This window comes from Neolamprologus brichardi, chromosome 19 (genome assembly GCF_056152115.1).
Source record: "Neolamprologus brichardi isolate AB-2024 chromosome 19, ASM5615211v1, whole genome shotgun sequence".
NCBI lineage: Eukaryota > Metazoa > Chordata > Actinopteri > Cichliformes > Cichlidae > Neolamprologus > Neolamprologus brichardi.
In genome coordinates, this window is record NC_142122.1 from 15968610 (window position 1) to 16110027 (window position 141418).

The 141418-nt window shown below is 39.9% G+C and overlaps 12 protein-coding genes and 3 non-coding genes across 20 annotated transcripts; 7 read left to right on the top strand and 8 right to left on the bottom strand.

Annotated features, from left to right (window-relative positions):
* Nucleotides 1-1874: 1874 nt before the first annotated feature.
* On the bottom strand, nucleotides 1875-5042 carry rpl13a (ribosomal protein L13a). Its single transcript, XM_006798531.3, has 7 exons — nucleotides 4963-5042; nucleotides 4181-4253; nucleotides 3182-3247; nucleotides 2862-2963; nucleotides 2567-2652; nucleotides 2312-2371; nucleotides 1875-2128 (listed from the first exon to the last, which is right to left on the bottom strand). The coding sequence occupies exons 1-7, from the start codon at nucleotides 4981-4983 to the stop codon at nucleotides 1919-1921; spliced, it is 618 nt and encodes a 205-aa protein (XP_006798594.3). The 5' UTR covers nucleotides 4984-5042; the 3' UTR covers nucleotides 1875-1918.
* Nucleotides 3064-3139, bottom strand: LOC118454765 (small nucleolar RNA Z195/SNORD33/SNORD32 family). The gene has a single exon (XR_004843888.1). It is a non-coding gene; the product is annotated as a small nucleolar RNA Z195/SNORD33/SNORD32 family (small nucleolar RNA).
* Nucleotides 3322-3404, bottom strand: LOC118454764 (small nucleolar RNA Z195/SNORD33/SNORD32 family). The gene has a single exon (XR_004843887.1). It is a non-coding gene; the product is annotated as a small nucleolar RNA Z195/SNORD33/SNORD32 family (small nucleolar RNA).
* Nucleotides 5043-6062: 1020 nt separating the features above from the next.
* On the bottom strand, nucleotides 6063-7516 carry atp5if1b (ATP synthase inhibitory factor subunit 1b). Its single transcript, XM_006798532.3, has 3 exons — nucleotides 7358-7516; nucleotides 6596-6708; nucleotides 6063-6497 (listed from the first exon to the last, which is right to left on the bottom strand). The coding sequence occupies exons 1-3, from the start codon at nucleotides 7499-7501 to the stop codon at nucleotides 6356-6358; spliced, it is 399 nt and encodes a 132-aa protein (XP_006798595.1). The 5' UTR covers nucleotides 7502-7516; the 3' UTR covers nucleotides 6063-6355.
* Nucleotides 7517-8929: 1413 nt separating this feature from the next.
* Nucleotides 8930-14303, bottom strand: zmpste24 (zinc metallopeptidase, STE24 homolog). The gene is made up of 9 exons (XM_006798533.3): nucleotides 13921-14303; nucleotides 12698-12844; nucleotides 12191-12394; nucleotides 11724-11876; nucleotides 11426-11567; nucleotides 11037-11212; nucleotides 10665-10769; nucleotides 10409-10552; nucleotides 8930-10322 (listed from the first exon to the last, which is right to left on the bottom strand). The coding sequence occupies exons 1-9, from the start codon at nucleotides 14026-14028 to the stop codon at nucleotides 10098-10100; spliced, it is 1404 nt and encodes a 467-aa protein (XP_006798596.2). The 5' UTR covers nucleotides 14029-14303; the 3' UTR covers nucleotides 8930-10097.
* A 995-nt stretch (nucleotides 14304-15298) lies between these two features.
* rlf (RLF zinc finger) lies at nucleotides 15299-30133 on the bottom strand. Its single transcript, XM_006798534.3, has 8 exons — nucleotides 29915-30133; nucleotides 28040-28194; nucleotides 24470-24551; nucleotides 23313-23448; nucleotides 23000-23202; nucleotides 21255-21391; nucleotides 20959-21100; nucleotides 15299-20431 (listed from the first exon to the last, which is right to left on the bottom strand). The coding sequence occupies exons 1-8, from the start codon at nucleotides 30092-30094 to the stop codon at nucleotides 15815-15817; spliced, it is 5652 nt and encodes a 1883-aa protein (XP_006798597.2). The 5' UTR covers nucleotides 30095-30133; the 3' UTR covers nucleotides 15299-15814.
* Nucleotides 30134-30841: 708 nt separating this feature from the next.
* znf593 (zinc finger protein 593) lies at nucleotides 30842-32359 on the top strand. Its single transcript, XM_006798535.2, has 4 exons — nucleotides 30842-30925; nucleotides 31155-31369; nucleotides 31802-31864; nucleotides 31960-32359. The coding sequence occupies exons 2-4, from the start codon at nucleotides 31170-31172 to the stop codon at nucleotides 32084-32086; spliced, it is 390 nt and encodes a 129-aa protein (XP_006798598.1). The 5' UTR covers nucleotides 30842-30925; nucleotides 31155-31169; the 3' UTR covers nucleotides 32087-32359.
* Nucleotides 32360-36377: 4018 nt separating this feature from the next.
* On the top strand, nucleotides 36378-44530 carry selenon (selenoprotein N). The gene is made up of 12 exons (XM_006798536.2): nucleotides 36378-36793; nucleotides 37492-37609; nucleotides 38918-39048; nucleotides 39371-39583; nucleotides 39682-39806; nucleotides 41131-41268; nucleotides 41370-41451; nucleotides 41790-41978; nucleotides 42056-42161; nucleotides 42466-42578; nucleotides 42703-42804; nucleotides 43230-44530. Exons 1-12 carry the CDS (start codon nucleotides 36605-36607, stop codon nucleotides 43395-43397), a joined length of 1674 nt encoding a protein of 557 aa, XP_006798599.2. The 5' UTR covers nucleotides 36378-36604; the 3' UTR covers nucleotides 43398-44530.
* Nucleotides 44531-44589: 59 nt separating this feature from the next.
* Nucleotides 44590-61233, bottom strand: si:ch211-15d5.11 (oxidation resistance protein 1A). 2 transcript variants are annotated; one of them, XM_087832813.1, is made up of 16 exons: nucleotides 61097-61233; nucleotides 59678-59900; nucleotides 57786-57982; nucleotides 57440-57519; nucleotides 54054-54197; nucleotides 53401-53571; nucleotides 51263-51394; nucleotides 50997-51181; nucleotides 50548-50912; nucleotides 50297-50456; nucleotides 48497-48683; nucleotides 48161-48277; nucleotides 47050-47202; nucleotides 46004-46099; nucleotides 45722-45795; nucleotides 44590-45577 (listed from the first exon to the last, which is right to left on the bottom strand). In XM_087832813.1, exons 2-16 carry the CDS (start codon nucleotides 59776-59778, stop codon nucleotides 45442-45444), a joined length of 2298 nt encoding a protein of 765 aa, XP_087688939.1. In that variant the 5' UTR covers nucleotides 59779-59900; nucleotides 61097-61233; the 3' UTR covers nucleotides 44590-45441. The 2 variants fall into 2 exon arrangements, with proteins under 2 accessions (XP_087688939.1, XP_006798600.2); XM_006798537.3 differs by having other exon boundaries at nucleotides 53401-53574.
* A 1735-nt stretch (nucleotides 61234-62968) lies between these two features.
* Nucleotides 62969-70620, top strand: mtfr1l (mitochondrial fission regulator 1-like). Of its 2 annotated transcripts, XM_006798540.3 has the most exons (8): nucleotides 62969-63077; nucleotides 65287-65369; nucleotides 65460-65567; nucleotides 65658-65767; nucleotides 66146-66357; nucleotides 68177-68552; nucleotides 68635-68794; nucleotides 68931-70620. In XM_006798540.3, exons 2-7 carry the CDS (start codon nucleotides 65355-65357, stop codon nucleotides 68750-68752), a joined length of 939 nt encoding a protein of 312 aa, XP_006798603.1. In that variant the 5' UTR covers nucleotides 62969-63077; nucleotides 65287-65354; the 3' UTR covers nucleotides 68753-68794; nucleotides 68931-70620. The 2 variants fall into 2 exon arrangements, with proteins under 2 accessions (XP_006798603.1, XP_006798602.1); XM_006798539.3 differs by having other exon boundaries at nucleotides 68635-70620.
* Nucleotides 70621-77066: 6446 nt separating this feature from the next.
* Nucleotides 77067-77148, bottom strand: trnas-gcu (transfer RNA serine (anticodon GCU)). Its single transcript has one exon. It is a non-coding gene; the product is annotated as a tRNA-Ser (tRNA).
* Nucleotides 77149-87613: 10465 nt separating this feature from the next.
* Nucleotides 87614-117186, top strand: stac (SH3 and cysteine rich domain). 3 transcript variants are annotated; one of them, XM_035911015.1, is made up of 13 exons: nucleotides 87614-87766; nucleotides 87918-88047; nucleotides 89165-89197; nucleotides 90611-90944; nucleotides 97917-98050; nucleotides 104797-104878; nucleotides 105030-105136; nucleotides 105892-105973; nucleotides 106745-106812; nucleotides 109682-109779; nucleotides 113564-113615; nucleotides 114113-114250; nucleotides 115874-117186. In XM_035911015.1, the coding sequence occupies exons 2-13, from the start codon at nucleotides 87934-87936 to the stop codon at nucleotides 115970-115972; spliced, it is 1341 nt and encodes a 446-aa protein (XP_035766908.1). In that variant the 5' UTR covers nucleotides 87614-87766; nucleotides 87918-87933; the 3' UTR covers nucleotides 115973-117186. The 3 variants fall into 3 exon arrangements, with proteins under 3 accessions (XP_035766908.1, XP_087688968.1, XP_006798605.1); XM_087832842.1 differs by having other exon boundaries at nucleotides 87614-88047; XM_006798542.2 differs by lacking the exon at nucleotides 89165-89197 and having other exon boundaries at nucleotides 87614-88047.
* Nucleotides 117187-124565: 7379 nt separating this feature from the next.
* On the top strand, nucleotides 124566-127362 carry LOC148097201 (antimicrobial peptide NK-lysin-like). 2 transcript variants are annotated; one of them, XM_087832878.1, is made up of 5 exons: nucleotides 124566-124638; nucleotides 124750-124835; nucleotides 125579-125656; nucleotides 125736-125890; nucleotides 127277-127362. In XM_087832878.1, the coding sequence occupies exons 1-5, from the start codon at nucleotides 124590-124592 to the stop codon at nucleotides 127347-127349; spliced, it is 441 nt and encodes a 146-aa protein (XP_087689004.1). In that variant the 5' UTR covers nucleotides 124566-124589; the 3' UTR covers nucleotides 127350-127362. The 2 variants fall into 2 exon arrangements, with proteins under 2 accessions (XP_087689004.1, XP_087689003.1); XM_087832877.1 differs by having other exon boundaries at nucleotides 124590-124638; nucleotides 124750-124826.
* A 5767-nt stretch (nucleotides 127363-133129) lies between these two features.
* On the top strand, nucleotides 133130-138272 carry LOC148097202 (antimicrobial peptide NK-lysin-like). The gene is made up of 5 exons (XM_087833289.1): nucleotides 133130-133140; nucleotides 134881-134993; nucleotides 135068-135162; nucleotides 135259-135351; nucleotides 138093-138272. Exons 1-5 carry the CDS (start codon nucleotides 133130-133132, stop codon nucleotides 138270-138272), a joined length of 492 nt encoding a protein of 163 aa, XP_087689415.1.
* A 1119-nt stretch (nucleotides 138273-139391) lies between these two features.
* On the top strand, nucleotides 139392-140877 carry LOC102776404 (antimicrobial peptide NK-lysin-like). Its single transcript, XM_006798562.3, is given in 6 exon segments — nucleotides 139392-139478; nucleotides 139585-139655; nucleotides 140226-140303; nucleotides 140383-140429; nucleotides 140431-140535; nucleotides 140726-140877. Coding segments are annotated over 6 exon segments (432 nt in total). The 5' UTR covers nucleotides 139392-139420; the 3' UTR covers nucleotides 140799-140877.
* Nucleotides 140878-141418: the final 541 nt, after the last annotated feature.

The window sequence follows — 141418 nt, forward strand, 5'->3', positions numbered from 1 at the left end:
TACAGCAATCTAATAGTTAAGCAGGAAAAGACCCAGAGAGCATGATGCTACCACCATGCTTGACAGTTGGTACAGTGTTAGGTTTGAAAGTCTTACCTTTACACATTTAAACATAGCCTTTCTTAGTTGGCATCGTCTCAGTCTGTGGTAATGTAAGACTTGCTTCACTTTGGATACTGACGCTGCTCTTCCAGCCGTTTCATTTATATTGTTCCCTTGTTCCTGGGTTATTCCTGAACATCCTGACCAGCTTTCCCTCATGTGAATGTGACATATATCTGTCTGTCTCGCTACATTACTGACTGACTGACTGACTGACTGACTGACTGACAGGCAGGCAGGCAGATAGATAGATAGAGAGAGGGAGAGGGAGAGAGAATTAATAGACAATATCATAAAAACTGGACAAATTCAAACACAGAGCAGATGATAGCCACACTCAGACAGCAGTTGAACATAAAATTATCATTAATAAATGATGATTGAGCTCCTGTAATGAGCCCAATATAAATCTGATGACTGAGCTACCCTGGAAGATGATTAATTGCTTTTATTTCTTATGAAAGATTGGTTCTCTTTTGTGTCTTATTGGGTGTAAAACTCCTTCAGATGAAACCATGTAAGAAAAAAAAAACCTCTAAATTTTCTCTTATTTCAAGCCTCAATAGTGGGGAAAAAGGGGGTTAATTTATAAATGTGGGTGAACCTGCAGCCAAATCCTTTGCTGATTTAAGTTATCATCAACAGTCAGAACAGAATGCTTAAATAATCTGAACATATGATTGCAGAATCCCACCATGCAAAAGATGGGGTTATTAAGTAATTCACTTAATCAGATGACTGAGAAAACAGGTCGACAGTGTCTGTCAACCATCTCTGAACAGGTGCTTTCATTTCACTGGAAGCAAAAGTGTTGCTTTTATATATTAAATCTTTAGAGGACAAGGGATTTTTAATGCTTTAAAACACTCACCTGGTTATTTTTAACCTCAGAGCTGGTCCTGTCTTAAGTAGAGCAGAGAGCAGAAGTCAGCTATTCAAGGAGATTCAGTTGTTTCAGTTCAAATCTTCAGTGTAATTTTAAGCTGCACACGATAACCTGTAGCCTACTTTAAAGAATAAGTAAAACCAGTCTCAGTATGATTATGTCCTAAATAAAATGATCCAGCGGTTTCTAGAGAATAATACTTTAATACTTTAACAATATTACAGTTATATGAACACTACTTTAACTAAAACGCTAAATGTTTAGTTAACTGTAACGCTTGGAAGTGTCGCAGTACAACACTGCCCTCTGCTGGTAGTTAAGCTTGGTTCCAATGAGAAGTTCCCACATGTGTAAATTGTATTTGTCAGTTTTTTAAAAAAAATAAAAATATTTCTCTATAGTTGCAGCATATTGTTATACAATTCAAAAACTGGTGGATCATGGCAAATTTTGTGAAATTAAAATGTAATACTCACTCCAAACATCCAATTCATTATGTTTACTAACCCTATTATACGTTTTTATTTTACACATTATGCAATATCATGTAAGAAAAATAAGCAACTCCAATGTGCTTTTCCTGGCTTAGATTACACGTAGCTCTGCACCATAAACTTTTGTTTTTGAAGAACATCTCTACATTTGTGATGCTTCCTGACAAAAAATTTTTAAAACCCTCTCAAAAGTCTGAGTGATACTTTTTATATACCAAGTAAATATAATCATGAATGCACAAATGCTACCTTCTTGTGATAGCTACTAATACAACTGCCTACACACAATTTTTAAAGAGAAGCTGCACTCACAGCAGTGTCTTCGTCTTAAACATATTCATGTTGTAGTAAATGCAGTTTACTTTAATGCGAAATAAAATAGTCATGGCACATTTTATAAACATGTATTCATCTTTATTGGCCAGATGAGTTTAGCTCAGACAATAACTCCATATTGTTTCAGAACATCTGTGTATTTTGCAATCTTGGACTCGACGTTCTTTTCTGCCTTCTTGGTCAGATTGATCAGTGTCTTTTTCTTGGTGTAGCGGAGCTTAGACTTCTCCTTTCTCTTCTCCTCCAGAGTGGCTGTGATAGCCTGGTACTTCCAGCCAACCTCATGTGCCAGACGCCCAAGGAGGGCGAACTGAGGGAGAAATGAAAAACCATATGAAATCAACAGTTCACAAACTGAAGAGAACAATGTTACACAAACTAAATGGTTGTGCCTGCCAAATTCAAAATTTACAGCAAAATAATAGTAAATGGAGTAACCTTATTGTCACTCTTCATTTTCTTTCCTTAACAAAAAACAACATTGTAGGCTCACCTTGCGAGAGGGCTTCAGACGCACAACTTTAAGAGCAGCTGGGACAACCATGCGCTTCCTCTGTAAATCAAATAAAGCAAATTCAGATAACGAAGACAACAGCACATCTGAACTGTTATAGGCAGCGTGTCTCAGACATCATTTCTTTTCATGGTTACTATTCAGACAAGGCAGTTAAGATGCATGGCATCACAGACAGCAGTCAAAGCCACTTGTGGGGGCCGTAAAAATTAAGGAAAGAAATTACCAGCATACCTTGTCATAGGGTGGGGGGATACCATCAAACACCTTCAGCCTCTCCAGAGCAGCCTGACCTCTCTTGGTTTTGTGAGGCAGCATACCTGTTTAAAGAGAGATTGTGCTTTAAAAAAAAACATAAAAACCTCAGTAGCCATTTCAACATATGCTAAACTGAAAAAAAGTCAGATGTCTGAAGCCTGCTTCATCAATAGATCATTAGCTTTGCTATAAACAGCTTTACTGTGCTAAGCAAGTATCATAGATGAATGCAAATAGACCCCTTCATGTGCCGGTAGTGTCACTTACTCACCTCTAACGGTCCTCCAGAAGATCTTGCTGGGAGCCCTGAAGTGGTACGGACCACGAGAGGGGTTGGTGTTCATCCTCTTGCGCAGGAAAGCCAGGTACTTCACTGCAAACAGGCACATGATCCAGAAGAGATATACATTAGCCACATTACACATACATCAAGATACATGCAAGGGGAAACCATTGCTTTATTAAGTAATGCTGATGCCTCAGATGGTAGTGCATGTAAGGTTTTCTCATGGTCTGTGAAACTCAAACTAGTAAAACATCACCGACAACGAGCATTTTAAAGGACTGAAAACGGGACATAACCCTACTTACGCTTGTTACGGTAGAAGTTGCCAGAGATGTTGATGCCTTCACATCTCACCACCACCACTTTGTGGCCTAAAAGACAAAATGCCAACAGTTAATCTCAACAGTTAAAGAGAGTAGCAAACAGGTGCAGATACTGTTTGTTTCCTGTCTCAGATGGTAGTGCATGTGAGTTTTCTCATTGTCGTTAAACTCAACCAAGGCAGTTAATACAATCATCATCGACAGAATGACACAACAACAGGCAACTATGAATACATTGTTCATCAGTCTTACATGCTGCAAAACACACTGTGCGACATGGATCTGACACAAGTCTGGAAGTTAAAGGTAGAGTTTCATCGTGGCATAGGTCGGTCTTTGTAGCCATCTGTGTGTCTGCATGTTTTGTGTGATTGCATCTGGAGCATGTGTAGAAAGAGCATACAATGCTATCTGCAGGACTTTTGCATAAACAGTCATTTTTCACATACAAAATGCAAGTGTTTTTTAAAGACATTACCCAGCTGAACTACACATGAGGACACAAATATCAAATTTTTTGTAATGGAAATCAAATACTCATCCTTCTAGTGCTCGAATAACCGTATAATTCCTAACTGATGCTATGTAACAAAAGAGCCAGTAACTAGAGAATTCCCAGAGCAAGTGTTGTGTCATGTCATGAGTATTTCCAGAAACTGACACTGTCCACAGTTCAGGTGTGTAAAACTAGACTAGATTATGTGTTACAATCCAAATCACCTTATTTTGCAGTTTACCTCCAACAGCACCCTACAATGGCTCAGCTATTTCAGGTTAGTTTGCACTGCATTCCTACTGAATGGTCAGCAGGTACAGCAGCAGTCTCATTATGAGATGTGCTGCGTGATACAACAGCTAAATTAGAATATCTTGACTAGGACAGTCCAAAAATCGCACAGTGTATACTTAATTTCAATTGTTTATTATCAAACATTTATATTGTTTATTACCAAAAATTCATATTAATCTCTGAAAACTTACCCAGAAGAACCTGTTTAGCCACAATGGCAGCAAGTCGGCCGAGCAGATGGCCCCTGCCATCAAGCAGCAGAACCTAAAATAAAAGGTGGGGAAAAAGGATAACAATGCTTTATCCTCACCATGAAAAAGCATCCTAGTAATTGCCCTATAATCTTGTATGGTAATGTTAATCAACTTGCATTTACTTTCTACTTGACAATCGTCACATTATCAGCCTTGCACTAACATACAAGTTAAACGATAATCAAACGCATTTAACCCCATCACTGTTTATTAAAGGGGTTTACTGTGAACTGAACTGTATTTCTGCCTCCACGTCACTGTGATAAATGGCACATGGGACACTATTGACTTGCCGGTTGAGACATAACGTTTGCTTAGCATCTAAACGAAACCGCGCTGACGATTAACCTTGTATTTTTTGAGTTGAAATGTCACGAAAGGTTCCCTACATAGAAGCAACGAAATACCACCCATTAAATTTAGTTAAGTTTGCCGGTACGTTTCCCATACGACCATACATCCAGTACACACGTTAAACCTAGCCTCGCAAGCTAACAGCGTTGACTCAGGGAAGCTGCCATGATGAAGGCACGCTCACTCGGCTATAGCGAGCTGCCTCAGACATTCCCTAAAAATAGGTCTCAGAAAAAACACTGAGCAAAACAACGACTACACAAAGCTGTCCCAAGTTATCGCCAGTCGCTTAACTGCAAAACACAAGGTTTTATTTTGCCTATAGAGCTGAAAAATAATATAATATCTCCAGAGCAGCTTCCCACCTTATTGAACCGGTCCGCCATGATGTGCGAAAAGAAAGACAAACGGGGTTGCTCGTGGTAAAAGGCAGGGGTGGGCGGAAGTGACGACAGCTTCTTGCGTTCTCGTGGCTCACGGGCTATGAAAAAATAGCGCCACTGCTGGGCGAATTAAGTTCAATATTATAAATTATGTATTATTATGTATTATATGCTATATAATTATATATTAATTATATAGCAATCGCAGTTTTGCTTAGCTGCTCCAGGACCTGGACAACTTGTTGTAATTCTGCTCTCTACCAGAAAATGCTGAATGAGAATGTTCCATCATCAGTTGGTGCCCTGAAGCTCAAGCACACTTAGGTTAGGCAACAGGACAATGATCCAAATTGCACCAGTGTCCACTTCTAAAGGGGGAGGGAGAAAAAAATAAGTGGTAAAGTGGCCTAGTTAAAGTCCTTTCAATCTTGAAAACTCAGTAGATGTACATATGATATCAATTTGAATATCCTAGGTAGTTTCCTTCTTGAGTTATCACATTCACAGGATCTTTGGAAAACGTGACCTATGAACTTGACCTTGAGGTGTAGGTCACAGACATTTATGGTATCAATTAGAAGCTCCTACATTGTCTGATTCTCGCATTCTCAAACTTAGACATCCACGACCCCCAGCCACCCACCCACCTGGTGGGGTGAAAATAGCCCCTCTGCCTTTTCCAGATGAGCGGCAAAAACTGCATTTACTCCTGTTATCTTTGTCTAATATTACATTTTTTTATGATCTGACAAATATGCAAAAAGCAAACAAACAAAAAAGAAATCATAAAGGTGTTAAATACTTTTAAAGATCTTAATAGTATGAAATTTATATTACCTTACTTCAGATCAAGATGGTTTTAAGGAGCAGTTTGAAACAAATATTGACCCGGTCACATATTTGTGGTGCCAGATAACTTTAATTATCTTTTTTTTTTTTTTTTTACCATTTTTATATCTCACATTAAAGGTGTGCTGGTTGCAGCTTAGTCAATTTTATCACTTGATTTGCTGCCTATTGTTGCTCATTGAAAACAATGTTTCTCACAAGTTCACAAACTGTTCACTGAAATAAAACAGTAGCATGAAGCACAGATTATATTTATTTTTTTTCACTTTGGCATTTTGCCTGTGACATACAGCACACCAATGAACAACATCACACAGGAAAATGTTCTTGGAGAGCATGCCATGGAACCCGTACTCATCTCTTTTAATCAATTTTAATACCTTTCAAGAATTTACATAAGTACCATCACTCAAACATTCATGACTGGCATAACACAGTGCAAGCAGAAACTAGTGTGGTTACTAAAGGAGACTTGGACAGTGGGGAGAAAAAAAACAAAACTTTTGTTTTATTTTAAAGGCTTCACTCAGTCGTCATGCTTCAGCTTTCTGATCTTTCCCTTGTGGCGGTCAATCTCGCGCTGGAGACGTTCAATCTCCTTTTTGTGGTGATCAATTTCGTCCTCATGGTGCTGCTTTAGTGCTGCCAGCTGCTCCTTCTCCTTGCGCCTTATATGAAGAAAGACAGATATCACGCAGGCTTATTTTCATGTGGAAGAGGTGGAAAAAGTGGACAAAAAACTGTCTTTGTAAGTTGAATTTCATACTTGAAGTACATCTCCTCCTCTGCAGCCTGCTTCTTCCCCATGGATCCACCTGCCTCTCTGATAGAGCCTCCACCACCACCACCTTTCCCGGCACCTTTACCCAGCTCACCCAGCTGAGTGGGTGGGGAAGTATTTAAGAGAAAAACAAGTTTAGTGAATTAACTCAGCAACAAGCAAAAAATAAACAAACCCCAAAACCCAATAATGAATGCATAAATAAAAAATAGAGCTCTGAGTATTTTCTATAAAGACATTTCTTTAACAGATGGCAGCTTAAAATTTAACATTTCTTAAAGTTACTTTCTTTCTCAACTTTAGTGATCAGGGCTTTCTGTGTGATATTAAGGTGAATCTGCTGTGAAAACAAGCCCACGTTGAAGGTCAAGGTTTTATATTTTTTGAGCGGGTTAAAAGGCTTCTTTGTTTCCAAGGTGATAATGGAGATATCTTGAACAGACCAGAAACGCTTTTTGAGCAAAACCTAAACGTCTGAGAGGACAAAGCAGCTCACAAAACCAAATTCATTTTCTGAATAGTCTGACAGGTGGCAGTGCATACAAAATGAACCCCCTTGGCATATATAACCTATAATTATTAGGTAATAATGTTCAATTAGAAAGCTAATACCACAGTGCTACAGCAGGTGAACCTGTCATTAAGGTTTTCAGCTAGCAAAAATGATGAGACTAAACATGTCACACTGCTGTATAACGGTTACACGGTGTTTGTAATGAAGTGAGGCGGTTGCAGGACGTTTATTACCTGGTCGGATGACATTCTTAGCTGTGAGGTGACAAAAGTCCTGATATTAGGCCTCAAAAACCTCGCCATGTTTATGAAAACACCACTGACAAGTAGTGTCGAGCTTGTCCTTGTCCACAAAAATACACCACAGGACGCCGCCATTATGTCCAAGGCGGGGGTGCCAACAGGAGATACGTTATTCAATTAGATAATACATTAAAAAAAATCTATTCATACGATGATGTATTATTTCAATTTCTCTGCTAAATATATTTCATATACATAACATGGAATAATAACATAGTGCAGGAAAAACACAGTGTTTAATTCCCGCAGTGGTATGGTCTTAAAAATGGACACCGCGCTGCCGCTCTTTACGTAGCAGCTGACCTTATAATTTTTTGTTATGCTACATACCAATAACGCAACACGATGTGTGATTTTTTAAATGCATTTTTTAATTAATTTAAATACTATATACATCCACAGCTAGTGGACAAAAAGGGGTTTAAAAAATTTTTTTAAACAAAAAAACAAAATCAACAATAACAATGGTTATTTCTACTTTTTTACATAGCTTAATTAAATAACTTGTGAATTGGGATTTTTTAATTTATATTTTAGTACACCGTATTTTTTTATCTAAAGAAATAAGTTTATAAAACATCAATTTATTTTTAAGCTGAGCATCAGGATGGGGAAGAAAGGGTATTTAATTAACTTTGACCATAGCATGATTTTTATAAGTACTTCAAAATCTGCTGATCCATTGGGAATTTCCCACACAACCATCTCTAGAGTTTACAGAGATTGTAGGAAGGCAACAGTAATTCAAATACATGAATGTACATGCCAAACCGTGAACCAGATGGGCTACAGCAGCAGAAAACCACATGAGGTGCCACTCCTGTTAGCTAAGGAAACTGAAGCTACAAATCTCAGAGGCTCACCAAAGTTGGGAAAAAAAGAAAAAAATTGGAAAAACATTTTCCCTCATCTGATGAGACTTACCTTTTGCTGTCATATTCATATGTTAGGGTCAGCATTTGTAAAACAGCATGAAAGCATGGGTCCATCTTGCCTTGCATTAATGGTTCTGGTGTTGGTGGTGCAGGGGATATTTTCTTGGCATCCTTCTAGCCAAAGATCAGAACATCTCTGTACTCACATGACCTCCACAGTCTCCAGGTCTCAATCCAATAAAGCATCTTTGGGATTTGGTGGAACAAGAGATTTGCTTCATGGATGTCCAGGAACTGTGTGATGCCATTATATAATTATGAAGTCAAAATCTCAGGAATGTTTCCAGCATTTTGTTGAATCTATGCATTACAGATATGGTGTAAAATGCCTCAATTCATACAGAGAATCTATCTATATGAATTAAGGCAGTTTTGAAGGCATAAAAGGGGTCCAACCAGCTACTAGGAAGGTGTGCCTAATTAAGTGTCCAGTGAGCATTTTTTTTGTGTGTGTATATATGTATATAAAATTAAAAATATATTCCAAAGTCATCACTGGATGTAAATCTTATCTTTTGTGTGATTTTCACAACATTTTTTCTAAGTAAAACAAGCACCCCAAATAAGATAAATGCTTAGAAGATTTTATTCAACACTGCAAAGAAAGCATACACCCCCTCTCTGAGCAAACCAAACTCTGGCTCACGTGGTGAAATCTTGCCATCTCCCTCCCATAAGTCCCCTATAAATACTTCGCTTACCAGGTATCGCTGGCATGAAACAAAGAGAAAAACAAAACAAAAACTATGAAACTCTACATGAACTTAAAAATTCAAATCACATTCAACATTTTTTTTTTCAACAATTCACTCCATATATCAATACTCTAATCACCAAAGTTACATATGTACAGGTATGGTTGGACCCTTCATGACAAGCAGGTGCTTAAGAAAATTAAAACAGCAGCCCCTCATTGCATGTAAAAAAAACAAAAATATCACGTCTAATGTAATGTTCAAACGAAACATTTCGCACCGCTCTGTTCACTAGGTGTTCATTATGGGTACAAAGAGGAGAATTAGAGGCACTCGCATTTTGTCACTGTGACAAAGAATCTACAGAGTTTCTCTTTAAATAAAAAAAAGCACTGAATTGATGAGTAGACTCATGAATATTCACTTGAACTTGACAATAAATGTTGCACTTGCTGTACAAATCAATCTGGCCCGTGCATCTGTAAAAAGCATTGTAATGAGTAAATATACTGTATGACTAATCATCTTAAATTAATATAAAAAAAAACAACTTAACATTTAACAGCCAAATAACTTGTCAATTTCAATTGAGCTTCATACTTAGAAGGGAAAAAGAACGATGTACTGAATGAATTGTACAAAAATAAAAGGATTTCTAAAAACAAATCTATGAGTGCAATCTGAGAAATCTGATATGTGCTCTGACAATTGCTTTTTTCTTTACACGTTGTCCAGATCTATCACACACAGCAAGTGTGTAAATGGTTTTTCTGAATAAAAGAAAAAGAACAGTACAGGCTTAGATTTTTTTTATGGTTGCCTTGTGCTGATATGTTTTGGTTTTGTTTAAAACTAACTTTCAAAGAAGAGAAAAAAAAAAGTATGGTAAGTGAAGAAAAGGGTAAAATAAGATAAAATTTGCTAAGGGGGGGGGGGGGGGCAGAAGGGAAGGAAAAAGACCAGGGTGCATCACAGGGTCAGGAGCGGTCTGCGGAGGCCCTTCGGAGGAGGCGGCGGTCGCCGCTCCCCCTTCCAGCCCCGTCAGTCTTGCTTGGTGTTGCCCAGTGCTCTGAGGCGCTCAAGGAGAGGAGGGTGGGAATAGTGCCACATGGAAAACAACCAATCAGCCACAGGGAAGCCCAGGTTGTCTTTGTTCAGCTTGATGAGAGCCGAGTAAAGCTCTGAGGCTTTGCCCATGCCGCGAGCAAAAGCATCTGCCTGGAACTCAAACCTGCGACTCAGGACCGTTAGACAGAAAGACAGAACCTACAAAAGCGAGGAAGAAGAGAAATATTTAAACATCTCAAAACAACAGGATTTAATTATTCAAAGTTTCATGATCTCACACATACCTCGTTGTAAGGAGAAAAGATGAACTGGAAGATAATCATCAAGCCTATTAATGTGGGCTGGCTGTCATCGAAGCCAAAAGCTACAAACAGCTCCTTACGTCCAATCAGAACAGCAAATAAGGAGAAGCACAGGAAGGAATTCATCTGAAGAGATAAAAATAGATTCAGTTCAATCTCTGAATGTCTGTAGTATGATCTAATCAGGCTTTTATATGTTTTGGGATAAAACAAAAGACATCCATCTGGGAGAAATCACCTGACTAATGACGATATTCTTGACGGTATGACCGAGCTTCCAATGGCCAAGCTCATGACCCAAAACAGCAAGGATCTCTGGGTTGTTGCATCCTTGTTTTTTGTTCTGTGACAGAAGATTCAAAATCAGTCACTTAAAATTTCCAACAACATCAAGCCTAAACATTAATACATCTAATACTTGGGGCTTTTCCCAATCCTTTATTAAAGGGTTTTAAAAGCAAAACAGAGCTTAATGACCAAAAAAATAAAATCTTTCAAGCTCTCAGACCAGTTGTTATCAAGCAAAAATCAACCAAAGTGTGTTTCAAGACAAGTAAGAATACTCTGTCTTTAAAAGAGTTTTTATGAATCAAGTGAAATTCTTTGCAACCTTGGGCTTGGCTTTAGACTCGCTGGTTGTCTCATCACTCTCTGGCTGCTCAGGCTGTGACTCTCCAGCCTTGTTGAGAGGTGAGTAATCCTCCAGCAGTGTGTCAAATAGCACAATGCGTTTGTTCTTGAAGAACCCGTAGAAGTATGCATTGCTGTGTGAAGAACGTTTAGAACCTGGAAACAAGACAAAAATTCATGGATCTCCAACTAACCATCGCTCCACAATGTAAAAAGAACATACTAATGTAATAAGTTGCCTCAAGGGGCTTAATAATGTAAGGAAAAGACTCTAGAACAACAGAGAGAAATCCCCAACAAACGACCCACAATGAGCAAACACTCTGTGACAGTGGGAATGATAACTAAAAAGACACATTCAAGACATACCTTCAACTACGTAAATTTTGGTGAGGGGGAAGCTTATGCTCTTGGCCATGGCTTCGATATCTGTCTTTAACTCTCCATCTGGCAATGGTGTGAATTTGTCAAACAGGGGAGCAATGTAATCAGCATAGATGGTTACAAGTACCTTAAAGACAGAGATGACAGGATGTATTACAGGTGTAGTATCAACTATGTACTTCTTTTGAGTTTCTCACTAGTTATCTGACAAGAAACCTGTTTTCTTATTACACAGTGATGCATTTTCAATGTTTTCACAGAGCGAGGTGAATGCGCCACTAACCAGAGAAACGACCAGGGTAAAGAGCCAAGCATAAATGAAGAAGTAGTCTCCGCCAATCTTTATGATGTACAGCAGCAGGGAGGTCACAGGAAGCAGGATACACTGAGTGACAGCAAACTTCTTCACGGCATCTTTGAGGAAAAACCCCAACGTCTGAGAGGAAGAGCAGACATTAAAAGAGAACAGAGTAAACAGGAGATTAATACAGTGTGTTAGACTTCTGATTTCTTTTTACTTCTTCACAGATTCTCCAGTCTTTGAATTCATTTTGGGTTTAAACAGACAAAATTTCACAGTCAAAAACTTCAGTCCATCAAAGTTCTTATTACATTTTAAATCGTTTGTGTTTTTGACATTAAACAACATAAAAACACAGCTTCAATATGAGCTCAACTGTGGTAACTTCAATCCAATCAAACTCAAGTTAGTCTCGGCAACAAACAGTGAATGCATTCCAGCCAGTGTACCTGCTGATTAAAGCCATGCTTCTCCTCAATGACGAAAGTGTTGTACAAACTCCAGGGGAGTCCAGTTATAGCACTGAACAGGGTAGCAAGCGTCAGAAACACGAGGGACTGGGTGATCTCGTATTCTGGACCAAATCCAAAGCGAGCAGTCACAGAACCGGCGACAGCCCACAGAAATGGTATTCCACCCAGTAGCAGAATCAGCTGAAACCGTTTTGAGCACAATATTTTAAAATGTGTGGCATACAGAATGAGTTAGACTAGGCTAATCTTAAATATCAAACAAACAAAATAACAAAAAGAAAAAAGAAAGCACACTCTTTTCACTAATATTGTATTAATACTTTGTCGAGTCCATTTAAAGTCCTGCAGGTGAAGAAGACACTTTGTGACTTTCACTTATGTCAACAAGTCCACAGCTACTACACTTGTGATAAAAGAACATTTCAATATGAGGAAGACTATCAACTCAAAAAACAATGGTGTCTTTTAGTTAAATGATCTTACCGTCCCCTCAGTCTCAGAATAGAGTCCAGACCAAAAGCTGAAGTTGCTTTTATCCAGCTGGTAAAGACGTGACTTCTCAAATGTTTCAGAATCCATGATCTTGCCCAGCTCCTGCGGTACATGGGTTGTTGTTCTATATATCCTCCTCTGCAGTGTAGAAAGACGTGTGCATAAAGTTACATTAATAGTGAAAATCATCAAGGTACTGATGTAGGGATCCAATGCTGTCAGTGTAACTGTCCAAGTTACATATTTCAGATGTGTATTTTTTAAGTGTTAAACTCAAAACTTGACAAGTATCACATAATATAATCAATACTAATTCAATTTGATGTTTTCCTTTAAATATGTGTTTCAAAGAGCATCTATCTAACCTGTTGAGTATATACTATACAAACATGTGAACGATTTTGCAACAATTCGACTTTTGAGCTGGTAGGTGAGGCCAATAATTTTTGTGGGGTTTTTTTATACTAGGGATACCAAAATCTGCTTTGACGTCTTTTAGCTCTTAATTACTATATTTGAACTAAAGAAATTTCACAGAACAAGTAAACATTGCCTACTGCCATGAATCTAATGATTTACAGGAAGGCCAATTGTGTCTGATAGTCGTGTGAATCCCTCTCCATATTCTCATAAAAGTTGCTTTCTGCACTGTTCCCATGTGTGTACTAGCATATCAAGACTACGTGATAATATTCTGGGTTAAAGACGTTCTCTGTATTATTTGCTACATCAGTTCCTGTTCCTAGAGGAACTACACCCACCCCAACACTGTCGTGAGATACTTTTCAATGTGACTTAACTGAAGTGAATAAAAAAATATGTTTTAATAGGATTCAAATAGCTTCATATTTCACATCCACGTGTCTGGGCGTGAAATAGACCCGTAAACATTTCCAGCAAGCTGATAATGGGCCCGACTCATAGCTTTGTGGTTGCGTGTTAAGAAATCTTACGCTGTTGTGTTATGAAACTAAATATCTAGAATACTAAATAGCAAAAAAATCTAACCCTGCTAAACAGACCCCTTGGTCGCATCACATATTCAACTGTCAGAATATCCTATATTAAACGCAGACTTTACGAAAGACACAGCTCATAGTGAGTCCACGGGAGATTAAAATCAAACGTTTTAACCACTGTCAGCGGTTCGTTGATTTACGCTCTGCTTTTATTATAAAGCAAAGGGATTTAATCTTGATAAACAATTGACTCACCTGTCTGTAAGAAAGATATGCCTCCCAAAGGTATACTGTCCATGAAAACCCTAGGACAGCGTAAAATATCTGCTTTTCCACCGGCAGGTCAAATATAGTTTCAACCATCTTTGCTCTGTGCTACTAGAGCAGTTAGCTAAGCAGGCTAGCAGCTAATTAGCTTCCGCTCTACACACACTCACTGACAGACAGCACTTTAAACGTGAATTATGGGAAATATGCCCCTCCGTCAAATAGACAGATACAGACTAAAGTTTAGATCTTTGCATTCAGTTTTCATTCCTAAGAAAAGTCTAGGCTTTTACAACTAACATCATTCCATTCATCTCAACTACCGAGCCCGTTGGTTATGCGTATCAACGAATTCGGCACCCAAAGGAACGTCTTCTATAACTTGGTTCCGCAGTGGATTTTCATAATTTGACTGACTCACTAAAGAGTTCAAATTTTTGTATTTCGAACACCTTTATTTCAACCCCCATTAATAAATATTCTACACAAATATTTGTGTACAATGCAACTACGAATGCAAATGTATATTCAAATTATTTAAACTCCTAATAAAGCATAATTTAAGGTTTTAGAGTATTCTTCTTTTTTTTTTTTAAAGCACTAGAACTACACGTTTATTGCTGGCGGTAGTGGCCCATTTATCCCATGAGCATGATAGCTAAACAGACGTGGCAGCGCAGGAAATGTTGACTTTTTCTACTTAATTCCTCTTCTCGGTTCATTCTGATTATTTACATGCAATCACCACCCATAAAATAACGGTTTTTACTTCAACACAACAGGAAACGTGTCGGGTCCTGTACCACACCCATTTTATTCAGTACAAAGTACGCACACATTTAAAGTGTATATATTAATGTGGCTTTTCATATCTATATAAATATGGATTTAAATTCCTAATAATTTACCTTTAATTAAAAACGCTTTAGACATGTAAAATCTTAAATACTAAAACCATACAGCTGCACTCATCCCTTCCCGTGCACAGAATCTGTTTATTTGCAGTGTCGCATCTGCAAATTTTAACCACACGTGTGCCAGGCAAACTGGATTCTGACAGACCTTCCGGCAGGGCCTCCTGAATACTTCTCATGAGCGAATACTGTAATTCACTGAAAAGTAATCCCAAAGAAGTGTTGCACAGCTAACTCTGGATTTTTTGGACTTTAGGAGTCTGGGACTATAAACGATGTCCGTCTTTGCCTGATCCATAAAATAATGTAAAGCGCTAAGCCTACCTTTTCAATTAACAGTTTTAATCTGAGGGAAGACAATAACATTTACCAAGAAATAAGAAAATTAGTAATCATACATGGAAATTTAACTAATTAATAAACAATCCAGAGAGTCAAGACTGTAAATTCATTTCCACATTTATTTTATTAGAAAGTGTTACATACATGTTGGCCAACACCTGTCCACTGCAACCCAACACTGACTTATTATAAACTGAGGTGAAAAATAACCAAATGTATTCCTTCAAGGACTTTGTAGTAAGGAAATATTTTCAGTCACATTTTCACAAAAGTGAAAAGGCCTTGCAATTCGCTACTGACCATTTCTAACAATCTGAAAAGCTGTACATTTATCTCAGAGAACTACAGTATATACACTTGTGACCATGATTTAACATAATAGGTGTTATCTGAATGCTTCATTACAGATGTCTAAAAAACCCAAACAATCAGCTGGATCTAGTGTGCAGTGTTTAAGCTTGTTTTTTTAATTTTATGCTAATTACTACAACTGTTCAGTTTGGCAACTTAAAAATAGCAAAAACATAACAGCGTTGTCATGGTTGGGAGAAATAAAAATACTGATACACAGCTGTGAAACTAAAAAGTCATTTACCATAGCCATGTTAAAAAGGTGCTCGGTTAAACTAACTTCCAAGAAGCAGTTTGCTGTTGTTGGTGTCTGTGGGGAAGAGGTCAGGCAGGGCGGTGGTGCACACGGGTCTGCCCAGGACCACCACGGGTCTGAGGTACTGAAGCTGTTTAATGGCCAGGTCCCCACACCCAGCCAGGGCTTTGTCCAGGATGGACTTCAAGTTTTGGACTGACGTGAAGTCCCCAGTCATAGAGTGGGGCTTCAGCAGTGGGGAATGAGTGCGTCTGCTGCGGGTGTGAGAGATTCCTAGCTGGTTGTTCTCTTTGACAGAACAACTACGTCTGAAAGTGTCCCGCCGTTTTGCTAATCCTGTATTTTTGTCTTTTGGAGCAGTTTCTTGTATGAACTTAAGAAATGAAGACTCAAACCCCATAGGCTTATAGCCAGCAATGTCAAAAGCCCGTGGAGAAGCACTACGAGACTGAGAGTCTTTTACGTTTGAAGGCTGTTCAGACAGCTCGTTCATCCTTTTCAGGGGCTGGCGAACGGGAGGACTAGACAACGTTACGGATCCATTTAATGTTTTACTACCATCTTTGTTGCCCGATGCGTCTTGGAAGCCCTCTTCAGTAGTAAAACGAAGTGAACATGGTGGTGAGAGGTCAACAGTGACCGGGCGGAGCAGAGGCTTGATTTTATCCAAGCTCAGTCTCTCCTCTGGTTTCTGAGTGCTCGGTGTTCCTGCAGCAGCGTCTTCAGCATGCCCGCCTGTGCTCGGCTCACCATATAGCACCTCGTCTGCACCAACAAGGACACCATTTCTCTCAACAGGTGGCAGCTCCTGCTCTTCTTCTCCAGGGAAGCTCAGTGCATCATGATTGTCCTCATCCTGCGTGTCCCCTTTGATGGAATGAAGACTCACGGGTGCAGGCTGTGCCCCTGCGTTTTCCGACTCTGCTTGGTACTCCATTTTAAGAACCCCATTAGGGACGCACGTGCCTGCAACAGTCGGTCTGGCGGACTTCCTTTGAATGAGCTCTTCGAGCTGCTCGGCAGTAAAAACAAGCTTATCTTCATTCTTAAAGACATCTTCTCGGCGCATGTGGTGGACCTTCAGGTAGTGACGGTTCAAGCTGTGCATGTATGTGACGACAGAATCGCAGTCCTGAATCATGCATGGGTAGGCCACTCGCAAGCAGCGATCCTGGCACATCTGTAGTGCTTCTTCATGAGATCTAAAGACGTAACGGCTGAAACAATTTCTTTTCGCTCGCTTTTTCTCTCCTGAGACCTTTTTCTCCGCAGCACCCTCATCACCCAGTTGTTCTGACGTAGCTGTCACTTCAGGCTTTGGACTCTCAGCCTGTGCGGTGGGTGAACCAGGTTCCTCTTTCTGAGGACTCTCTGGTGTGACTATAAGCTTCTTTTGACACCCGGTAATAGACTTCTTGTGAGTGCTCTGCAGACGTACCACCAGCGAGTCGTACAACTCGCAGTGACTATAAAGAGTGTGTTTTTTAAGCGCACCGTCATGGCTGAACACTCTTGTGCAGCCGTCATACTTGCACCTTAATAGCTCAGGTGGTTGCGAGTGGTAATCGCGAGTGTGACGCACTAAGCTGCTTTTAAGGTGGTAGGAAGCATTGCAGTTTGCAAAGTGACATTTGAACTGGGGTTGAGGTTCATCTGAGTTTGGGAGAGGCCTTTTTTTGGCAGGTTCTTTTCTCACTTCTGGACTGTGGTGCACATCAATATCTTTTTCCAACAAAAGCTGAGAGCGATTGTAATGATGTACTAACTGGAGGTGGCGCACAAGACCTCCCTGGGTGGAAAAAGCTGCATCGCAATTTTTTGCCACACAATGAAAAGGTTTACTGAACTTATCAAGTATATAGCACAGATTACTTTTGGCTACCAAGCGTCTTGTCGTTCTGACTTGCTGTGTGGTCTTATCTTCACTTTCCTGTCTCTGCTCATCTTCCTCTCTACCCTTTGCCTCATCTTCCCCTTCCTCTTCAGATGGGGAGTGATTATGAAAGTCTTTTCCATTTTCACTTATCGCTGTTGAGTTTTTGGTCTCTTGTTGGTGTTGCAACTTGGGCAGCTCTTTCTTTTTTACCTTTAGGCCGTGGTTTGTCAAAGGCGATGTTAGTTTTTTTTTAGATTTGGACACTTTGTTTCCCTCATGCTGTACAGATGTTATACTAATCTGATCTACGCAAGTCTCACTCATGTTATGGAACTGAATATAATGGGCCCTCAACACGTGTTTTTCCCTGTGGCTCTTGGAACAAAGGTGGCACACGTAAGGCTTAAAACAGGTGGTTTTCAAAGAAGTCAACCTTTTGGCCTGTTCAATGGTACGACCATGTCTGGTGTTATAGTGGCGCAGTAAGCTGTAACTTTGAGCCGTTCTAAAGCCACAACTTTTCATCTCACAAACATAGGGCTTAGCACTGGCTAGTGATTCACTGCCACCTTCCTCAGTGGTTGCTTGTTCAGTGAGGACTTTAACCTTTTCCTCTGAAAGATGGGGTCTCTTCTGAAGCAAGACAACAGGGGGCTTTGCCATAATTGCCTGATGAAGAGATATTTGAGACGTGTTTGAGTCCACGCTGGACTGAGTGGGTTCGTTTGGCAAACTGTCGGAATTCAGGTCCAATCTACTGAGCCCAATGAGAATCTCTTTAAGAGCATCGTTTTTTGTTTGAAGGCTTAAAGAGTTTGTTTCACTGCTTTTGGGATGAGTGGAAGCTTTTTTTTCTTGGCAAGTGTCCACAGGTTGAAATGGAGTTGGGTCGTTTTGTCCCTTTTCTTCATTCTCCGGTTGACTTTCAGACTTTATCCATTTGGACTTGGATCCCTGCTCATTGTCATGTTTGTGTTCTTTGTTCTCCAGTTTGAGATGTTCTGGGTGAGCACATTTAAGATGTCTCTGGACATCTCTGGCTCTGGAAAACGTCATGCCACACTTCTCAAAGCCACAAGTGAATTTACTTCCATCAAAACACACAGCCACCAATGTCATTGTTGCTTTGGGCTCTTTGACGTCAGATTCCTGCAAGGAGGAGGAGCAACTCACTGACGAAGCATTCAGGACGTCTCCATTTACAGTGTCAGATTCAACTGACTTAGTAAGGCGAATGGCTGCATCAGTAACAGTGTTAAAAAGTTTCCGCTTTGCCTTCCTTTGAGCCTCAAAGTCCTCTTCAGAGAAAGGGATGTTGTGTGTTGACAGATGCTTTATAAATTCCTTTTTGGACAGGTAATACTTTCTACAGTCAGTACTAGAGCAGGTAAATGCCGCATCTCTGAAATGCTGTGCTTCATGGTGATATATCTGTCCCAAGTCAGAGTATGTGACATAACAGCCTTTGAGCTGACACTGGTAGTTGAGCTGATAGCCATGGGTTTGCTTGTGTGTGACAAGTTCATTGGAAGTATTAAACTGCGCACCACAGCCTATAACCACACACGTGTAAGGCCGATCACCATAGTGAACTCTTATATGTTTGCGATGATGGTAAGCTGAGACAAAATGACGTCTACAGAAGACGCACTTTTCCCGCTTGTCTCTCATCTGGTGAAAATATTTCACGTTTTCATCACCTTTGTGCTCCGACTTTAAGTGGACATATAAGTACTTGGAATGTTTAAAAGTTCGTGTACATCCAGTTCCTGGACAGGGATACTCATCCCTGTTCTGTAGTTTGAAATGTTGGTCGATGTAATCGAAAGTTACATGCTCGTCGCTGTCCACATGTTTCTCTGTCCCTGTTTTGGCTTGCTGCACAATATGCTGCAAGACATCTGGATCATGGGTGGATTTGTAATACAGCATTAGAGAAGGATCGATGGTGATCTCACCCGGTTCAACGTCGTCATCTTCTTCTATCGTTTTCTGTACTTCCTCAGTCTTGGCATGATTTTTGACAAGATGTGTTTCACTCTCAATGTGTTTTTTAATGTGAGGAACGAGTTCCTTCCGACTCTCAAACTTTTCCAAGCAAATAGGGCAGGGATGGTTGTTATCCTCTGCATGTCTTTTTGAGTGGTGAATGACTTGGGTGTCTGAGATAGACCTTTTACAAATGTGACAGCAGAACTTCTGTTTTTTTGCCTCAGAATCAACTTTGATGTCTGTTTGGTTAATGGACTGTTTTTGATCTATCTGCTCATGACCGTCAAGACCTCCATTTATCCCATTTTGGTGCACCGATTCTACCTTAACAGTGACTCCCTGCAGCTCATGCAGTTTATCCTTCTCAACGGCCTCTTCCTCTTCCCCTTCTGACTCAGGCCTCAGCCCCAGAAGGGAGATGCAGTGATATTTTAGAGTTTTCCAGTCCCAGAATTCGGGGTCAAAAGGCCAGTAAGCTTTCAGTGCTAGTAGCAACTCACAGCGTAGTGAGTTGGGAATAACCTCACTGTCCTGGTCATACTTTTGGTCTGGGCGCAAGTAGAGCTCCTCAAGACAGCTGAAGGCTTCCTGAACAGGGCCAAGTAGGAATTCTGTGAGTTGGCAGGCACGCAGAACCTCAAGGTCGTCTGGAAGAAGGCAGGACACCGTCTTACAGACAGAGATCTTCGATTCGGAGTCATCCTGTTTTGGAAGTTGAAGGGCTTTCACGCAAAGCTCTACCGACGCAGGTATCCCTGGTTCCTCCGCCTAAAAAGTGATATGAAGAGTTATATTCCCATTATAGAGTGCTGGGAAATACAAAAAAGACCCTGTTACACTGGCTACATAAGCTTCTAAATACAAAAATAAAAAAATTAAATTAAATCTAATTAAAGGAACACTTTGAAAATACATCAACTTCAATGAAGGCAGCAGGGGGCTCATATCCAAACTGATCTACACTGATAAGGACTGGTTACTGTGTCAGGAACAAAAGGACTCCACATCGTTTGATGAAACTGAAAATGATAAACCTACAAAGGGCTGAATTCAAAGACACCCTGAAAGTCAAAGTGAAAAATAACAGGCACGCTAGTCCATTAGGCTAAAATTTGTCCTCCCAGATCTGGGCCAGGGCATCAATGAGCAGGGCATCCAATCTGTCTCATACATCTTTGTTTTCACTCCCCAGTCAAGTAAGAAGTAATGCAAATATAGTCTGCCTGCCCCCATAATGCCAAACAACCTGTTCCACTTTAGTATCACAATTGTAAAGCACGGGTTTTCACACTCACCTCTGTCTGAATCACACGGACCAAGTAAAGCAAATGGTCGACTGTTTTGGCAATGGCACCTAGCTGAAGGCATCGTTCCAGAAGAGACACTGGTGAGGGGTCAAGCCTCCTCTGAAGCTTACTCCATAATAAAATCAACTCCCTTTAATTAAAAAAAAAAGAAAAGGTTTACACATATAGTTGTTTGTGAATGCAAAAATTACCAAAGAATCACTTTCCTTTAAATAAATTCCTACATCAAGTCTAAAAAAATAAAATAAAATAAAAAGAGAAAACTTTAAAGAGAGCCCACTCACCAGGAGCAGTAAAGACTCTGCTGCTGTAGCTGCTGTGTCAAGAAAGTTGTGCACAGGATGAACGCTGTATTCTCCTCCCCCTCTGTCTCCAAATTACACGTGATCTCAAGTACATCTTTGCAGTCCAGTCTCGATATCTACAGGAAACATAATGTTGGCTGCTCAGCAAACAACGAAAGTCTCCAGTCACTCAACAAAAAGTTACAAATGCCAGAAAAATCAACATCCATGGATCAATGTGTGTCTTTTTGTACATTTAGTTTTATGTCAGTCATATACTACCACCAGAATATGGTGATAAAATGTTCTCCCAGCATGATTTAATACAAAATTTGCTGTTTTCTAAGATGCAGACCTATGAAAAAGTAGTGCTGTTGTAGCTGCAGAACAACATTTTAAAATGTTTAAATGTTTCTGGAGGAATTTCATGACCCCATGAGGACAGAAAATAGTCTAAAACTCTAATGGGGTGAGCATGCCCTTGGAGGCATATAGAAAAAGCGGGGTAACTGAGAACCACAGAGGCAGGAGCAAAAAAAAAAAAAAAAAAAAAAAAATGAAGATAAAGCACATGCAAGATCTGGATAATATCTCATACTAGTCTGATTTATAAAATGTATAAGAGAGCAAACTAAAAACTTCCTCCTGACAAAGCAACTTTTTTCCCTTCACTGTATTATAATAATGAATGTTCTGTCTTCGTGGCAGAGAAATAATGTTATATTTTATTTAAAAGGCCATTTTTCTCTCTCTTACACACACAGAAAATGCAATAGGACACTCGATCTAAATATCACTGCACCGCTGACTCCAGTTTTCTTCACAGCTTTATATTTATAAAGTATAATAGCCTCTTTCTTCGCTCACTTAGACATTATGAGTGTGGAAATGTGAGCCGTTTGAATAAACAAAACTATTTTTGTATCATTTTTTTATCCCGAGTTCAAAGCTGTGTGGCTTTTATATGAATATAAAAAAAACCTGCCCAACATACTGACAACTCTGTGTGTGTAATAAAATTACACTTCTTGCTTTTCTGATCATCCTATACCTAGTCTGCACTTTTATCTGACACACTGGCGAGACACTGTAATCAAAAGAATAAAAGGAGACAGCATGTAAAACAAATCCAAACGCTGCTAGTACAGGAATTATCAATAGTAACTGACAAAGAATAATTATTATGCTAAGGTACTTCTGTGTGCACATGGGTTAGATTTATGTACAAAGAAGCAGGCTAAAACATTTTTACAGCATACAATATAATGCCAAACTGAAACTAGGCCACAAAGCACCCAAATGTTCTATCGGCTGGAGGATTTTCTGAGTCCTCCAACTGAAAGCCAGAAAACTGAAAGCTCAATTTGCATGCGAGTTTGAAGCTCTATTTTTGGAGTCAGTGCAGAAAACCCTTATGAATAGGTAAATTTTTTACACTCATTCTAAAAAGATTTGACTTGCAAATATGCCCCATTTTTCTTTATCAGCTAATATCAGTTACAGATTGCTTGTGTATGTGTGACTGCTGGATGCTTTTGTCTGTCCTCTGAAAGCTTTGGGAGGCCATCACAGTCGTGATCACCTGGCACACACTCTGTGTCACACTGAACGCTTATATTTTTGATACTCTGCACGTTGGTTTGGTGAAAATGATAAATGCAGAAACTCATTAATCAATTTACTGAAACACCCAAAAGTCACCAAAGCAACCAATCCCAGCTCACAAAAAGAAACTGCTGGAATACCTCCATTATGGCCTCTTCGTTGGGCAACAGGTGACAAAGCAGGGAGACATATGTCTGACGAAACGTGGCTTGATTAGAAAAGGTGCTGCATTCAGTGCAAGCTTTGGCCAAAACCACAGCTTTGGCAATCTCGCCCATCTTTTCCAGATGTTTCACCCGCATCTCCATGAAGCCCTCACCCTCCAAGCTGATATATGCATTAACTAAAGACAGAATTCAAACAAAATCCAAGTCACAAATAAAGAAAAAACCAACGTAGTTCTAAATAACTATAGTTTTCAAATAAAAAGAACCTAGTTGATTAGATCCTAACCTTCTTCCGGGTTAGTCAGCTGCCCGGTGAGGAGAGATGTAAGGACAGGGTTGCTCCATGCCCCTCCCTCTCCTGTGATTTGGAGTAATGCTTGAAGGTCTGTGCTTCCATACTGTAGCAGGGTATCATGGGCAATCTGCACACAACACAAAAATGGTAACGCTAAATACAATAAAATTGTTCGGTCAGCATCTTTATAAACATTCATTTTCATGAATACAAAAAATATAATTATTAAGGGCTATGTTCCCTTTATGGAGGCAGCAGTGCTGCTTTCTCTCTGTTGATGTGTGATAAAATGATAAATGAACAACTCAAAAGGCTGTCACAGTTTGTGATTCAGCACAAGCGATATTTCATTATCTGCTCTACACCAAGCGAAACGTTTGTCACTGTTCACATCTAAAAAGAAAAACAGGTGACAGCTCAGCACAGCCTGGTTTAGAATTACTTTTTCTTTGCTGACAAGTCTGTCTGTAGAAATTAAGACTTTTTATTTTCCTTTTTGAAATGTCATCAATCAATGTCATTCGGCATGTGGGTGAACTCAACTTAATATAGTGACTTCGCAGCCCAAAATCTAGTATCAAAGAAAGTAAGAGTACTTAAAAACCTATATGAGACTTCAGCTACAGAGCTATTACATTCCCATAAATCTTCTCAGTATGTCACAGTTTTGCTCAGCTTGAACATATTGAATCAATTTAGCAACGTATTCTGCCAACTCTTCAGTGCACATTTGCCACAAGAAATCAAGTCCACAGCCATGCGACCCACCCCATGAGACTGAAGCGCTTCACTTCATTCTTTGGAAACAAAACTGCTGAATGTAAGAAAAATTGAAACGCTATTCTGTTTAAGTCTTGTGCAGATATTCACACCTAGATTTGTTTCATATTGAAGTACAGATTTGACAACCTGTGAAGAGTGAGAGGTTATAAAGACAGATGTTTTAGACTCACCACGGGGTAAACAAAAACAAAACAATGCTGTCCACACCAATTTGAAACAGCTCGTCTTTGGGTTTACTTTTAGGAGGGCTTTTACAGAAAACGCCCAAAGAATCAACTTGACCCCCCCCCCTTCACAGACACACACAAATTTACTTTTCTCTATGCAGTCACCCATCAGCAAACAATGCTTTGAAGGTCCTGTACCTGAACAGAGTGGTGGAACTGAACCCAGGCTTCATATGGGATTTCATTCTCAGGCACTGACAGCAACAGTTCAAAACAGCTCCTGTAGTAAAAACAAGGAGATGTTTTATGACACTATAATAAAACAGTGCAAAACAGAACAGCCAACGACAGTATGAAGAGTGTGCAGAGTATGATCCAACCTTCAAGCCACCATGGCCGCCCCCCAACAAGGCAGTGTTCCTAATAATTCAATATTAATATTCACTAATATTCCTGTAGACATGGATCTGTGTGCATGCCAATTAATATCCATTAATTTTCTTGTCCAACAAGGATCCCCTGAAGCCTATTACCGCTGACATTAGAGTGGGGTGCGCCTTCAACAGATAGCCGGTTGCTGGCAAAAAGAGAGAGGCAACCATTTATACCCACATCCACAGACAACTACAATTGTGGTGGGAAGCTGGAGCACCCAGAGAGAACCCACACGGACCTATGGAAACACAGGCAAACACACTGAAACACTGCAGCTGACCAGATACAAAATCTTCTTGCTATGATGTCAGCGACAATAACTGCATAGTACACAAATACTGAAAAGTGAAGGTGCTTCAATTATTTTGTTTCGTTGCATCAAAACATTTTCAGCAGTGGCCAACTTGTTTGACTGTACATCCACAGCTTTTGTTAATTCTTCAAGCACCATTCTGTAGGCTTGTGTAAAGATATTTGCACACAAATTGTCTAATTGCCAAATAATTGTTATACAAATGTGTCCATTCACATACGAGTTTCTGTTCAGATAGCATATTGGTTTTACCCACCAAAACTGTGCTTTACGTGTCAGTCAAACAGTGATTGGTTGATAAGTGGGCTGATTTCACTTAAGGTCTTTGTATGTTATAACTTGGCTCTTCTCCATAGCTGGCTAACAGACCAACAACAACACAAGCAAGAGTAGCCCACTCCATCTGACAAAGCACACCCTCTACATGTAGACTGGCAGTCTAAGACTGCCCACAGATTCTTTTGGCTACCTCAAGCAAAAAAAAAAAAAAAAAACAACTCCCAAAAAACAAAACAACAACAGGATTCCATGTTTACAATTATGTGCATCCCTCCTTCTAACCAGAAATGTAGGCTTTTCTTGGGGACATGCATCACTAACCTAGCCTTGCAAATTGTTGTGTAGTTTGTGTACAACAAGCAAGCGGCCACATGTTGCAAACTGCAGCAAAAACAGGTAAACGAAATGTGCATTCAAACCAACAGTGTTTTTAAACGTAAAAACAAATCAGCATGCTGAAGACGTTTAACATACCGTTCACATGACTAATACAGTTTATTCAGGATAACAGTGGATTTTCAGTGCACATGTAATGAGACAACTCCCTACACCTTTGATCGCATCATGCCTCTAAACCTTTCCTGGCTGAAGATGTATGACTGGTCCTAGCAACGAACACAAAGGCACAAATCTCTGACCTAGTTCAGCTCATGTTGAGAAATTCACAAAATTTCTTAGATAACTCATTATTTGTAGTACGAGACCTTTAATGCCCCTTCAAGGACGTCTTGAAGCACATCTAATCCCAAACAACAGCCACTCAATCCCAGTCAGTGTGCGCTTTGATTCCTTTTTGTTTTGGTTTGCAAATGACAGTTACTTAAACTAATATTTTTTTAAATGACAAAACCAATAATGCTATAGCCTTTAAAAATAATAATAATAATAATAATAATAATAATCAGTTAGTACCAGGAAGCACAGCATGCATATAACTGTGCACAAAATGAAGAACATACAACAAAATTAGCTGAGGTTATTATTACATTTACCACTGCTTACGTTTTACACTTAGTATCACTGCATACCTCAGATTTAAACCATAGCTATGACATTTACATCAATTTACAAAACCACTTATTTCCTGTGTTGGCAATTTACCCTCTATATTTCAGCAATGTTTTCCCATTTTCAATGTATAAATGTACTTTTATGCCCTGGGCAGAGGCAGGCTGCAATTGCACCAAATCGGTTGGAGGATTTCCATAATATTTAGTTTTTTTGTTTGTACTCGGACTGTTGTGAGAAAGCTAAAAGTCTTTCATATTAGGAAAGCCACCTATTGTACTATGTCTCTTTCTGGACTCCTCTATGCCTTATTGGTGTTTCTTTACCCATTCAAATACGGAAAAAAACAGTCATTGATATACATACTGCAAAAACATTTGTTTAATGTTCTTAGACCAATGACATATCTGGAACATTTCATTTGTACATTCTCCCCAACTCCATGTTCTGCTTTGAATTTATTAAGCAAAGCAAAGAAAGAAAAAAAAGGAAGCAAAAATGAAACAAAAAATAAAACTGAACCAACAGAAAAAGACATGTTAAGAAGGCTGAACGGAAAAAAGCGCCAGGATCATCAGTGCCTCGGAATAGCGGCAGGCATATGGAGAACACGAATAAAGCATTTAGTCAGATTGCAAAGTGTACTTGTGAGGATTGGCAGATGGAAAAGAGGGAGACTAGACTCACTCCCACTGGTTAATAGTTATTACCACTTAGGAAAGAAACAATCAGCGTTGGTGTCTTTAATTGTCAACGCTTGATCTCATTTTCAGACAGTACAAGCCTGCTGTATAGGTGTAATGACTTGAGTTTACAGAGAATGCTTGAATTTGAGCTACATTAGACAAAGTTGAGTGAGCAGGCTATTAAGGACTTTGTAAATAATTGAAGAAGCTGAGGGGAGTGCAGCTGTAGAGAAAACAATAAAAAAAATTAAAAAATAAAGGAAATGTGTTTTTATAGTGGTGATGCAGGTAAAGCCGTTTGCAAGTGGTAAAAGATGGAGCCCTGCAATAGAACTGTAGTAAACAGGCTTCCTCAGCTTCCTGTCTAACCAGAGAAGATGAAGGCTGAAGACACAAACTCTCAGAAGAGCTATTCACTGGAAACTAGTAGACAGAGAGACAGAGAGAGAGAGGGGACAGGCCCACCTGCCCCATCCCTCTCGCTGTGGGGAATGAGGCACAAGGGGGGATGTTACTGTGAACAGGTCTCAGGTGGCCCACCCCCACAGAACGCATGCAAAATAACCCAATCTGATCCTGCAGGAGGTGTTTGTATCAGACTCAGTCACTTCTCTAGTCTACTGCATTTCTTTTCTGTTTGGTGCTTTCACTTCCTTTTGCAGTGCACACTCAGAGCCTGTATGACACACTACCAAGAATGTTGATTTTTATAATGTTAAAATTAAAAAACTTAAAAAAAAAAAAAAAAAAAAAAAGGCTGTGTATCCAAAAACATTAAGTTACACTCGTAAAAAACATGTTGGTATTCCTTTTGTGTCAAAGCATAATAACTGAATTTGATATACCTGACATGACATTTGTTGTGATATGACTATTACACATGCACACAATACGTATAGTCTTTGTCTATACAAGTTATATTGAAATGATTTCCAATTGCTCCCACGCATAAACCAGACATTCAAACTACTTTGACACCTCGCACACATTCTCATGACATAATCAATTGCTTATCTCTCATAATTCAGTATATTTTACAGTACTCACAAAGCTAGCCGCTTCAAAACGAGGGCCACTCTGTCGGATTCTGCCGTGAGGTGGGATCGAGCTGAAGCAAAGCAGTTTATGGACAGACAGTAGACCTCCAGAAGAGGCAGCCCATGTTCCATGGAATTCCTGCTTCCAGCATAGTGCATCAGTGCCTGCAAAGACACACAAAGGCATCAGAAACTGAAAAAATAGTTGATGAAGCAGATTTGAAAGTAGAGTAGAAATATGTAGTAGCAATGTTCAAAAACTACGACCAGAAGAGGAAGCATTTGCCATGGATGATCAAAGGTTTTCACCTGAGGGAGATACCTGTCTATACCTGATTGATCCCAGCTGACACACTGTCAGGTGTGTGCCTGCTGTGCTCCTGATTGGGCCTGAGGGGACTTAACTGTTGCTTTAAAACAAAAAAAGGAAGGAAGACTTCATACAGTATATGATCATCACACATACATAATGATCTCATACTGTATATGACCATTAAATTTGAGTTCTTGGGATGATTCAACCTGGTATAATTTCACACAATTTAAAACATTAGAATCAAATTCAATTAATTAAATTAATATTACCTACAAGAAACAGGTGTTTTATATAACTCAACATTTAATGTTAACAGGGAGGAAGGTCTCGTTTTGAGCAAATACTCAGCGATCAGCTGTCCTTCAGGAACAGAGAAGTCAACATCTACACCCATCTGTCACCTGCTTGTAGTTGGTGGGTATACACATTAAATCATCATAGTGCTATCAGCATCCCAGGAGTCTCATTTGCCAGATAGAAGGAACTTTTCTAGGTGGTTCTCATGCCCACAGAGGCACTAAATTAATTCCCCTCTGTCTAAATATACAGTACCCTCTCAAAGGAAGGTAGGAATAAAGTCTAGGCCCTAAAGACCTACATCAGTGTACTAATTACATTTGTGAGATTTCCGACTGGAATTGGGAGTCACACAGATCTTTTTGCCTTTATTTTACGAAAACCTAGAAGATTGAAGTTAAAACTGTACCAAAATTGAGTTTTAGTGTTAAATCAAGTGTCATTTTACACAGTTACCAACACTAAACATGGGAACGCATACAATCTTTCAATTTACTTATAAAGGGGAAGTTAGAGCTGTTGAAATCATTGAGAAATATTCAAAAGCAGCCTAATTAAAGAAGACCTGTCAGGGTGAGCTAGCTAATGAATTACTCCTGCTATGCCATTCTCGAAGGCTGCTGAACAGGTTTCAAGGGAAGCTCTCTAATGGTTGAAAAACTTGTAGAGTCCCTTAAGCAGCAAAAATGAAAGTGATACCTAGTTTTTAGTTAAATCAGATCCTTTAGAAAGCGGAAGCCACAGTAATTTCCCTACCATGATGAAGTAGCTGAACGCCCCCCAACAACAAAAATATTATGATAAACATATCTCGACGCTGCCCCGCCCCACATGCATGCAGTAATACATGATCTGCAAACTGTGTCAATAAATTCATACAAACATCTGTATTACATTTTCTTCGTTGCCACCATAATCACTTCCCAAATAAAGCAAAGCTAAAAGACCTTTGATCTTTGAATGTAAGGCAATTGAACCTGCAAAATGAGCAACAAATCACTGAGCTGCAAATAAGTCCAACGGCCGTGAGTTGTTTGGGTGTAAAAATAATAATAATAATAATAATGACAAAAAACACAAAAGCATAAGCAAATATGCGCAAAAATAAACGTAATGCAATTGGGTGTAATCCTAACCTAAACTTGGCCAGTTAGCTAACAGGCCAGCAATCGTTGCTGGTAATTCTGCTTGCGGGATGCGAGAGGGAAAAAACAGTCCTGGGTGAGCTAACGATAGGCTAATTGTAGCTTCGATGCTGCATGTACACATTACCTGACAGAAGTTATCGCAGTACTCCGTGGAAGACGCTACGGAGATTTCTTGTTGCCTGAGGACGTCCTCGAAAGCTCTCAGTGTGGCCAGCAGGTTTTCCATTGCAACTAGGGTATCTTCGGCCGTGTCCACGGCCCAGTCGCTCCATTCGTGCTCTGGTTCGACATTATTCTCCGCCATCTTCACTCTCCACCACAGCGCGTATGCAGTGCAGTCTGACGACCCCTTCAATGCTGTCGGAATATTTAAATACATCAGCTGAACTGACACCAAGATCACCTGAAAAGTAAGTAGAGGGGGTGGTAAGAGCAGAAATACAAAGTGGGCTTGTACTGTTATATTCAGGCCGTTGTTGCTATTCCTTTTTAACCGCAATATCGATATACTTTATTTTCTATCCAATATCAACTTTGCTCTCTAAATTTATGCGAACAATAATTCAGTTATTCTGCTTAATTTTAGCTCTGTGTGCTTTTTCTTACATCCATCTCTTTCTATTCTATTTTTTTCAGTCTGAAAATAATAACCTTTATTACAGTTTTTCTCGGGTGGTACACTGACACTGATAGTTACGCAAAGCACCAAAAGGTAGCGTGACATAGAGCATAACACACCTGACAGCTTATCAGACCAGAAAAAAAAATCCACTGCACTGTACCCCCCCCCCCCCCCCCCCCAAAAAAAAAAAAAGAAAATCGTAATAATTGGTTGATCAAATATTATTCAACTTTATTCAACTTCGGTGGCGATTTTTCGCTAAAACTGTATACCAAATAAGTGCTCAGCTAGCGCTATTAGTAAAAATCCGATATTCTAGGAAAATAAATGTTAATCTGAAGTGAATTACAATTAAATATAATTTTGTTAGCGTTTAAATTAAAATAGTTAAGGTGTTTTTATTATCGCCCCACTGATAGAGACTTTGGTGCCCTCTGGAGGTGACTGCGTAGCATCGTTCTACTCTATTGACCCGGAAATAGATCTCACTTCTCTCGGTTACACGTGTGGAAGGTAAGCAAAGTCTGAAAATAACATCTGCGACGGCTTATTAGATGTAGATCGGCTGCAGTAACGATTGATTAGACGTTAAACGCATATTTTTGATCGCTATTTGTAAATAGATTCTAAGAATATTAACTGAGAAGTATCAGTGAAACAATCGAAAGATTTTAATGTTGACACAAGTCTGTGACGTGTCTGCGTTCATTTTGGGTGATTAAAATCCTTTTGTTTCACACAGTACCAACTGGTTATCATGGGGAAGTCCAAACAAACCCGAAACCACAACAATGGCAAGAAGAAGAACATTGCAAAGACCTGGAAGACAAAGCGCAGGACCAAAGACCTGGATCAGATCCACTCAGACATGAAGCCCGACACAGCTGCTAAACTGCTGCATCAGGAGGTTGACTACGATGTAACCGGATGTGCACAACACTACTGCTTACACTGCGCGTAGGTATTTCTCTGTTTACTGTAACAGTCCATCTGTTAACTGACTTTGCTTGATATATATGCTGCTTACTAAACTTTTAGTCTTCATCAGCATTTCCTTTAGTAAGATATTTAATATTTCACCTTAAGTTCTGCCGAACTTTTCCAATTGGGGTTGGAAAAGAAGTAAATCTTCCCATATGAAAAGCTGGAATGGAGAAATATTCTGCACTGTCCAAGTCTGAGGCCACAGGCTCAGCTGGAAAAGGGTGGCGTACCCAATGATGAATGATTAGAGCAAATTTCAGTCCTAATCCAGGGTTCCAGACCCTCATGGCTTCCTTAAAATGAAATGCCCTCTTCTTATATTCTCTCATGCTGTGAGCTGTTCATCTGTTAAATTTTTAAGAAACATAGATTTTTTTAAATGTGATGGCTCTTCTTGTTTTGCAGGAGATATTTTGTGGATATGAGATCCTTGAAAGAGCACTTCAAAACTAAAGTGCATAAAAAACGGTAAGCGGACCACTCTACAGTCACATATTTGGACTTACAGCTCGTAATCCTATCCATGTAAGTTTCATGGCTTACCTCCTTTTTTCCCCATCCAGACTGAAACAGCTCAGAGAAGAGCCCTACACCCAGGAAGAGGCAGAGAGAGCAGCAGGCATGGGCTCATACATCCCTCCAAAAGTTGTTGAAGTGAAGACCCAACCATTAGAGCAGGACATGGAATGAAAGCCTCTTACATTAATCCACGGACTGATTAACTCATAAAAGCGGCATTAGCAGTTAATGCTTGCAGTTATTGTTGTCACAAACTTTATTAGCAAATCTGAAAATGCCTTTTGTGACAGATGTTTGTTTTTCAGCCAGCTGTGAGAAACGTGGTTGTTAAACTTCCATCACCAAGTTCAGAAGGCTTCTCCTTACAATCAGATGCATTGTCTGCCTATGTAAATACAAAGGACGGTGGAATGTTTTCTACAATAATAAATTTTGTGGAGTTGATTGAGTCACATTACATGTGTGGAGTACAGCAGTGCAGTTAGAGCTGTACCTGAACTTACCAGACATAGAAATAGAGGAAAACATGCATTTCTGTACACAAAGTAATATTTATTTTTCACTCTGTTTGTTCATTTCAAATACTGGACAGTTAACTAAGTTTGACTATTGATAGAAAATTTAATTCTACTGTGTACTATATACCTTATTTTGTAACTGCTTCAAATGGAGGGAATTGGAGATGTGCATAGTGATTCAGATGTCTGCGACCAGGCAACTTATACCTCGTTAAACTTCTAAATGTTCTTAATTAAACAATTTTGAGACAACACTGCACAGAGATCATATCATCATGTCTTACAGGTCAGAAGGATCAGGAATGACACAGTTGGAGTGCTTGTGCTTTAGTTGGAGGCACTGGGTTTCACACGTAGTCCCCTATTTTCAGTGGCCTAGTAACTGAGCAAACTATCATAATTTTAAATATCAGGATTATTTTTAATGCTTCAGTGGAAATTCTTGGCACTCGATGGCTGTGTGAAATCCACAATCCATGAGCGTTACCAGTGCTGCAGCCACCTTTGGCTGTTTGTTTGTGAGTCTCTTCATTCAGTTTTGAATTTAATTACCGAAAAGCTAATCTGTTAGGTTGAAATCAGGTGACGGATTGAAAAATATCCCATATGTTTGTCTTGAGAAACGCTTGGGTTGCTCTTGAAGTATGCCTTGAGCAAGAATCTGTTTACTGTGAATCTGTGAAGCTTTGTCTGATCAGTTTTGCAGTATTTGGCTGAATCTGAGCGGACAGTATAGCCTTGTACACTTCACAATTCATTCTGCTACTTCTATCAGCAGACACAATGGTGGCCAACTTCCACTGTCAGCCATACATGCCCATGCCGAAGAATTGTCTCTAGCATGTTTGAAAAATAATGTGGTTTAGTGTAGATCTTTCCCCATACTTTTATCTCACTGGTTTCATCTTTCCAAAAAAAAAATTTCCTTTGCAGCCTAATCTGGTCTTCCTGTTCTTGAGTGTAACCAGTGGGTTTCACTTAATTGTAAATCCTGTACTCATGAAGTCATCTTTTGATTGTAGACTTTCATAATGATATTCCTTCCTCCTCAACAGTGCTCTTGACTTAAATAGCTGTTGTGAAGGGGATTCTGAAGCAAGGCAGTAACTGCGATCTTCCGCTGTATTTGTCTTGTGTGGTTTTTCAGGCATTTTGCGTTCCTGAGCTGGTCAGTGCATTTTTTCCCCTGCAGAACTGTACCAGGTTGGTCAACCCTAAAGTTTTTGCTCCCACTCTGATAGGTTTGTTATGGCTTTTCAGCCTAATCATAGCCTCCCTGATAATCTCTCTGGGCCTCATATCGAGAATTCCAGTGACCAGCTACCAAATGCAACTTGAAAATTTGGAATAAACTGCAATTCTTTTATTGATTTTTTAATGGAATAATCAGGTCAATCAGGTGTCCAATAATTGTATAAAGTTGGTTATAATTCTTAAGCATTTAATGCAATACTTTTGTTCAATCCCTCACATGAAAGCTGAACGTTTGCATTTTAAGCACAGAAAGACAACATGACAATCACAAAATAAAGTTCCAGAGAAAGAATACTGGAATATACCGTTGTAAGGTTCTTGGCCATTCAGGAGTAATGGACACACAGAGAGACAAGTAGCTCTTTAGTCCTTTTTTGGGCTCCAGATGTGAGAGTCAGAGTTTAGCATCAGAATAAGAATACTTTAATAAACCCTAAGGAAATGATGTGATTTACAGCTGCTCCAAGACAATAATAGTAACAGACTGAACTAATTGTATAATACAATATATTACAAACTTTTAAAAGTATTAGAATTAGCTTATTTATACATATGAAAAATGTTACAGAGGTGAAATATATATGATTGACATTTTACTCTAACCTGTACAACTTTGTCTTTGTTATTTTACTGTAGAGGATGTGCAAAAGGGTGTAACTATAGCAGTGTGTACTGTGCATTAGATGGAGGAGTTGTACAAAGAGACAGGTACAGGCAGGAATGATTTCCTGTGTCATTCAGTGGTGCATTTGGGTAATTTCAGTCTCTCACTGAACATGCTCCTGTGACTGGCCAGCAGGTCATGGAGTGCGTGCAAAGGTATTGTCCAGCATTGTCCTTATCTTGGACAACATCCGCTTCTCCAACACCACCCTAAGGGAGTCCGGTCTGTCTCCACAACATTACTGGCCTTGTGGATCAGTTTACTGAGCCTGTTGGCATCTGCAACCTTCAACCTGCTGCCCCAGCATGCAACAGCGTAGAGGAGGGCATTGGCCACAACAGACTTGTATAACTCCTGAACATTGCACGACAGACATTGAAAGACCTCAGCTGCTTCAGAAAATGGAGACAACTCTGGAGCTTCCTGTAGAGTGCAGTGGTGTTTTAACCCAGTCCAGTTTATTATCTATGAGTACACCAAGGTATGGTGTACACATAGATGATGAGGTGGAGATGATTCTGCTCACACCACGTGACAAAGGAGTCAACCACAGCCCGGTACTCCATCTCATCACCCTCATTGATGCATCCAACCACTGCAGAATCATCAGAAAACTTCTGAAGATGGCAGGACTCTGCGCAGTGGCTGAAGTCTGTAATATAGATGGTGAAGAGGAAGGGGAGGTGCTCCTGTGTTGCTTATCACCTTGTTAGACACACAATGTTAAAGATGCACATATTGTGGTCTTCCTGTAAGGTAATCAACAATCAAGGACACAAGAGATGCATCCGCCTGCATCACTGTCAGCTTATCACCCAGAAGGGTTGGCCTGATGGTATTGAATGAACTGGAAAAGTGGAAAACCATGACCCTCACAGGTCTCACCGGCTGGCCCAGATGGGCGTAGACAAGAATGAGCAGTTAGATGATGGCGCCCTCAGCTCCGAGGTGGGGCTGGCAAGCAAACTCAAGGGGATTCTGATGTGGCCTGGCTATAGTTCGGGGCTGGGCAAGGATAAGTCTTTCCAGGGTCTTCACAACGTCCCACAGGCCTGTAATCCTGTGGCACTGAATTAATATTGCACTAAAATGTTGAGGTAAGGCTACTTTAGTGCCTTTTGTTTGGGGGGAGTAACCTTTTAAATGTGCCTATTGTACATCAATGATAAATACATTTACATTTATAAACCCATGGATTTTCGTAACTCATATGCCACCTTTTGAGGTGAGGAGGTGTCCATAGATCAGCTATAGCTATAGGTTCAAACCCCAGCTCTGCTGAGCTTCCATTGCTTGGCTCTTGAACAGGACCCTCATCCCCGCAATGTATATATTACAAAGCAGCAGATAAATAAATACGAACCGTTAACGCATTTAGGATAATCCAATTAATTAAGTGATACATGAATTGATTTTTCTGTTTAAAAGTAAGAGCGGAGATTTTCACTTTAAGCAAAAAGCTTCTTACATCTTAGCACACGCTTATGACAGCATCAAAGTAAAGGTTTGATAGTTTTAATGGAGTGTTTAATTCTATTGCAGACAGATCTAACCATTAAAGAGAAGATAAAAAGAAACAAAGGTTAAACCTCTGCTTCTAGATTAACTTACATAAAATAAAGGTAAGTAAAAACAAAATTTTTGGACAGAGCCATTTGGCAGATACATTTATAACTCATTATAAATTAGTTGCATTGTTCCTTGCGTGAACAATGCAACCATATGTCTTTAAATACAGCTACTGCCCCAGTGTACCCAGTAAAAATATTGTAAAGTTATACTTCCGGTTATTACTTTCAAAATAAATCGTGGCGCTTAGCTTAGTTTAATTGAGTTTTTCTTTTTTGCCAGTAACCAACAACGACTTTGGCATTTTGCTAAAAAAATATATTTGAATTCAAAACAAGTTGATCATAATATCAACTTACAAAAAATTGCTACATTACGACACTCTCGCGCTTTTATTTTGAAAGCCAAAACACTATACATCCGCTTTACCGTGCCAATTACATGCTAGCTTGACACCTTAACTGCATCCATATGGCTCGAGATTGGATGTGGGAAATAAGAAATCTGTGCTGCTAGCTAACATTGCACAGCTGTTGCCAGCGGGGGTAACGGCCAGAGAAGAAGCGAGATCCTCTTCTGCGGGACAGAAAAAGTCCCGCTAGACTCGTCGCACTTTTTAAAGGAGCAAGTTAACACTGAAAGACGAACATGCCCTCGACTAAATAGCTGTGGTGGAGGTCGAGGATGGCCGCAGACGTAGATAAAAGAATCCCGGAGGAAGAGAAAAAGATTTCGCCGCACAATGGGAAGCAGAGCCTGGGCTCGAGATCCTGGATCTGCAGGGGGATGTGGACTTGGGTGGTCGTCTGTGCTGTTCCTCTGTTCGCTTTTGGGATAAAGTACTACCAAGATGCCCAGCTCCTCAAACGTCATGTGAGACCCAAATCTGTAATTATGTTATATCACAGTTTAACAGTGATCTCGACTTGGTGGGTCTAGCTGTGTTAATAGAAACTTTGCAGTGATCTTCTCGTCCTTTTGAGGACCCATGATTACATTAATATCAGCGCAGGGACATTCTGCTATTATCTTGCAGTAGTTTTCTCTGTAACAGATGTGTTTCGATTATTTATTTAGCGGACACGCAGTCACCATAAAGCTCCACATCTGCAGTTTTTCCACCCCCGTAGTGTTTTATTATAGGGGGGTGGGTCTTTGTCACAGCTGTTAAAACTCACCCCCTTGTCCACATCCACACTTGTTTGGTTACTGAGGGTCTCCAAGTTGTTCTTGCACCTCCCTCCCCCTCTTCCCTCCATTGTAAGGTCGCTGGTAGGCACGCGTCTGCTTCAGAAAGGGTGATTTGAGTGAAATGCATGCTAGGAATCTGCCTCCTCAGGGATGATCTTTATCCAGGCAGGATGCTCAGTCATTTGGGATAATGTAGCACATTTCTTTAAATGTGTCATCATCTGAGCGAATGTTTTTGTAGTAGTAATAATTTAAAATATTTGCATTTCATGTGATGGGGTCTTAATGTCCTAATATTTTTTTATGCTGCATTAAAAAAAAAAAAAAAAGCATATGAAATGACCGTGAAGATCAGTCTAATGCATGTGTCCCTCCAATAGGAAGAGAGTGTTCGGACACTGGGTGCCGAGGGGCTTTTTCTCTTCTCCTCTTTAGACACCGACCACGACTTCTATCTCAGTCCGGAGGAGTTTAAACCTATTGCAGAGAAGCTCACAGGTGTATCATGTTACCTTTCTTTGTGCTTGTCACTTTTGTCCAATCATTTTCCTTCAGTCTCCTTTGTTACCTATTGTTGTGGTCACAAGCTTACATATACTCATGAGGCATGAATTTCAAAGTAATCAGATTTTACTGATTTGTTTGAATACTTCTTTTTTTCAGGGTGGAATGATTGTGCAGCATACATCTTTAATGACTTAAAAACAAGAACCGGGTGCAAAAGTCTGAATTTATTTTGGACTTTCTCTAATCTACAGGGTCGAAACTATACATATAGGCTCATATATATGTATACATCCCCACTAATATTTGGCTAAATGTCCCTTAGCAAGTTGCGCCTCAACCAGATGCTTTTGGTAGCCACTAACAAGCTTCTTTTATAATTCTGGCTGTATTTTTGACCACTCTTCTTAACAGAATTGGTAGAGTTAATTTAAACTGACTGGTTTTCTGGCACAGACACAGCTTTTAGCCAGTCTTCTTGTCAAAAGGATAGAGGTCGGGGCTTTGGGAAGTCCAATCCAGAAGCTTAATGTTAACCTGCTTTATTGATGCCAAAATAAGTTTTTGATGTGTGTTTGGGATCATTGGGTTTAAACACCCAATTGTGTCCAATTTTTAACCTACCTATTGATGTTAGGTGAAGTTGAAGTATATGGAGGTAGTCCTCCTTCCTTATTATTCCATCCACTTTGTGCAATGTACCAGTACCACTGACAGCAAAATGGCCCCAGAGCATGATGCTGCCACCACCATGCTTAACAGCCAGTACAGTGGTCTTAGGTTTGATGATATAAAACATACTTCACTGTGGACAGTGACACTGGTGTTCCAGCAGTCTCGTCAAAGTGGTGACACAACGGAGTAGCTTGTACTTACGTACAGTTATTTGAAAGGATGATCTTGGAATCTGTAGTTGTTTAGAAATGATGCCAATAGACCTTCTCAACTTGTGTACATTTACAAGTCTCCTTTGTAAAGCTCAACTTAGCTCCATCGTGTTGGTCAATCCAATGAGTGCTGTTACAAAAAAATCTTTTTTGTGCTGTCAAAGAGAAACTACCAGCTGTAGTCAATTATGATTACTAAGGAGAAGTTAATTGGACTTGGCCTTCAAGGTTAAAGACATTACAGAACCTTTGGCACCACTTAGCTATAAAGCATGTCTACTTGTTCCATCCTCGAAAAAGAGCAGTTCAAAGAAATAATTAAATGCCCCAAATCATCATGACATTCATGACATGAGTGTATGTAGACTTGTGACCACAAATGTATAGCCTCACACTGACTCTGGTTTACTTACAGGGATTACAAACCCAGCGGATTTTGAGGAGGAAGCGATCCATGATCCCAACGGGGAGACTTTAACCTTGGAAGCCAAAATGCAGCCTCTCCTGCTTGACTCCATGACAAAAAGCAAAGATGGTTTTCTTGGAGTAAGACAATACCAAACTCTGCGTGCTTCCTTTATACTGCTGGTTTATTGTTCTCTTTCTCATCGCTGCTCTACAGCGTCTGCAGAGGACTGCTTTAATCAAAATCACAGCACAGAAAATCCTAGAAGGGGCTAAATTATAGCGTGTTGATGCAGTTATTGTTGATAAATGTGCTTGTACATTGTCTGACTGTCTTACTCAGCTCTTTGTGAATGCAGCTCATTCAAAAGGTGCAAGCAGCCTTGAATTGAATCCAGAATGAAACTGCTGAGAATTTGTAATGCTTGTGCTTTCCAAAATTACCTTCCTCCATCTCTTTCAGGTTTCTCACAGCTCTCTGAGCGGGCTGCGGTCTTGGAAGAGCCCAGCAGTGCCTTCTTCGTCCTTCTCTGCAAGCCACTTTAGGGTGTTCTTGCCCCCGAAGAACAAGATAGAAGTTGGTGACACGTGGTGGGTGATCCCCAGCGAGCTCAACATTTTCACTGGATACCTGCCCAATAACCGTTATCACCCTCCCACACCAAGGGGCAGAGAGGTAGCCTAAAAATCCATCTCTGTTTGGCCTATGGTTAGATTGTAACTTGTGATTATTGCACTGCATAGTGGCTTATGGTTCTTTGGCTCTTGGTGCAGGTCCTCATCCACTCCTTGTTGAGCATGTTCCACCCTCGGCCCTTCATCAAAACCCGCTTTGCTCCGCAGGGCGCAGTCGCCTGCATCCGAGCCAGCAACGACTTCTATTACGACATTGTCTTCAGGTGAGGAGGGAGTAAGGAGGATGGCAGTGTTTTTTAATACGTTTGAACTATTAAACTGCAAAATATGTGTATTATACATTAGTGCTGATTGATGTCTAAAGCACACAGTGAATTTTAAATTTATTACGAGTCACTGTGTTCACTTTATTATTCTGTCAAAGGTTTTACAGGAATTCTGTATGGATGAATTCAACTTTTAGTTAGTAAGGAAGCAAAAGATGGAATTATTTGTTTTTATGCTCATTCATGACTTTTTAGTTTCCAGCTTTAGCTCCATATGACAGCCACAAACCATAGACAGAGTGAGCCTGGTTCTGCTGGAGGTTTCTTCCTGTTAAAAGGGATTTTTTTCCAAGTGCTTTGTTGCCGTGAGTGGGCTGATTGTTGGGGTTTTCTCTTTATTATTGTAGGGTCTTTACCTTGCAATATAAAGCGCCTCGAGGTGACTGTTGTGGTGATTTGGTGCTATATAAATACAATTGCAGTGAAAAAGCACTCTAATTGTAAATATTTAAAGCAGAAGTTTCCAACTCGCTCAAAGGCCATGTTGGAAAATGAGAAAAGCACGTATGTTGATGTGCTTTAAATAAATATGTAGACTGCCCTATGATCAACTCATAAGAACCCGTTTCACAAGCCTGAATGTGACAACTAGTGGCAGCTTTTATAAGACAAAATTCAATCAGACAAAACACAATAATGAAGATTTACTACTTGTGATCTTGCACATATTTCTACAAATCTCACAGAGCCTGTTTCAGGGGCCTGAAAGCAACAACTCAGTACTCATGTGGGAGATTTCAATTTCAGATTTCAACAGTTAGTTATAGTAGTTAAAATTCTTTGACAGTAGCCTTTATCTCATTGCAGATGGTTGTACAGACCATTCCTTACACATGGTAAATAAAAAATCAGTCTCCCACCTTTCGCAAAATTGTCTGCCTCCAGCATCAACTGGCCTTTTCTGTTACTCTGAGCGTAGTAGCTTGCAGGTGCAGTGGAAGGGCACCCTTCTGTTTAACTTGCTGTGTGCGTCAGGTGCACGTTGCTATGGGGACCATTCCCAGAAATGGGCTGACCAAAATGTACTGAAAACCCAAAGTGATATGTGGGTAGGATTCAGTTAATTTGTGAGTTTGACGCCTGTGGTTTGAAGTCTTTGTGATGCTGCTGTAGTAAAATAAAGCCTCTGACAGCTTTGTGAAGGTCGAAAATCAAAACACCGTGCAAATGTTATGACCTGACTCCCTGGTTAGTTCTTGTAAGGATTTCCGACAGAGACTTACGTGCTCTCAATTTTTACTCCTTCTGTTCACCCCTGCAGGATTCATGCAGAATTCCAGCTCAATGATATTCCAGATTTTCCCTTCTGGTTCACACCAGGCCAGTTCACTGGCAACATTGTCCTCTCTAAAGACGCCTCTCACGTCCGCCTCTTCCACCTTTATGTCCCCAGTAACAGGTAAATCCCTCTCACACACACACAAACTGTCACACGTGTTCATATACTCCCCTATCGATAGATCGTTGTGAAGTTTGGGTGCCACCTGTGCTGTGTTACAGGTCTCTGAATGTAGACATGGAGTGGCTCTACGGAGCCAGTGAGAGCAGCAATATGGAGGTGGACATTGGTTACCTGCCACAGGTATGGCTGTTTATCTCAACACTAACTGTTCTCATCACTGTGTAGCTGCATCAGTATTGTTTCTGGGTTTTTATTTTAAGTCTGACTGTCCTAACTTAGTCTTTAAGTTAAGTCACATCTATTTGATTTCCAGTCAATCAAACAGTATTAATGTCACGGTAACTGCCTGTTTTGACTTTAATTTAAAATCCATATGGATTAAATACTTATGAATCTGTTAATTTACTCAGACATGTGTGGAATTTCACAGAATGTAAAAGATGATCCCCAGAAAAGACACACAAGAGTGTCTGATGTAAAGCGTGTGTAATATTTCTAACGAGAACTTGCGTTTGCAGTTAGAGCTCCAGTCGGCGGGCCCGTCCACTCCCTCCGTCATCACTGACGAGCAGGGTAATATCATTGATCGGCGTGACAGCAGCAATGAGCCCATCCAGTTTGTCTTTGAGGAAATCCACTGGACCTCAGAGATCAGTCAGGAGGAAGCTGCTCGCCGCATGGAGGTCACCTTCTATCCCTTTAAGAAGGTAATTCTCTACGTTCGGATAAGTTGGTGATTGTGTTATTGCACACAGTGTCGGTGTAACACTGTGCTCCTTCCCAGGTGTCCTACCTGCCTTTTTCAGAGGCTTTCGATCGAGCCCAAGCAGAGAAAAAGCTGGTGCACTCTATTCTGCTGTGGGGAGCTTTAGATGACCAGTCATGCTGAGGTGAGATAATGTCATGCTTCAAAAGTGCATCACAGTCATTCAATTTAAGCTGCTAGCTTTCTAAAGGCATACCATTACCAATTAAATTTTGGAAATATGGCAGGTAAATACAGGTGTTACTAATGATGTACTAATTATGTTAATTAAGGATCTGTGCCAGTTATTCATGTCATTATTAATACCTGTGCTGGTTAATTATAATTCATTCAGTCTGCCAACTTTGACGACCATTACACCTATTTGGAGTTCTACCTTTTTCCTAATATGTTCACCGTATCCTTGTCTCCTCCCCACGCTTTTATAGGTTCGGGGCGAACTCTCCGGGAGACAGTCCTGGAAAGTTCGCCCGTCCTCGCCCTCCTCAACCAGAGCTTTATAAGCAGCTGGTCTCTGGTCAAAGAGCTGGAGAACCTGCAGGTAAGCAGCTATAGTGGTGAAAAATCCAAGAAAGTTGTGCAATTACTGAAAAATGTGCTCATCCTCTTACTTGAAGTACAGCTGTGTTTCCACTTAATAAATATCCTGTTTCCTCTTTTCCCAGGCTGATGAGCAAAACCCTGCGTTGAGTGAAAAGGCTCGCTTACACCTTGAAAAGTACAGTTTTCCTGTGGAGATGATGGTGGCTCTGCCCAATGGAACCATTGTAAATATTATTTTTCATAGAATTAAATCATAGGCAAAAGCACACTATTGGGAATATTAGGATAATAAATGTTGGCTATCTGCATTCTCCATGTTGCATTAGCAGTGAAACAACACAGTCAACTGTGAGGCTGATGGCAATGAAATAATAAAAATGAAATACGGTAACATTAGCTTAAGTGGATGCATCATATCCCCGTAAGTGCCCACTGACTAGCCGAGCATAATAAAACTGGCAGAGATATGGAAGACTCTGCCAAAAATGTACTACATAGAAAGTTATTTACAGTTTTATTAGCAGCTACTGCAGAAAGTGTTGTGAAAGTCTTACTTTGAAAATGCCATATTAACCCTGGCTTGACCAAGTATAGATGCGAAGAAGGAAGAAGCCTCTAAAGCCTTTTATCCTCTTTTATGTGGTTTCAGGTTCATCACATCAATGCCAACTTCTTCTTAGATCAAACTGCCATGAAACCCGAGGAGGAAGAAGCAACTTTCAGCTTCTCCGGCGGCTTCGAAGATCCCTCCACATCCACTTATATCAGCTTCCTGAAAGAGGGCTTGGAGAAAGCCAAGGAGTACCTGGCACAGTAATGTGTTTGAGCTTAACCAGACTGGGCAAATGATCCAAGATTAGGAAAACCTACCAAGCATCTGGTGGTGTTCCTCTTCTGTGTGTGTTGGCATCTGGAAACATTTTTGCCTTCTGTACTCTTTGCTACTATTTATTTGGACGAATCTCTCGGTTAAAAAAAAAGTTTTATATAGTATTTGTATTGTGACAAGTAGAAATCCAAAGGCCTTCCACGCTGAGCAGGAACAAATACAGTATGTCACACATTTAGACTTGCTCTTTATCCTTGTAGCTGCTGAATAACATAGCTATAAGATATAGATGGAGGCCTACCAAGTCCCATATTAGTGTCAGTACCATTCTTTAGTGCATTACAACCCAGTATAGTATTCAGTATTTCTTCTTTTATGTAGTGGTGTTGCATGTGCAGTATTTATTGACTGACTGAGCTTCTCTGCTGAGCGTACCCAGAGACGGAGCTGCTGGTGTTGTTTCCTCCAGCTGTGTTTCTGCAGTTAGTGAAGGCTTTGCCTGAAAGCTCTCCCCGAGCTGGGTAACGCCTGATGTTCTTGTTGAGGCTGCTGGAGGGAAACACCCTTCTCTGACTCGGGACAAAGGCATGAAGAGGAACTTAGAAACTGGACTGCAGAGCGTAAAATGAATGAATCAGACGTTTTCCCATATAGCTTGTGTTTAAAACCAAATATTACAATCTATTCACAGAACGATATGACCACACCAAAGAACTTCTCTTTTACTGTGTAAGCAGATGAATTTGTTAGGCTGCTTTCCTATTATGGCTCATATCTGTGTAAATCAGGGTGAAAAACAGTTGGATTGTTTCTTTAGTGAGGAGCAAATAATTTCTGTCTCTCTTCCCATCGTATAAACAGAACAGTTGGCATCTTCAAGTCCTAATTTCAGAACAGAAGAGCCCAATGATCTCACACACACACACACACACACACACACACACACACACACACACACACACACACACACACACACACACACACACACACACACACACACACACACACACACACACACACAAACACACACAAAATATCTTGCTGCTTGGAGCCTTTAGAGGGGAAACTCCCCCAATATTCTTCTGTAACTAGCAGTGCTGTTTGATTTTCACTTGTATAACAAAAACATTTTTTTAAACAAAAAGAATTGAGTTTTCTTTATAACACACATACACACACGTTTAAATTCACATTGTGCTGATTTTTATTAACTCATCTACAGTACTGTAGAGTGTAGTTAGAGTAGATTGGTCTATCAGAGTAAGATACAGCCGAATGACATAATTACATGAATCTGAAGTATTGATTTTTGCACGTTCAGAAACCACAGTGGTGAATAGTGACAAATGAGGCTGTTAAAGTCAGAAGAAGTACAGATGATCTTCTATTCAGAAGGCTTTCTAAAAGCGGAGCTCCAAGTGTTCGGCGTTCATTTTAGCCGTCTGCGTCACCGATGAACGAAAAGCCATTAAAGTGATGATTAGTGGTTAAGGAAGGGAAGTGCTTGCGAGAGTTTGGGCTGTACACATGCAGTTCAGAAAGCATTGAAGTGGGGACATGCTTTAACTATGAAGGGAGACGTTTACACAATAAATAGTGGGATATTGTGATGTTACTGATTCATATTAACAGCAAAGTGCAGTCTGAGATTTGTCACTTATTCCATTTGTAACTTAGTCCATCCAAAAATTAGGATTCAAAGAATCCAGTTCAGCTCTACAGTTCACTGTAGCACAACTTAGTTTGTCTGCCAAACCCACAGGAATGAGTCAGCCACTAAGCAGTCCACCCTCAGAGCCCACTCTGACAGTAGGCTGTTAAGGATCAGCTTTATTTCAGTTCACTTTGTTAAAATCCACAGCACTTAATCACATGGATTAATCCAGAAGTTTAAGTTTGATTGTTTTCGTTTATGGATGTTACCATGAAATGAAGGAGCTGCTGCATGTTTCCGCTCAGTGATAAATTCTGTCTCGATTAAAGCCGATCAGCAGCGACGACGTGAAACAAGCTGAAACGTCGTCCAATCTCCTCAGCTGAATTTCCACACTTCTAGCTCCATGACTCGGAAGTCATCGGTTTCTGAAAGGCAGCAGTTATTAAAAGTGTAGCAGGGACTGCTACGGCCCAGGTATAGGTTCTCATCCACCCACAGACCGAAGTGACCACTGTGGAAAAAGAGGGAGACGGTGGTTAGCGAAAGGAAACCGACCCTTCTTGGCTTGGTTTGAAAATTAGAGCAATGTTATTTTTTGTAAGCCACAGAAGTATAAATTATGGAAGAGTGGAAGTCGAGAAAGCAACTTAATTACCTGCCTCCACCAATAGCAAAGCAATCCAAGTCTCCCTTAATAAAAAAGGAATTCTCTCCAGTCCACTTGAAACACTGCAGAGAGACGTCAGATAATCATCTCACATTTATAACACACGGAGTGTCTCTGTTTTACCTCCATCAATTCATTTTCCCAGGAAGCATCATTCATCACAACTCACATCCATACCTTCAGTCATACCATCCTGCTATTTTGCATTTTAAATGGTTTAGAATATATTTTCTACACTGAAGAAAAAAAAATCTGGATTTAATTGGTTACCTTGAAGCGAGGATGCAACATGAAGAGAAACGTTTCTCCTGTACCGTAAAACATCTCACTAGGCCTCAAAGGGTGAGAGAGGAAGGCCCCAAATATCTGATTAGGAAAAGTCATAAGAGAAAATTAAAAAAACTAAAGACTAAAGATATATATGTTTATTTGAGACAGAATAGTTCATTTTTACCAATCGATATACTGGTAAATCACTAGTATCGGCCAATATTTGCAGATATATTGGTATTTTCAATTCAATTTAATTTATAAAGTGTGCCAAATCCCAACAACATGGTAGACCCTACAATAATACATACATATATATTCATTTATAACAACTGATGAATGATAAATTAAAAGACGAGTAAAGACGAGAAGGGAGAAACACCGTTCAACCATATTATAAGCGTTAATGTTTCAGAGTTGGGCATCCTGCAACCTCCTTACTCTAAATGTGTGTTTGGAACACGACAACCAGAATAACCAGCTGATCTGAGAGTTCGGCAGAGTGTGAAAAAGTAATTCAATTCAACAGTCACCTCAAGGCCTTTTATATTGTAAGGTAAAGACAGTACAATAATACAGAGCCAAGCCCGACAATCAAATATCCCCCATTAGCAAGCACTTGGTGACAGTGGGAAGGAAAAACTCCCTTTTAACAGAAACCTTTGGCAGAACCAGGATCAGGGAGGGGCAGCCATCTGCCACGACTGGTTGGGGGTGAAAGAAGGAAGACAGGACTGTGGAAGAGAGCGAGCGATTAATAATAACTAAAGATTAAATGCAGAGAGGTGTATAAACACATAGTGAGTGAAAAAGGAGAGTGAAGAAGAAACAGTGCTTCATGGGAAGCCCTCAGCAGTCATCTATGACTTGTGGCAGTAAAGCAAGCACAATCATATTATCTTAACAAGTACTTATAAATACTACACATAACAAACATTAGGGAAATCTGCTGGTAGTCTACTGATTTATCAGATTTTAAAATCACCAAATATCGGTCATGAAAATCCTAGACTGGTCGGGCTCTAGAGCTGACAGTACATTTTTACCTCATCGAGCGCATCCTTGATGACAATAATAACAGGCGAGTCCGTGCCGCTGAGTTTTCTGTAAAGCGACTTGAGGCTGGCGCCGTGACGCGACGTGCTGTAAGCCAGCTGCCACGTGTAGCCAACAGTCCTGGGAGGAAGCTCCTTACACAGCTGGAAACAGATGAAAGGCGGGAAGTAAAATAAATGAAATTAACATTAGAAAGGGTGACATAGCAATTAAATACTGGAGATACCATCTGTGTGTGTTTTCTAGAAAATATTAGGAAACTGGCATTTATTCATTTCTGAATAATGAACTACCTGTAATAATAATAATAATAATAATAATAATAATAATAATAATAATAATAATAATAACAGGCATTGAAGAAGTAATGGTATCTCTTCCTTGTCAACCCCACAAGTTTTATTCTGCTCATGTGAATGTAGCGTTTTCAGTGGGAGAATCATCCCAGTCACTCCTTCAGCATCTGCTGACTACAGGTCATTATGCACATGAACAGAAACGTCTTTCTGGGAATTCCTTAACTGCATGATTGAGCTTGCATCAAGACATTTCTTGTCAACCTTTAATTAAGCAGAAACACCACACAACGAGTGCCACTACTCTAGGACATCTATATAAGAGCTGTGTGTGAGCCAACTCAGCTTTCTATAAATAGTCTCCTGAAGATACTTGGCCATAAAACATTAACATTATACTGTCGCTCATGAAGTCAAACAGTTCTTTTCTTACATAATTTTAAATAAGATTAGCTATTCCTCTTTCAAAGTAAGAAAACAAAAACCCACTTTACATTTATCTTATAATCTGATGAAACCCTTTAAAACTTGGGAGGCTAAAATGATTTTCAAATGCATATTTAGTTTCATCAATACATACTTATATTTACTTAAAAACTCTCAAAAATGCAAAAAAAAAGGACAGTAATTTCTGTTGTATAAAGACAAGCTGTTGTTTATCATAAGCCCGGTTTTAATTTCTTTATTATGTCTTTACTTAAAGAACCTTTAACTTCTTGTGTCCCCTTCTGAAGCTAAACCTAGATGCGCTTACATCATCAGATGATTAAAACTCACATATAAACACTTGTTTGGTGTCACCAACCTCTCTGACGTGTGAAGCCTCCAAAATCTGGCTGTTCTCAACAATATTACTGAGTCCTTCGGGGTCTCTATCAACGACCAAGAGCGGCTTGTCTCTACTCTCCTCCATCAACACCATCTGCAAAAAGACACTTGTACATTTGAAAAAAGCTGTTTTTCTTCTAGAATATTCTAATAAAAACAAGTTTTTCTTTATCAGGAAACAAATGTTTTAACCTGCAGTGCAGGTCACAAACTTACAAACATGTTATTCTCCATTATCGGCATAAAAGTCCGACTGACCTCATCTCTCATCGTCTGTTATCCTGTGAGACCCAAACAATAATAATCCACTCACCTCCCAGTCGTCCCCTGAGTGTCTCTGAAGCAGCTTGTCCTCATCCTCCTCCTCTTCCTCCTCCTCCTCGTCTTCAATGAGTACGAATTCCTCATCATCACGGTCTCCCTCCCCGTCCTCCTTTCCTCCCTCAAGCATACACAGGTCTGGTCGGCAGTGTTTTAAGTAGGCGTACAGCTCGTCGGAGCTACAGCAGGGAGGAGAAGGCACTCGCTCAGAAATGTTGAATCGACAAACAACACGACAGCTGCACCAACACAGTGAGAGCGTGGCACCCGGGTGTGGTTTTCTGCTCAGCTGCAGACGGAGAGGTGGGGAACGCTGGTTCAGCTCGTTTATGTGGCTTTCAATTATTCTTTTACTGCCGCAGATTTTCTGGTTGCATTGTTTTCCTGAGATTCAGCTTTCTCAGAACGGAGCCAGTGCTTCGGTGAGGATCGCTCACTTAAAGAGTCACTGTTTGGACTGCATGGATGTTACATTTGAATAGCCGTGTGAGAAGTATTCACAATCATTTACTTGAAAGTAGTGATGCCAGAGCATATAAGAAAATCAGAGAGAAAAACAGCAGTAGGGTCGAATTTAGTTACATTGTTTCTATTATTACTGCATCACTATTACTGATGCTGGCTTATGCACAACTAATTGGAACTACTTCATACTATAGATGAGAAGGGTAAATGTAGCTGTGAAACAAAAACACTAGAATTTATGAAATTATAGAGTAGAAATATAGAGTTGACTAAAACCATTATACAGATTCAGGTACTGGCACTGAGTCTGACCAACATCGTTTTATTATTGGATGCCACAGTGGCCCTTATTATGCACACACAAGCTGACAGACTGACTCTATTTATCTGAAGACAAAGTAATGTTTATGTGTCCACTGTTCGCTGAGTGGCAAAAGATAAGCGTGCAAAGTAAGCATTTAACGAAGTGACCCTTGTTAGCACGAGTACAGTGCTGTAAAAAAGCACTTTTGTCACACTTACATGTTTCATTTCATCAAACAAATTTAAATATTAGGGGTTCTTCTGACCTCCTAAATAAGCCTCAGATGCACTCTCGGAGTAAATTTGGTATGCTGGCCACTCCTGGGAAAGTTCACCACTGTTCCAAGATTTCTCAGTCTGTCCATAATGGTTCTTGCTGGAGTCCCAATGCCTTGAAAAAGACCCTTTGCAGAGTAATAAATCTCAATGACTTGGTGCTTTTAGATTGCCCCATAATATGATGCTTTTGAGGTCTATTAGCCCACTTCAACTTTGCCACACAGGTTCTATTTAAGTGATTTCTTTATTCAACAGGTCTAGTAGCAATGAACAAGTGGAGGGCTTTACTTTTCACACAGGGTGTTCACGGCACTGTAGATGGATGACAACATAGCCAGTTAAAATAGTTGGCATGTCCTCTCTAGCTCAGAAGATTTTATATTATGTTAATAAAGGTTGATCAGTGCTTTATCGGTATCTGGAAATACGACGTTGATGCCTGAAATTGATGGACAAGACTGTGGGAGCTGGAGAATTTGCTAAAGCAGAATGACGACAGGGTGGAATATTTAAATACTTTAGTTCTCTGGCTGAAGGCGCTCCTCTGAGTAACCAGGATTATAGAGCACAGCGGCGTGGGCTCGAGATTTAACCAAGAGCTTTCATTATAAAGTGCAGTTGTAAAGGTTAGGAGTCTTTAAAAAACTCTCCTGATTTGCATGACAAGAAATGCAGTGATTATTTTAAGTCTGATGGAGTTTTTCTTTAAAGTTTTTGATACTTTTCTTAGAAGCGCTTTGGTTACCTTTCCTGTGACAGTGCAAGCCAGGTATCCCTTTTAGGTAAGGTTTTGGCTGGTCCTAGGTGAAGACCTCCGACACCCTTTTTCTTTCCTGCCGATGGCTGAACCCGCAGCCTCACAAACATCAGACCCCCAGGACTGCTCGCTGATGACCTCTTAGGTGCTGTGAAGGAAACAAAGAGCAACGATGGCCTCACGTCAAAGGAATAACACATCTAACACATCCGCCAGACAGACATAATTCACATTCAGACCTGTTTGATTTTTTACAGAGGTCTTCTCCATTTCTTCAGATTGCAGTTGGTCCATGTTCACTTTGCTCGCCACCTCTTGACTTCCACAGCAGAAGGTGGCAGCACTGCTCAGGACAGCCAGGCTGCCGACCGATGCTTCAGTCAGCACTTCCAGAGGGCTGCTATCCAGCTCCTCTTCAGCTTCAGCCATGTCCTTGCTCTCTGCCTCCTCATCTTCAGAAACCTCCTTGGTCGGGCTCAGAGCCAGTCTGGATAAATCAGCTGGAGCAGAAGACACCAGAGGTGGGCACGACTCCCCCTTATGATTCAACTGACCTTGTTTTTTGGCCATTTTCAGCTTCTGGAAAAGTTTTTTCCCTTTTCTCCTGAAAAAAGTGGGAAAAAAAGTGGTTATACTGGCATTTCATGTAATCCGATATCCACGTGCTTAACTATGCATCCCTGCTGACCTCTGCTGAGAGGTGTTGAAGTGAACATGTGAGATATCAGAGAAGAAGGAGACAGATGCCAGATTGTCAACAGAGTATGACAGAAGGTACTCCTCGCAGCCATGCTCCTTCACCAGAGGATGTGTCTTACACGGGTCAAAGAAGATTTTATTAGAAGTCACCAGCAGGATGCCTGAAACACAACCCTGACAAAGAGAGACAGAAAATGCTAACGTTAACTTACAAACAAAGAAAACTAACCTTCTCAACCTGTTCTTCAGACTCACCTTACGATCAGTGATGTAGCGGCAGATCAGTTTGAGATATGGCATGGGCTCTGGTCCCTCCCCCTCACAGCACTCTGGTGGCAGAGCCAATAAGCAGAGCTGCCCATCAGGCATCGGTACTGCCTCCACATCCTGTCGGGATCGCAGGTAACAACAAAATACAGCGTTTAATAGAGAGTAAAAGGACTTTTAGTCAACAAGCTTTCTGGCTTTAGTCAATGTAAATGTTTGACCTGTTTCTGTTTTTATGGTCTTAAACTGAAGATAACATCAAAAGCATTTTATATCTGTATCAGTGCATCATTTGTCAGATGCTGCTGTTTGTTCACTGCCCACATCACTTTTCCAGCCTGTTCTCAGAGCTGTGATGTTTTGCTGCTCGTTTCCACAGTAACAGTCATTTGATTCATTTTACAGCCTTCTGGCCTCGTGTTTTTCTCACCACAGCTAATAACCGTTTATTAGCCGGGGAAAAAGCCCCATAATGAAATCTTGTTGTTTTTTTTAATTCATTACAATCATAATCTTCTTCAGCTTCTTTATTATTAATCCATCGTTTTTCACGTTGACTTGGCTGTGGATCACCTTGTCATATTCAGCTTTAGTCAGGTCTTAAGCAAAAGCACCAATATCTGAGTTTATAAATATTTCTATTAATAACAGATCTGCAATAAAAATCTGACTCACAAAAAAAAGCTCAAAAGGTTAGCACAAAAATGCACCCTGGGCATAAAAAATGTCACTTGGAATTGTCAAAATATTAAATATGAGTCAATATTTTCATGCATATAAATATAAAAGGGATGGGCGTCACATTAATTAATTAATGCCATGAACAAACATATCTAACACATACTGCTGAGGATATTTACAATGGGTTTTTTTTTTGGTGATTCGGTTTTTATTTAGATTTTTTTCACGTGTTTTTGATATATTGAAGTACAATTATAAGCATTTCATAAGTTTTAAAGACTTATATTGCCAAATAAATCTAATTTATGAGAGACTCAGTATTTAAAATGTTGACCCTTCTTCTTATTAACTTTTGTAATTCTCTGTGGCACACAGAATATCAGCTTCTGGGTGAAAACCTGATTGATGGGGATCTATTTAAGCATCATCAGCTCCAACATGCTAGAAAATGAACAGATTTGAACAGAATTGTCCCTGAATTGTTGGAAGAGAATGTTTTTTTCCAGTATGGTGCCACGGGAAAAAAAACCATTTGGCTGGTTTGTTAAAATAAAACTCCACAGGGAACGTTTCGACTTGGAGATCAAGGGGTAATGTGATGATATGACCAGACAATGATTAAATACAAATTACATCAAGAGAAGCTGTTATGGTTCAAAACAGCCACTTATTTTTTTGTAAGCATTTACTGCATTTCCCTCTGCAGCTACCCTGGCCAAATGTTTACACAATGCAACATGTTCTGCTGCACTTATCGGCTGTTTATGAGGAGAAACCGAACCTAATAATTGCAATAAATGCACAATGTAAGAGTAAAAGGCTGATTAAAAACTGTGATCTGGAGCCTTACAGATAAGTAAGGGTGCATATCACATGGTCTAAAATGCCTTCAGCAGCTGGCTCCTGGGTTTGACTCCCAGCCAACTGGACCTTTGCTACAAGTCATTCCCCGATGCCGATGATGACTGTTTTCTCTCATTAAACTGCAGGGGACAGTTAAATGCCTCACAAACCAACCAAATAAATTATACTTCACACAGAGTCCCATATCATGGTGGCATGATACTATCCCTGATTCAAACACTGATGCATCAGTTTTAAATAGAAAATGTTTATGAGCCCACTCATTTATTATGGCTTTGTAACCTGATAACAGGCAGAACTGGAAACTGAAGTGGATTCAAAAGTCTGGACCCAGGCACATGTTTCTGAACGATGCCACAAAGTCTTTATTATCATCTTATATACAAAGTAACTATGATCTCCAGCTATGAAAATATCAAATAGCAAAATATATCTGTATAAGCCATAAAGAAGCATAAAAGTGGGCTTTTTTTACCACTTACTTTCACTTCAGTCACATTTTTTAAAAACAACAAAACTGCAAAATCAGTACTCTCGGGATTGCACCACATGCTATTATTATCAGTTGTATTTCTGCTTACCAGTAGTTTGTCGTATTCTGCTTCTGGTGACGGGGACTGAGGCTGAGCAGCGAGTGGATTCAAAGGGTCTTGATCTACTTCCGCTTCTGGTCTCTCCTTAGTATCGGAATCCAGTTCTGGATGCGACGATCCTTCTCCAGGAGAAGTGTTTTTTCCTTTGGGGACGACCAGCTGCTTAAGAGAAAATGCCATTGTAAGAATAGCTGGGACACTCACGAGGGCACACCGTGTAACACTGGAAGTGAACAGAGCAGTTCCTCATTCTACAGCCCTGCATTTTCCTACTTCTTTGTTTGTAGTGACATCTAGGCTCCATATAGGGCTCTGGATGTGAGGTTGGGCACTTTGTTTTACAGCCACAATATACCAATTTAAAGCATTAATATGACAACACTTAAAGAAATTATGACTTTGAGCCTGTTCTTTCTCATAAACATAAATTCTGGTTGGGTAGTGATGCATACATGGGTTTAAGGTGGAGCAAAAAAAACAAAACAAAACACTTTCACAGGCAGGCAAGAGGGAGGCACTGCTTTGCATTTCAAATCAGCTGCAGCAGGTGTGTCATTCTGATGTGTGTACACGCTTAACAGGCGCACTAAATAGGTGAGTCAAATGTCAGCAACTATCGTGTTCTTACAGTTGACACTTACCTCTCTGGCGATGAGGGTAGCAGACGACGAGGACGGTTTAGTTCCTGTAAGGGTGGACTGGTGACCCGCGTCGCTCTCCTCCGTTGAGGATGCATTACTGTTAAACTTAGATGAGACGCTGAACACACCATCCCGAGGGAGGCCCTGTGTGGGGAGAAACACAAACACAAGAAAGTCTCTGTCAGTAAATTGAAATCTGATTACACAACACAAGGAGAGGTCATACTTTAATAATGAAAGATATAAATGGGCCTGTTTTGGATTTGCCTAGTACACTACCAGGACCAAATAAAATACATAATCGTTCTGTATTTTGTTTTATTTGATTGTTTGTGTGCAGCAAAAGCCATTTGGTTCCTTATCAGAGAGTTGGTTTAATATAACTACAGCCTCCTTAAATGCACACGGGGACATCATTTGTTATGGAGCCCTCTGTGCGCTTCCAGTTTAAACAAGTTCAAACATCAGTGAATCGGATTAAATTTCCAAGAAACCTGTGAACACTCTCTCTCTCTCACACACACACACACACATAGACACAAACACAAAAAAAATCTATAATTGTTTGCACGTAAGATCATCAATTTGAAACTGTGGGAGTCAAGCATAACGACTGTCATCGGCTGACAGATGGATCCATCGACCTAAATTTTATTAGTGACGCCTGACATATTATGTAACCGTGGAAAATCACAGTGCTCTCGTGTGGGCGTGGGCTTTTAGCCGCGTCTTAGGACATGGACATGTACGCATTAGTGCCGGCTAACGCACAATAATTTGGCGAGTTGCAGCAAACATCTCATTAATACACAATACCTTAGTTTGATAACTAAGTGTACACATAAGTGCTGTGAGTGCAGTGCATATTAGATGCAGTGGAGAAAACAGCGAACGCACCCAGATTTCAATGTATATCAATCGGTCTTTATTCCAGAAACTTGGCCCGTGGAGACGGAAAAACTCATAAAAACACAAGAAACATAATAAAAACAAACAAAATACACCCCAAATCGACCTCCCACAAACAGCCAACTACATCTGTGTCTCATCAACAAAGACGGATAACGTATGTGGTTTCAAACCTCATATCCATTGAGCCCACAATCTCATTCTCAGAGGTGTTGAGCCTCCAAATAAACTTATACATGAGACTTCTAAATAAAGCTTCAATTGTACTGACTCCAGCCGTTACAAACATCTCACTTGCACCGAGCCACCTCGGTTTCTTCAATAATAACCTCAGAGTGTCATTATGAGCTACCTGAAGTTGAAGCGTGCTTTCCTGTAGTTCTACATGTGCCCTTTACAGAGGTGAACAATATGCTGTAATTAGAGAGATCTTCGCAGTATCTTCACACACATTTCATGCATATGTAATCTGGCATTGCCTATAAACATAATCGTCAGCTGCCATTTAATCTGTAATAACATGTCCCAGATCTTTTTCCTTATTATCTGCAATGCTAAACGCCTGTCCTCAACTTCTTTGACATACATCAACATAAAGATTTAAAAGAGCTGGGGACTAAATCTCTCCCTGTCCAACTCCATTGTTCACCGCTAATAAAACTGAAACGCTGCCTCCTGACTTTACTCGAAGCCGCTGGTTGGCATGAGAATACGCCACAACCCTCACAATGTATTTGGGTAACCTTTTTGAAAACAGAGAAGTCAGCCTAACACTGGCATATTTATGACGCTTGACAAAAATTATCATAACCTTCATGCTTTATTACCTGGTAGCTCAGGTATAGTATGTGCCCTAATGACCATGAAGTCAGTGCTTCCAGTATTATCCACCTTCTACAGCTCACTAGGAAAACAATTAAATAAGGTGCTATATTGCTTCTGTCATTATGCAACAATGTTATTCGTTCCAGAAATCCCTTCGACTGTATTTTGAAGCGATATCCTGCAGTTACTACAAACTCTCACCTCTTTCCAGAAACCTGTCATATTGTTACATAGTAGCTTCTCCTCCAGCAGATCAGCTTTTTTTTTTTACAAATATGAACTGCATATTTATACTTAGCATTAGTGAGCTTCTTATCCTCAAACACGGACACCTGTCTGGGTACATCAGCTAAAACCCATTGATGAGCTTCAGCATGACACTCTGCTACATATTTATTCCAATCAGATGTTACGTGTGTCATTTTTATGTTTGCAGTCGGGCTTACTGTCTTCATGTAAAGCACTTCTATAAAGAAATGTCAGTGTTTAATGTGATCTTTAATGTAAAGTACACATTTCTTATCCATATCCTTACTGATCCCGTTTCTATATATCTGGGAAAATGTATCATTAACAAAAAAAAGAATGAAGTACCCATAAATGCAGCTATTTAATAAACTAAGCCTGCTTTTTAGAAAAGCCCAGATTTGGATAAAAGTTTCAAGGCTCCCTGTTAAAGGAATGTCTAATCACATGGACGCTAAGACACCGATCAAACTGTCAAAGGTTTTATTGTGTGAGTGTAAAATATGTGTTGATATGGGATTATAGGTACAGGTAGGTGTGGTGTATGCTGCACTAAATCAGGTGACGAGTACACTACAGCACTTTTTAATCTGTGTTAAAGATACACTTCTATGAAAAGGCCACTCCTAGAGTGACACCTATATGTGGAGAGCTTGTGTGTCCATTGTGAGTTTATGTAAGTTGATAATAAGTGTTCAGAGGACTGGTCAGATCTTAGAACTAGCAGGTCTGAATTAGCTCCTTCACTTGGTTTATCACCCCTGATAATACATGTTTAGTCTTTTAGCCGTCTACAAATTAAATAGAATACAATTCAACTCTCTCCCAGTGTGATTTAACTTACCAAAAAAAAAAGAAAACTGCACTATATCAAAGCATAACAGCATTTAGAATAAATACGGAGCAAATTTAATTTCAATGAAAAAAAAAAGGAAAGGATTAAAAGTGGGAGAAGGCAGAGGGAGGACAGGCAAACAAATCTTCTCATCTTTTACCTCATTGCTACATGCTTTGTCATTCAATTTTAAAATCCAAGCTGACAAACCTTAGAATGAACGTCTGAGAATGCAGTCCTCCTGTATTTGTTGCAGAAGCTCTTAAACAGACTCTCTTTGCCCATGGCGTCTGACAACAGCTGAGCGATTTCTGATTCTCAATCAAAGAATCTGACTCTCAACTCATCGCTGAACCTTGGACAATCTTTATCAAATTCTCTGAAGACCATAAATTATGAAACCAATTACTACCCTCAAGCTGCTAACTCTGGGACACCCAATGATATAAAGTTACATAAATCAGCCAATAAATCCATAAATTCCAAATTTTCTCTTCCATATTCCCACAACTGTGTGCCTCACCACCCACAAAAGGTCAAATAAAGTTTAAAAGAAAACCATGTGACTCACCCTGCTGCTTGGGCCGTCACCTGACGATCTGCCCACTTGCTCGTTTGTCACTACAGTATTGTTCAGATCCCATGAAGTCCCTGTGTGGAAAAACACACACATTTCTGCTATGCCATTCTGGTATGATAAAGCACTCTGAGCAGCAGCAGAAGTATGAGGAAGCAGCTTAATATCACAGTTACTACAAGTCTGCTTGAATACTAGTTTAAGTAATGAACAAGAACCAGCCAGCAGGCGCTACATGTCAGTTATAAAATGCCAATTCAAGCTGCAGTTCTTCCAGCAGCGCTTTGCTTCTACATGATGCAAACAGCCTGCCTGAGGATATCGAGCACTGCAGGAGTACCTGCCAGGTAGTACTGCCGCAGCTTAGGGTTTCTGATGTGCGGGATGTGGTTGAGGGGTCGACACACAATTGTCTGGTGCTGGAGCTGGCTGCTGGTTGTAGCCTCCTGCAACACTCGGCCCGATGGTTGTGTCTCCCAGGGCCGTTTTGCAAACTGTGGAGGCTGAGAGACACCGGCAGGCAGCTTGGATCCCAACCTGAGGCACAGAGAATCAAAGACAGATTTAATGCCTTTATATTAAAGCTCGGCAATGTTTAACAAGGCTCTATACTAACACACCAATAATCCAACTAATATTTGGTTAAATGTAACTTGACCAAACATTTTAGTAGCTGCCAAGAAAGTTTTTGCATAACTCTGGGGGGATCTTTGACCACTCTTCTTGGATGAATCGGTAGGATTAACTTAAATTTGTTGGTTTCCTGACACAGATTCAGCTTTTAAGTATAGTGCACAAATTTTCAGTAGGATTGCGGTCTGAGCATTGGCAAAGAAATTACAGAAGTTTAATGTTAGCCTACTTTAGCTATTCCAAAACCAGTTTTGATGTTTGGGATCACTGACCTGCCGGAACACCCAGTTGTGTCCAAGTTTCAACTGTCTAACTGTTGAAACTGTTGGAAGTAGTCCTCTTCCTTCATTATTTCATCCACTTTGTACAGTGTACTCGTACCACTGGCATCAAAACACCCCCAGAGCATTATGCTGCCACCACCATGCTTACAACTGGTACAGTGTTCTTAGTTTTGAAAGCCTCACCATCACTCCTCCAAACATGCCTCTTGTGGCCACAAAGCTTAATCTTTGTCTTGTCTGACCATAAAACTTTCCTCCACTGTGGACAATGACACTGATATTCCAGCAGTTTCTAGTTCATCGCAGGCTTAAGCCTTATTGGTTCCTGTGTAGTTCCTGAACATCCTAACCAAAGTCAATTTAGGCAACAATTTAGGTCTTCTTCCAGACTTTGGAAAAAGTGGTGACATATCTGAATAACATCTACTTATGCACAATTGTTTGAAATGATGATCGTGAAATCTGCAATTGTTTAGAACTCTGCTTTCTAGATCTTCACTGAGTTCCTTGGACTTCCCACTGGTCTGAGCCTGTCAAACAAATCTTTTTTCATTGCTAACAAAGAGAAATTACCAGGTTTAGTCAATCATGATCACCAAGGAGAAGTTAATAGGCCTTGGCCTTCAAGTTTAATAACACTTTAGAACTTTCAGCACCACTTATTGAAAAGTGGATGTGTATAGTTGAATCTTTATGTTTACTTTTGACCCTGTCTGGATTAGAGAATACAAAATAGTTTCAACCTTGTGACTGGCATTTTAAAGTAATTTAAGAAGTGTGATGTCCAATTATTCCATCCTGGAAAAAAGAACCGCTCTAGATATAGTTAAACGTCAAAAATGACCATGACATTAATGCCATAATGGGTGGATGTACACTTCTAACCACAAATGTATGTAACCATTGGCCGAGAATGAATATTAACACTCAAATATAAATTATACTTTAAGGTGGACTTTCCCTTTAACAGCAGGGATTCAAAGATTGTGTTGTTTAGAGTATGTGAAGTGTGAATAACAGACTACAGCAGCGTTCACAGCCAGAGCCCAGTTATTTATAGGGGAGTAGGAGTTGTCTTTGCAATGGCTAGAGAAGAGACTGAAAGAGTTCTTGGCAAGATGCTATGGCTCTCACCCACATGATGTGACTGAGCGTGGAGTTGTTGGAAATTTGCATTTTGGGATTCTGTTTAGTAGTCAAGCATCACACACAAGGACTAAATTGTAGCTTACTCAAGCTAATATCAGTCAAACATATCACAGACATGCTTTCTTCTTTGCTTTCTTTCCAGTAATCCAAGTATTAGAGGCCTGACCTGGTCTTCACATTGCCGAAGTAGCTAGTCCTCGCCTTGTCTCTCTGGGGCTCACGGTCCATGGCTCCTAAAGTCCCAGCCCTCCTCACAGACTGAGCCATTTTCTGTTTTTCTTTAGTCTGTTGCTGGCAGCAGTGGCAGATGCAGAGGGACGAGTGGCTCAGCTGGCATCCTTCCTCCTCCTTTTATTCCCCATGCCTACCTCCTGCCCCAGTTATGGCACCTACACAAGACAGCAATAAAGTCAGAAAATGTGGAGGGATTTTACAAGCATCCACCTAATTATGAAAGAGAGATGAGTGAAGCAAAAGCCTACACTTTACCCTAGAAAGAAGTGAGATACACATTAACAGGGTTAATCGAAGCAGGAGAAATGTTTGGCACACTCTTAAATAGGTTGCAGCCTGACCAAAATGATAAGACCTGGGAAGAAAAGAGCCATTTAAATCGTCAAATCAAACAAGCAGAGCACAAACTTATATGATGCCTCATCAACAGCCAGTCACATGCTACTATAGCCCTGTTATAGGTCAACTATCACAATAGAAAGAACGCAACAAGATAAGCACTGAATCTAAAAAAGGTTGACTTTTTATGCAGTCGGAACAGTGGGATATTGCAGGAAAACAATATTACAACATATTGAAACACTGAACTGTATTAATGTTTTCCTTCACCACCGTCTTTCTGCTCAGAGATCTATAAAGTAAGGTTACACACACTCTCTGACTTATTAACCCTCTATCCTCTCCCAGTGGCATACTACCAGATAATAAAGGGTGAGAATACTCAAGGGAATTAAGACAGATTTCCAGTTCAATAAAAATATCCATCAAAATACGTGCTTACAGTCAATAGGAACTATAGTGATCAAAAATTGCTGACCAGCTTACCGTTTTGTTTTGCATCTCTGTAACTATGTAAAACAGGATATTATTATGCAGGAATGTCCTTATAGATGGATCAGATAATGTATGTGCTGGCTTTTTAGCTGTGGAAGGCGCTACTTAGACACTACTTAAAACTATGTTCACGTCGTAATTAATGCACCATTGTAGCTACAGCCTAATTCCTGCATTTCATGTGGCATCCCAAAGCTCACATCCCTGAGCGATTAGTTATTTGTTATATCTGAATTAGCGGCAACAGCAGTGTTAGCTAGCTTAGCTTTGTACTGCACACTTTAGGAACATTACACGATCATAGGTTTAAAAAAAAACCCGATAATAACATGCTTCATGTAAATGTTTAAGGTGTCATTATCAGCGTGGAGGAAGTAAGCATTTGAGACGACATCACAGAATCATCAAGACAACAGCTATGGCAAAAATATATATATTTATATACATTAGCGGCAGATTTGGGGTAGATGGGGGATTTATAGGAGCAGCAGGTTAACCGAGTGTTGTCTTCACTGACCTGTGTCTAGCCCAGGGATGGAGACGGGTGGCGGTCATATGAGCTCGTCTTCATATTGCAGTGTTATGATATCACTGCAGACAACAGTAACAAGTTCCGCCCTGTTCCCCGGCGTCGCGCCGATTCACAGCTACCTGTCAAGATTGTTCCTCCACCATCGGCAGGCAACGGCGAAGGCGGAAGTATGTAGCAGGGAAACATCTTTTCTCATCGCTTCTGAGACAGAGGACTAGTTTGTCCAAAGAACCCTTACTATAAACGTCAGAGAATACAATACTACGCATGTATTTATATATAAATACAGGCATATGCATTTCTTAAACAATATTATAATCAAAGAGTACTATTTTCTAAAAAAACAAATATTATAAAAGATTACTGTTTCCCTGAAATAAAGTAGGGGAATACAGTATGCGACAACAAAACAGCAATAAAAGACAAAATATTTCCTACTTACCTGCACATGGTTAAGCTTCACAGCAAAAACAGAACAAACAAAACAAAAATTAATGTAATCAATTTATGAAAAATATAATGCAGGTAACCACTCACTTGTCACTTTATTAGGTATACCTGCTAGTCAAGAACTGTCTTAAATCCTTCATGGTATAGATTCAACAAGGTACTAAAAACATTCCTCAGATTGACATGACAGCATCTTACATTAGCTACAGATTTCTTAGCTGCACATCCATGATGCAAATTTCCTGTCCAACCACATTCCAAATGCACTGTATTGAACTGAGTCTGTTTGTGTGTTAGTACAGTGAACTCAATGTCATGTTCAAGGAACCACTCTGAGATTATTTGTGTTTTGTGACATAATGTGTTATCCTGCCAAAAGCAGACATTAGAAAATGGAAATGCTCTCGTCATGGTCATCAACAATTACTTAAGTAGGGTGTTGTGTTTAAATGAGGCTCGCTCAGCTGGCATGAAGTTACCCAAAGTGTGCTATCCCTCACACCATTACACCACCATTAGCAGCAACCTAAACTATTGATACAAGGAACAATAGATCTATGATTTCATGTTCTTTATGTTGAATTCTAAAACCAGAATGTTGTATTAAAAACTGAGAGTCATCAGATGTTGTATCCCAGTCTTCTATTGTCAAGTTGTGGTGAGTCAATATCAAATGTAGCCTCATTTTTTTTGTTCTTAGCGCTCAGGAGTGGCCAGCTGTGGTCTTCTACTGCTTCAGCACATTTGCTTCAAGGTTTGTTGCTTTTGGAGATGTTCATCTGCATACTTTGGTTATAACCAGTGGTTGTTTGAGTTACTGTTGTATATATATATATATATATATGGTTGTATAGGAACTCCCACCCACACTGCCCAGATCAGCAGTCCAAACTTTTGGCACAAACATCCATCCTATTTTCATGTCACTTAAGACATTTTTTTTCTTCTCCATTCTGATGTTTGGCTTGAACATCAGCAGCTTATTTTAATCATGTCTAAATTAATTGCACTTGGTTTTAAACATAAATCAATACGGGATGTTGAAATGCACTACCTTATACTGAGAAGTACTTTTTGGCCACTTATATCATTGCATTGGGCAATCCATAATCAACAACAAATAATCAGACTTTTGTAGTAAAAAGCATTAAACACCTGCAAGACTTTATAAACCCTCAAATTATAATTGTATTATTCTTAAAAGTAGGTCATGTGGTGTTGAGGGTTGGGCTCAAGACAGCAATATACTGTACATAGTTTGACAACAATAACAGCTCGTGGTTTTTGGTAAAAGATATTCGTGGATTTATTTGTAAGCACTGCTCACTTCCACCTGTAGGAGGTGCTCTTGAACCAATCCTGCAAGGAAAGGAAGCTCGTGAAGCTGCAGCCAATCAGATCGCAGGACAGAGAGGTACAGGTTTCCGGCCTGCTGAACGACAACAATCTGAAAGACGAAGAGGAGAAGCTGCTGCTTCCACTTCATCCTCGGGATTGTAGTCATTTATAATCGGCGGTAAGTTACAGTTTTCAAGCTTGTGCTGAATTTTGTTAAGTTGTGCGAAACATGCTGAGATATGTTGGTGAATTTCAAATTTGAGGGGTCAAGCAGGGGGCCGTTTTTGGTGCTGCTAAAGCTAGGTGACGGTGCCTGTGTTTGGGACCATTTTTTAGGTTAGCTACCCGGCTAATGACAAACTCAGCAAAGCTGTTCACAAATCACAGGACTAAATGTTGTCTTTCTACCGCTTTGCACCTGCTTTCATCCAGTTTAATGTCAGACAAAGTAGCATGCGTCGTTTTCATTAATAAAATTACCGGTTTTAGCTACCTAGCTATTTTAGCATTCACGTTTATTACTCCGTTATTTGATGTTTACCAGATAGACGATGGAGTGTGATTAAGCTGTACCAGCTCTGACTAGCTCCCGAGGCGTGACAGTTTATAACACCTGTTTACGACTCGTTTTTTAAAAAGAAATTTTTCAAAAAAGCCACAATCAAATGAGTGCTGATAACTTAACTGTGTATTTGAGCCTTTTATGGCGATTTCTGATGTGTTTGGAAAGTATGGTAAGTAACACGAATCGCCCTGCATTACTACTAAGTAACAAGTCATCGATATTAACAACTGCTTTATGTCATATTTTACTAAAACAAGAAAAATCTAATTTATGGGAGAGTACTAGTTCTTGTGAAGTAACCATGTGTTCAGATTTTTCCTGTTCCTCTTAAACAGTTTTGGGCAAGTTACTTTAAAAAAGTAATTAATTATAGTTACTAGTTAGTTCTTTGAAAAGTAACTGAGTCTAAAAGTAATTAATTACTTGAAAAGTAACTATTCCGTTACTTTAAAAAACGTTTAACCCTCTGGGGTCCAGGGTATAATTGTCCATTTTTAACTACTTTTGATTTTCCCTCCCTCCTTATTTGCATCCATTTACCTTTTACCTTGATTTTTTAAATAACCATTTCAAACTATTTACAGAACAATCAGCTGTTCTGCATTCAACAAGATGCCACACAAATTATTTGTGCCACTCCGAAAAAATAATTTCTGTCCACTCTAAAGGAGAACATCACAGCCTGATACCTGCAGGTCTGACAGCAGCAGGTGTATCACTCCTTTTTCTACCTGGAGACAGCAGTCGCCTCATTGTTCTGACACACAACACAAAACTATCCACAACACTACACACTAACTACACAAAGATAACACATTAACTACACACTCCAAACACGCTAAACGTCACACATCTCTTACATCTCAAAACTCGCTCTCTCTTTTTCTGCTGTCTTTCTCTCTCTCTCTCTCTCGCTGTCACTCCTAAAACTTCCCCTGTTTTTTGTTTTTGTTTTTTTGCTCATAAGCAGAGAGTGCTTGCCTGCGCTGTGCTTAGACCAGGGGTGGACAATTCCAGGCCTCGAGGGCCGGTGTCCTGCAGGTTTTAGATCTCACCTTGGTTCAACACACCTGAATCACATGATTAGTTCGTTACCACGCCTCTGGAGAACTTCAGGACATGTTGAGGTTGAATTTAGCTATTTAAATCAGCTGTGTTGGTTCAAGGACACATCTAAAACCTGCCCTCGACGCCTGAAGTTGCCCACCCCTGGCTTACACAGTAAACGTGGCGAAACTATTGAGGAAAAAATACCGCGTGTATATTGTTTATCATGACTTTGGTTTTACGTGGCCTATCAACACAATTTAAAAACTGGTATATATCACCTTGTTGCTTTGTCTTTAAGTGGTCATGTGATTGGCTTACCACGACTACTTTATTCTTCCTCAGTCAAACAGCAGCACTCATGCGATTGTTTTGCACCCTTAGCTCCAGGTGTTGTGCTAGACAGTGATCGTGATTACCGTCCGCGGGAGCGCGCGCAGCTGCTTAAAGCTGTAGCGTCCAGATTACTTACGTAGTCAGCTACTTCCGTGCAACTGATATAAGATGCAGTAAGCTGAACACGGCTTCAACCGTCTGTTTGTTGAAAAATAGTAACGGACCGTATTTTCTTGTTAGTAACTGTAATGGCGTTGTAACGATAGGAATAGTAATTAGTTAGATTACTCGTTACTGAAAAAAGTAACGCCGTTAGTAATGCCGTTACATGTAACGCCGTTATTCCCATCACTGCTCTTAAATAATAAGTAATTTTTGGTCCCGAGAACTGGCAGTCTCTCTCACATGACATCTGTTTACTGAAATTTTTTGTCTTCAGACACTCCCAGCAACAAACTTTGGTGTGCAACTTCCTGATGAGACGAATGAGACTGATCCACAATTAACATGGAAGCAGAAACGGTAAGTTTTAAAGAGTCTTTACACACACGGATTGTTCAGGAAAACAAATCCAGCAAGAAAAAAAAACGTATGTGTTTTTATTGTTTGCAGGAAGTTATACCCATCTGGCAAAATAAGCCTCACGGATCCACGCGCAGTGTTGTGAGAAGAATAGGTTCCACTCTTCCACTTAAACCTCCTCAAAGGGCATGTTTCCAGGTAAATGAAAAATACTGTATTCTCCTAATTATTCTGTCCTTTTTATATAAAAAAAATGCTGCTGTATACATTAATGTCTTTGTGCATTAGGAGCTACCAGGTCTGCCTTCTCTTCGTCCAATGGACGGACCTATGGTTCCTACCTTGGCAGACATAGCCTGGATTGTTGCAGATGAAGAGGAGACATATGCCAGAGTGAGGTGAGTCTAGACTGAACTGAATAGAAAGGCAAACATGAAGGTTATGGAGTAGTGCCGGGTTAATTCTTCTCAACAGCGTTAAACCAGACACTTATTTTCCAACTTAGGAAACTGATATATTGTCCTATTTTCCTGTACTAGACAGGTGTTGCTTCATCTTGGTGGGGTTTTTTTGTCCTTTTATTCATGAAATTTGAAAAAGGTTGTATTAATTACAGTGCTAATGTTTCACAATAGACACCTATCTGATGAGCTGTTGACAAAGATTTCTTCTGGGGAGTTGTTAAAAGGAGACATTTGTACCCTGGGGAGATAAACAGACTCAACACCTCAAATCTGTTTTTTTGTGACAGTAAACACTTGCTCTTCTGTTTTTAGAAGTGACACACGTCCTCTAAAACACGAATGGCGACCCACACCGCTCCTGGTGCTTCACAGGAATTCATCTGTGCCCAATTTCCGCCGTGAGGGCAAAAGGATGGAGGGGCTGAAGAAGCCCGGCGTGACTGCACTGAACCGTACTACAGCACTGCAGGATGAGCTCAGCAGACTTCGAGCGCAGATCGCTAAAATTGTGGCAAGTGATTCAGGTAAAACAACCAGAGATTTGCTACCACACTGGTAAGGTGTTGTCAGCTGTTGCTATATCAACCATAGCGCTGTGGTGGGTGGAAACTGGCAGTCTGGTTAAATGAGGTCCGCAGAGGATTGGAGCTTTAAGATTGCTTTATTGAGCCTGTGACAGAGTTACTTTTCCCATGACTGTGTTTCCTTTGTTGCCAAGTCAGCAGCCCTGATTTTGCTTGGCTCTTTGGTACTAAGATATCTTGGCATCAGTTTGTAGGTCAGTGAGTAAAGATAATCTCTGAGAGTTACCCATTTAATAGGAGCTCTATTCATTTGCATTGTATTCTTTGTGTTGTATTATAATTCAAATAAATGGATTCTGACTTTAATTCTGATTTATGATTAAAAAAATGGAAGTCTTCATCTATCAGGCAAACAATTCCACTAGAGCAGGGATGGGCAACTCCAGGCCTCGAGGTCCAGTGTCCTGCAGGTTTTAGATATCACCCTGGGTCAACACACCTGAATCACATCATTAATTCATTACCAGGCCTCTGGAAAACTTCGGGACATATTGGCTGTATCCCAATTCAGGGTTTGCAGCCTTAAAGTACGCAGCCTTAACGGTCCACAAAGGCTGTGTACTCAAAGACCGCTAAGGCCGGAAGTGAGAGGCTTGTGAAATGGGATGGTCTAGCCTCCGTTGCGCTGCCCAGGTTGCCTAGCAACCATGATACTAACAGCTGGAAACGTTTCATACAGCTTTGTTTGACAGAAATGAAGGAGAAAATCTTTTGTTCATTTGTTTGTTTGTTTCTACATGAGCTTTGATCATTCACTGTAAGATTAAGGTCAGCTATTGAACGGCGTATATTTTAAAGTAAAGGCTTTAAAACCAAGTTAGTACAAACGTCACTAATGTCACATAACTTTGCTGACATGTGGCCAACAGTAATGTTTTAATGTTCTTCGTTATTAAACATTTGCACATAAATAAGTGACATAATATTCAGTACTTAAAGTTTACTCTTCGGCCGCCCCTCATCTGCCGTTTTTTTTTCGGCAAAATTATCAACACCCACCGCCGCGCTATGCATTCTGGGATATGTTGGGCCACAAAGTCTACAACGCCACATCCTTAAAATTCAGGGAAATGAAGGACCGCATTTGAGGGCCGCATTTCGAGCAGCCTTTGAATTGGGACAGTCTTCGTCTCGTCGCTGTGACGTAATCGGCCTTAAAATGCAGCCTTTAAGGCTGCAGACCCTGAATTGGGATACAGCCATTGAGGAGGTGTGTTGGTTCAAGGACACATCTAAAAACCTACAGGGCACCGGCCCTCATGGGCTGGAGTTGCCCACCCGTGCACTAGAGTATGATCACACCTCCACTTTAATGTCATTAATGGGGAAATGGGCTATAGACACCAAAACGAAGAAGCTGTAGACATGTTTACCTTTGTTATTTAATAGGCCACTTGAACAAGTGATCTGTGGATCCAGCTTGAAGTGGCTCTTTGGAACTGATGTTTAAGTACATAGGCACTGATTTAAAATTTCCAACTGCCTGATGAATTGATTTTGGGCACAGCTGTGATGTGTGAGCACTGGAGGGAGCTCACACATAGGGGATTACGTGAACTATGAATAATTAGGACAATAAGCAGAAGCAGTGCTTAAAGCGCTTTATGCTTGTTTATGTTTATACTTTGACTTTATATTCGATTCAAAGGAAATAATCAGACATGGCTCAGTTTGAAATGTGCAATTGTTTATGTGGGACATTGCTGAGAGGCACAAGCTAAACAACTGCTGCACAGACCATTTCTCTGCTTTCTTTCAGGCTCTAACCCCCTCACCCCAGATCTGCTCTCGCCTGATGACACAAGCATGAGCTTTTCCATGGCGCCTTTCGAGGCGGCGTCCTACCAGCCGGCCCCCACGGCGGCTGCTTCCTTTGTCATCAGCGACGTCACAGAGGAAGAAGAACCGGAGGAAGAGGAAGATGAGAAAGATGCCGTCTCTGTGGTTTCAGAGCTGGTCCCTGACCCTCTGCCCCCTGTTTCTATGACAGCATCAGCTACCTTTGATTTAGACAGGCCTAGCATGGACTTCCGGGAGGCAGAGGAGGATACAGTGTCGCTATCAAAGTCCACCAGTTTTGCTGATGTTATGGACATCCTGAAGGACATGAACCGCATGAAGATGAGCAAAGACAGGTAGGAGATGTTGATGTGCAGAAAGCCTCAGAGTTCTCAGGTTTGTAGTCATAAATTTAATGGTTTTGGTGTTGTGATGCAGGTACAACAGAGGCTGCACTTCCCTCAGGGAGGAGGACTCGGCATCGCTGATTTCAGAAGCTCTGAGGAAAAAGTTTGTCCTGAAGGATGAAGATGCTGCCTCTGTGAAAAGAAAGTAGTGCGATCATGTTAATAAGAAATACCCAATCCTGCTGCTCCATGTAAGTCAGGGGAGAGACTCAGTTTTTGTAGTTCCTGTTTTAAAAGAAAAAAAAAAAGAAATTAAACCTTTGACCACAAGTGTTAGGTAACTGTTTTTTCTTAGTTGCTTTTTTCTCTTTTCCTCGTGATTTTTAGGCCTTTGCCTGTGGATAATGTACCCGTGGATCCACAGCCTCGCTCCTCAGACCCAAGGCAATAGCTGTCTGCCAGAGATAGAACAAAAACACTTTGTCCCAGACACTTAAAACCAGTGCGGGTGCATTGTGAAGGGGAACAGCCAACTCTTGGTAACAGTCAGTTTAAGCACTGCGTCACACAACACTTTCAGTGTGTTTCTCTCTAAAATTTCTTAGTTTTATTTTCAAACAGACTCAACAGACTTGATGCCAATGATGACCAATCACTCGGTCATGTAAATCTGATTTGCTTTTGTTTTTATAATACTACACCGGGGAGGCTGACATTAAACCATTATCATTTAGTTTTTGGACCCAAATTGTGGAATGCCCCTCGCTTTGAAGAGGGTACTGCCCGTCTTTCTTAGTTTTGTTTTCAGTTCTTTCACTAAGGAGATGCAAACCTGTTTTAGCTATGTCAAGAAGTCCACTCGCATACTTGAAAATGTGTATGTACAGATGAAACAGCTGTAGTGCATATGCAGGGAAGTACTGCAGGTGTATCATAAAAATCATTTAGGATGTTTGCTGTTGATGTGTGCATTTCAGTACTGAGTCTGTGGAAATGCACAGCATCATGTACTGTTGTATTGCTCGATCCACTACACTTCTGCCCTTTAGTTTCAGAGTAACATCCAGATCCATAGTCACTGATTTTACAACTGAAAGGGGAGAGATTGCATTGATAATAAAGAGGACAAAGGAGGGAAATATGCCCCCATCCTGAGTTGTATTTCCAGTAAAGCCAACAACAGATGCAAGCTTGTACAACTAAGACTCTTAACAATTTTGCCTGTGTGCAGCATGGCTAGTTGGTAGGGAAAACCATCTGTATAATGTTTATAATGTAATATTAAACAGGTGATTTTACTTTAGGCAGAGACTAAGCTTATGTGTAAGAGAGCTTTTACATCGTGCAGAGTTTTTACAGAAAGTCTATTTAGATCGGTCCACGCCTTACCTGTTCAGATGCCTAATTTTATCCCCTTTATTCAAAGTGCCATGGGTTTGTTTCATCCATCCTGCCCTCCGTTTGTCCTAAATGTGCCCTTTGTTCTCAGCTTTTATATTAAGACTCCCAAGCATACAGTTAGCCTGTTAACCAGCTGTGTGTATGTGTGTGACATTCACAAGTGTTAGGTTTTTTATTTAAAAAAGAAGAAAGTTGTCACAAGAAAAATACTTCCACACGTGTCCCTCCTCCTCTGTTGTTGCTGTCATGTGTTGGCTGACAGGAGTAGGGATTTTCTTTGGTGTGGTTTTGCTGTGTGAAAAGACACTGCTAGGATATTTGTGTTTGAACTGAACAAGAATGTGCACATTCCTGTCGTCATGTAGTGGAGTTCAAGTTTGCTTTGACTTGCTGGAACTGGCTCCGGTAGATCATGTCACATGCTTGACATGAACACTGAGGAAAATGCCATATGCAAGTTTAAATAGATTTACTAAGTCTCTAGACTTGAAATGATGACCCATACACCACATTCACTACCAGCTGCGTCACCGGTCGTCAGACTTACTCCATTTGCTTTGAAATTCTAGTTTGAGCATTTGTCGCCGTTGTATCTCCATGTAGTCTTGAGCCTGTCAACACCATTTTTTTTGTCATGTAAGGACTTGTAAATAAAGAATGTGCTGATGTTTTGAAACAGTGTCATTTTTTTTAAAAAAAATTACCATGCAGTGATGGACGTTGCCACAAGAGGGCAGCGCAGGTAAACCAAGGAGTTGATGCTCTATTCAAAGGCATGATGGTTCTTTGTTCAGAAACAGTTTGGAAGGTCTAACTTCAGTTCAGTAAGGAGGCAGCCTACTATTAGTTTTAGCACTGGTTTTCTCATGTATTCCTCATGTACTGTGCCAAAGTGTGATTTGAAGTTTCTTGTTCTTTGGTGTAGAAGGTAATTTATGCTTCAAAGGAAAATCGTGGACTTAAAAAAAACTGTATACAAAACATACATTTAGATGAAACTAAGCACACATTAACTAGATAAAGTAAATGATCTAAATCCATATTTCAACAATAAATTCATATGAGGTAGACAGTGGAATTCTCATAGACTGTATAGATTTATGAATGGTATCCACTTATTTTGCATTGTATGTTCTAAATTATTCCACTGCAAGTCACAACTAAGTTTTGTGGATTCATCTGTTATTGTTGCTCAATACAGAATATTTTATTGATATATTATTAGTGATGCCTTCACATGCAAGTAGTGTCATGGTGTCAAAATAGAGCTAATTTTATCTTGTGCAAAAATAGGTCATTTGGCCCTAACAATGAGAACTACTTTATAAAGAGGTCAAATGTCAAAATGCTCACATTCAACCAAAACAATGCTAACAGTTGTCAAATAAATACAGGAGTTACAAAGGTTCTCTGAAATGTATTTGGATGGAAAAAGTAGCATAATATCAAAATCCTCAGATTTAAGTGTCTTTAAAATTACTTCTGTAAATGATGTGAATAGCTGTATTTAGTTGCTTTCCTTTATTGATGCAGCCTAACTCTAGCCCTCACGTAGATAATGTTAGATAAAGTTTAAGTGCATGCAATATCACATCATACCTACTAAATCTCTTCACTTGATTACTCCAGTGGAGTGTCTGTACTCATGTGATTTTCCACAATTATTGTTAACCCACATTCTTTCCCATTTCCTGTTCTTTCTCGGGATGATCCAGCCCCTCAGTGAGTAGCAGTCTATTTTCTGTGAGAGTCCTTGGCCTACTTTGTCCCTCTTCACCTCCACGGTGGACTTCCTACCTATTTTAGATACAGGGAGACGTCTGTGGAGAGCTCAATTAATAGGTCTCAGTGTCAAAATGAGGCTCTTCTAAACCTATAAATAAAGGCCTTTAGTTCAAAGTGACATTGACACATTTTCATCACTACGACACTTGTTAGAAGAATTTCAAAGCGGGCTAATGCACTTTTGAATGAGCAGCTGCAAAAAGTTCCTTAGAAATGTCAAAAGTGATTAAACTTGACAGAACAAACCCAAACTTGGAGTTTCACGCCAGAGACGTGAGTCTTTACTTAGAGGTTACTGTTCTTATAAATCCTGTCATATATGAATTCTATATTTCTGACTTCAGACGTCACATCAGACAGCACAATCAGCACCCAATCGGACTATAGACCACACCTCAAATGTGTTATTCCTGACTCAACTGAGTAATGACTTATTTCCAGTTGCAGAAGTGAGCGCAGCAGCATATACTATGTAAAATATTGTTACTGGCAATTGTTTTGGTGATTTATTGATTAATTGCTTTACCCCCCTCCCCCTGTTAGTACACAGTACATTTACAGATGTAAGCACCACATTCTGGCACCTGCCTCTGAAAGCAGCAACACCTCTAAAAATAGGTCACTATAAAGCCCCCTTCTCACAACAACAACACTTTGGCTTGCGCTGTGCACAAATGATTTGCTGCAAGCAAATTGCAGCACAATGCAAGCGGTGCTTCCGGGAAGTACTTCCATGTGACTTTGACCACTATCACCTTAGCACAAACATATATAAACAAACTGACTTTAGAGATTAAAAGCACTTTTTATACCTACAAAATGTTTTTATTGCAACTTTTAAGTTAGTTGTTTTAACAGACTGACTCATCCTTCTGCCTCAAGTGGTCATTTGAGGAACTGCAGCTTTTGGGACTTGTGTGGCTTTGGAGTTTGGGCCATCACCCCAAACTGGGAAGCAGCTCCAGCTGAGTTTCTGCTCTGGAAGAAGAATCGAAGCAGCAAGCATGCAAACAGTTAGAGCATCTGTCATTCCGACTGGTCAGCATGTCTTGTCCATGTCCCTAACCACTAAAGCTTTTTGTCACTGTCTCTTTACATGACTGGAAGCTCTACAGAAGTCTGTCTTTGGAAGAAGAAACATCCCTCATGTGTCCCAGATGTTTTTTCATGCTGCCCAGAGGCATCTGTTACTTTCAAGAACAATATGATCTGTGGGACTGCTTTTAGGTTGCTTTGTGGCTGTAGAATTGGATGGGAGTTTTACTTTGAGCAGAAGCGTTGTCAGGGCTTCTCGTTTTGATTAATCCGTCTGACAAATGTGCAAACAACTATTGCAGAAAGGAGGGTGCACCTGAGTTACAGCTGAACTGAAGCAAAACGGAGTGATGGGAAACCAGCCTGCAGCCATCAGTCTCACAGCTCAGGTGTAACAGAGAACATGTCACAGGCGAAAGAATTTATAATAGCACATTCATTGCATCTTTCCCAAGGAATGGCTTCATTCGTGGCTCACACCTCAAAATACACCATTAGCATTTGAGATCAAAATACACGCACTGAGGCTCCAGAGAAATGTGGCATTAATATATCCATGCAAAGACTCTGACACTGAATATTAAAGAATGATACAGTAATTAATATAATAACATATAAATGACACATTTTCTATATCTATCCAAAACAGACTTTCAGTTTTTAAATTGTTATATTTTGAATATGTTAGTTGAAATTTGCGCTTTGAGACAACATTGAGATTTGTATATTCTCCCTTTGCTCGAGCTGGTTCTCTCCAGGTACTCCAGCTTCATACAGTCCAAAGACATGCTTGTTAGTTTAACTGATGACTCTAAATTTGCCATAGCCAAAGTGAGCATTGACAACCTATCCAGGGTCCAGTTTCAGCCCTAGAATAGCTGGGATAAAGCATTCCTTGTCAAAATATTGCAAAACTACTTGGTTTTCAGTTAGAAAACATGAAGCTGCTTTCACTTCTGCATAGAAATGTCACTTTTGCAGCTCAGCTGTGGAAATACCACAGGAAATACCAAAGGTAAAGTGCACTGGGCTTCATGATGATCAAAACAGCTCCCAAACTCTGTGCTCCTCATTATCCACCCAAGAGAAAGAGCAACCTGTGGAAACATGAGTTCCAGCGTTTCATTAATAGGTCAAGTGTTTGCTTTTTTTGTATATGTGTGTGTGATTTATATTGACCACGGCAGCATTATGTAAAGTGCTAATGGCAAAGCAATCCCAGTATGGCTTCACACCACTCTGATGTGCGCAAGACTTTTCAATTGTGTCTACCATACAAAGAAGAAAAAACACAGAATGTGTAAAAACGTAACAGCTTTTTTGTGTTTGCGTGTTCACTTCAAGTGTCATCTTCCACGTAGTATCGTAGCAACAACCGACTGAATGAAGCAGCAACTGAGTGGATGACAAGGGTCTGGGGTAACACAAGCACAGCATCTGCTACTTCTACCCGCCCACCCTCCCCAAGAGTCACCCACGCATCCGCCCGCGTCATCAAGACACAGAACCAACACTTATGACTCACAACAGCAAAAGCTCCACAAGAGCTGTTGCAGCTCAATTGAATTCACTCTGTAGCTTCTATTTTGGGGCCTTTGTAGTGCTTCTATCTTATTAGTGGGTTAGCCCTCTAAACATGATTGCTTTGTGATGCAAAGTAAATTGCGTCTGTAAGTGGTGCTGTTGATAGCACTCGAGTGCGGCGTTACCCTGCCTCTCACTTTAACAGCGCGGCGAACCTGTTGCAGCTCTTTCCAGAACATCAGAGTAGAATACCTGTAAATTTACAGTGTTAATTTAACTCTCACTTTATCTGCCTTTTATTTGATGCTACATTTGCTGAATTTCTTTTCTAACTTCAATTCGCAACAATTACTTGCTTTCTTAAAAAGTCAGGACTTAATTATTTCTGTCACTTTTTTATGTCAAAAACAACATAGACCTTTAAATATGGCTCTAAAAAGTGCAAGTGAATTGATAAATGACAAGAAAAGATGACATGAAAGGTGAGCGATGTAATGAAGATGAATTGCAGACAGGTCTAATGGGTTCTGTACGGGCAAAGCAGAGCACCTGATACCTGTCATTTGCTCAAATGCGTCATTTGACATCACAAATTGGAGAAAGTAATCTTCATGGCCTTAATTCAGCCTGCAAAATGATCATGCATGCCATTTGTTTCATTAGATGACTTTGTAGGTAAATATCTAGAAAGCATTTTAACGATCGGCTCATCTCAAAATGTAGACTCCCAAATTTGGTAAATCTGGTAAACAAATAGGGCTATGTCAAAGGAGCTTGCAAAGAAAAGCGTCTGGACTTCTTTAAGTTACTTGAAGACGTTTCACCTCTCATCCGAGAGGCTTCTTCAGTTCTAAGGTCAAATGGTGGGGAGTCCCAGATATAAACCTGGTGGGAGTGTCCCCCCACAGAGGGACAAAAGGACCCCCTGATGATCCTCTAATCGCCTGAGCCAAGGTGTGGAACTGGGTGTGGGTCCCAATCAGGTTCCTGGACTGCGCTGTGCACATTGAAGAGAATGGCAACCTCAACATCGAAGTTTACCGGAAGCCCACACACACGGACCAGTACCTCCTGTTTGACTCCCATCACCCTCTGGAACACAAACTTGGAGTAATTAGGACCCTACACCACTGGGCAGAACATGTTCCCTCTAAGCCTGAAGGGAAAAAGAAGGAACACACACATGTAAAGGAAGCACTCAAAACGTGCGGCTATCCTAAATGGGCATTCTTAAAGTCAGCAAAGAGGCACAGAAAAGAAGATCAGACACCAGCGAGGGAGGATAAGAAGGACAGACGCAACAACATTGTCATCCCCTATGTAGCCGGTGTATCAGAGAAACTCAGGAGGGTTTTCTCCAAGCATGACATCCCGGTGTACTTCAGACCCAGCAACACACTCAGACAAAAACTGGTTCACCCGAAAGACAAAACGCCAAAACACAGACTTAACAATGTGGTGTATGCTGTACAGTGCAGCGAGGAATGCCCAGACCTCTACACTGGAGAGACCAAACAGCCACTTCACAAGCGCATGGCACAACACAGAAGAGCCACCTCCACAGGACAAGATTCAGCTGTCCATCTGCATCTTAAGGATAAAGGACACTCTTTCGAGGATGCCAATGTTCACATTTTGGACAGAGAGGACAGATGGTTTGAAAGAGGAGTGAAAGAAGCCATCTATGTCCACTGTGAGCGACCATCTTTGAACAGAGGCGGTGGTTTACGACACCAACTCTCTGCCATCTATAATCCAGTTTTGAGATCCCTTCCCAGACGCCTTAACGCCCACTCACACCCTGGGCCATCTGACCTCAGGAATTCGCATGATAAGTTGGGGCCAGGTTTCACAATGAACTCACCCGAAACTCTGGCTGATTGGGACCCACACCCAGTTCCACACCTTGGCTCAGGCGATTAGAGGATCATCAGGGGGTCCTTTTGTCCCTCTGTGGGGGGACACTCCCACCAGGTTTATATCTGGGACTCTCCACCATTTGACCTTAGAACTGAAGAAGCCTCTCGGATGAGAGGTGAAACGTCTTCAAGTAACTTAAAGAAGTCCAGACGCTTTTCTTTGCAAGCTCCTTTGACTACGATGACCTGGATGACTGAGAACCTTCACAGACAAATAGGGCTATGATTGTTTTCAGAAATGATAAGGAGATGGATGCATGAACTAACCCCGAAGCTCTGAGTCATTTATGATTAGAAATTGATAAGAGCCAGTTTGTGAGTCCCAGATGGTACCCAGCATTGTGGCCTACATGGCAGCCATTAATAAGTGATGCAAATTCTGTAGCTAATATGATATGCAGAAATATGTGTTGACTCAAAGGAAAGACTGGATGTAAATAACAGTTTTCTTAAAGTGGCCTGTTACTGACATGAATGAAAATAAACTGATGAGCTTACTTACTGTACAATTTATTCAGACGCATTTACTTGTCCCGTTTAGACCACTTTACATAAATATTACTAGTAAACTGCGGTTATTAACGGGCAACTGTTTTTGTTTTTTTGGTATACTTTATTAATATTAATTAATTAATATTATTAATCCAACCAATTATTAATCCCCTGTAGAGAAATTAAACTCCGCATTTTACCCATTCACCCAGTGCGCAGCCACCAATCTAGCGCCCAGGGAGCAGTGTGTAGGGACGGTACCTTGCTCAGACGTACTTCAGGGTAGCCGTTCGGTGGATTTGAACCCCCGTATTTCATCCCGATCATTGCGCGAACCTAGTGAGCTTTCTCCTCCCGAAAATGAGACCGACGAGGATGGGATTCGAACCCACGCGTGCAGAGCACAATGGATTAGCAGTCCATCGCCTTAACCACTCGGCCACCTCGTCATATGCTGCGCGTACGCTCAGGGTATATGAGAGACCTATATTATTAGTATTATTAAGGAATTTTGAAAGCTCATGTTCGTGTTGTTTGAGAACTACCACTAGAGTTAATGCATCCTCATTCATTAAGCATCTCCTGTTTTAAAACTATGCCTTTAAAAATTAATTAAAAAATAAACTGTTATATTCACAATATACAAGCAGTGGCAGCACTTAAGCACATCCTTACGCTTGCGTTATCTTCAGCATAGTATATGAATTAAAGGCAGAAGCGAAGCAGAAAGAGAAAGCTAACCAATTTCCTCGTGAATGCAACCAGTACAGCATGGCTAGCCGTGTTATAGCGGGATTAACAGCGCAGTTGGAGTCCTTCTCTCACTTTAAATAAAACATCCCATTTCGTGCCAAGTGTGCACTTCTAATTACATGGCTGATAAAGTATGTAACCAGTGATCAAATATGAATTTTATGGCCCAGTCCTGTTTATCTGTACTTGTACAGATGTTCCACTCTGTCACTGTTATGAAGTCATAAAATATCACCAGTATTTGAGTCACAGACACATTTATTAACCAGTAAATATGGGCCAACGTCTCAAAGCATGAACTTTCTGTATGTGATTCTCTGTCTTTCAAAATGTCTGTGGAATTTATAATTAAAATATCTATAATTAAAGTTCTTGTTTATAATTCAAAACAATGAATATCGTTTAACTCCTGGCTTATTACTCTCTCTACTTCTACTTCTATATATTGTATATAGGTAGGTATATAAGTAGGTATTTTAGGGAATATTATGTTTTCTTAGCCATTTAAAAAACTGTGCATCCTGTGGGGGAAAATGGACTTGAGATCTCAATACTAAGAGACAAACTAAAGCAGTGTTGATGGTAAAATTTTAAAATGATGACCATTTCTGTCCTTGTCCTGGTCCTCTGAGTTAATGTTATTTCAAATGAGGAGTGGTGGTGTTTTCAGTTCTCATTATGTGTGAAATATGTTCTTGATGTATAATTCCTTTTGAAAACTGTGGTGTATCAAAAGTACAACCTTAGTTTCAAAGTTTTCATATCAGGACATCAGTCCATCCTGTCACGGTCTGCCGGGGCAAGCCGTGTGGTGATTATTTAGGACCCGGAAGCGGCAGCTCTGGTGCAGGTGAGTTTTTATTTACAAAAGTAAATACAACAGAAATGGCGCGGGTGCAGCTGTAACAGAAAACCTAAACTGTGCAAACTAACAAAACAAACTAGAACAAAGATGCAGGGAGGTCCGGGGAAAATATACACAGAGAGATGGATGGAGAAACGCAGGGAGACCGAGGGGAAACAACACAGACGAACCAGCAACGACTAAGACAGAAGACACGACTTAAAAACACTCAGAGAACACAGGGAGATTACACACAGGTGGGGGACACAGCTGGGAGTGATTAACGTGACGAGACTAGGGAGGCAAACTGAAAACACTCACATAAGACGCAGACCTTCACAATAAAACAGGAAACACACACACACGCAAAGACACAGACTAGGAAACGCGGACTTAACACAGGAATAGATGGGCAGAACAGAATACACTAAACAGAAGGAACAACAGAACCAAAATCACTAACAGAAAACACAAAACGCTGGGTCAAAAGGACCCAGGATCATGACACATCCATTTACAACCATTTTCTTCCACTTATCCAATTCAGGTTAGTGGTTTGGTTGGAGCCCATCCCAGCTATTAGGACATAATAAAAAATACCCTCAGAAGAACAGCAACACATGACATATTACATCATGTCATTACTTATTTAACAAAAGCTAAGATAGTTTAATTCACTTCTAAAGATGGATTGGTCTGACCAATGAATCAATGGCTCGGAAAGTGGAGGGAGTAGAGGAAGCTATTAGCTTAATTGTATATTTTTGAAAACAAGAGTAGTTTGAGAAATCACTGGTATTGTGGTCAGCGTGTTGCTTCGTGGGATTTTGCTGTTGGTAACTAAAATATATGAGAAAAAAACATAGTAATAATCTTTATAATATAAATTCCACAAAAACATCAAAAGCTAGAGAAGCCCTTACAGAAAAATTAAGCTCTGACATGATGATTGTCCATTATTTGCCGGTCAGTAAATGTGTCTGTGACTCAAACACTAGTGATTTCCCTCAAACACATTTTCCTGCTTTTTAACAGAGACAGAAAGGAACATCTGGACAACTACAGATAAAGTACTGGACCATAAACCATCCTTTTTGACAAAAACGTGATCACTGGTTGCGTACGTCATCAAATATGCAGTTCTTGTAGAAGTGCACACTTGGCATAAAGTGGGATGCTTTATCTATATTCTGGGATCAGTCCAGCCATGCAACCTGATTCATTAAAGAAGGATTCCAACTGTGCTGTTAATCCCTCGATAACACGGCTAGCCAAGATTTACTGGTTGCTTTAATAAGGGAACTGGTTAGCTTTCTCTCTTTTCTGCCTTTAATTATATACAAGTATAAGGTTGCTGAAGATAGCACAAGTGTGATGCTCACTTGTGAGTGCTTCAACATAGATGCAATTACCATATCCAGTAATGCAAAACCTTTAAAATCATGACTGTAACTTTAACTAAGTTACTGAAAATATTAAAGTCAGTTAGTTAAACTTAAGGTTATCTAGATAATTCAGTCTTGATGAGTTATCATTCCTGGAAGACAGACCTGAGGAAGAGATTATTATTTGTTAAATACACTGTAACCATGAACAGTTGTTCGTCCTCTCACAGAGATGTGATCCTCTTAATGAAACAGGGGATCAGCTGTTCTGTGTTGCTTTTGGCCTCTGTTGTCTCATTAGTCCTGACTGGCACACAGTAGGCTAAAAAGTGACCAGCTGGAGACCAGCTACACTGTCAGGAAGTGCGTCACTGGATCAAATACAGTGATGCAAGAACAGTATATCAGTTTGAAAAGCTCCTACTTAAATCAGCATTCAGTAAAATGAACAAAATGTTCAATATCTCAATCAGCTGAGTTTTACACCTCTCGAGTGTGAGATCCTGTGAGGTGTTGAAGACTCATGAATCAGTAGAGACACATGAGGCAAAGTTGTTGTTTTAGAAACCTGCCATTAATATCCAACTGTGGTGTTCAGAAAACATAAAACATAAAGCCATAGCTGTTTTTATTTTTATTTATTTTTTATCTTTAAAAAGAGATCGTTGGTGAACCTCAGAAGTGTTCATACATATTTTTTCAACAGCAATTTCAACATAGGGCAACTTTTCTGCATTTTTACTATTTGTACTAAGCTAATAATTCATTTGTGCTACTCTTTCTTATTCTGTGCACAGATACAAACTAGCAGGAGTAAGGAATATGTCTTAATATGTCTTAAAGGTAGAGTGAGGACTTCATGAAAACAATGGCGGGGGGGGTAATGGTGTTCACCAGCTTGTTTCTTATTCCCTAGTTATCGATCATCAAAACAATGTTACTCTGGTTGCAAGTCAAGCAGGGTAACACTGTTTTAATGATGCCAACCGTGATTTAAAGCAACCTGATAACAGCGACTAAGGAATGAGAAACAAGCTAATGATTAACCATGTATGCTAAAAAACAAGATGAAAATTATTTTTCATAACTTTGTAAGAGGTCAGAAACAAAGAGGATAAAGTAGCATAATTTAAACAGAAAGTGTTTGTAAAAGCCACAATAACAAACTGTTTTACTGATTTCAGTCCTGCTAATCCTCCTGCTAATGCTTGAAATAAACTATGAGATATTTTTGTATATGTTGTGTAGATGACAGTGTAGCTCACGACAGAAATACTATTAGAAAGTGGAGTTTGAGATGTGACAAAGGTCCCTGTGTTGAATCAGAGTAGATACTGTGTGTAGAGATAAAGTTGGCTATACGTGTTCAATTTGAAAGTTATATTTCTTTAAAGTTGTAGTGGCAATTCCTTTTGTTTGACAAACCAAACATCCCACAATTAAAAGTCCACAAGCCACTGCTGCACTGAGATACTATTTCGTACGCAGGCAAAAGAAGTCCACTGTCCAAACTTGAAAGTTGCGTTTTTATGGTTTATTTATCCAGTTTGGCAAGCAATAACAAGATCCATTTTTTTGTTACTTCCTGCTGCTTCTCCTGCTCTGGTAAAAAACCATAGGCCCACCCCAGTGCATGCTGGTCCTATACCAGTCTCTTTATTTATAGAAAACAAAATGGCCCTACAGCTCTTCCTGACTAATTTAACAAAGTAACATCAAACAAACTTTGAAACAAAATATTAACCAACAAATAACTTGTAAATAAACCCCAAAATATAAGTAAACTAACAACAAACTTTAACTAATTTCAAAATAATAAAAAATAAGAACAAATAGCTCCAACAAAAGTGAAAGCTCTCTCTCTCTCTCTCTCTCTCTCTCTCTCTCTCACACACACACACACACACACACACACCTACACACACCTACTCCTAGCTCTCATTACTTTATTGTACCCTGCAGAGACCAGTCTTGGGGTGGCTCATAATAAGATAGGCTAATTAGACTGGGTTCTTGGGGAATCCACTTGCTCATTACTGTAACACATGCTGGGACATATGTGTGTGTCTGCATGTGCATGTGTAGGTGTGTGGCTGCTCTGTAATGTCAGGCTGGGTCATTGGTACTTGATCACATGACTTTTTGAAGACTTAAATTTATAATTTCATCAAATATGTTGGTTCTTTATTTCTCTGCTGTTCGTGTCCAGTGAATCCAGATAGAATTACAGTATTTGAAGGCTTTGAATTTGCTTGTTTGATATGAAACTATTCAATTCAACAGAAATGCTTTGTAGTGGCTTATAATCTCTCTTATAATAATTTACTGTACAGAAGCTTAAATGCAATGATAGTAATCTTTTATCCAGGAAGTCATTTTCTTATCAATTTTCCACTGTGTTGTTAGAAAGTCACAGTTGGAATGAATCTTAAAATGAGTAATAATTACACAACAGATCTATCATTAGTTATGATAACTAATGATCCAAACATTCACTCAGTCTATCAGCCCTTCAATTCATCCCTGAATGTGACAACACTGATCATGTCTTCTTGGCACAGAAACTGATGTGAACGCCATGTGTGTGTGAGCAGGAGACTACACTCCAAGAATAGCTTGGTGACATGTTGAGTCTCCCAGAGGAGCTGCGAACCCAACAGAAAGAGGCAAAATGTGGAGTTTGGCACATGCAAGTGTGACAAAGTCTGAGAGGGGATTTCATAACCTCATGGTATTCAAGACACAATGAGCGGAACAGTCACCAGTGGCACCAGTGGATCAGACTCACTGTTCAGTGAGTAAAGCGAGCTTTTAATGTCATATTTGGTGATTTTTTTTTTATAAGGACACATCATGAATGAAGAACAAGTCAGAAGTGTTACTCATTCATGTTGTTATAGGAAGACATTCATGAAGATCTTTATGATTTAACATGAACCACACTGCCTTCTTACAATTACTACTAGCATAAATACTTTTGCGCCCTTTTTTGTGCCACAAATTTGTGCCACAAATGTCATGTTTTCAGTAACTTTGGTGGATATAAGGTGTTTACAGCCTTTTCCTATTACTGAACCTTTGGTTCTGATGGAAATCTGGTAAAGAAATATTTCTGCAGTTAAATAATTATTAATATATTGCAATCATTGTAGACAAACTGATGTTAAATAAAGATATGTGAACAGCTAAAGGATGACTCTTTTGCATGTAAATCACTGTTAAAACAGCCAACTAAGTATGCTGATAAAATGTAATTAAACCATTGTTGTGCTACCACGATCAACGGGTTGTGGACGTTTTGTGCATTAATAGAATGTTAATGTCAGCATTTTGAGCATGTTAGCATCAGAGACTTTATATACATGGATGTGGCCACCATGACATGAGCCTCATGGTAAAGCCTCTAGGTGAGCATTTTGGCTTTTACCATTTTATGAAACAAAATGTGTTTGGAAACCAGATGTTGTGAGGGAAGGAGAAACACTGCACACTCATACCTCAATCGTGAGGTCGACCTGCTCTAAAGCATATCCTGTTTTATCGTCTTTTTTGACTCCAACACGGTCCATGAAATGGAAAAACCTCATGCTGTATCCACAAATGCTTGAAACTACCTTGTTCCAAGTGTTATTTTCAAATTGTCCCATGTTGTCTTATCTGGTAGTGGCCGATGGCTGGTTCTGGATGCTTCTTCCTGTTAAAAGGGAGTTTTTCCTTCCCATTGTCACCAATTGCTTGCTGATGAGGTCATGTGATTGTTGGGATTTTCTCTCTATTATTATTGGGTCTTTACCTTAAAATATAAAGTGCCTTGCGGTGACTATTATTGTGAATTAGTTCCTGTAAAGACTAAGCCTACGCTTGAAGCCACTGAGGTGTTCGATGACGGAGGTGACATGATGCCACTGTCATGAATGAAACTTGAGAGTGCAGCTGTACTTATCTTGTCCGTTTAACACATTTATTGCTTTCCATCAGTTGCATTTGTAGTTCAACAGTTCTCTTAGTATACAACGTCATTTAACATAAATCACAACAGCACAAATTGTTTGTTCCTTCCGACCAATAACGCTTGACACTAATTACATGTGCCTACCTTAAACACTGTACCATAAAACATATTATACCCTAAAAACACAAAAAGTGACCCCTAGTGGCACACATGGGGTAACAACACAAAAAGGCTCCTACAGTTCCTATATAAATAAAATTAAACGAAACTGAATTGAATTAAATGGAATTAACTTACTGACTATAAAACCAGATTTCCTTTGGCAATCCGAGGAGCTGCCCACTTCTGGCCAACTTAGAAACACTTAAGCTACATACACAGTCGAAGTTATTTGTAGCATCGTGGCGACTAGAGACTGTAGAAACTGAATTGTAAATATTTCTCATCTTCCAGGCATCTTTCTGCCATTGAGAAAGAAACATGCCCCTGATTAATGTATGACCTGGTAGTAAATATGTTCAAAGGTCACCTAGGCAACTGGAGGCTGGAAAGACCTGGAAACTATGTCCAACCTTTATATACAGTCTGTTTCTAGCATGCACATGTTAGTGTTTATTATTTCAAAGCACCCCAAACCCAAGTACAGCTTCACTGGTGATGCTTTTATAACACTATGGAACCAAAGTTGATTTGAAATGTATATGTGAAATCATTATATATGCAGGGAGGTCTATTTAAGCAATATAAGACATCCCAAAATGCATTTCCTCGTTAACATCCTATAACTCTTCGTCATGCATGAGAGGGCAGGTGTGATCAGGTAATGGTTCAGCCTACTTGTAAAAAAACAAAAAGAATTCTGCATTTCTATGGCATATGTGTTGCATGTGTGTGATATGTTTATTATTCCTCAACATCAGCTGTTGCACTAGTATGAAAAAAGAACACATGTTTAAAATTTAGGAATATATGAAAATTTAGTGTGCGCTCTTTTATCTTTGTGAAGAAATAAAATCATATTACTCTGGATTTAGTTATGGTCACAAATAAGTATCAAACCAAGTCTTTCAAATATTACATTTTTCCTGAGAAAGTAAATAGAAATTTGAGAAATTAATAAAAACGTGCTCTGTGGTTATAACAGTTGAAAGAGGTGGCTCATTGATGGGCATACCTCTTCTATTGTTCTTCTGGCTGATGCCTTATCCACAAGATGTCAACACATGGATCTGTATATTTGATTTGGCATATTCTTACACCAGAAGCTCTTCCTGATACAACCCTCCCAAGGGATCCTTCACATATTAGACGAATGTGATGCAAGAATGTGGCAAGAATGTGGTTGATGGTTCCCATATGCAGGACTAATGCATTAATAACAAGAAAGACAAATACTTAAAAACCAAAAAGCAACTGTGGACCTGAAACTGCACAACTCAGATCTTTGCATCTCCTTAATGAAACATTTCATTGGGAATAATTAACCCCTATTCCTCCAGCCTATCGTCCTCAGTATTTCTCTCATTTTTTCACGCCTTCTTTGCACTCTTGACGGACCAGCAGCTGAGAGAGGAAATTACAATGTTCTTTCCCTGTCTCGCTTTCACGCTTGGCTCTCTACGCTTGCTTCCTGGCACAATCGGTCAAGCACTTGGTTCTTTCTGTTGACATGAGTCACAATAACCACACACATACACCACATGGACCGAATGTATCATTGACTCGTGCTCAGACTGACTAACCCGGGGGATTGTCTTGTGTTTTCTCCAGGTGGTGGGTTATCGTGTGAAAGCGCAAGACATCAGCTCATTTGCGGTGTCAAACGAGCTGATGTCATTTTTACACCACCCTTACTACTGTGAGAAAATACAGAAGTATACCCTTTGACAAATTAACAAGTCCAGGATGAGTCTAAGTGTTAAAACAAAGTCACACTCTTTATTAAGACTGATTGCTCTTTCTGAAAATAGGTTAAATCTGCTGACCTTCCGCGGGCTAATATAGAAAAACTCTAGACAAATAAGACCATCTTCACACCATCTAAACCATAGAAACACAACCTCTCAATCAGTCATTCACCTCAGCTGTATAGGTACTGTGTCATGACATATGTCAGTCAATCTTTGCACTTTCCTTTTTCTGTGTTTTCTCTGATGTATCACTCTTTAGCGCTGAATGCCTGCTCAATCACTGAACTTCATTTTGGATGATCCCGCAAAATGTAGAAAGAATCTGTTTCACCGTGGCTTGTTAAAATAATACATCCACAGTTTGGTGATAAAGATTTGACAAACAAAAGGGATTGAATCCATTCTGCTCTGGATTACAACAATCAATATGTAGTCTCACTCCTTGGGACTGTGTTGGTGTTTGCATTCCTGTCAGAGTGAGGAGGCTGCAGTCTGGCACCTGCCTCCTTCATCCTGCAACATAACTTCAAGGACATCACATCGCAAGGGAGCCCGGAGGGAGGCATCATGATGTATCACTACAGTGAGTATCACATCTATCCTATCTGAGGTGAAGTAAAACGCTTTATATTTCACTGCGAAACCTAAAGAGTAATAACACTGCCAGTTTCCTCATCTGTAGCTTACCAGTGTGTGAATATACTGGATTGTGTGAGTGTCGGTTTGGGGGTATTCTTTCTGAAAGTAATCCTTGACAGATGGACCTTGAAGGATATTTACTTGCTTAATACTGGTTTGACATTTTGGGAAATGGGGTATCCTTATTCATGTTATTGCTTAGTGTTAGATGAAGGTACTTGAAGATGCCTAGCAGTACTTCTGAAGCTCTCAAACTAGTATTATTTCCTCTGTTCAATCAATAACTGAATGTGACAAAGTGCGCTATTTCTTACCTGAAACAATGAATTTCTTCATTTTTTCTTTGGTTTTGTAAGTGGTTTGGTTTTTTCATGTCTTTAATCTAATCTAACTGGTCCATGATGTAGTTTAAAAGCTGATAGTCAAACATAAAAGGGTTATCAATCGTTTCATCTAAAGTCAGCAAGGGCTGTTGCATCATCACCTTAATAATTTAGTATTTTGCTGGTAAAAACAAAGCTTCTATCTATTTTTAGTACACACATGCTTATATTGGCTGTCTATCTCTGTGAGGATATTTGGTGACATAATGTAATACCTAACCCATCATCCCAACAATACAACTATAAGACTTAGCATAAAACTAATTCTAACCTGGACCCCCCCCCCAAAAAAAAAACTGCAACCCTGAAACAGGAATTGAAGAGAGTGTGAAAAAGTGAGGACCAACTCACTCAAAATGGTCTAGAACCTCAACCTGGTCCTCACTATAATAGCTAAACAAGTAAACACACACAAATGTGTTTGACCTTGACTAAAGTTCATGAGGTGAAAGACGTTTTTCTGACTTAAAAGAAAGTCTGATAACTCTAAAAAGGAACTGCATGTATATCTGTAATCATGCATTTTTCTCCTTTGCAGCGGAAAAAATATCTCAGGTTGTATTTTAATTCAAAGCAGCTTATTTTTGTGCCATCATCACACAGTCAAAAAAAAAAAAATCTGTTGTGAGAATTCTTTAGTTAGCGTTAGGTTGGTGTTCAAGCCTTACTCGAGTGAAGTTTTGCTGTCTAAAGCATTTCTGGAAAATTCTCTCAGTCTTTGTCAACTGAATTAATAAACAAAGCAGTTTGACCAATCTGAAGAACAATTTATTGGAATTAATCTGAACAAGTGGGCTATACATAACATTTGGTTTGGAAAGAAGCACATGCACTGGTGCAAACAGCGTACGTTCTTGACTTTTCTTTTAAGAAGCGCAATGATCCATTTGAGAATGAGCTTTTCCCCTTTGAGTGCATCTTGCATGTGAATTATGACAAGACAGACTCGTTGTGTCTCCTCCTTCTCCATCCTTCTCAGCCCTACCCTCCCTTGATCGCTTACAGCTCTCCGCCCTCAAAGTATTGACAACGCGAGGCGCACGGCGCACAGCGTGGACTTGGAGATGTCTTGGCGGTTACGCACGACGCCACGATAAACACGAAAGCCTCCTTCAGACGGACAGGGCACTTTGAAGCCGATCTGGAATTACTTGCAACTTTTGATTCCCAAACCACTTTTCCCCACCCTCGTGTCTTTTCAGTACGTTTTCCTCCTCGTTTCTTCCCTTTTCACAATATATCAGCAACGGATCTAAACGACTTATCTTTTTTATTATTTCCATTAGAAGAACAGAAACGATGTAAACCGCTTGGGGGGGAAACGAACTCAGTTGAGCAGTATCTTTTTACAGAGTACAGACTGAGAGGATGATTCCGCCGGGGAGCACAATTCAGGACGAAAGTGGGGGCAAAGAGGACGAACGGGACCAGAATGAGACACCCAAATCCCCGACGGCGAACGCCAGCCAGCAAGAAAGCAAGGTAGGACTATCCCGTTGTTGTTGTTTTCTTCTTTACCACGAAAATGTTTTTCACTGCACGCCAGTACAACTATGAATAAGAAATTAAACAGGCTAAAAAAAACTTCTTTTAATACGAGATTTAAATGGGCTCAATTGGGATGAGCTCCCAGGAAGAAGATTGCACATTTCCTCCTCCTTTAAATGACTGATAACACACTGATAAAACATCCTAAAACAACCTGATGTGATTAGATTTAAGGAAGCCATAACAAACAATACGAGCTGTAGCTTACAACTGGGAGACAAACCACGAAGATAACGAGGTTAAACAGAAGATAACGCTGAGATCAGTTTAAACTCACAGCACAGCAGCTTACATGCTCTCTGTGGTTTTATATGAGAAGTATACTGTGGTGTTTTTCTTTAGAGGAGATAATAGACAATAACCTGCATACGTCCAGCTCATGTGGGTACTGGTTTTTAAATATACATCAAGCATGGAAAGGTTATTTAAATTAAAACTGAATTAAAAAGGGAAACAATATGGTCTTAAAAATATGTGCATTTTCATAAATAAATAAAAGGCACATGGCTTGGACTTTCTACTTGGAAATGAGGCTGTGTGATAAAACTCGCAGCTGCCTCTGGCGTTTTACCATCTATGTGGGTCACATGTTAACCCCCAGACTACTACATTTAGCAGTACAATATTGGACTACTGATCATGGCAGTGGATAGCTGTGACAGCTCTTCCCACCACAACTCCCTTGCTGGGCAGATGAATCTCATGCTCTGTCTCCTCCTGACAGCGAGGTTGTGGTTTTTGTATGATCAAGTTGTTGTTCAGTTTTCTTAGTTTCAGCTGAAACATTTCAGCATGGGGACTCGTACTTTGGCACGTTTCGCTGGATATTTCAGCAGACTCCTGGCTGACTTTATGCAATTTCCAAGCTTCTGCCAAACAACCAGACTCACTTCCAGCATCATAGGTGATTTGTCATAGAACAAAAAAGGCATTTAAAGAAAGTGTTTTAATTTTCTTACAGTCATGATAAGTAGAATAAATTCCTCAGAAGGCTGAACAAGTTTACAACCATTAAGTAAAGTTGTGTTTGTGTTTTTATCCCTCCTTTAAGAATACTGTGAGGCCTGAACATCAAAAGCGCAAGGTGAGCCTCCACTCTTGTGCAAACTGTGGCGCATACTGCTGATATCAGTCCGTCAGAAGAGTCGTGATTGCATGTGAATAAAAGTTGTTCACTCCACAACTTTTATTCCTCTCAACGAAGTCAGTGCCAAACCAGGTTAAGTCCATCTTCACCCATATTTTTAGAGGGCACTCTTTGTTTAAGCTGCATTGTATTTGAAGTCATTTGAGTTATAATCCCATGTGATAAATGGCTTTGGCGGATTGTGTTGCAGTGCTCCACCCAGCCCCCATTAACCCTCCCTGCTAACAGAGAGCTGAGAACTCATAGAGATTTGGCGCCATCGAAATACAGCATGAGCTCCTCGATGCATGCACACATGCCTTCACTGTGCTTTATTTTATATACATTAAAGCCACAGTAGAGCAAAAAAGAGGGCAGTGCCCTTTATCATCACACATCATCACACATTTACCGGAAGAAATAGGTTTTCCATCTACTTTTACTACTGTTTTTCTTTTCATGGATCAGCAGGAAAACAGCTGTAACAGGTTGCAGGAGGATGTATTTGTTCTGTAGGTTCATGCTTCTGTGTGTATGCGTTCATGCGTGGGTGATGATGACAGAGAAAGGGTCTAAAATTGATTGTTTCCAGATTGACTTGCAGGACTGATTGATCTTCACCATAACAAAGCCGCAATGATAAGCACTCTAAGCAATTTGTGCAGGCATGTTCACAAAAATGACAAGCGCAGAAACAATGCACCACGTATGACTGCGTCTGCGTGCTTTGCGACAAACACCGAAGAGGACGAATAAATCCTCAGAGGTGTTTACAAAAGGCGGATGTAAAGACAAGTCGGTGCTGTGTGAGAGAATCATTAGGAGTCTTTCCCGACCTATCAGAAAACATAATCTATTTTTCAATCGGGGATTTATAGCCACACACCAGCCTGGAAGCTGAACCATAAAATCACATTAGAGTGGCTTAGCAATTCTTTATGATGTGTCTGAGCCCAGATTTGAGTGGTTTTCAGGGGTACACACACTGGTTAAATTAAATGATTTGTCAGCGTGGAGCATTATGAATAGCGTTACTGTAAAGGAGAAGCATAATGAGATTGATAGGGGCTGCTGCCAGAAATGACAGCACAGTGTGTGAGGAATGGTGTTAATGTGATACACTGGCCTAACCAGAAAATCACATTACCCTCCCAGCTAGGGAACCTGGAAAGTTTTCTACTGAAAGGTGATAAGTTGAGACCACGGTAATAGTCATGTTATCGGGCATCAGTGAATGAGATTTGCCTGAAGGTTACTGCACAAATGGACTTGGTCATTCAAAAATTTTCTGTCTCCTCATTTTCTCTCAAGCAGTCTGTCTTTTTCTCTTCTTTGCTCCACTTTTCTTGAACTCATCCTCTCCTGTTTCAGCTGCAAAGACTCAAACGCTCCCTGTCCTTCAAGACCAAGAGCGTCCGCAGCAAGAGCGCCGACAACTTCTTCCGGAACAGCAGCGAAAACAAGACGGAGCTCCTCTCAGACGTGAGCAGCAGCACGGGCCATCTTTGCAACATTGGGATGGCCCCACCGCACAGCACCAACCTCCCCATTCCTCCAGTTCCTCCGGCTATTCCCTGCGCTCCTCCTCCCACGTCGCGCTCACAACCACGCAACCCAATGCAGTTAGACTCGGCAGGACACTGCTTCATGGAGCACATCTTTAAGAAGCCCACGTTCTGCGACGTCTGCAACCACATGATTGTAGGTAGGGGTAAAAGCACTGCTCTCCTTCATCATAACATCAAACACAGCTGAGAAGGCAAATGCCTGATCATCCAATGAGCCCTGCAATCATATCGTGAGGAAAAACCTTTTAATAATGAGCTCTCCACTAGGTGTTCTTCCACCAGAGAAACATGCATTAAAGTGTGCAAAGGGTTGAACGCAACGTGACATGTGGATTTATGCTCCATTATCCAGTATGAATAGTTGGCAAAGCTCTAAAACACACACCATGAGCATCTAAACAACAAAAAAAAGACAATTGCACACCTGACACTGAGCATCTGACTTAATCTGTTGACACGTGACCAAAGTATCTCCATCCTTCTGATTCACACACTGAGCCCAGTCCCTCCATCTGTCTGCTGGGGTGTCAGATAGCCAGCAACGTCTGTGCCAGCACAGCTACCTGTTTTCCCCTTGCCAGATGTTCTGGTTCCTTTGGCTTAACCATCACTGCTAAGGCTCTGCATCTCAGGGAGTCTGCAGTTTGATAATTACAATCTGCTCAACTAGCCCCTGGCATCACGTTTGGTAGCAGATAAGAGAGATCAGACTCCGTACCGGGAAGGTAGGCATGTAAACGAGCACCTACGTTTATAATTGTAGTTATGCCATCAGTTTAATATCTTGCAAGAGTTTCTGCTTCTATTTGCGCAATTAGAAGTTGCAGTTCAAGCGCAAAAAGTATTTCATGGTTATGAGGCAGGTGGATAAATAGTGACACTGCTGCTGTGTCAAACAGTGGTCCATTCAGGGTTTTCATACAAATCAGGCGATATTTATCATATCACTGCAGTGAAAAAGAAACACGTGCACGTCTTTGATTGGTTATGAAATAGTTGTGCTCAGATCAGGTACACAACCGTCACTCCATATACACAGACTATTATTCCCAGACACCCAGGTTTTTAAATATAACAAAACACATTTATGCCATTTATAAATGTCTTCATGTAAATTATGTCTCACAAGTTTTGGATGAAGGCTTCTGGACTGTCACAGTGCATAACAATTATCTGTTTGGCTGAACAGTGTAAGCATACTGCTTTTACTGTGGTTGGGATAAGATGTTGTGGTGTGGCTGATTTATAAAATGAATACCTTGTAAACGGGCAGCCTCTTGCTAGAAAGTCCAGGGAGGATATCCACTTTGGCGTTATTTTTGCAATAAAGTTAAAGTCAGTACTTGATCATGAGTTTTATGAAGTTCTTACCACAGTTAAATAAATTTATATCGGAAAGTAGAGTTGAGTTCTACAGATTAATTTTATGATTTTAACCCGATTTTCGCTCACATTAAAGGAAATTTAGAGGCTTTTCTTGGAGTAACACAGAATTTATCATCACCCAGAGATAGAATCCGAACAAGAGGGAAACTTTTTCTAATGCGAGGCCACAGAAAAAAACTTTTCGCAGCTTCAGCACACATACTGCTACACATTTATGAACGTTGTAACATACGCTGGTCTGTTTTATCTGGCGTGGTCAGTGAGGCGCATCCAGTGGCTTTGAATGAGACTCAGCTGGTCTGTTGGTGGTGAGGATGTGATGCTGCGCTGCCCTCTGGTCCGCACATGAAAAAAAGATGCTGCCCTCGTCTTCAGTTGTCCCACCTTAATGAGAACACTATCGCTCTCCCTCCCTGTGTGTGTCTGTGTGTTTGTGTGCAATGATATGCGATGGTGTTATCAAATTCTGACTCAGCGTCCCAGAGTCAAAGAGCAGCACACAGGAGACAGAAGGAGAGACACTAGAGGAGGAGAAGGGTGGACTCAAACTGATTGGATTGATTATTAAATCCTAATGGCCACCCACGAGGAATGTCTCCAGGTTTATGGAGTTAGATAATCATGCAACAAGTTTTTATAACATTTTTCAAGTAAAGTTCACATTTTTATGCACTGATATCCTGTCTTGCACCTCTAAAGGTACACAAATAGTGCTGCAAGCAGATATTTGACTTTCTAACAAAATAAATGAATAAGCTGTTATAAAAAATATCACATACACTAAATCTGCAAAAATATAGCAAGGATGTGCTGTTTTTCTTTTAGACACTAGGATCAATCTAATATGAATTGTTCCTATTTCAGAAAAAATGCCATATAAATCTATGTGTTTAGTGTATTTATGATGCACCTTCATTATTAAATAATCAGAAGTCTAATACATGTATGCTATTATTGCGTAAGGCAGACATAAAAGAAATAAACACCCACCTTCTTCCTACTGGAGTCTTTTATTACCTCAATGCGTCAATTTCGGTGTGTCATTTAGAATAAAAATAGGTTTAATTATAGTATAGTGCTCGCTGACTCATTCATTAGGTCTACTAGATGAAGGTAAGGTAGTAGAACAAAGAGATTAATTCCTGTTTGAGCAATAAAGATATTAGTTTTTAATTCATTTTTCAAAATCACCTGTATGTAAGATAGATGCCCGTTTACTTTCACATACTGAAATTTGGATTTGCATAACATTAGATGTACTCACAGAATAACCAAGGACTGTTTCCTTCTTCATGCTTTTCTGCATCAGCAAGGATCAATAAAAACAAAAGAGCTGTATTCAGTTTTCAAACCAGACTTTTCTGCCACTTTAAACGTCTTCTCATTCTGTTCCATGCTTGTGTTTTCTGTCATTTATTACATAGTCTCTATGGTATGTATGGCATTTGCACATAAAGCATCCATCCTCACAGTTCGCTCGTTTCCCTGGTAATTTTCGCCTTTTTCAGACAAGAAAGAAAAAGCTTAAAAATGTAGGACTATTCTTGCTCCTGATTTTCTGCGATGACAGAATATGCAGGATATGTGCAGACTATGTCATGAAATCTCTGTCAGCTTATACGAGTTAAACAGTTATTTACTTTCAAAATCCCCTAAAAGACCCAAAGGATCCATGCTCACACCTGGGATTAACAAAACTCAATAATCTGGCAAAATTAACACGAACTAATCGGTGCAATTAAACTCCTTAAATGTACATGACAGGTTTAGTTGACCGCGCAAAGAAATTAATCTTGTGCTAGGAGGTCAAGGTTTTCCCAGTAGAGATGCTTGGCTGTGGTGTTGAATGACACTTTATTACATCTCCCTCTAATACACATACACTACTCATGCACTTACTATGTGAGAGTTTTGTTCATGCTGGTGTCAGTGGCGTTTTCCGGTGTTTTGTTACATTTCAGTGACACACTGCACTTCACGCACACATCTCACACGCACCATATAGCTTTTTCTGTTACCCAGAATGCAAGCGGTACGTGCTGCGACATCTCTGAACATCTCTGATTCTGAATTTATCTATTTTAGTGTTAAATCCAGCAGCTGACGTTGTCCGCCCTGCCTTGAAAGTGTCTCACGCACCAGCACGCCACTAACAAAAACCCATTACCAAATGTTAAACTGCATGGGAGCCATTGGGGAAAATGTCATCTGGAGAAAATCGGCTCATGAAAAGTTTAAAGACAGTTAAATGTGAACAAAAACTGATGTATTGAAGTTTGAGCATTGGCTCAAAGCGGTAATTTCAGCATCTGTCAGTTGACGGGAAGGTCATTTATTTCCCGGACCATAGACTGTATACAAAAGATGGACATAAAGTGTGACAATTTGTCTTGTCCATGAGAGGGTAAGAGGGTGGAGCTGCGTCATTACCAGCTATTAATTAAAGCTCTTCCATAATTAATTGTGATGCTATTTTTATGCTTTTATTAAGGGATGCTGGTGAAAACCCTAAAGCAGCTATGCCTGTAACGCCACATCACTTCATGACTTAATACAATGAAATCAGATTAGCTGTGCATAAAAGGTTTTGAATGAAAACTTGCTATAGATGCCAGTTGAGTAAAGGTTTTTCTGCATCTCTGTACTGGCTTAATTTTTCAGTCCCAGAGGTTTCCACGTGCTCCAGACTCTTATATCTCAGCAGTTACTGTGGCTGTTGAGATGTAACAGCAACAGTGCTATCTGACATTGATCAGATATGTGAATAAATAAATAAACAATGCTAACAGATACACTGAAAGACTGCTTGATGACCGATGCTGTGGAAGAAACTAACTGCAAGTCTGCAAGTAATTGTAAAGAAAGCTTCTTGTGGTCAGAGTTTAAGAAGAAGACGAGGTGGAAGGGTTATTGTCTCAGTTAGGGTTATTTGCACGGGAAATCAGGAGGCGTGAAGTAAGGACGACGGCTTAATGGATCAATGTATGGCTGAGAGAAGGGCTGTCGGGAGGAGAGAGGAGGAAATGGAATGAGAGAGGTTATGAGGTGAGATGAAGACGGTACAGAAAAGCTGGCAGGAGTCTTGTCCTTTACTGTACTGTAAATGAATAATAAGCTTTAATGGCAGAGTATCCACAAAAAAAAAAAGCAAATGCCAGAGAGATCAGCACTGTCACTCAGATTCCCCGCAGCTATAATGTCTTCAAGCCCTCAATGAAAAAGCACCTATACACACACATACACACATCCAGACTAACATCATTATCCTTCCATTACCTCAGGAGGATGACAGTGTCACCTTCCTATATGTGCCTGCTGAAACACAGCGGTTTGTTCCCTTATTAGTTAACATGGAGGCGTCTCATTATTCCCCCATGTTGGAATGAGTCAGCTCAAACAAGCCGATCAACAACAGCTTGACAAGCGCTTAATTTGCTCCCTGTCCCAGTGCACGGACGAGAGCTTGAATCCGGATGTCTCAGAGATATCGCAGGGAGATCGTTTGTTGACCTGAAGGGAAATGAAACTCGAGGTGCTCGTTAAGCAACACAATCAGTTGACCTGATTTAGAGCGACCTAGAAATCGGCGCAGGTTGCTTCTCATTGCCTCCGCGTCTGTCATTGTTGTTCTGTTGTTCTGTGGCGAGGGTTCAGGGCCGGGATCGCGTTTCTCTCAGTTTCTGTCTCAGCATCACTAACTCCACCTCAGCCAAGCGACACAACAGCTTTAAATGGGAAATACAGATACTGTTTTCCACCCATTACTGAGTTTCAAGTTCCTGTCACTGCTGTCCAGATCCAAATAGCTGTGACGCCAGTTTACATTACAGCACATGAAGAGCAGGCAGAGATTTTTCCCCCTTGTTGGCTAAGTAAACTACACACAACGAGCTTAGTTTCTTAAGCACACAGTATCTCGTGTTAACAGTCCTTTTGTGGGGGGGTCAGGTTTCCTCTGATTACCTCTGCTCGGTGACCCCCCTCGACCCACTCGTGAAACTGAACGTGCATTTCTGAGGATGATCTGGACTGAAATCACGACATTGTTTCCTTGCCACTGTGGCGGGTCCACAGTAAACAGAAACGACACATACTGACAACACTTCTGTGAGGAAACTTGGAGCAGACAGATCATCTTATGTTGTGTCTGTTCCCTTTGATGCTCACAGAGCAGATCGATGTTTCCTTTCGCATGTCCACATTTTCACACGCACATATGAAGAGCGTGGGCCTAAGCAGGGCACGTGCTTATTGATTAATCAATGAAGAGCCAGAGCTGCATAGCTGCCAGATTCCAACTAATAGCAGCTCTGGGACTTGGAAATATTGTACTCTTTTGTTAATATGAACGAGCTCTCATAGGATATACAGTGGCTGGTTGTAAGTGATGTTTGTTTTTTTTAGCGTGGTATGTGCTGTATGTCTCATACCAGTTTATTGATTTTATCTTGCCATGTTAGATTTATTACTCCACAGACTCCCCACTTATTTCATAAGAAGATAAATTAGTCTTTTTTTCATATCTTGCCTCATGTCGCTTGATGCACAGCAGTCATAATAGCTGTCCATTAGCTTAAACACTAAAGTTATTAGCTTACCAGCTTTGATTTGGACTGATTTATCACTTTTATTGGAAAATAGGTCAAGGCTTTGGCCAGCTTACTCGTCTCTCATTTGTATCTGACTGGAATAGAGGGTAGGGAATGATAACTCTGAGCCTACAGGTAAATATGTCATATAGCTAACTTCTTTTGCCCTTGGCAAAGAATATGGTCTGTGATTGACAGTGATATCACGGTTGTTTATATTTTTTAGGTTAGGAAGTTGACACCCTGAACTTCTTACCATTAGGTGCATAAAGCAAGGTCTTCTTCCTTCAAACGTGAAAGAGAAACATTGTTTTTTATAATGAACCAACGAAATAAGCGGAAGTTGGGCTACGTTTGCTTCACTGAAGATTGACTGCTGCAAACTTCTGAGAGGATGGCAAACAGAGAAAAAAGGGCAGGAAGGGTCGGGCAAAGAACTCAAGGTGTGTGGGGCATGTAGGGATTTATAGACATACGTGCTCCTCAACTGCTAAAAGTACCAATATTCCCTATTTAATGCACATCTACTGCTGGTATCTTTCTTTGTGAGGTTCATTCTGTTATACCTTTAAGACTCCGCCCTGTCCTTCTCATTTTCGTTTCTCCATCCTTCGCTCCATTTCCCTTTATTTTTCTTTTATTAATCTACACACCTGCGTGCACAAATACACACACACTCTTGCTAAATGATTGCACCTGCATCGTTGCATAACTTTTGGATCTCAAATTAATCTTCAATTATCTCATCAGCTGTGAGTCAGGCATTACTAAGTGACAGCGAACCTGCAAACAGGTAGCAGTTTGACGAGCGATATTAACACGGTGGAGACACGCCTGGCTCAGTCACAGTCGGACTGATTTTTGTAGAAGTGCACGCTGTGAGTTGCATTTTGTAAATTTTTGTCCCTGTTAAAATGTTCCACATGTCATTTCACAGGTTTTTCTCAGTGCATGCTGGGAAGGGCTCCAGAAACTAGGAATAAGAGTGTAAAAACAATGAATAAATAAATGAGACGCCGTTCTGGACAATATTTTCATCTCCTCTGATTTTTTTTCTCTGTAAATTGCTGTTTGGTTGTAAGAACACAATTTGATTCCAGCTCCCGACATTGCCTCTTTGTCTGTATGTATCAGGCACAACAGCCAAGCATGTGGTGTTCCTGGCGGGAAACACGGCGAAGCACGGCCTCCGCTGCAAAGCCTGCAAGATGAGCCTCCACCACAAGTGTGAGAACGGTGTTGGGCAGCAGCGATGCATGGGGAAACTGGTAAGATGCATGATATAAAATAAGAGAAGCCGTCAAGACTCTTTCGGGAGACTGCGTCTCAGGAATATAATTATTGATGTCAGTACTGTGATAGCAGATCAGAACTGGCTGTCTGACCGCTTCCCAGCAGAATGTGCTTATTCAGAAATCACACTCTATGTGTGAGTGTGCAAGTACATCTGTGACCACCATCCATCCTCGTCATCCTCCTCATCATCGTTATATCATCGCTGTCTCTGTGTTAGATAATGCAACTCATCGTTTACAAAAACACTGACCTCCTCCCCTCCTCTCTCAAGTTCTGCCACGCTTCTGGACAAACGTGGTCACCGAGTGGCAGCTTCTTAAACCCACTATTGATGAAGTCACATGGGCAGGCTTTATGATGTGTTTGACATTTCAGAGTAGCGGCCTTACTTTAACACTCGGGGAACTGTGGAATTATAGGGTGGAGTGGTTATTAAGGACCTTATCTGATATTTTATGTGTTCATCTAAAGTCTGTAAAATGCAAATGGACTGCAGCTATGCAGCACTTTTCTAGTCTTATCAACAACTGAAGTGATTTGCACTACAAGCCACATTTGCATGCCTGTATAGCATGTTTTTTATGGTACGCAGCATTGACATGTGGTGAGTTTTTGGGGTCCAATGCGATACCGAACATCTTTCCTCATACAGACACGAGGATCTGGGGATCAGATTAAGTGAATGAATAAACCTCATGATCCACAACCGCCTTTCTAGGGGCTTTCAGCAAAAAATCTACAGTGTGCTTTAAATCCAGAACCTGTATTGTTTAATTTAGGAAGTTTCCCTATTAACGAGCCGATGCTCAGGAACCACAACATTCAGTGAGAGAGGTTTCAAATGTGTTCATGTGATGAAAAACTTGGAGAAAATAATTATTATTGTGTCGTTTCGCCCCAAAATGTGGTTTCTCCCCAAGAAACGCATCACAGCCTCATTATAGAGTGATAACAACCTAAATTAGTGTTCTGTATGATTCACAATCTTGAATGGCTCGCATCATCTGTGAATGAAATTAAAATGAAACCTGGTTGTGGAATGGGTCCACCGGGGTGGTCCGGGTGTTTTTAACTGGGGAGTCTGACTTGTAAAAGCAACTGCCAAGAAGCATTTTCACTTCCAAAAGTTGGAAGACTGGATCAAACTGGGACCTTTTAATCATTTGTGCTCATCCTGCACTGAAGAAAGAGACTTTAGAGCCACATGTTTGGATGTATACTTCGTGTCCACACCTCAACTTAGCAAATTTGTCTGAAATTACTAAAGGAAATGGAATAAGTTGAGTCGGATAAAGTGAATCAATGCGTGTAAATAATTTGGCAGTACTCCTCCTTCTCCTTTTTCTTTGTGTCGTCTTTCCACCAGATGCCTTAGAGATGAGGCCTGTAGATATGATCGGCTCTCAGGAGTGGAAAATGAGGTCGAGAGGTCGAGCATAAAAAGGGAAGTTTCCCCAGTGGAGTACAGCTCTAAATTCAACTAACTCTAAACTTGGACTCTTCTGCTGCCATGCTTGTTTCTCTTGGCCTGAGAGCCACTCAGAAAGAAACTAAGTTAGCTCATCCTTTGAATCTTTGCTAACATGAAACCAGTGTGTTTCTGTACCCACTCATACATTTGTAGAGACTCTGTATCAAGTGCTGCTGATAATTACTGCTATTCAACATGTAGTTCAGCTTTGCTGGTTACATAACATTACTTCAGTTAAATGTTTTACTACAGCTAAGCTGGACACAACCTTTTCAGGGCTGACAATAATCAGTTAACAGCAAGTTTTTCTTATTCTACAGGAATGTGTTTTCTTTTTTCCACATAAATACTACACTGCAGTTTGCAGTATAGTATGGTGGTCACTTAAAAAGAGAAGTTGACGCCTTTTTTCTGACGCACTCGGTTTATGTTAACGTTCAGCCCCGACAGCTCCAGTACAAATAACGTTTCTGGGAGACTTGCCAGTTTGGATCAAACATGATTATTAATCAATATGTGTCAGTTCATTGTGAGTCACTCTGTGAAACGCAGCTAAAACCCTCACAACAGTGCATGTTTTACATATTGAACTTAAAAATCTGCTTCGACAATGTGATCCGAAAAGTAGTTTAACTAATTTAGCTCATTGCTCATAATGAACGCGGTGATTCACTCGTCAGCTTTTGATGAGCAGTGTTTATCGCAAATATCAACAATAACAGGGGTTCTGCACAATGCTGCAACACCTCCAAGACTTCCACTGCTTCATCCAGATGTTTTATCGTTTTGTGTTTCCTTTGTACTCAGCGCAAATGATGGTTCAAAGTCTCAGTGCTACGGTCTCTGAGGTCAGAAGGGACACGCACCAGATCTCTGAGATGCGGGTGCTTTGCCAAATTTGGTTTAGCTTCTCAAAAAGGGCGAAGTCACTGAAGCGATTTGCCATGTGTTGTCAAGGAAGTAGCATGTAGACAGCCACCCAAATGCAAGACACGAAGGTAGATGATGTGAGATCAGTCCAAAAACAGGTAGGGGATAATGGAAAACATGAGGAGCAGACAGGGAACCTAGACAAATGAAGCAGGACTTTGTCTTATCTGGGTAACATTAGGATTAATCCTGGTTTTTCTGTACTATGAAAGTGGTTAACGTAACTAATGCTGAAGACCTACCAGGTGGTTATGATCAAGATATTAAATCACCGCTTACTCACCAACCAATTCTCCGGAAAATAACTTTACCATTCCTGGAAGATCCCACAAACTTCTGTGCAAGAATAGCACGATGGTCTGAAGTCTTTGTCTGCTCCTGATGACCGTTAGTGTTAAATAGAGATTCTTAGACATTTATTCCTATTTATTCTTCGATTATTTTCCCCCTGACACCTATTTGCACATAGACAAAACCTATGTTTGAATTCTATTTACATTTCATCTTTAATCTCAGATCGTTAAACACCACCAAATGTAAAAGTAAAATGTAATTATAACACGAGTTTCTCCTGTGTCATAGTGACAGAGCGGTGATGTTGGCAAGTCTGTTAATTCTACAGTCTGCATTTTTTCCAGCTGTCTTTGCTGCCTCCAGATATACCAGACTTCATTAATTTAGTAGTTATTTCCCAGTCTTACTGACCAAAGCGCTTAGAGTACTCACACATTCATACAGTGCTTTTAGTGCTACTGCTTTTCCTCTCGCGCAAACTCACACTGCTGATTTGTCTGCAGCAGCTACGTTGCTTTTAGCCTGTATTATTCGTTTAACCTCTTCATATTTTTCCCACAGTACAGTTTTATCTTCTTTTACGCAACCAGCCGCTCTGCTGCCAGTACACTTATCAGTAATTGCGATTAGTCAGATGCCACCCCTTTTATCTGAACACCAGAGAAAACCGATTAGGTTAACTGATGCGGCGCTCCAGACAACTCGGACCTCGGATGTCTGAACCAGGGAGTGACGTCACACCTGAGTTTCTTGAGTGCGTAGCAGAAAAAGTGAAGAAAAACAGGTTTTGGTTTGGTTCTTAAGCTAGGTAGAGCTATCACTATTTTTTTTGCACTTAAAACACCGCCGCAGCACATTCACGGATAGAGCTGGGTCAGTGCTCTGCGTATGGTTTATTTAGTGAGGCACAAATACACAACGGTGGCAGTACAGATTAAAAGTTTTACAGTTTTACTACTGTTTATGTTCAATGCCGCCAGCTTGGATTGTTGACTCTGGGTTGCTGGGGCTGAGTTGAGGGGGCATTCCAGATTTAACTTCTGACTGGGAACTCAGAAACTCTGACTTCTGACTTATTCAGGAACACAGCATTAGTGAGCTGATAACCAGCTTGAACTCACGTCAAACTTCTTACTCTGAGGACAAAGAGAGAGAGATTGGATTATTTATACAAGGACCGAGACACAGGCGAAGGGGATTACACGGGTGAAAACAATCAGGACAGTTGGTGGGAAGCAAGTGGGAAGCAAAACGAACACGAGGCATGAAGGAAACAGAGCCTCGAAGTAAAGTGGGAACCATCCAAAAGACAAATGCTAAACATGGAGCCAAGAAGACTCACACTAAACATAAAGACTGAGATGGGGAACACTTGAGAACAGATGGCTAAGCATAGGAAGATGAGCTGGATGATGTAATAAAGAGAGAAACTCAAAGTAGGAACTGAAGCTAAAATAGCTAAAGCTAAAATAAAGCAAAACAAGAGAATGCTCAAATGCTCAAATAAAAGCTTATCTTACTACAGTATCAATGGAAACATGAACCAAAACACAGGATTGCAAAACTATGAAGCAAAAGCAAAACTCAAACACTCAATAGTATCAAAAGTATACAGCAGCAGTCCAAAACGTTAAAAAATAGTGTAATACGAGGCAAAGTCAGAACCCAGAAACAAAAATCTCTTGGACCCAACCAAGAGCTACAGTGCAAAAGTCTTGAGCCACCATTCATTTCTGCACAGACTTTCTGGTATTAAACAGATAAGATTTGAATGTCCTTCAAGAAGCCAAAGACTACTTAATGAAATTAAAAGAAAGTTCATATGAATGTGCTCATACCAAATATTGACATTCAAGGTTTTCAAGCCAAGGTTTTGCCTTTTATACAAAATTTTCAAGAACTGTTTCTTTCAGTAATCACTACATGTTTTCCCTGTTTTTGTAAAAAAAAAAAAGAATCTTTCAAAGAAGACTTTGACATAGTGCTTTTTATGTGTTATGTGTTGACCTTTTACACGTGATGCAGATTACTTGAAAACGTGCTAGGATATAGCTATACTAATATTGTACTGATCCCTTCTAATTAATACATTTTCTGGATACTTCCAGAAACAAAACATTACATTTCCCCTGGACTATTTTCCCAATAAACAGGAAGTTCACAGATGAGTGTCTTTTTCCAGTTTTCTAAAGAAGTTTAGAAACTGCAAAGAAACTATAATTGTCATATACTGGATGGTTTGTAAAAGAAACCTAAGCTGTCTGTGACTTCTGGCATCGAGCAGCGAGTGGCATCACTTTGTTTGTTGCCACGTGAACCAGATGGGCTCCAACGAGCACGCTCTTTTAACCTTTTCCTTAATGAGTTTGGCCCTGGAAGTCTGACGCCTCGTTTCTTGAGATGTGCCCGAAGCGCTCAGGGGTTGCTTATTTTAGCCACCTCATCATGAGAAGTGTCAAACGAAGAATTAATCAGGACTGATTAGCGACGCCGATTTCACCACCCGCGACTTGAGTACTCGAAATGTAAACAAACGGAAAAAAAGGCAACCCTATGAGCAAGAAACGCGCAGTGAGCCACACATCCAGTTGGGAAATTAAGCTGCTTTAATCAAGCAACACTGAAAACAGTACAATATCGATGAATTGCTGCAGTGTGTGAACATAAACTGCAAATATATACATTAATCATTACTGGGTGTGCTGTAGATGACACCGTCTCCAGGAACTAGGCATCATTTCAATCTTCTGTATGCTTACCAAGGATTCAGACCTGATGGGGTGGTATTGATTAGATGGAACGCAGGCAGGTAATAGATATATAAATGATAAATGTTTGAAGGCCTGGGAGATTGGGGGAAAACTTGACAGGCAGATAAATTACAATAAAAACTTTAGAAGTTGACCTTCTCGGTTTCATAGCAGTGAACTCCATGAACCAAAGTATTAGATTTGATTATGTTTTCTACTGCTGCACATTCAGATTTTAACTCTGTGTAACAAATCCACTGCTCTGCTATCATGGTCGTGCACAGTTTTAAAATTATACATCATTAGCATGGGAAAAAAAGTAAAGCTGAATAGGACTAATGTTGCTTCTCAGCCTCAGCTTAATGCAGTATTGAGTGTGGACCGAGTCTGACGTCACTTTGTAAACAGAAACAGCCCCTTCAGCATCTGTGCTCCGCTCCGCCCTTCATCTGTCTCTCCAACTATCCTCTATATGTTCGTTTCGTCATTTGTTTTGCAGAGTAAGCCATAAAAGCACAGACCATTGACCACGTATTCATGCCTACACGCTTTTTGGTGCTGCTGTAGTTATCATGTCATTATGGTGTGATGAATATTGTCAACATTACAGAGCGTTATCTGTGTATGAAAACCCGTGATTAGTACTGGAATTGCTTTGTAGCGTTTGCCAGCTTCCCCCCTGTTTACCTTATGCACAGGTTACAAAACGCAACACATGATCGATCTTAGAAAATGATATTCCGTGTCCTCGAAAAAAGACATTTAGCTGAGCAAGCTTCCAGTTTTGCAGTTAGATGCCGTAACTTCATTTAACAAACTGAATTAGGACAAAGGAGCACAGTGCTATTCAGTATCAGGTATGTTGTTACAGTTTTGATAGACTCACAATAGGCTTGTGAAAAATTGAAATTTGAATGAGGAGCAATGTAAAAATGATACGACCGATTTGCGGGGTAGTTAGATTTAAATGTTTGGCGAATTCTTTTGGCAGGTGTAGGATTATCAGTATGAACTTGATGGGAATTGAAGCTTTAAAGGTTTTGTATTTCATATTAATATTAGGCTCTGCATTCATTCACAGTGTTTGACTTCCATCCTGTGCACCATCCAGTGTAGCAGAACTTTATCCCTATGAAGTGAGAGCCACATTCAGAGACTCCAAACGAACAGAGTTATGTGCAGTATTTAATGGTCGGAGCACTTTGCTGCCTGCGGTGCTGTATATTGATTTGTCTCTAATGCCTGTCACCACTCTGTGTCTTTCTCGCTTCAGCCAAAAGGCTTTCGGCGGTACTACAGCTCTCCATTACTGATCCAGGAACAGTATGGCTGCATCAAAGAAGTCATGCCTATTGGTGAGCAGTTTATCATAGGATACTTTTGGTTCATTTCAACTTAATTCTCCCAAAACTGGGTTTCTAATTGAGCAGTTTCATAAAATGCACAAGGTTTTACAGTCTGGTAATTTGCCACATGGTTTTGTGTCTGTAACATGCTTTTCTAAAGCCTGCGGCAATAAGGTGGACCCCGTGTATGAAGCCCTGAGGTTCGGCACATCATTGGCACAAAGGACAAAGAGAGCCAGCGGTTCTGAATCTCCCCACAGAAACTCTGTAAGAGCAACATACCTCTCTCTACTTTTATTTAAAGATTTATATATTTATTTTGCCAGTTTCTTTTTGTCCATATCATAAAGTATCCTCTTTATTGTGGCATATAAAGACTTTCTATCAGGAAATGGACTACACTTTATATTTTGTCTCACTGTAGCAGACACTGTGTAGCTGATGATCTAAATAGATATTGCTACTGCAGGGCTGTAAACACTACCAATAAAGGCAGTCTGGTCCAGACCTATGACAGGAACTCTCACGTTACAGCTCTGAAGATGAATTAAAATGATTGTTTAGCCAAAGTCCCTTCCGGCCTTCTTCCATCGGCACGTTTAATGCACAGGGAAATCTGTTCTTCATATTGTATCACTGCTAATGTAAGCTAAACTGCACGAGCAGTCTGGATACGCACCTTTGTATGATGACATTTGAAAGCTGTTGGGTTAGGGCCAGTCTGTCCTGTCCTCTGCAGCTGTTAGTGAATGGGTGTATGTGTGTGTCAGTTGAGGCTTACAGAGACAATGTGATCTCAACGGGGGTTCTCATAATAGTTTCCAAATGTAGACTATGAAACAGCATGTTTACTGCTCTCCAGACTCCCAGATAGCTGGTTATTCTGTAAAAAAGAATGGATTTTAACTAATCCTGTGCTCAAACCTTCAACTATCTATCTAACTAATTAGTAGTACATCATTCCTTCTCTATTTCTGCACTTATCTAATTGAATTTTGCCCGTTCGATTTTTGTCTTTGCAGACCAGTGATTTGGATAAGGTTCCAGAGGAAGTTGTGGCTCACAGCAGCAGGCAGGAGCTGTCGAGAAAACACAGCGATGATGGTGAGTATTCACTGCAGTACACAGTGTGCATCTGGATTAATGCCACGTAGTGACAGGAAAAAATGCACCGCTGTTGCTCTTCCCATAAATGAGAGAATTAAAGAAGGTTGCAACATCAAATTCTCCATCTATGAACCATCAACGAAATTTTCTCCTTATTCTCCATTAAAGTCAGTCTTTAAAGAAGATGTTCTGTGAACTTGTCTGTGTTCTTTACTGTGCTTAGCTCTTGATTCAGCAGTGGGCGGGGTTTTCCAGCTGTACAATAGCATCTGTAGTAAAGGGCAATGCAGTGACCCTTTATACTCCAGAGTATTAAGCCTAAGACGATAGAACTAAAGACTACAAAAAGAAGACATTGTTTTGGAAAATGCTGTTTGAAGCATGGTAATAATACTGCTGAACTAACCGAACAAAAGAAGAAATGACTTCACTTTTAGCTTGTGTCATGTGCTCGCCTTCCAACTGCTCTTGTTTTATGATTAGCTCAAGCTAACAGGGAAAAAAGCTAATTATGTTAACTGAAAACTGTGTGTGGATTTCTATGATCACAGTGATGACAATTAGATTTGAAGTGCCACTTTCAGGTCAATGGTTCCCGCTGCAGACATGTTTATGGTCTTGATTTAGTCTTGATTTTCTTCCACATGTGACAACATTAGATCCATTTTTTTGCCTTCTGATGCAGTTATATCCTGCTACTTTAAAACTAAGTGCAACTTTATTCAGACTGTTTAGTTGGGCAAAGTTCATTTTGTGTTGTTTTCTCAGTTTTTACAGTCATTGAGAACGGGACAGAGCAGTACCACCACCCAGAAAGAAAACCCGACAGTTTGCAGGTGAGAAACCATTATTTCACATTATATAATAGATTGGTTTTCCGTGCATGTGCACGAGTATAGCACAACACTGTAGCACGTGTTCCTCAAAGCCAAAAAGCACAACAGCTGTCAGTTGTTCCAGCCCAGTTTGTTCTTCGGAAGCCACACGAGCTTCCAGTTTAGTTTAAAAACAGACATCTGAGGTGCAGATTGATTTTTACATGCAGATACAATTTGTCCTTTCACAAATTACAAAAAAGCTTTTTAGAGAAGCACTAAACTGGTAATTATATAGGTAAGAGTGAGAGAAAGTAAAGTGACTGCATCCTATAACTGTCTTTTCAGCAGTTTCACAAGTCAGCAACTCGGACTGTGTAGTGAACTTTTTCACATTTTCCCTCTTAGCTTTCACAACGTTAGTTTTTTTTGGAGCTCAGTTCCCGAACTTTCTGGCTCACCTGAGGACTGATACCCTGCCAGCCCGTTCTTCATCTCCGCCTCCATCGTCACTGCTAAATTTCCCAGGACTTCGGGGGAGCACTCTCTTTTCTCTTCCTGCCGTAACAAATCAAACCCGGTCTGACACGACCACTGGCCAGCGCTGATACAGACAACTCTTGACCTTGGTGTTTGGATTCGATCTGTTTATTCTCCACAGTATAGATGCAGTGCAAAATTAATGCCAGAGAAAGAAAAAGGTTAAACCTCTGTGAATGTCTTATCGCCCCCTGTGGAGCAGCCATGAATATTTCATTGGCATATTTCGACTCTTCTTCTCCTCTCTGCCTTTTCCTTCCACGCTGGAATTTGTGGGAGAGGTGTTCTTAGTATTGATGCTCTTTGTAGATATTTTCTATGTGCCGCCATCTATTCTGTTTACTTTTATTGCTTAACATGTTTATCTCCGTTGTCAACAATGGAAAAAGACCACAGATAGTCAGACAAACACAAAAATGAGCAAATATCCGTACAAGGGAACACACACGCACAGATGCACGTATAAACACCTCGACTCTGCAATATAATCTAGCAGTCCAGTCGTCCATTTCAGAGCTTGAAATGCATTGTGCAGTGTTATCAGGCTGGACCGAGCACAGCTGGCAGCAGGCTGTTTGTCTGTCAGCCGACAGCTCCATTAGCTCAGGCTGGCGGACAGACAGATGGAGGCACTGCAGGGTAATGAGCAGAGAAAGGAAAAAAGGTTGAAAACGGCTTCTTCCCTTGAGAAGGAGCAGTTTTCCAATTGAGATGAGGGACTCGCGATCTCAAATGGGAACACATGACAGGATGGCCATCTGTTCACACTTTTCAGGTTTAGTGTTAAATTCTCAGAGATCAATAGCCAGTAAAATGGTCTGATTCTTGCTGATTAATGACATCTTTTTGCTTCTATTCTCTTTTTTTCTTGGTACCTTCTCTGTTTTCTTTTAAACTGCTGTGGCCTCTGCTCATTCACTGCTGCTGGACACATAAAATGTATCATCATTTGGAAGCAACTCATAAAAATACTGATAAATATCATTCAGGCCACAGACCTGGAGCCTTTAAGTATCTTTCAGCTGTTTTTATCTTTATTTTTTGCAGCTTTGCTGTTTTGAATCAGCCTTAGCTCTAGACAGCAGGCAGCTGATTTAATGAAGATTTTCTGATGGCCCACTTTATTTGCCCACTCAGCAACAAATGGCATGCCTAGTTAGAGCTGGATCGTTCCAACAGGAGTTGTAGCCACCAGAGCTGAAGACAGCACTCGACTTACATTCGTTAGATGGCCAGCATAACACGAACATAACACATAACACAGTGATTCCTAAACAGGAGATGCTTATTCAGTTGCCAGAAGTTTTGTTAAAATATGAACTATTCCAGTTAAACTACTGAGTGTGCATGAACAGACCTGACAATTTGAGTAACTGAGGTTTTGGTTTATAGAGATTCACAGATCCAGATTTAAAACCCTGTTTTTCGCCCTAAGACTGTTCAATCAAGCTCCAACCTCCCACGATCCTGATATATGGCTAAAAAAACTGATGTATGAATGAAAGATTAAACAGTAAGTATACAAGTAGTATCTATAATGATCTTTTTTACATTTGTCCCTGCTTCTTATTTTGATAGCTCTCTTGCAAAGGAGATTTTTATCTCACCCAAACAGACCTCACACCCACTGATCCCAGCGGCCACAACATCGGGACCTCACAAGGCCTGTGAGCTGTTCCTAGTTAGTTGTAATGGATCGCCACTGTCTGATGGAGTTTTCACCCAGAGGTCACAGAGGCACTTTTCCTCGTGGCCGCAGATAACTAAGCTCATCCATCACCCACATTTCCAGTCCACATGGTCGGTGCTGGGGGAGAACAAAAGACCAAAACCCACTTTTGTCATTACTGTAAAGTGCCACGATTATAGAAAAGTCTCCTGCTGTCCTAAAACAGCTATTATCCTTTTTTTCTTTTCTTTTTTTTTGCATTTTCCTTGCTGTTACCATGCAAAAAGAGGGCAAGTTATTGTTTGGATGGATTTCATGGGCACAGCAGGCACGATTCAGATTCAAGGTGATGAAACGGGTAAACACACCCACCAGGTTTTATGAGCAGGTGTGAATAGCGCCAGAATGGCTAATTGTGCTAACACCTCTCTGAGAACTTCCTCTCCACCCACAACCATGTCCTGTTTAAACTTCCCAAGTGTTTGTAAGAAAAAAGAAAAACCCCGATCTTTCTCCCACTCATGTTGATGGAGGATTAAAGGGAACAGATTGTAAAGCAACTTAAGCAGCTCCTCAGTCTATCAGTGTGCTGTAAATACACTAATGTGAATGCCAAAAGACTATTTTAAGATATGACAACAGAGAAAGTAGTGTTAGACTGCATTTTGGTCTGTCTTGTAGATGGAGCAGAGCATGCTACAGAAAGACGTCCTCAAGCTCAACACGTATGTGGCCTTGTACAGCTTCACCGCCCAGGAGAGCCACGACCTGGAGATGAGGTGAGCGCACGTACACACACATGCACACACGCTCTAATAATAAGAACACCTGCACAGGAATTTAGACTGTGAATTAATTGACTTTGACATATAGTGATTTCTTTAGATAGATTTCTCTTTTCTTTAAAACAAGAAAGAGAAGCAAATACGAGGCTCACGCGCTGCAACCCAAACATGATTTATCTTCACTGAAATTTAAGTTAAACTTTCCGAACAAAACAGATGGAACTGCTTACTCATATCCTCAAAGGGAAAGGAAGCAAGGGAAAACTGAAAACACAAGAAGTCATGTTGCTCAATTCCACTTTGTTATCTCTTTATCTCGTGTCATTTTTATCTTATATGGACTAATTACTGTCTTCAGAGACAAGAATGGATTCACAAAAGGAACTAATTAGTGCCCTCTTTTTATGTAACACTCCTCAAAGATTCATTTCTCTGGTGTGGCCTCATTAATGTTACCTGGGTGTGTGCCAGCATTATTTATTAATATCAAATCTGTTACATGTCTTCTTAGATTTATCTTCAGAGAGTATGACGGTCTTTGAAAGTCCATTTATAGATCCTTTAAAGGGTCCCTTCAGTGTACCAGGCACACATGCTGTTTCTGAAGGATAACACTGAGTTTATTGTAGTTAAAGTGATGAGACATTCATACTTTTCAGGTCAGCGCAGAAGCAGATACTTGCATAATTTGGGCACAGATGCCAAAAGCCTCACTTGTTCGTGTATTGTTCACAGTTTGCTCCATACTGATTAGACCTTTTAGTTATTAGTAATTACTAAATGTAATTACTAATTAGTAACATTTAGTAATTGGCTATTAGTGGTGGAAGAAGTCCAGCACTAATTGCTTGAAATAGGTTGTTTTGAATTGTAATAAGAATGTAAACAAATAATTTGAAATTCAATCAATTAAAGTAAAATACTAATTTCAAAAACTGCGTTTAAAGTGTCAGAAAATGCATGATATCTAAAGGCATTACATTGTGGAGCTTGTCTGTCATTTTCCCATTTTCACAGTGACCACCACTCCATCTAGACTATTGTTTTGGTAGTTTTTAATTAAATCCAGAGACAGCGATCACCTAATGGGTCACCCATGGTGTCCAAATTTGACTCAAAGTCAAAGTCTCATTGGTTATTTTCAATGGATTTCCCCTCAGTCATTAGTTTGTGCAGCACCAAAACCAGTGACACTTAAACTTTAGTGCTTCATGCTTTAAAATAACCTTTGAATTATAATGGATTATGAGCTCGATAACATCATTGATGTTTATGTTGCTCATAGTACAAATAAGTTTGTAAGCTCAGCCATGGCATCAACACAATCTTCTCAGACAGTATTCACATATGCATTATTCTAATTTTGAACACTTAGTCAGACAATATTGTGTTATGATAGTATATGAAAACAAATTTCTGACTTTTATACTAAGCAGACTTATTTTGAGCTTTTTAGCTTTTATTTTTGCCTTCAGTTCCATTTCAAAAAAGAGAAAACTTTGAGAGTAGAGAGGAAAGCGTGGAAACACAGGAGAGCGAGGAGAATGAAATACATGCAGGAAAACCATCACTCCCAGTTCTGCCTGAGCTTTCTTCCTGTCAAAAGAGAGTTTTTCCTTCCCACTGTCACCAAGTGCTTGTTCAGAGGGTGTCGTCTGATTGTTGGGGTTTTCTCTCTGTTATTTTCGGGTTTTTAACTTACAAGAAAACGTGATTTGGTGCTCTACACTATCCCTCTAAACTGAACTGAACTGGTCGCCTGCTCAGCCCAGTGAGCAGTCAGTCTCCCCTCGCTCTCTCCCTGCTTTTCTGTCGGCTCTCTACACTTTCCTATCGATAGAGCCAAAAAATAACATAGTATTTCCTAAAATTTTGGCCCAGACTAATTTTAAGCAGAACAGGTCAGTATTTTCTGAAAAAGTTGTATTTTTACTCAGTTGTATAGGGCATTTGCATTCTGTTTTTATCCTATTGTATATTTTATCCTATTTATTCTACTGTATATAGTATTTTTATTTTATTCTATTCTGTACAGTATTTTATTCTTATTGTATTCTAATTATTCTAATTTTGCTATATAATTTTTGCACTGTCCACTTCCTGCTGTGGCAAAACAAATTTCCCACGTGTGGTACTAATAAAGGTTATCTTATCTTATCTTATCTTATCTTATCTTATCTTATCTTATCTTATACACAAGGCAACAAGTTGACAGTCTGAGTCAACTTGTTCTTGTTGCTGAGACTCGGGGGGGGGGGGGGGGGGGGGGGAAGCTGGTGTTTAATTTCCTTTTTTTTTTTTTTTTTTTTTTTTTGCCTGTCCCATTTGGTGTTTAATTTCCAACCCAGCCTGTGAGTTCACTGTCTGTGCATTTCCAGACATGCCTGGTTCATGATGTCAGCAGTTGTTTTTGGTTTTAACAAACAACTAATTAAAATCACCTGATGTTGGTCTGTGGTCAGAACTGAAAAAAAGGTTGCATTTCTGACCCAGAGCTACACAGCTTAGCTGTCCTCAAAAACATATTTAAAAATTGCATCCAAAGATTTATTAACATTGACAGCAGACGGTGATTTTTACGCACACATACTTGAAGAGTAATTTAAAGTAGGCAGAGCTTCACATGTCTGGCCTGCCTTTTTATCAGTCTGAAACGAAGGGTCCAGGTTTTACTCCCCGCCTTAACCATGACTGATTGGGCGTCATACTTTGAAATAGGCCCTCGGGAAAGAACAGTCCTTCAGCCTAAGTGCCCATTTGTTCTTGCTCTCGCAGAAATCTTCTGAGGATTTAAGGACAAGCGAGCAGGAGTGCACTTGTTCTTTTCATCTCTTTCCTACATGCACACAGTCGTGGGTCGCTCCCCTCCCTCGTCGAGAAAAAAACTTCAGTCGTTACACTTCATTTGAAATTTATTCATCTCAAGTACTTCAACTCCTCCAATGCATTTATTTCAAATCTATTTTCTTCTTCTGAAAGGCTGCATGAGGGTTTTTTCTTCCTCAGCTGGGCTTATTTCAGGCTGTAATCAATACCTCAAACAAAAACACATAAAACAAAGATGATTGAACTGATTCCTTATTCAGAAAGTTCACATTTCATTTTCATTTTAAAGTGTGTGTGGGGGGAAACAGGTTCATGATTAGTTTCACTTTCCACCACATGCTTTGATTACTTGATTACCTTTGGCCGCAGTGATTGTAATGATGACGAATGTTTTTGCAGTTTAGCAGCACAGCAACCCTCTTCTCGCTTTCACGGCTCATTTTTTTTCATAATTAAATTATTTGAAGGTAACATTTCCCCTGCTTCTAATTGGAGCATTAATCTGCATTGTTGCCATCACCTCTCAAGATTTTACAGTGTTGGGCACTTTGTGTTTCTCACCTTCCATGAAAGGTGTTTTTTTGTTAATCGTTTCCTTTTTGAATCACAAAAGGAAGTAAAAGGAAGACAATTACATAAACCAACACTTGGCACCGCTGCGTTGGTCCTTTAGATTTTTATTACTCAAATTTAGCCCGTAGCTTTGAACAGATGTTTGTAATTATGGCACACAGGGCAGTGGGATAGACTGATTCATGCATTTCCTGGATGGATGAAGGAAAATTACTCGGAGCAAACGGAATTTAGGGGCATTACATGCCATTTAAATGTGAAAATACCCTCTCTATCGAAGTCTAAATATCGAAGGGATCATTATGTTTCCAATCAGTGATGGATTTGAGTATTTCTCCTTTGTTTTCAAATAATTCATGGATGTTTTCATGTATTGCAGAGCAGGAGACAGGATCTTGGTGGCCGATCACTCCAATGATGACTGGTGGAAGGTAGGTATTACATCACTGTGTTACAGCAAAGTTTCAGTTTAAGTTCTTTTTACACAAAGCCAAGAAAAAGCCTTAAAAGAAACAGACCGATAAATGATATAAGTCTGGTTGTGAATTATAGGAGCAAGGAACTCGGGACACAAATGCATAACAGATAAATTAGGGAGACGAAGGGGCCGATTGCATGACGGCACAGAGACAGCCTGTCGCCACCAGACCATGAAGAAAATCATCACGCATTTTAACACCATTGTGCTCTGTAGGCTGTAGATAAACAGAGACATCTGGCCAGTTTGGTCTTTAAACAAGAGATACCAAGGAAAGAGGCAAACATTAGCACCTGATGAAGCACCTGCATGCAATGTGAAAACATCATAGTGAACCTAATACATGATTTACAACAGCATTTACTCTAAAGGTTTTTATCAAGGCTTCGATGTAATCGTGCCAAGTTTGAACCCTCTCATGTCCTGCCGTTTTATGACTCCTTTTTTCAGGGTGTAATTGAGGACAGGATCGGATTCTTCCCAGCAGCCTTTGCTCATCAACTGCGGGCTGGTGACCAAGTCTTCAGGTGTAACAGGACGTTCATCGGCTGCAAGGAACAAGGCCAAATCACCCTGAAGGAGGGACAGGTACTGCAGGCTTGAGCAGATGTGTCCTCGTGGGGGATGAGTAAAAGCTGTTTTAATCTCAAGACAGTATAGTGAAGTGTCCAACGGCAAAACGTGTAATAGACATGAAATGGGTTCTCATACAGAGATTGCATTACCAGCAGGGAAAGACAATATATTTAAAGCCGCAAAAAGCGTACTAAGTACATTCCAGGGTCCCTAATGGTCAGAGTCGATTAAGATAGGGGGCTGATCTGGGTAAGCATGCGAGAGGTATGACACGACCACCTTTGGCTCATTGTAGATTCACCAGATAATTAGCTACTGTATTCTCACATAAAAGCGATTGGACACTAAAAATGTTTCTTCTTTTCACGCGAGAAGCTGAGAAAAGTTCAGAGCTGCGGTGATTATGATAAAGTGTTCTAGGAGGGAACACGGGACTTACGTCAGCCTGGATCCAAGCTAGTCTGTAATCGGGTCAGGTATGGGAGATGTTTTGCTGTAACACATCTCAGGTCTGTGTGTATGTTTAATATCAGGGTGGATTCAAGTACACTCTCTTCATCAAGGCGTATAACACAGTCGTACATTTTCAGCTACAGCTGCGTAAAGGATAGACGATAGAGCTGCATGCTTTGGTGGCAGTGTTTGTTTGGGTCAGGTGCAATTTATGTAAGTCAGATTTGGAATATGTCCAGTATTGATTTTTTTAATGCCATGCTAAAGAAAACTGCAAACAGTCGTTCTTATGATTAAAAGTAAGGATATGAGTCCTTTTCATGGCACTTGTGGAAGCTTTTAGTAGTCTTTGGGCTTAACATTAGCACGATTCATATAGGGAGCAACATCTTCATTTTTTGGGTTGGGGAAGCAATGACCTTATTATGGATACTAACATTTCCACATTAGGCCTGTATCTAATTCACGAGCACACTCCAGCTACTACATTGCATCTGATTCATATTATCCAGCAGCTCTTCAGACATCATATTACCTTCCTGCAGCTCCCGCATTGCCTCTTACCTCCAGTGACTCTTCAATTGTAGACAGTTATTCACTGAAAAGCTCAAGTGGATTTGGCAGACAGAGGAGCATAAAGACTGCACTTAAATCAGGGCCCCTTTTTCCCACAATGCTGTCCAGGGCATGTTGGGACTCTGAGGAGATTTAAAGTAAGCAACCCCCAGTGGAGATTTAACCACCAAACACAAAATGATCCTATGACCCACTCACTCTCCTTCCAGCCTCTCAATCCCAAGGGAAGCTGTTAGGGAGTACTCAGATCAAGCTTGCAAACACAGTGTGCTCTGACCTATTGTGAGTGTCAGTGAGTGAATTAGCTTGATCATGTTATGATCTTATTTCCTTAAAACACACTCCTGCTGTCTATAATTGATTATTAGTTTGATAACCATTATGTATTTTTAAAAGAGGCAATTTGTAACTCTCATAAACAACTCAATAATATACATTCTGGATTTTTCTTATTATGGCTATGGTTTTCCAGCATCTTACCTTCCAGTAACTCAGAATGGATCCATAGTAAGACCTGTTTGTGCTTTATTAGGTACTGTTTTCTGATTAACTGCTTTCTACATGTCCTGTTTGTCGGTAAAGTAAAATTTTTCTTCTGGCTTTCAGATCTGTGTGAGCAGCGAGGGCGAGCACAGCGGCTTCATCAGAGTGGAGAGCGGAAAGAAGAGGGGCTTCGTGCCCTGCGATGTCCTGGAGATCATCTGAGACAAACTTTCAGAGAAATGAAGACCGAGACGGAGAGAGTCAGAGAGAGAGAGAGATCAGGATGAGCCACCTGGAGGAGTTCACCCCATCAGAAACTGGAGTTCGAACTCGTAAAAGCAGCGCTTGTTTTATCAGCGCGCCTTCCTCTTTGTTTCCTCTCGAATCAAAAGGAGAGATGGGATGAGAAACTGCTTTTTGTTTGCAAGGAGACGGGAGATCACTGTGTCACTGGATTTTATTTAAATTTATCCTAGATGGGGTTTGTTTTTTAAATGTTTCCCCTTAGTTCTATCCAGCCTGTTTACTTTTTGAAAGCAGGGCTAACATTTTAAGCCTAAAACACAAACACATGCTTGAATGATTATTTTTCAGTATATAAACGGAAGTCCTTCAAATAATTTAGTTTCTCATGCTTTTATATTATGCTCCAAGCCAAAATAGAGTAAATGCAACATAGTGTAAGCTCTAAGATGGCTATTTTGAATGGCAGAGTGCACATCATGGGAGGGCAATGGAAAATAAACTGAAATGAACACGTACGAGCAACTTGTATAAACTGCTTACTGCAAAATTAGATTATTTAAGCCTCCAGTTTGTCCTTTGTCTCTCTACAGAGTCCTCCAAAAAAGTAACACGTTTCTCTTGTAACAGGTATGAAACAGCAAAGCGCAGGAAGTTAAAGAAAAGCGCATAAGGGAGTAATTTCAAAAGAGTTTGAAATTCTCTGTGGTCTTCCAAAATAATTGCCCGCACACTCCCAAGCTTCACTGTCCTTTCACCATCTTTACTTTCAAGACTTGTCTCAAAATTATTATTTTATCCATCGATTTATTATTTGCTTTAATTTTTCATCAAAGATTTACAGTATGGCAGTATAATAGGAACAGAATAGTGTTTTTAATGATCACAATGTGTTTGATCTGCTGGGAAAGGCCTCTGGAGAAAACGTGTAACTAAATGACACATTTCTAGTTAGCGTGTTAACTTCGAATGTGCTAACTGGTGTGCTTTTCCTCCTCCTCGGCACAGACTCTCATGAGCGGGACTTCATATTCAGTTTATAGCCAAGTGCATTTACAGCAAGCTGTTGCATCAGAGTAGATATAGTATATCTGTTAAAGGCTGTTCTGCACTGAAACTTGGCTTTATTGAATGTCCAAGGAAGCTTAACTGTACATAATATATGTACAAAAATAAAATTCTTTATTAAAGTATTCTGCAGAGAGTTATTCCCAAAAAGCTTCATGGTTGGTCTTCTCGTCTCACAGCAAAAAGATTATGGGTCCTGTTCAGGATGTACCCTTCCACTCACCTTATGATAAGCTGACATAGGCCACAGTTATAGGCACAGTTTATTCTGACTTTCAGTGGAAGTGAATGGTTGTGACTCATTTTATTTGGCGTGCGAAACAAATTCATCTTTGCAGCAGTATCAGAAAATTACTTAGGAGGATTTGTTTCATTTATCTCACACTTACTTCACATCAGTTTCCAAACTGGCAGCTCAAAGGTTGCAATCAAACATCAGAGAAAAAAATCTATGTTGAGTTTTAGCTTAATGTATTCTCAGGTATTTAATGCTAAAAATTAGGTTAAATGAGCAACTCTTTTAGGACCAAAGTCTTGTTTTGTAGTGCCTAAAGCGCCTTGAGACGACCGTGGACCCATTCTGATTTGAGAAAGAATGAGCCTTGATTGTGTACAAATACTTTTTATACATTTGTACACAAATACAAATAAAAAGTAAAAGGTAAAAGTTGATATTGGGTTAGTGGGTTGTCTGCTTTGCATAGACCATGTCGTTGTTTATAATGTATAATCACATAATGTCTAAATGTACTGACACTTTAGACAAACAAAGAGTAAAATAAGGAAGAGAAGGGGGCTAAAAGTTCGGTATTTGCAAGAAAATTGTGACGCATGGATGTTAACGATCTTTAAATGGAGCCTGTTAACAAAATGTAACCTGTACACTCTTTTAAAGGACTCTTTTAAGTCTGTAAGCAGTCCTGGTTTATTCCTGTGTGATCTAGCGCAAAGCAGAGTCAGTGCACATCCTGCATTCTGAGAATCTTATTGCACATTCAGAGGCTCCAGCAGCTCCATTAAGCATCTGCTCACAAGTTTAAATAGTTGCCTAACTATAGAGGTTGAGACAACCACAAACAATTTGCTATTTTCCTGTTTCCTGTTCTTTGTTTGTGAAATTGCTAACGCCCACCAGGTCATCACTGCAGGGCGCCATCAGGTCTCATATATTTGACTGCAACGCCCCCTGGTGGCTGATTATAGTAGAAACAACCGTTTGAGGTGAGGCGAGGAACACACAATGAAGGACAGGCTGTAGGAGAGCCAGAGATTAATTATAACGAATGATTATGCAAAGCTGTGTATAAACACACAGAAAGTGAAAACAGGTGAATGAGGAAGAAACAAGCTTAATCTTAAAAATAGAGAGGGTGTCTTTCTCCCAAATTGAAACTGGGAGTTGGTTCCAGAGAAAAGCAACTTGAAACCCGAAGGCTCCCATTCTAATTTTTAGGAACCACAAAAAAGTCAGGAGTCTGAAAGAGGAGTGCTCTGAGAGAGCATCACTCTGAGCTGTTTCTAATTTTAGAGATACTGTAGAAATGCAAGAAGGCAGTCCTACGCATTTGTTTAATATGTGCATTGAAGGAGATATCCTGGTCACAAAAATTCCTTACAGTGCACTAGGTAATGCACTAGGTATCTGCTTTGACACCATATTTGCTAAAAAAAAAAAAAAAAAAAAAAAAAACAATATGGTAAATGGCCTGTATTTGTATAGCACTTTTACTAGTCCCTAAGGACCACAAAGCACTTTACACATCCAGTCATCCACACACTGGTGATGACAACCTACATTGTAGCCACAGCCACACTGGGGCGCACTGACAGAGGCGAGGCTGCCGGACACTGGCGTCACCGGGCCCTCTGACCACCACCAGTAGGCAATGGGTGAAGTGTCTTGCCCAAGGACACAATGACTGAGAATGTCTAAGCCGGGGCTCGAACCAGCAACCTTCCGATTACAAGACGAACTGCCAACTCTTGAGCCACGATTGCTCCGATAACCTCATACGAGGCCATCTGGGCCTGTTTGTCTTTAAGCCATAAGTCTAACTAATCAATGTATGACATCGGATGTCATGGGAAGATAAAGGTGGGTGGAAATGTATACTATGCCTTGTAATTGTACTGCCTAAGACAAGCAAGATCAATGTAAATAGTACAGAACTGGTCCTAGCACAGAACCCTGTGGAACTCCATAGTTAACCTTTGTGTGTGAAGAAAATTCCCCTTTTCACAAAAACTGGAGTCTGTTCGGAAATTATGATTTATTCCACTGCAGTGCAGCACCTTAGATTCTGATTGGCTACTCTGATAACCCCCAATTAAAACCTTAATATCTTCAGCACGGACACCTCCTCCACCTGCTCTTTGGTTGGAGCTACTGCCAAATGTTTAATGTTCTCAACAAAACAAAACAGGAACTCACAAACTGTCCAAAACTTAACTGTCATAACTGACAAAGTGTCTGTTTTGAGCTCATGTTTTCTGAACTGATATTTACTGATACTGATATTTTCAGTGGTCACATTGATTAGCTGATTGTTCCACAGCTTGACTGCTTGCTTTTTACCTCATTGTTTGCACAGGATCTTGACTACCTGCTCAGCACTAAGCAACACACAGTTGCTTATGAGCAGAGTGAAAAGGTTAAAGAGCCATTCACCGTGTGCTTCCTGTATTTATCACATATTTCTATATTTATGCACTTTTAAAAGAATTTGAAGGGGGTTCATGCGGATACATACATTTTTTTCATTCGGATTAGTTTTTCAATTCTTTCACATCGTGTCATTTCGCACATACGCTGCATCTCTGACTCACAAATGTATATGCAGATGTACAAAATGACAGCACTAACTGTCAGCAGCAACAAGACTTCTTGTAAAGTTTTTTTTTCTTTTCATAAATTTGCCAAGTGGGCATTTAAAAGAAGGCACGTACATCATGTGCTTGAATAGGTGTGATGCAGGAAGGTGGTGGTGATCTGTGTTTCCTTTTCAGCTGTTAACCCATAAAACCCTCATGGGTACATAAACCTTTACAATCAAAATACATATTTAAATTATACATGTGGGCAAATATGAAAAGTGGTATGTGGTGTGAGAGGTCCAACATGCACCCTAGTAGTGATTGATGGTGGCGGTGTGGAGACCGAGACCTCGAAAAGATTTGAAAAGAAAAGCCTGACAACACCACCTTGGGAATTTTTAATTTAAAACTAAACTAAGACCATCAAGAAAGAATTAACAGCTGGATGTGGTTCAGACCATTAAGAAGCTGTGTGTTATTAGAAATATTGATTTGCAGGGCCCTGGGTTCAGAGTGCAAACATGCTGGGCGTCAAAGATGGCTTTATGAGATTTGCAAATAATTGCATTCTGTTTAAGGGTCACACATGTAGTAAAATAAGCCCTGATACAGTTGACAAACAATCTCCATAAGCTGAAAAGAGAATAAAAGGCCCACAAAACAGCTGTGATGAAACAGCGTGGACAACTATGAGTCCTGCCATCACCATCGGCCTTCTCTTGCTCTCCAAAAGTAAGAAAAGCATCAATATTTACTAAACCTTAATGATAATTCAGCTACTTTTCTAAAGCATGTTCTATTTCTTAGCTTTTGTTAAGTCATGGAAGTCTCTGAAGGTCCAAACTGTGCAGAAGCATTTGCCACAGCAGTTACGGCAACATGAAAACAAGAAAGGTGACCACAACAAAGACAGAAAGCTAAAACTTCCTCTGCAGAGATAGTGACTCACTGACATGTGAGCACATTACATTTATTATATTCATCCAAACATAGGAGTGCTTTTTTATATATTGAAAGCGTTTTTCTTATCTGAGACTTTTAGCTTATTATGCAAGTAAAGCAGGCTAAAAGATCTCAAAAAGCCACACATGATGTGATCTAAAGAAATAACTAAGAAACAACAAAGTCATCAATATCTATGAGTCTGGAACAAGTTGCTATTTCTAAGGCTTTGGGACTCTGGTGAACTACAGAGAGAACTGTTATCCACAAATGGGAAAAGAGGTGAGAAAACTTCCCAGGAGTGGCTAGCCTACCAAAATTACTCCAAGAATGTACCAATGACTCATCCGGGAGGTCAATGAAGAACCCAGAACAACATCTAAAGAACTGCAGGCCTCACTTGACTCAGCTGAGGTCAGACTTTATGATTCAACAAAAAGAAATAGTGAAAAGACAAAAGCTGAATTTTCTGGAAGGTTTAAATTTGGCTACATCCGGCAAAAAACTAACACACTATTTCATAAAAAGAACATCATACATGGTGGTGGTAGTGTGATTGACTGGGGCTGCTTTGTTGGTTCAGGACCTGGACAATCATCAGTTCATCTCCTGAAACTCAGGTATGCCTACGTCAGATGTGAAAAAGTAATTGCCCTCTAAACCTAATAACCAGTTCTTCAACAAGACCTGCAATCAAGTATTTGTGATAACTGACCCACTCATCTTTGCAGAATTCCTTTAATTCCAGCCCATTGGAGGGTTTCTGAGGGTTTAATACAAAATTCAGTTTTTAAATGATGATTTCATTTATTTTACTGTATCTTGTTTCTCTAAATAAAATTATTTTGGAGAAATCACTCATAATTCCTGTAAATCTCAGTAAATATGCCACAAGTCAGTAGTGCTTTTACTTTCTGCTTTATCAGTTCTATAGTTTTGTTGTTTTACAGTTTATATACATGCATAAGTTATTTTGGTGTAACCTTGAAGAAACCCATAGTGAATCTGTTAATTTACTATTTTAAATGTATTTACTTAAAGAACAAAATAAGGAGGCCTTTAATGTCAGACTTCTGAAGCTGGGCTAATGAAGGATCTTAAAAATGGTAAAAAATCAAGTTCATCAATGTCTTAACAAACAACCACTCTGCCCAGACCATATGTGCTAATCTGAAGCTCTGTAAGCATTTCATCGTCGCACAGTTTAGTTGGACATCTGCATGGGGTGGCTGTAGCTCAGGTGGCAGAGCGGATCAGCCACTAACCAGAAGGTCGGTGGTTCAATCCCAGGCTGCTCCAGTCTGCATGCCAAATATCCTTGGGCTCCGAATGAAGCTTTTGTCATTTGGAGTGTGAATGTGTATGAATGTTAGATACTTAGCACTTAAGCTTAGAAGTGATTGGGTGAATGAATTAGCTGTATAAAGCGCTTTGAGTGCTCGGACAGAGTAGAAAAGCGCTATATAAGAACCAGTCCATTTACCATTTACCATATTGAGCATCTCCACCCCTAAAAAAATCTACTAGCACTTACGCTACTCTCATGGGGCCCAAACTGTTTGCTGACACCTTTGACTGATGAAAGTTCTCCACAAGTTGTATGACTATCTGACCATCTTTGAGTCATTTATTCATTCTGCAGTGCCGTGGGATGCTGTTGTGTTAGTGGGGAATTACAGATGCATGCTGTAAGCAACATGCAGCAGTTGTTCATTTTAGGTATTCCTTTCCCCTCCTTTGTGTTTCTGATATGGAAGCTGTAGTCAGTGGTGAGCTATGTGTACGTATTGTGTTTGCACATTACATTTTAAAACTGAAGCTGGAACTTGATTCACAGGGAGTGAATCTTATGCAGCCTACCAGACACAAACGAATGTTTGCCGGTGCATCACTACTCACCCAGCAGCCGCAGCAGTCTCTGTGGGTGTGCAAGATAAATTCTTTATCAACTCAATCTAACAGCCAGTCCAAACAGACAGAAACATCTGAGATAATGAAACTAAATCTGCCCTTTGCGTCCATCAGAAACAGGACAGTATAGTTACTTTCTATTTATCATTGCAAAATTAGTTTTTTATTTCTTCGATGTCCTTAACATTCATTCATTTTCCTATGTGTATACTTATCATGAGACTGATACTGACATTCACAGTTAAATAGTTGCTTTTTAGCATGCACACTATAAGGATATTGGCTCATTAGTCATCATCCAAAAAGAATTACAATCTTCTATAACCACTAAGCCATTAACTGTGCAATTGCCAGAGATTTATAAGAATAATAAGGAAGTCTTAAAAATTATTTCTAAATTTTACTCAGAATGTTAGCTGTGTTAACAAGTGATTATTAACACTAAAACTGAATATGTAACTGTGGCCTATTTGGGTGTGATAAAAAAAAAAAAGAGCTAAAAGTGTAAGTAGTGTCAAGATAACTGCTAATGTCTAGTCTGACAAATAATATGTTCTCCAGTCTAAAACGAGCACTTGGCCATAACTTTGAATAAAGGCCATTAACCCACACAGGTTCCATCTGGAAGTTGACTCCTCTTCTTCTTGCTAAGAAAATTGAGGTATGCATGCTTTTTTCATACACTTCCTTTCTTCCTATCAACAAGCTGCTAATGAACCCTTCTTCTTTCTCACCTTTGATCACTGAAAGAAATTTAGAAAGTCCACTTGGGCAGCTTTGAGTCACCACACCGGACACAAATACCTTTATAATGTCAAACATTACGTTGGAGGAAGTTATTCGTTTAGAGCAGGGGTGTCAAACTCAAATACACAGTGGGCCAAAATTCAAAACTAGAACAAAGTCGCGGGCTAACATTAATATTTATTGAAAAAAAAAAAAATCTTCCTCCAGATATAAGAATGAATCTTTTCTTATGGACTCAAACAAGTTTTGCTGAAAAACTGAATATGGAACAAGCAAAGCTTAATACTAAACTATATGTATATTAGCTGTATAATACCAGTAGGCCAGCTCTAATAGTAATTTGGTATGGCTTTGCGGGCCAAATGTAATTAAGCTGCGGGCCAAATTTGGCCCGTGGGCCAGAGTTTGACACCTATGGTTTAGAGGCAAGATGAGAATATGTATGCACACAGTTATGATTACCCCTGTACACATCAGTGTTGGATTTATTTATTTATTTTATATGACTGCAAAACTGGCAAATATCTAAACCCACATTCATGGATCAGTTATGGGTAAAATTACATATATATAATATATACCATTAATCAGTGGCTAAATAGCAGGGGCTTTAACAATAAGTCAGAAACACTGTGAAATACAAGTCAAAAAGCAATAACAATACCACATCTATATATTATATTATAGTCAATTTATAATCAGTTTTCTCTGAAATTCTACTGTTAACCAGTCACAAAAACCTCTAAAGTGATGTGAGAATATTGTGCATAAAAGCATCGCCCTGCTCTAAATGTGGACAACACACTAACTGTTATTAGATTTTGCAAAACTTAACTAAATAAATTAAATAAAGACGGTCATATAAACGTTAATATTCAAATAAGAGATAAAATATTGCCCCAAGATGCCATTGCCTTTTATGTTAATAAGGAAGTGCACTGACTGACTAAAAAAAACAAATCTAAATATGTAGGTTGTTGCGGTGGTGTGTATATTTTCTGCTCTGTGGTAACTGGGTTTGAATTTCAGAAATGTACGTGTGCAACCCATGCACCTTTTTCTATAAAAGCATCTATAACCACAGATACTCAGGCATCATTTCTCACTGGCTGCGATGGAAACATCTTCACTCCTCCTTCTGTGCCTTGTGGCAGCATTTTCAGGTGTGTACCTTAACACTTGTTTGCATGAGAATGGATATGAAACTGCAAAATCACAGATGTGTCTTTATGACTTAAATTGTAATTTGTCATTTCTACTTGTTTGAATCGCAGTCCGTGCTGTCCATGGACGGACCCTAGAGGTCAGCATCGATGATAAAGAGGACGTGGACATCGAAGTCTCGATGGGGGCAAGTGGGGTTAATGTTACCGCTTTAAAGAATTGAGATTGCACTTGGAATATCAGAGGTGGCACTTCGCGGTCTCTGTGAAAAATCTGAACTTTTTCATTTCAACTTAATTTCTAAGACAACCTGACTAAAGAAAAAATACGACTTATGATCAGTAATGGTAGAAGTATTCAGAGTTTACCTATGTAAAAAAAAGATCCCTGGCACAAGTGAATACAGTGAATTTAAAAGTGAACTTAGTAAAAGAGAAAGAGAAACAAAGAATAAATATATTAATAATTGTTTCACCAAGTAGGATCCATTGTCTCAATGACTTATCAAACTACTTTTCCACTCGGGATGGAGATGCAGGGTACACTGTGGTCAGACAGCCAATCATCATCATCACGTGAATGCCACAGAGACACACAGAAACATTCACTCTCACATCCATGCCTTTTTTTAAAAACGTATTTTATATTTTTATACATCATTATTATTAATAAACAGCAGTAAACATACAGCATATCACAAATATACAGATACAGTTGTGGTCAGAGGTTTGGATACACTCATCTTCGGCATGAATATCCGGGAATTTTTTTTTTTTTTAAGGATTTCTTTGAACTGGTTTTTTTTTTTCACCATGGTGCAAAAATTGAAAGATATATGTTGTTTAATGATTCCAACCTGGAAAAAGTACTGCTAAAATTAACATCTTATTTAGAGTCACCAATAAACCTAACATGCATGGATGTCTCTTATTTTTGCAGCTTCCAGGAAAGTGCTGGGCTTGCAAGTGGGTTTTAAACAAGATGAAGAAATTTGCAGGACCAAACGCCACTGCAGAGGTAAAATGTCTCATAGAGTACCTGCAGCAGTTAACGGCATCATTCAGTCAGAACAGTAATGCAAGTTTTACTTTCACAGAGCCTGAAGTCAAAGTTGCTCTCTATCTGCGATGAAATTGGACTCTTAAAACCTTTGTGCCGCAAATTTGTGAAGGTCCACCTTGAAGAATTGATCGAGGAACTCACGACAACTGATGATGTGAGGACCATCTGTGTCAACACAGGAGCATGCAAGTAAGTTCCCACTATTTTGTCTTGTTGATCTGAAACCACATAGTTTAAATCAGGGTTGATCTGAATGGTTTCTGCAGCACTGCAGAATTTTAGAGATAGCTATGGGTCCAAAGTAGCAGTTTATAAGTAGGAGCCCTAAAAACACAGACCAGCGTGAATTTTGAAGTGCTGGCTTGTTTATGGGAAATAGAAGACACAGAAATATGCATGCAAAATAATCTATGCATCTAAATCCCAGAATAAATAAATATCTCTCCTTGTCCAGTTCAGGTTTATCTGTCATGCTAACCATCATCAGCTCCTTTGCGGTTAATCTAGATTTCTTCTATCTGCTACACTTGCAGAATGACTGGTTGGGAACGTTCAGTAGCACTTCAGTGGGTTACCAATACAATTACAATGAAAGCGTTACTGTCGATACTTTCAAAGAGAGCGCAGTGACAAGATTGCCTCTAACAGGTGTGAATTTCTTAGAGAAAAAGAGTTTTGCCGCTGACCGTGTTGCATATGCATTTCAGAGTTTTGGGAGGAGAATATTTAAAGCGCACAAACAGATTTAATAACGTTTGCGACATGAAATCTACTAATCGTTGCACTGATATTTCACGCCGGAAAAGGGAGGTTAAGGTATTTTGCTCTTAAATTTGAAGGCGTCTGGATGAGAAAAAAAAAATAGCACAGCTTTTGTAAATAACCCGGAAAACTGACCACTCTTATGCGCGCTATTTGGGGATCACGTGTGTAAAATCAAATGTTGGATTTAATCCTTGCGGAACAGAGATTAAAGTGAAGTGCTACCAGAAGTGTGAATCATTTCCTTATCTCTGGGACGTGAGTTGATCCAACAGTCTCAGGTTAACAGCGTCGGGTTTTCAACGCTAGGGTCTCCACGCGGCACAACTTGGCCAAATCCTCATTCAGACTCACAGTAGATGTTATCCACAAGGACCGAAGCTGGACAAAATCACATTAAAATAAAAATTTAAAAAGGCATCTGTTCCCAACGTGCTCGGTAGTCTCTCTTCACTCACAGGCTCGTGCGTTCTCTTCCCCCCCGTCTACTTCCACCAGCGAGTGGCGCAGTGGTGCAGCGAGTGTCTATCTCTGGTAAATTTGATAAAGGGACAATACACCAAATAGAAGCGTGCAAAATAACAACAGCAATGTTATTTATGAGTGCAAAACACAATTCACATTAGATTATATTAAAGTGGGTTACAGTTCATCTTCATAAATGTCTCAGCAGTGTTTACTTCACTTTGTTACAACTTTAACTTCAGGTGATAAATGCTAAATACATAGGCTAGCTTCAACATGCAAACATACCTTAATATTATCTGTAATAGCTCATTATATGTTTTTAATGTTTTGATTTGCTCTCTTTAGCCCAAAGGAGGTGGACCTGTTTTTTTATCCAGAGAAGGGAGCTCCACGCATTGAAGTTAAGGAGTTTCACTGACTTCATCTGCATGAATAAAATCCACAACGGCTTTGGAAAAAACAATCATAACAATTCATCCCAGTAGCATTTGCCAATAATTAACTAATTAGTTTCTTCTTCTGCTTTCTTTTCAAACTGCATCAATTTACTTTTATTTCCTTTGCGATGCCTGTAATGGTACGTTCAATTTCTTTATCTGTATCTATGCACTGGTATCGCAAATAAACCGCTGAAATCATCACATTGACTCTGTTTTGTTGTTGTTGTTGTTTTCCAAACCAAACTTCAGAGTAGCCATTCTGATCAGAGATATGAATGCCAGCACTGTCGCTATGAAGCAGCAGCACTTCAATAAAGTCATGCACATAAATTTGAAACAAAATTTTTCAGGGGGGACTTTGTTGAAACCTTTAATCCTGTAAAGAAATCCATGTAATGATCATTTAAATATTAAGAGCAAAAGAGGAAAAGCATTCATTAATTCATTCAGCCCGTCAGGCTTCACCATAACAGGATGCTGGTGTGTGCTGCTAATATCCTCAGGCAAAGACCATTATTTCTTCTTGGTGTGGCATGTGTCAGTGAAAATGATGACTTAGTGAGCTATCTGTGTCGTTCTTGAACATTTCGCCAGCAAATAACTTTGCATGAAAAAACTAAAAATAAATAACCGATCATGGGTCAAGTGTCTAACCAGAGAAAAAAAACTGAACCCACATTCTATGCAAAGTCTCGATGGTAGATAAGTTTTGTGGCCCACAGCTGTAGCTCATACTAAAGATTCCCACACTGTGCTCATCATCAACAGTAGCATCATTTTACTTTGCTTAGAGCTAATTAGCTTTAAAAAAAAATAACATCAGGTTAATAAACATTCAATCTCACATCCATGCCTTTTTTTAAAAAAACTAAAAAAAAAAACGTATTTTAATCATTATTATTAATAAACAGCAGTACACATACAGCATATCACAAATATACAGATACAGCTGTGGTCAGAGGTTTGGATACACTCATCTTCGGCATAAATATCCGGGAATTTTTTTTTGTTAAGGATTACTTTGAACTGTTTTTTTTTTCACCATGGTGCAATAATTGAAAGATATATGTTGTTTAATGATTCCAACCTGGAAAATGTACTACTAAAATTAACGTCACCAATAACCCTAACATGCATGGGTGTCTCTTATATTTGCAGCTTCCAGGAAAGTGCTGGGCTTGCAAGTGGATTTTAAACAAGATGAAGAAATTTGCAGGACCAAACGCCACTGCAGAGGTAAAATGTCTCATAGAGTACCTGCAGCAGTTAATGGCATCATTGTTTTTTTTGTGTTTTCCAAATCTAAATAAAACTTCAAGTTCAGAGTAGCCATTGTTATCAAAATATGAATGTTCGAACTGTCACTGTGAAGCAGGAGCACCAAAGCTTTTGTTGAGTCAAGTCATGCACATACATTTTTAGTGATTCTTCTGGTGGCACTTCTTAGAATTTTTTAATGGTGTAAAGAAAGTTCAGATAATGATCATTTTCTGTTTTCAACGGGGAATATTAAAAGCAAATGAACAAAAACACCCTTTTTCTGTCTGGGGTAAGGGTAACGCAATAAAAGCCTCATACTGGTTGCACATGTATATATAGTAGGATGGGTTGCCAGTCTCTGTTTTAGCCCTGCGACAGAGTACACACCACACACCACACTGAGCACTGGAGCCCCTCAGGGCTGTGTGTTCAACCCACTGCTGTTCACTCTGCTGACTCATAACTGTGCAGCAATGCACAGTTCAAACCACATCATCAAGATCACCGATGACACGACTGTGGTGGGTCTCATCAACAAGAACGATGAGTCAGCATACAGAGAGGAGGTGAGAGGAGGTGCAACAGCTAACGGACCTGTGCAGAGTCAACAACCTGTCTCTGAATGTGGACAAAACAAAAGAGATGATTGTTGACTTCAGGAGAGCACTGAGAGATTACATTGATGGATCCTCTGTGGAAGTCGTCAAGAGCACCAAATGCCTTAGTGTTCACCTGGTGGAGAACCAGGTGAACACTAAGGAATTTTTGCACACTTGCACTTTAAGTAGTCCTGTGTTGATTGTCTGCTATATGTTATATGTAGGACCATGGTCTTGGAGGAATGTTGTCTTGCTTCACTGTGTGCTGTAACACTGCACATGATTGAAATGACAGTAAAGCTACTTGACTTGACTTTAGTTTAAGGAAGAGATTCTTCTACAGTTATCTTCCGCATCACTGGTGGGGACGAGGCGGCTTAAAGGAGAGAGGCAGATGGTCTGGTGTCATGGTTTGAGGACAGCAACCTTACCCCAGGGCTGGACTGGGACAAAAAATCAGCCTGTGCATTTTGAGAGACCGGCCCACCAGGCATTATAGGAAAAACCATAAAGCCTTTGAATGAAAACAAACACTATTGTGACAGTGATGTACACTGTCTTGTTGGTATATATGTATCAATCTAAGAAACTTAAACCTACAGCATCCTCCCTATTCTGGTATTCTTAACAGTACTTAGTGGAAACCAAAGACTGCTTTGTCGAGTTAACCTCCTGAACTATCTACCACACATTTATTTACCACATTAATTAACAGCATGAGAGCACAAAATATTTTTTCTAACATGGCAACCTTGAAAAAATGAAAGGAGACAGAAAGAAAGGTGAGAAAGAATAAAACTTAATTGACTTGTTGATGGTATTTTACACACAGTACTGGTGCAGTATCTAGAAAATGTGGGAAAATACTGGCATCATATACAGCACTTACATCTGAAGAAATTATGATGGGACCCTGAAAAAAAATCACTATATACAATGATGATTTCTATACATTTGACATCAGTAAAAAACTTTGGTTGTGAGATTCAGATAATTATCTAGTAAAAGCTAGACATTTTAAATGAGTATAAGAAAGAAAAGTACTTCTTTGTGCCCCCCTCTCCCTGTTAATGCCCTACCTGCCCCCCTGGCAAAACTTTCCTAGACCCGCCCCTGCACAGTTACCAGCTGTCAGCTACGTAGAAAAGGATCCTGATGTTATTTATATGTCAGAAACAATTCATAACGTCCCTTCAACTCATTCATGTCACCTAAAAGGTCAACCTGTTTCTCCATCACCTGTTCAGCTCTGATGATTCAGTAAGGACGTCTCCTGGTTTCATCTTCATGTTTCCTCATGACCAGCAGCTTTTACAGCTATGGCTCCAGCAAACATTAGCTAATAAATTCTAACAACTGCTGATCAAGCTTAAACGTGCTGCTGTTGTTTAGCTCGACACCTCCATGTTTCCTCTTTCTGGCGCAACGTAGGCGATAAACAAACAAGAGAGATGGGACTTGGTCAGAAAAGCCAATCAGCTGATCATTGATCAGTTTTGTGATTGAAGTAGCAACAGGAGAGGGAGGGGGAGAGAATGAGAGAAGAAGAAGAGGCAGCTGACAGCGTAATGACAGAATAACTCCAGCTTTGTGTCTTTTTTATTCTAGTTGAAGTACGGGACAAACTGCATTCATTTTCACCTCAATTCAAAATCAATTTCTCTGAATACGGCCTGATTCCGTTAGCAACTCTACTAACTAACCTTATTAATAAACTAAAGTTCACTATCAGTAACATCATAGCACCCGTAATGCTAGCTAATAGGCAGTATTATTGTAACTGACTTTAAAACATTAGCACAACTAAAATAAACGACACCAAAACTTGGTTTATATCTGACCCAGATAGACTGCAGGTCATAACTGTATGCCCGATGGCCAGTCCAGCTAAGCCTTACACTCAACACTGATAAAACAAAGGAGATGATAGTGGACATGAGGAAGAAGAAGAGGCCTCACCAACCGCTGTTTATCCGGTAGAGGTAAGTGGAGAGGGTGAGCAGCTTTAGGTGCCTGGGCGTCCACATCAGTGAGGACCTCACCTGGACACTGAACACCAAACAGCTGATCAAGAAGGCTCAGCAGCGGCTGCATTTCCTGAGGAGGCTGAGAAAATTTGGTAAGTCGGCCAAGATCCTCAGCAGCTTCTACAGCTGCACTGTGGAGAGCACATTGACCAGCTGCATCACTGCATGGAATAGCAGCACTACTGCTATGGACCGCAAACGCCTGCAGAGAGTGATGACTGCGGAGATGATCACCAGGAGTCCGCTGCCCTCTACCATCACAGAGTCGAGAGGAGAGCTGCCTCCATCCTCAAAGACCCCACACATGCTCAACACAGACCAATCCAGAAATTCACAACTCAACAACTCCTTCTTCCCCACTGCTATCAGACTCCTGAACAGCTGACCTACCTCAGCTGCAATTTGCACACCAGGACACTTTGCACACTAAGTTCATTTTGCACATTAAGCTCCTTTGTACATCTGCATACCTCACTTGTCTTCACTTACTTATTTTTGTACTTATTTAATTATCTTTCATTAATTTTTATCCTTATTTTTATCCTTATTTATCTTGTTCCTTTAACCCTTACCTAACTTGGCATTTGTGTATGGACAGCAAAGTAAGAATTTCATTGCACAGAGAAATGCTATTTCTTCTGTACACATGACAATAAACACTTTGAATCTCAAATCTTGAAATCAAAGCTTCACAGTAAATCTATGAGTGTTTTATAGTAGGTGTCCATTGAGTAAATTAGCCCTTATAAATGCAGTGTTTCATATCCACTTTAAGAAAACTGTTTTCTGCACTTCCTTTGTTTCAAGAAGAGCCTCGCCATTGCATGCATGAAATTTGTTCAAAGCTATCTGCCACTCAGAACAACTTGGCTTTAAAAACCCACAGGAAATTTCCCCAAAGGCACCACGCCTTTGTGGCGGCACGTGTGAAACTGACTCTTTCACGGATGTGTTCTCCAATAGGACGTAGGAAATGAACCACTGTTCATTTGGTAATACTTTTATTTTAGTGAATCATCTTGAATGCCCTTTTGGATATTTTTATGACAGGCTTGGGAAACATAAGACTGTTATTTATACAAATGATTTACGTTAACAAATGGTGGATTAGTATAACGAAGCTGTACAAGGGAACACCACATCTTTGAAGGCAATGGTTTAAGAATACCAAGTCATATTAGAGGGTGTGAGTGACTGGACTGCCATGTAGAACCAAAACTAAATACAACACATTTTTTCTATAAGATAATCAATGACTGTTGAATAAACCAAATATTAGTTACTTCACCTTTAAAACTGGTAAAAGTGGGTATTGGATTTGTTGGATGTCTGCTTTGTGTAGACTATGTCTTTGTTTTTATCAATCCATTTTTGTCCGCTTATGTGTGACAGACTGGTGACCTAACTGGGGTGTATCTTGTTCTATTTCAGCTGAAATAGATTCATAACAGCACCTACAAGAGGGGATGACCTTAAGCAGCCTCGGTTTATTCCCACCTGACCTACCTAATGTCTTCACTGATATTTTCATGCACAGCACCTGCCGGCTCACAACTTGACTGCTTAATTTCCCCCTCACTGTTCGTACAGGCTCTGCACCACCTGCTCAGCACTGAGTGTAAAAGCTAAAGAGTCATTAACCTTGCACTTTCAGAGTTTGCCACACATTCCCATATTCTCTTTGCAGTTTTAGAAGAACATGATAGGATTTCATGCAGGTATGTCCATTTTTAAGTTGTTTTTCAATTTTGCAATTCTGTCAGATTGTGAACTTTCACACATACTCTCTATACTCTATGACACATGTCAGCAACTGTCAGCAGCATTTTCTTTCTTTTTACAATGTTGCTGACTGTGCTCTTGAAAGCGAGAATGTACAACACGTAAGCGTTCGAAGCAAGAAGGTGTTGGTCTGCGTTTCCTTTTCAGCTGTTAAAACTATAGAAAGCTCACTAGCAAATATATCTTCAAAATTGAAATACACAATGGAAGACTCGAACCATACATTTGGGCGAAATATCAAAAGTGGCATGCGGTGTGAGAGGCCCAACAGCCCTGTAGTGTGGGCCATTATAATGTCAGGATGTTACTAACTTACAGGTAAAATGAGAAAAGGTGCCTGCACAATTCTTTCACATTGCACCATTTTGCACATATTCTCACACAAAAACATATACAGATACGAATATTGACGGAACCTCAAAAAATACATGTGGTCAAAATGTGAAAACTTGTGGTGTGAGAGCCACAAAAAGCATAGTGGTGGTGGTGAGGGCCGGTAAGATCTTTAAAATGTAGATCTTAAGTAAAATTTGATAACACTGCCCTTGCAATATTTACTTCAAAAATATACCAGTCACCAAGAACAAGTTATCAGACAGAGATGCGGTTCACATCATTAAGAAGCTGTTTACATTTACATTGCATTTTACATTTTACATTGATTAAAAACATAAAATAAAAGAGCTGCTAGTCCATGCACTTATATTCTTTTAACATCAGCTCAAAGCTGCAGCTTACCAGTGGGAGAATGGGCTGTCAAGACAAGAAATGTAAGAAGAACTATCAAATTTGCGCATGTTTTTCACCTCTTCATGCGCACCCACGATAAGGTGCAAATCAAACCAGGGGAGCATAAATAACCACAGCACACAAAAGTAGACCCTGGTGCTCATGTTGCCCAGGGAAGCTACGCACATACACCCTGCCATCCATGTGATGTAAATGAAAAGATTCAGTAGACCAGGCGACCCTCATCCATTGCTACAGCAAGCACTGACCTTTTTGGGAATTTGAGCCACTTTAGGGCCTCCTATGACTAACATTCACACACATTCATGCTACTATGGATAAATCAGAAATAAACATGCAGTTAGTATCTTGTCCAAGTATACTTGGGACCGGACCACCAACCCTCTGGTTAGTCGGTGACCTGCTCTACCACCTGAGCTACAGCCAGTATCACAATTTGACCCTTGTCATACTTGCTTAAATCCTTACGCTTGCTCTTATATTTTTTTATGCTCCTAACATCAACTCTGAGGACAAAAAAAGTGCTCATAAAATTGTGCCTGATCAGTGATGATATGCCTCTCTCTTTCTAGTCCCTGTCAGTATTCTCACTGCAGGATTTTGATTCAACTGAAGGTTTTCAGGGAGCTTTCAAGACAACCTCAAGAATATTGTTTGTAAATTATTCCACACTTCGCAGGGTTTTTTTTGCAGATCAGTGAACTTTGGCCCATCTTTACTTGTAAAACCTTTGCCTCTCCGTGACACTCTTTTTTTATACTAAAGAAAGCCAGCTGGTTTAATCATTTGCAAAATGTTCTTCCAGCTGTTTCCTTTGAGAACCGCTTACTTCTCCAGCTTTTTGTTGCCCCTGTCTTAACTTGTTTGAGATATTTTCTGTTTTACAATGCAAATTATTTTATTTACTAGATGTGCAAATCAATGAATTCTCTTTTGATTTCCGTTTTTCACAGAATCCCAACCTTGTTAGAGTTTGGGGTATTTCAACTGACAGTTAATGCTGTTTAAAAAAAACTTTATTCTGCAAATTTTAAAAATGCTGTTTAAGGGTCACTATGTGGTAAAATAAGTGCTGATTGTTTTTTGAGAAGTAAACCGAATAAGCCGCAGAGACGTATAAAAGGCCCAGAAAACAGCACAAATCTGACAGCGTGGAAAACCGTGAGTCCTGCCATCACCATCGCCCTTCTCCTGCTCTCCACAAGTAAAAAAGTAGCAATATTTACTCCACCTTTAAGATAACTGAACTACTTTTCTAAAGCATGCTTTATTTCTTAGCTTTTGTTGCGCCGTTGAAGACTCTGAAGGACCAAACTAAGAAGGAGCGTTTACCACAGCATGAAAAAAAGAAAGGTGACCACAACAAAGAGGAGGTGAGAAAGCTAAAATTTGACAAGTTTCCCTTGTAGAGAAGCTTATTTTGTTATTTTGTGCAAATTGAAAACTTTTTACCAAAACTTTTATCTCAGATTCTGTCGGATGACGTTTTTCCAGGCTCCTGCCGTACTTGCATGACTATTGTGTCCAGAGTGCAGAAGCAGATTGGAAGTGATAAATCAAAGGTAATGAGTATAATATATGGTGAACAGTACTGCTGCAATAACCTCTCAGAATTTCTTGTAATTTTTCAGAAATTCCACATAAAGAACCTGACAGTGCTGCCAATAAAATACCAGCATATCAAACTGTTATTGGATTGAAGTGGCAGGGTATAGGAATGATTGAAATGTGTAGAAAAGTCTTCTTCAGCACATAAATGTGACACTGACACAGATACAGCCCTCTGGGGTTTGACATTTGGGAGGGGATTTTTAGATAATAGGAAGTTATATACAAGTGCAGTCAGGGGCAGCACAAATGTGATCCCCTTAAACTGATTTTTTTTAAGTTTTATTGTCTTTTTTCCTCCTATAGTTATGGATTCTGTCACTAGTTAGCTAACATAAATAAATGTAAGTCTATTAGCTGCAAACAACCAACCAAACACATGACAGCACGTTCAGTACTGACAGAAGATGGCACTAAACATGTTTTTAAAACTTTAAGCACTTAAAGTTAAATCCAGCTTCACAGACAGTTGTATCTATGTCCATTTTTCAAAACAGGGCATAAAATTAGCTTTTATGTGTTAGCATTTCATGTCCTCTTTAAGGTCCTGCTAAAGCATTTGATGGGTTTAGCCTTTGACTAGACCACTTCAAAACCTTCATTTTGCTTTTTGAGTTTGTTTTTTTTTTCAGTCATTCAGAGGTGGACTTGTTGTTGAATTTTGGATAATCATCCTGCCACATAAACCATGTGCACTTGAGCTTCGGGGCATGAACTAAAACATTCTCCTTCATGATTTTTTGGTAGAGAGAAGAATTTATCGGTCTATTAGTTACGATAAGCTGTCCAGGTCCTGTAACAGCAAAGCAGCCCCAGACCGTCATATCACTGCCACCGTGTATGACCATGATGGCCTTTTTATGAAATAGTGTGTTAGTTTCATGCCAGATTTAACGGGACTCTGACGTCTCAAAAGTTCCGCTTTTATCTTGTCAGTGGGCTGTTGGGTTCAATATTGAGGAGGGGTAGAGGAGGTAATCAACGTTCAAAATAACAACACTGATCCGGCCAGGTGGAGTCAAACGATGATTTTTAATGACACGCGTGGGGAGACCACCGCTGTACGCAGACAGCGCCGATCCCCGACTTACAGAGCATAGGCAGGTTTTTTATACCTTTCAGGGGCTTAAATTTAATACGCCCCTTCAACGTTAATCAGATACAGTTCATACATAGGTTTCAAAACCACAATGACTTTAAACACAGTTTAAAAATAACATTGTCTCCGTCTCCACAGCAGATGCTTCCTGTCAACATTCTGACTTTCACTTCTCGTCTGGAACACCAGACCCACACCCTTCAAGAAACTGTTCCTCTTTTTACAGAGACAGCAAGAAACTGTTCCTCTTTTTGCAGAGACAATTTTGCAGTTGCAAGCAAACATGACTAACCTCTCACCTATAAATGAATCTATCTACTGTGTGAGTGTGTGTGGGTGTCAGCATGAAATGCACTCAGTTTCACCTCAGCAGCTGAACCTTGTAACCTTTTCCACCAGACAGAAGGCCAGCACGTACATTTAAAAACAAAACATTTAAGATTATAACAAGCATTCAAAAGCATTTAAGATTATTGATTTAACTCAACAGTTTAACGTGGTTATAACTGCACCTGTAATAAAGGCTAATTGGGTACCACTATGTTTAAACATCTGAATACAATAACAATACTGCAGATTGTATTATTAATGCAATGGTAATGATGATGATTATTAACAATAGCAGCAAAATATATCTCTAATCCTCACAGGGCCCACTGATCACAAAGATGTTTTTTGGAATATGTGAGGTGAGCTTTTGTAATCTTTTTGGTCAGCAGTGATTTTCACCTTGGAACTCGCACATGGGTCTCAGTTTTGCCCTGTGTCTTTCTTATTATTGAATAATGAACTCTGACCTTAACTACGGTAAGTGAGGCCGACACTTCCTTTTGAAGTTTTCTGGGCTCCTTAGTGACCTCCTGGAGGAGTCAGTACTGTGCTTTTGGAGGAATTTTGGTAGGCTGGGAAGGTTCACCGCTGTTCCAGGTTTTCTCCATTTGTGGATAATGGCTTTCCCTGTAGTTCACTGGAATCCCAAAGCCTTAGAAACCCTTTTCAGACTGAAAGAGGTCAATGAGCCGATTCTTTTACATCGTTGCATGATGTGTTGCTTTTGACACTTTTTTAGCTTACTGTACTTTTTAGCTTACTGTAAGGATTTCTGGCAGTAATGAGGGCTGGGCGGGGTTAATGAAGTTGAAGTCAGCTTTCCAAAAATGTGGTTAATCAATTAAATCATAACGTAACAAGAGTGGAAATCATTTTTTTACATGGGGCCTGGACAGCTGTTTCCCCTTAATTAATGAAATCATCATTTAAAAACTGCATTTTGTATTTACTCGGGTTCTCGTTGTCTAATGTAAAACTTTGTTTGATGATCTAAAAACATGTAAGTGTGACAAATATGCAAAAATCTAGAAAAGGGAAGGGGGCAAATATTTTTTCACACATCTGTAGCTTTGTTTAAATATGCCACAAGCCAGCAGAGACATTATTGTCAAGTTTTATTAATGCTGTGCATTTGTTGTTTTTGTCATATTTTTTTCATCCATAGTCTCAGTGTTGGACACATAATTTAAAGTTATTTTAATTTAACCTTTAAGAAACCTATACTGAAGCTGCTTGTTTACTGTTTTCACATATTTTTGCTTGAAGGACAAAATCGGGAGGCTGTTGGCTGGTGCCTTTAATAAACTGAAATTCAATTTCCTAAAGTCGGCCTGCAGAAAGATCTTGAAAACAGTAAAAAACAAGTTGACTGATGCCTTGACCAACGGCAAGTCTGCCAAGACCATCTGCACTAATCTGAAACTCTGCAAGGCCACCTTTTTATAACTAAAGCGGTCTGAAGAACTTGTGATGCTTCAACTGTTTGTGTTAATAACACAAGCCTGTGTTCATATTTTCTTGCTTTTTCCCTCCCAATAAAAAAACATATTTTTACTGTGATATCATTAGTTTTCTTATACATATCCGTATTATGAGACTCATATTCTGTCAACTATAGACTAGATGAAAATGAAAATAGTTGCTTTTGAGTGTGCATACTGGAAGCATATTGCCTAATTAGTCATCACCATAAAGCATGACCGTCTTCTGTAACTACTAAGCTATTAACAAAGCAATTGACTCTATTGATTAGAATTAGAAAATCTTATTTTACTCATAATGTGTCCTGTTTACTTGCAACAAATAAAACTACATATGTAAATAATGTCACGTCTGACATATAATTAACCCACACAGGTTCCATTGGGAAGTTGCCTTGTCTTCTCCAAAACCTCTGTTGCACAGAAGCAATGAGGTGTGCGGATTTAACTCTTATTACTATCAGTAAGCAGCTAGTGAGCTTGAATTAGCAGCTAGTAAACCTGTGTACTGCAAATGCTGCAATTCTTTGAGCTTCTGACTTTAAGAGTTCTCTCTCACCTCTGATCTCTGACAGAAATGTGAAAGTCTACTTTCAAAACTGTGAGTCGCCTCACTGGACCCTTATAAGGTCGCACATTGCCTTCCAGGAAGTTATTAACTTATAGGCAGGTTGAGAAAATGTACCTGCACAGTTACAATTACCTCTGTCCAAAGTCAGTGTTGGTTTTTGTTTATATATGACCACAAAACTGAAATACATATTTGTGGATCAATAAACTGCATATTAAAGGTTTAGAATAAGGTTTACACATAAATTTATAGCATGATACAGTCATTGATTTTCAGGGGTTTTAACAATGAGGCAGGGACACTGTGACAGCCTTAAGCCATAAAAGGATCACTGTGTTCTAAATGCGGACAACACACTAATTGTTCTTTAGTGGGTGGGCGAGGTGGTGCATGACTTTCTCACAGCGTGGCACCCAAACCACGTAAAATGTGTTCTCACATGTGGTTTGAATTTTACGCCTTGCAATAAGGTGCGTGTAGAGCCCATGCATCTTTAACTGTATAAAAGCAGCCATAACTACAGATACTAGCATTATCTCTCAATGGCTGCGATGGAAACGTCTTCACTCCTCTTTCTGTGCCTTGTGGCAACATTTTCAGGTGTGTATCGAAAAAATTTGTTTGCATGAGAATCCATATGAAACTGCCAAATCTTCTCTTTATGATTTAAAGTGTGATTAAGTATTTCTGTTTGTTTGAATCGCAGTCCGTGCTGTCCATGGACGAACCTTAGAGGTCAGCATCGATGATGAAGAGGACGTGGAAGTCTCGATGGGGGCAAGTGGAGTTAGTGTTAATATTAAAGAACTGAGGTTACACTTTATCAGTCCACCTTTAGATATCAGGAGTCACACTTTGCTGTCTTTGTGAAAAGCTTTTTCATGTCAAATTAATTTCTATGCCAACAACAATCATTGGATTAGAAATGAGAAAAACAAATGAATTTTGTTCATTTGTAACACAATGTGGGGACATATCTGACTTCTGAAACCCCAACTATGCTGATATTTTGAGGTTAACCACACACTAAGTCCAACAAAACCATAACATTGCATGGTATTTAACGAGCTTGCCAAAGAAATGAGTATACCAGTGTATCCATGGAATATACTGAAACATGTCTCTAAGTAGGAAAAATTCCCTGAATGGCTTATCAAACAAGTTTTGCACTGGGGCTGGAGACTATCCCAGCTAATACTGGGTAAGATTAAGAGGGTACGCTGTGATTGGGTAGCCACTCACAGGGATGGCACATAGACACACACGACCATTCGCTCGCACATCTACAGCTTATTGATTAGAGTCACCAATACACCTAACATGCATGGGTGTCTCTTATATTTGCAGCTTCCAGGAAAGTGCTGGGCTTGCAAATGGATTGTAAACAAGGTGAAGAAACTTGCAGGACCAAACCCGACTGCAGAGGTAAAATGTCTCATAGAGTACCAGCAACAATTAACGGCATTATTCAGTCAGAGCAGTAATACAAGTTTCTCTTTCACAGAGCCTGAAGTCAAAGTTGCTCTCTGTCTGCGATGGTATTGGACTCTTAATCACTCTGCCGCAAATTTGTGAAGGTGCACCTTGGAGAATTAATTGAGGAACTCACAACAACTGATGATGTGAGGACCATCTGCGTCAACATGGGAGCATGCAAGTAAGTTCCCAGGGGTTCATCTAAATGCTTTCATTTTTCAGATGATTCACTTTGTAGCGACTTTAACTTTAGATGTTAAGTTTGAAACTGAGACCAAATTCAGCATGCAAACATGCCTTAATACTACAATGACACCGATGATACTGCAACCCTGATTTTACACCACTATTGTTTTTTTTTCTCTCTTTAGGTCAAAGGAGTTGGAGCTGCTCTTTTATGCAGAGAATGGAGCTCCACTTATTGACGTTAAAGAGCATGACTAACTTTAGATGTATGAATAAACATTGAAAAAAAAAAATCGCAGTAATAACTGAGAAGACTTAGCTCAAGTAATCATTACTTTTGCCTTCAGCTTTGTTTCCAATCTGCATTAACTTACCTTTATTTCCTTTGCAATGCAATGTTTTTTTAATTGTTCTGTCTGTATCTGTGCACAGCTAACACAAATAAACAGCTGAAATGATTACACTCACTCTGTTTTACTGTTGCATTTCACCAAACCTTAATAAAACCTCAATTTCAAAGTAGACGCTCTGATCAGGGATATGAATGTCAGCATTGCGACTACAAAGCAGAAGCACCCCCAGCTTTTTCAAGTCAACTCATACATGTAAGGGTCTTGTGGTTCTTGTGGTGACACTTCTTAGAATCGTTTAATGACTCAAACCACGCTTTTTCCTGTCCTCAGAGGGAAATATTAAAAGCAACAACATTAAAGCAGCTTTTTCTATGTGGAGTAAGGGTAAGGTTTTAAAATACATTGGACTGGTTGCATGAGTGGGTGGAGGGTTTCACGAAGCATAATATTTGGCGTTTATGCCTCACATTTTAGAGTCATAAATTTGCCAAAGAAAATCAAAGAAGTACTCATGTAAGTAATTAA

Coding starts and splice junctions, on each gene's coding strand:
- rpl13a (XM_006798531.3), bottom strand. CDS start 4,983: ATGGCGGACCGGTTCAATAAG. Junction 2,653..2,861: donor CTTCTGGAGGACCGTTAGAG/GTGAGTAAGTGA, acceptor CTCTTTAAACAG/GTATGCTGCCTCACAAAACC. Junction 2,372..2,566: donor TCCCCCCACCCTATGACAAG/GTATGCTGGTAA, acceptor TTTGATTTACAG/AGGAAGCGCATGGTTGTCCC.
- atp5if1b (XM_006798532.3), bottom strand. CDS start 7,501: ATGGCGGCGTCCTGTGGTGTATTTTTGTGGACAAGGACAAGCTCGACA. Junction 6,709..7,357: donor TAAGAATGTCATCCGACCAG/GTAATAAACGTC, acceptor CCACCCACTCAG/CTGGGTGAGCTGGGTAAAGG. Junction 6,498..6,595: donor GAGGAGGAGATGTACTTCAA/GTATGAAATTCA, acceptor TCTTCATATAAG/GCGCAAGGAGAAGGAGCAGC.
- zmpste24 (XM_006798533.3), bottom strand. CDS start 14,028: ATGGTTGAAACTATATTTGACCTGCCGGTGGAAAAGCAGATATTTTAC. Junction 11,877..12,190: donor AGCATGGCTTTAATCAGCAG/GTACACTGGCTG, acceptor TCTTCCTCTCAG/ACGTTGGGGTTTTTCCTCAA. Junction 11,213..11,425: donor CAAAATTTACGTAGTTGAAG/GTATGTCTTGAA, acceptor TCTTGTTTCCAG/GTTCTAAACGTTCTTCACAC.
- rlf (XM_006798534.3), bottom strand. CDS start 30,094: ATGGCGGAGAATAATGTCGAACCAGAGCACGAATGGAGCGACTGGGCC. Junction 23,449..24,469: donor AGTTCCACCACTCTGTTCAG/GTACAGGACCTT, acceptor TGTTGTGTGCAG/ATTGCCCATGATACCCTGCT. Junction 21,101..21,254: donor CAGAGTCTTTACTGCTCCTG/GTGAGTGGGCTC, acceptor TTTTAATTAAAG/GGAGTTGATTTTATTATGGA.
- znf593 (XM_006798535.2), top strand. CDS start 31,170: ATGGGGAAGTCCAAACAAACCCGAAACCACAACAATGGCAAGAAGAAG. Junction 31,370..31,801: donor CACTACTGCTTACACTGCGC/GTAGGTATTTCT, acceptor CTTGTTTTGCAG/GAGATATTTTGTGGATATGA. Junction 31,865..31,959: donor ACTAAAGTGCATAAAAAACG/GTAAGCGGACCA, acceptor TTCCCCATCCAG/ACTGAAACAGCTCAGAGAAG.
- si:ch211-15d5.11 (XM_006798537.3), bottom strand. CDS start 59,778: ATGGCTCAGTCTGTGAGGAGGGCTGGGACTTTAGGAGCCATGGACCGT. Junction 51,395..53,400: donor CAGAATACGACAAACTACTG/GTAAGCAGAAAT, acceptor CGATCCCGACAG/GATGTGGAGGCAGTACCGAT. Junction 47,203..48,160: donor AGGCTTCACACGTCAGAGAG/GTTGGTGACACC, acceptor ATCTGTTTCCAG/CTGTGTAAGGAGCTTCCTCC.
- mtfr1l (XM_006798539.3), top strand. Junction 65,568..65,657: donor CTCAAAGGGCATGTTTCCAG/GTAAATGAAAAA, acceptor TTTGTGCATTAG/GAGCTACCAGGTCTGCCTTC. Junction 66,358..68,176: donor AATTGTGGCAAGTGATTCAG/GTAAAACAACCA, acceptor GCTTTCTTTCAG/GCTCTAACCCCCTCACCCCA.
- stac (XM_087832842.1), top strand. CDS start 87,934: ATGATTCCGCCGGGGAGCACAATTCAGGACGAAAGTGGGGGCAAAGAG. Junction 105,137..105,891: donor AATCTCCCCACAGAAACTCT/GTAAGAGCAACA, acceptor TTGTCTTTGCAG/ACCAGTGATTTGGATAAGGT. Junction 114,251..115,873: donor TCACCCTGAAGGAGGGACAG/GTACTGCAGGCT, acceptor TCTGGCTTTCAG/ATCTGTGTGAGCAGCGAGGG.
- LOC148097201 (XM_087832878.1), top strand. CDS start 124,590: ATGGAAACATCTTCACTCCTCCTTCTGTGCCTTGTGGCAGCATTTTCA. Junction 124,836..125,578: donor TCTCGATGGGGGCAAGTGGG/GTTAATGTTACC, acceptor TTATTTTTGCAG/CTTCCAGGAAAGTGCTGGGC. Junction 125,657..125,735: donor GACCAAACGCCACTGCAGAG/GTAAAATGTCTC, acceptor TTACTTTCACAG/AGCCTGAAGTCAAAGTTGCT.
- LOC148097202 (XM_087833289.1), top strand. Junction 134,994..135,067: donor CCTTCTCCTGCTCTCCACAA/GTAAAAAAGTAG, acceptor TTTATTTCTTAG/CTTTTGTTGCGCCGTTGAAG. Junction 135,163..135,258: donor GTGACCACAACAAAGAGGAG/GTGAGAAAGCTA, acceptor CTTTTATCTCAG/ATTCTGTCGGATGACGTTTT.